Source organism: Mauremys mutica, chromosome 24 (genome assembly GCF_020497125.1).
Source record: "Mauremys mutica isolate MM-2020 ecotype Southern chromosome 24, ASM2049712v1, whole genome shotgun sequence".
NCBI classification, from domain to species: Eukaryota; Metazoa; Chordata; order Testudines; family Geoemydidae; genus Mauremys; species Mauremys mutica.
In genome coordinates, this window is record NC_059095.1 from 206,501 (window position 1) to 333,222 (window position 126,722).

At 41.0% G+C, this 126,722-nt stretch overlaps 2 protein-coding genes across 6 annotated transcripts; one reads left to right on the forward strand and one right to left on the reverse strand.

Moving 5' to 3' along the window:
* The first annotated feature begins 19,486 nt into the window (after positions 1–19,486).
* Positions 19,487–23,239, forward strand: KLF2 (Kruppel like factor 2). Its single transcript, XM_044998556.1, has 3 exons — positions 19,487–19,677; positions 20,030–20,948; positions 21,522–23,239. Exons 1-3 carry the CDS (start codon positions 19,603–19,605, stop codon positions 21,695–21,697), a joined length of 1,170 nt encoding a protein of 389 aa, XP_044854491.1. The 5' UTR covers positions 19,487–19,602; the 3' UTR covers positions 21,698–23,239.
* An 8,179-nt stretch (positions 23,240–31,418) lies between these two features.
* Positions 31,419–121,655, reverse strand: EPS15L1 (epidermal growth factor receptor pathway substrate 15 like 1). 5 transcript variants are annotated; one of them, XM_044998530.1, is made up of 25 exons: positions 121,430–121,655; positions 109,284–109,325; positions 108,998–109,087; positions 107,587–107,634; positions 105,793–105,888; positions 105,347–105,409; positions 104,012–104,137; positions 102,557–102,616; positions 101,920–102,156; positions 101,123–101,280; positions 99,163–99,319; positions 94,307–94,369; positions 92,084–92,169; positions 91,230–91,302; positions 90,438–90,599; positions 74,596–74,793; positions 74,043–74,207; positions 71,155–71,281; positions 70,737–70,787; positions 70,123–70,259; positions 67,576–67,636; positions 65,072–65,154; positions 61,583–61,715; positions 43,584–43,789; positions 31,419–37,729 (listed from the first exon to the last, which is right to left on the reverse strand). In XM_044998530.1, exons 1-25 carry the CDS (start codon positions 121,457–121,459, stop codon positions 37,583–37,585), a joined length of 2,799 nt encoding a protein of 932 aa, XP_044854465.1. In that variant the 5' UTR covers positions 121,460–121,655; the 3' UTR covers positions 31,419–37,582. The 5 variants fall into 5 exon arrangements, with proteins under 5 accessions (XP_044854465.1, XP_044854466.1, XP_044854468.1 ...); XM_044998531.1 differs by lacking the exon at positions 94,307–94,369; XM_044998532.1 differs by lacking the exon at positions 43,584–43,789 and having other exon boundaries at positions 37,587–37,729.
* Positions 121,656–126,722: the final 5,067 nt, after the last annotated feature.

Below are 126,722 nucleotides of genomic sequence, written 5' to 3' on the forward strand. Positions count from 1 at the left end.
ATGGGGTTTCATGGGCGTAAGTCAGAGCAGCCGTTGGCTCTTTTGCCTACCAGCTAATTAGATTAGGTAATTTTTCTGAAAAAAATTAGGTGCACATTATACTACACTTGAAGACTGAGTAGGAAAAAAAAAGATAAAAGCAAAAAGACATTTTCTTTCCAATAGTAAACACCTAGACAGCAGCAAACATTATGTCCATTAACAGTGGACAGAACAGCCCCAACTTTTCGTTCCTTCTAGCACAGCAGAGGAACATAGTCTGCATTTGTAGGTTTACAAGTTTTTTTGGTAAAGCATATAGATTTAAAATGATATTGCAAGTAGAAATAGCACAATAAACCTTGAAAAGCTGAAATAAAAAAGAATCTGTGTTTTAACTTAGTGTTGCGTATTTATACAGCTGGCACCATTTAGTCCGGCATGTATGAGTGAGTGCAAGTTTGTGGTTGCAGTTGTATATAAAAATATTGTAGCCTGCTCCTGCTTTAGAAACTAAACTTCAGCTCCCAATAGCTCTCTCTGTAATTCTTTTTCCAAATAAAAGGAAGAACTATTCCTGGCTCGTAATGGTGTATTTCTGTGGCTTCTTGAACTGTAATGAAGGGAGTCTGGAATGTTAAAAATTACACATTCAATGCCAGTTCTTAACCCAGTGTAATTTGAGCTTTAAATGTTTTTAAGTTTACATTTTGAGTCTGTTATTGTACAACTTTTTAATTAAAATGTTATTATACCTCAGATCACTAACAATGCTTGCTCAGAGATCCATTATCAACCATGTTAGAAATCAGATAAATATAGTAGTGAGGGCTAAACCCATCTGCTAAGAGAATTATTTGATTTTATTTGGCTGATTTCTATCGGTAGAAATGTAGACATACTAGTGGATGTTTGCTGGATTTCTACAATGGTAATGCCAGGTCTTCCTTCACTGTAAATGCTGCCAGTGTTAGTCCATAAAGTGGACTAAACCCGGATGAGATTTAAGAAACAATTTAACCTGCCATGTTTGTCAGCATTTGAAAAATCAGCTAATCTGTATATTATAGAGCTGCTATATACCAGACTGATATGCTTATTGTATGGTATCATATTAAAGACTGTTTCTAACTATGTGTTTTTACACTGTCAAGCACACCAGATCTCAGCTGACATATCTAGGTGCTATCATAATTCAAACAGAGGGGCGCACACTTTGCAATGTGTGTAGGTCAGGTTGATTGCACCCACCAATTCCCTCTGTTCCCCTCTGAAGCGCTCCGTGTGCCATGCACCCATCCTCCTCTATTTCACAAATTCCCTGTAACTCCCCCAGGCTTCACCCAGCCAGAGGTTCTGTGTGCCACCCCCCCCCACCCCGCCCCGTTCTCCCCTCTGCTCCTACCAGGTTCCTCCATTCCCCAGCCCTCACCATGGGTTCTGTGTGCCCCTTCATTCTCACCTTCCCCTACCCCAGGGTCCCCAAGTCTCCTCCTACGCCAGGCACACTGTACATACCCCTTTCCCACTTTCCCTCCATTATGCGCCGCATTTCCCCCATCACAGTTCAGGTCAACTGTCCCAGTCTTCCCCCTCTATGGTTCAGCAAGGGCACCCACTTTAATGCTTCTGGCTCTCCAGCTGTCACTTCTCATGGGTGGAGGTGTTGCTCGCTCTCTCACCTGACCAGGGTATTTTCAGGCTGCACCGCTCCCTGCCGACAATGTGTTATTCCCAGCAAGCCAGACTGCTTCAGCGGGCCTGCATCTGCACTTTGCTTACTCCTCAAAGGCTCTGAACAGCTGTAATGCCCAGCAGACCCGTTTCCACACAGCTCTTTATAAGCACTCACATTTCCTCTTAAGGTGAAAGCATTATAGAGCAACTATAACAAAATAATAAAAGGTCTTATACACATGCTCAAGCACAGAATCACCCATCAGTCTTATGGGGCCTCAGTAGGCCAACACCCTTCCCCCCTCCCCGGGAAGGATTGGGGCTCTCTTTCGACAGAAGAGCCTGGCAGGTTGCTGCATCAGAAAGCAGGCCCTGGGTCAGTTTTAACTCAAGCTATTTAGCCAAAAGTCCTTTCTTTGGTTGTTGGGCCCTGGTGATTCCAATTTGAACCAATATATGCAAATCTCTGTGGGGCAGGGCGGCGAGGGCCTGTGCAGACACTTGACCTCTGGGAGTCTGGAAGGGCAGTAACCAAGTCCACACCAGATCAGAGACAAGAAGTGAAAACATGCTGTTCCTCTCAGTCTCAGATTGTGGCACTTGCCCCAGATTCTGACCATTTGGAGACTTAAAATGTAGATTTTTGAGCACATTGATGTACATACTACAGAGTAACAAGCTCCAAACTTGTGTGACATAGTTATTAGCATGTGCTCTGGTTTCATAGTGATTTGATGCTTTTATCCACAATGAATCTCCTGATATGACATAGGATTCTTACCCTTCTCATGCCACAATTTATTTTTAGATACAAATTTTTGTTTTGCAAGTTTAAGTAAAATTAAGTCTTTTATTTCCACATAATCAAGGCACAAACAGTTTCACTTTCTTTGAAGCTTTTTATCTCCCTACAACTGGATTTGAATCTCTATTTCACCACCACAACCCTGTAGCCATAACCACAAGGCCACATAGTCCCAGGGTTGTTTTTGGAGGTGGTAGTGATGTGAGCTATTTTAGAAGCTGCAAGATATAATTTCAGTTATATTTGAAGGAGGATTACTTAGCTTTGAATTCGAAGGGAGCCTTGCCTCCAATAGTTAGGGAGCAATTGCTGAAACCATCAGCAAAATGCTTGAGGTGACGGACTACTCTCAAGTTCTAACATAAACCACTATGTACAAACAGCAGACGCTAACTATTGCTGAACCAATTGTCCTTGCTGCTGTTACCTAGCACCTGTCTAGAGCAGAAAGAGATGGGCCGTGACACAGAAAGCAAAGCTGTAGAGAGTCACTTTATCATTACAGTGAACATGAAATAGCATAAAACCAAGTTGCTTTTGGACTGCTGTTCTTCTGCGTGATAAATGTAATTCAAAAAATAACCATTTTTAAAAAAAATGCCTCAACATGGCCCTCAGATGCTAACATTACATACCCTGCTCTCTGTTTTATGGCTGCCAGCCACCATCTGTGTCTGCAACTAATGGCAAAATTTCACTTGCAAAATTAGAGGCCATTTGTCAAAAACTAAGCCCTTAATTTACAAATTCTGCTCCCCCTTTAGCTCTGAGTATCAAGAGAAAGGTGCCATATCTCTGATGTTGCCAAGGCTCAAGTGTTATTCATGCTGGAAAAGCAAAATGTGGGATTTGACTTTTTAGTGTGACTAATTCCTATAATTTCAATGTAATGATTCTTTAGTTACACCAGAGCTTTTCAACAATAAAAGTGAAGGAACATGAACTCTGTGAGGACCACAGGTAATTTTAGGACTAAAATGAGTGATGTCCCTCAAAATTAGGGTAATTTGAGAGCTATTAATCATTACTCATCCCAGGCCCTGCTCCAGGCAGCCAGGCCCCATAAGTTAATATCACATAATTATTGGCAAGGAGTTGATACAGTAATGATTTTTATTATTAATTCAAATTAACTATATTGATTAACTCAGCACTGGGCTGTCTGGGCAAAAACTCTGATTTCAGGCACAATGCCTCAGCTGAAAGGAAAATTTGCAGCAGAATTAATTATTTCTGTGCACTTGACAAGAAAACTGCTGCTGTTGCATCTCAATAACAGCTACTCATGTTGTCTTGAAAATAAGAGTGCTGCCTTCTTCCTTCTACATGGCTCAGTTTAGTGGAGGGGAAAAAATGGGAGAGACGTCCACAGGCCTTGCACAAGACCAGCAGGCATAACTGGTCACAACAGAGCTGGGGAAAAAGGAAAGGGCAAGCAGATTAGATTGCTGTTGTGACCCTATTGATTTGAGACACGCGTTCCAATGCTTAGGGTGGAGGAGGGCACTCAGTGACTAACATATTATAAATGAAGTTTATTCACTATGATCAATATATTATAGATAAGGTTTCCCTAGCTAGCAAAATGATGGGAAAGGCTAGAAATGCATCTGATGCAATGAAAATGGCTTTAGCATTTGTACGTTCCTCTTCATCTATTATTATTGTTATTACACACATTTTTAAGATGCTCATCACCATAGCATTTGGGCATCTTTTTACATAATTTTGAGTCAGTGCCAAAAAAAAAAAATCTTCAAATTAGGAATCATACATTCAACAATAGTCTCCTTTTCGCATATCTGCCACACCAAATCAACTACCCTACAAAGACCAGTGATGGGGCAATACCAACAGATTCCAAAACCTACCAGTCTGACACAGAGCTACAGCTTACTGCCAAGCTAAGCGGCCAAGTTCTGACTCAGCCATGTCTTCAGTCATTTCATCTGCAAATGTCCTGTTCCCAGCATATGAAAGTCCTACCCTTGGGAATGGCAGCTACACTATTCCTGCCAGGGAGGCCAGGTGGTGTGGGCTAGGAGACTCTGGAATGGGAACTGTACTATTTAGGGCTTTAACCAGAAACTTACATTTTACACTAAGATAAGCTGGTAGTCAGTGCAGAGTAGAGACCACAGGTATAATTTACTCTTGCTGGTCTGTCCTGAGCACTGGGAGAGCAGCCACATTCTGTACTGGCTGAAGCACTCATGTGACATGCAGGGGCAAAGAGGGCACTAGAGAAGGGCAAAGAGCTACAAGAAACACTTTTTAATAAATGAAAAATTCCTCAGCGCAAATGTTTGGGTGATTGTCAACAAATTCCAAAGAATTATTATCAGCCAACATAAAGTGAGGTTTCACTTCACTATTTAATAGTGATAGCAGGCAAATGTCTCATTATGACAAAGCAGCATTTGCATACTCCTTAGGGTCATGCCTATTCTGAGTCTTTAATTTACTTTTTTATTTTTTGGAAATACGATTCTCCTTTCGATGCAAGTAAAAACATGTCAACAAGAAAAAAAATAAATGAAAAGAATTGCTGCTGAGTGTAAAATTAATGGGCTGAATAAGCCATTAAATACAACCACCCCATCTCTGCCCTGACTTAACTTGGGACATCAGAATCTCTAAGCCCAGTCGTGGTCATTATTACTGTAGTGTAATGTAATGTAGTGCCCAGAGGCTCAAACCATTCTGCTCAGTGCTACAGAAACACAGAGCAAGGCACAGGCCCATCACTGAAGAGCTCCCAATGGACATCAGTTCTGGTTTTCAGGGAAGGCAAAGGTTGCTGTTGCATGCTAAGAAGAATGTCACAAGAAAACTAGAAGAATTTTTTTTTCCCTGAAACCCATCTTTGTAAAATATCAAAATATTTTTCCGTCCAGTGAAATAGCTATAAATAATGTTTTAAACTATTCAAAAGGTAAATGTAGAAAAAGGGCTATTTACATAGGAGCATTTTGTGTTGTTTCAGTTTAATTTGTCACTGATCTAGGAGCCTCATACATTAGCTGGAGGGAATCCAGAGTTTTCAAAGGTTTTCTGTCAGGGCTTGAAAAGTTGCCAGTTTTTTTAATGGAGCCGAGCAGTCTCAGGCCTGTTGTTCTCAGCGATTTTGTGAGCCAGGGCCGCATGTTAGCAGGAAACAGAGCCAAGTGGGCTTCCTGAGCGTCTGAGAGAGGAAACACTGTAATAAGCATGGAGGCTGTGGTTAAAAATAACTCTGGTATATAAAGGCTACAGAGAATCCCCTCTCTCACTCATACATGCTGCGGCCTCTTGGCTGGCTGCTTCATGCTGATTTCATGTGAGTGAGACACTTTGACATCAACACAGAGCAGGTGGTTTTTAAGCAAATGGAGACAGAAAACAATTCTATGGAGAAGTGAAGCCCAAGAATTTAGAGTATCAGGCATTTAATAGTTTACATGTTGCCAGAAAGCTGCATCCTAGCTTTTGTTTCAAAACCTTTGTGTGTAAGGATAGGATAAGGCTGTGTGTAGAACTCTTAAACCCCTACGTTTTCATAGAAATAAAAAAAACCTATATGGGAAAGTGACTGTATTGTTTTTCTGTGATCTGAAACTAACAAAAGAGAAGAATAGCCTGAATCGCACAAGCCCTCTGTCCCCTCTGAAAGTGGACACAAACCCTGTGAGTGCTAGACTATCACAGCTAACATTGCATTTATTGCTTTGGCTTGAATCAGAGCTTTTGTCTTCTCATTCACTTTGAGGAACCTACCAGGAGAAAATACTAAGTTTGTAGGTATTCAACTATATTTGTAATTGAAATGCATGTTTTGCTGCATAGGATTAGTGGATTATCAAACAGAGCACTGTATACATTTTTCAATGCATTTATTTTGTGTACAATTCCATCCTCCTTTTCTTTATTGGAGGGGATGATTTATCTTGCAATGTAAGACAAATTCATTCTGGGTATTTAGCAAATGAAAGCACCCTTGCTACAAATTGCCAGTAACTTGATACAAACCTGCTGCCTTCCAGTGAGCGCTGGTCTGAAAACATCCTTTGTAACCCACATGATGCCATAACTGGCAAAAACAGCCATCCCAGACTCATAACATTAATTTTTATTATTACAAGCATTTATTTGGCACCCATCATGGTGGTAAATATAAAAAGTTATCCAAGTGATTTTAAAAGTTGCATTATATCAAACTGCCCCTTTAAAATTAATTACTTAAAATTGATGTAATATTTACAGAGATTTCAACAGAATTGTCTAAGAGAACTGGTATTTATTTACACTAGTACCTCGATATATGATAGTATCATAAATCCATAATCTTGGCTGACACGGATTGTACTGAAGATTGGCACTCAGTGCCGTTCTAGCGTTGATAAACACAAGTAGATTTGATGCCTCTTGTGATTATCTGTCCTGGACACTTTGGGGTAAATTTTCAGATATATGTAAAGAAGGGAAGTTAGTTCTGTTCCTGAATGGACAGTACTTCATACAAATTACTAAGTGGCATTTTTCATCCCAAACTTAACCAGGAATTTATATATGCAAGTGCTCTAAAATTGAGGCACAAATAATTGGAACAAAATGACACTCACAAAAATGGAGACCAGTTATCTGAAAGAAGTCTGTCCCTAAATATGCTACTGCACTTTCAAAAGTTTATGTAGTACTGTAACTATTTGTATTATTGGAGAAATCTGTACAGGTTTGGATTCTTTAATTATCTAAGTCTGAACAGAACTTTAGGTTCCAGGAAGACAAATGAGATCAGCTACTCTGTATGTAAAGTATAATCTACAACGTAAAGATCCCTGTCTTCCTCTCCCTGGTTAATTCACCAGACTCTGATTCATACTTCCATCTATTCAAGTGGAGAAAGTCATTCCAGGCAGCAGCAGGTTGTGTCAATTAACAGTGTCATAGTTAGTGAAACTCTTTCTTCAACATTTCCCATTACTCAGCTCCAGATATGCAGGACATATGACTAATAAATAATACAGGTACTGTACAAAGATGATATTTTCAAAATGAGAACTAAACATATGTTTAGCACTCCATATATGCTTTTCCCTCAGAACTCCATCACTGTATAACTGGTTAATACACTTGTATCTATCTAGTTAACTAAAAATGTGACACTATCAAGACTCTTGGACATTAGAGAAGAAACATGTTCATCTCCTATTTCCAGTTATGGCTAGGTTCCCCACCTCTCCCCCCGCACACACACACCCCACCTCCCGCAAAGTTTGAAATGTTAAACTTCATGCTGACAAAATGATCTACTAAAATAATCAGCAATCCTTCTATGAGGGCTTTGGCTGTATCAAATCTCACACGCTAAGGAGGCTTGGATCTAGTTTCTAATTAGGTGGGAAACCCTTAAGGAAAATACTGGGCCTGTAGAGATGGTTTTGTTTTCAGTTGTTGTTGAAGTGCTATACTAGTCTGATTTGCACTTTCAGTCCTCAATACCCCACAGTTTACACCTTGGTCTTTGGGTTGCATGGCTGAAGGAACAGAAACATTAGGTTTTATACCTGTTCAGCATTATTTATTGCCCCAAATGGCCACAAAAGACACCGTCATTTTCCTTCTCACATTGTCCTTTCACAGGCGTTCTGTAACTTTTCTCACAGTTCAGATAAACATAATCTGCAAACATAAAAGTTTGGGCAGCATCTGCTCATTAATGTAACAGGACTGAATGGGTTCATTTCCTGTGGAGATTCCAATAAGTCTGACATTTGTAGATAATGGAATTGATTAACTCAGAGCTCAACTTAGGAATCATAACGTTCAGAGAGAGTCTTTGTGCCATAAAAATATGTCCAGTCACATCCTCCTTGGTGGCTTGTCAGGCATCCAATTCCCCCATCTAGTTATGTGACCCACCATCAAGTCCCACTTGCCACACGGACCATTTGATTCCCTCTCTCAGGTTGGAGAGCAGGCATGCTTACAAATAGCAGCATTTTGGGTGGGATGTCTCTTTTAAAATCACATTAATTTAGATACAACGTCCAGGCCAGGGATTCTCTCTCTATCTGCCTTTGAGCAGTGCCCAGCCTAATGAAGCCCCAATCCTGATGAATGCTACCGTAATATACGTCTTTATAAAGCATAATAGTTATCTTTTTTAATTTAATGACAAAAGCACTTTCTGCCCCACTCCACTATCACCCCACTGTACATTTGAATTTTAACAAATTGCAGATTCCAAAAAGGAGCATTTGGCAAAGTTTGGAAGTCACTAATTGTGATCTGTTCCTCTGACCATTTCGGTGGTTTCACAGCACAAGATCCCATTTTGTGGCATTTGAGTTTAGAAACGCTGCAGAATTTTTGAAGCTGTGGGCCACCCATTTTTCTATAAGATTAAAAAAATGAAATAACTGGCAGAATTGGGTTCTTAATCCTTAACTGACAGCTAAACGTGAAATGCAGGCTACACACCCTCATGTGAATTCAAAATACATGCTGACGAATGATGACAGGAACCAAACTGCAAATATCTAAGCAACGCAGGTAACTAATAAAGTGGCATAAGTATTTTGGGGCTGAAAGCTCCCTAAATAGCTTTATGAACAGATTGGTCTGAAATACATTAAAGATTGCATCCATAGCTGCTTACTCTCCCAAACCAAAATCATAAGAAATCAGTTACTGTAGACAACGTTCATGCAGATTATTTAAAATACAAACTAATTTTCCTTCATGCAAACTTCCATCATAAAGGATTTGATTTCCTCATGATTAGTAAGATTCATAAACCACTTTAACAGTTAGATCACATTTTTCATACATATTTCTGGGCAACTTAATAATTTTTTTACAGTTGGAACTATTTGTGGAAATGTAGCCTAGTCCCATTTGTCCTCTAGATCAATAGACGTCATCCTGGCTGGCTCTGTAATAAGCAAAAGCTGTCACTATCTGGCAGACATTTGGGAGCCTTTGTGAAATTAGTTAGTAGTGCTCTCAGTGGACAGCACAAAAACCACCATCAGAAATTATGGAAAAGGTAGCACTGTTAATAATATTGCAGAAAAGGAAAAAGAGTTCAATAAATATTTCTGTCCTGTATTTGGGAAAAAAGCCAGATGATGTATTCATACCATACGATGATAGGATGGCCCTGATAAAATACATTCCATTTCAACAGTAACTAGAGGCTGTTAAACAGCAGCTACTAAAATTGGGCATTTTTAAATCAGCTAGTCTGGATAACTTGCGTTCAAGAGTTTTAAACAACCTGGCCGAGGTACTCTCTGGACCATTAATGCTGATTTTCAGTAAGGCTTGGAACATTGAGGAAGAGTTCCAGAGGCGTGGAAGAAAGTTTGTGTTGTTCCAGTATTTAAAGAGGTAAACAGGATGAGCCAGGTAATTATAGATCTGTCAGCTGACCATCAATCCTGGGTAAAACAATGGAACAGCTGATACAGGACTTGGTTAATAAAGAATTAAAGGGAGTAATATGATTAATGCCAATCAACATGGGTTAAAGGCAAATAGATTTCGTGAAATTAAACTGGATTTTTTAATTAAATTACAGATTTGGTCGATAAAGGTAATCATGTTGATGTAATTTACTTAGACTTCTGTAAGGCATTTGACTTGGTACCACATATGGTTAAGAAATTAGAATGATCCAAAATCAACATGGCACATAACTGAATTAAAAACTGGCTAACTGATAGGTCTCAAAATATAATTGTAAACAAGGAATCATAATTCAGCAGGCGTGTGTTTCTAGTGGTATCTCAGAGGGATCAGTTCATGGCTTTACACTTTATAACATTTTTATATATGACTAGGAATAAAACATAAAATCATTACTGATAAAGTTTGCAGATGACACAGAGATTGGGAGATTGATAAATTAATGAAGAGGACAGGTCACTGATATAGAGGGATCCAGATCATTTGGTAAACTGGCACAAGCAAACAATAGGTGTTTCAATATGGCCAAAAATAAGGTCATGCATCTAGGAACAAAGAATATAGGCCATACTTACAAGATAGGGGACTCCATCCTGGGAATCAGTGACTCTGAAAAAGATTTTGGGTCATGATGCAGAACATGAGCGCCCAATGTGATGCTGTGGCTAAAAGGGCCAATGCATTCCTTAGATGTATAAAACAGGGTACTACCAAGTAGCAGTAAGGAGATTATTTTACCTCTGTATTTGGCATTGGTCCAACTGCTACTGGAATACGGTGTCCAGTTCCGATATCCACACCAAGAACGATGTTGAAAAATTGGAAAGGATTCAGAGAAAACCTACAAGAATGATTAAAGATTTTAAAGTCATTTATAGTGAATGACTCATGGAGCTCAATCTATTTAGTTTGTCAAAGAAAAGCTTAAGGAGTGATTTGATCATAGTCTATATAAGTACCTATACCAGGAACAGAGATCTGATAACAGAGGCCTCTTTAATCTAGCAGATAAATGTATAACAAGATTCAATGGCTGGAAGCTGAAGCTAGAAAAATTCATACTAGAAATAAGGTGCAAATTTTTAACAGTGAGGATAATTAACCATGGGAACAGCTAATGAAGGGTTGTGTTGGACTTTCCATCACTGTAAATCTTTTACTCAAGATTTTTCAAGGTTTTTCTAAAAGACATGCTCAGTTCAGTGGCAGCTATTGACTTGACACAGCAATTAATCAATCAAGGATTTATGGCCTGTGTTATGCAAGCGGTCAAGCTAGCTCAGGGGTCAGCAACCTTTCAGAAGTGCTGTGCCAAGTCTTCATTTATGCACTCTAATTTAAGGTTTTGCGTGCCAGTAATAATTTTAACGTTTTTAGAAGGTCTCTTTCTATAAGTCTATAATATATAACTATAAACTATTGTTGTATGTAAAGTAAATAAGGTTTTTAAAATGTTTAAGAAGCTTCATTTAAAATTAAATTAAAATGCAGAGCCCCCCCCCTGCCCCTCCCCCACCCCGACTTGTGGCCAGGACCCAAGCAATGTGAGTGCCACTGAAAATCAGCTTGTGTGCCACCCTTGGCACGCGTGCCATAGGTTGCCTACCCCTGAGCTAGATGATCACAATGGTCCCTTCTGGTCTTAAAAAAAAAATCTATGAAACATGGCCCCCATGTTTTTTCACATTTTATTTAAAAAATGTTAAATATCCAGCTAGCTACCTAGATAGCAACCAGAGTCTGTAAAGAAAGATAAAGAAATAAAGAAGTAAGAAACTGCTTCAGGTGTGTAAACAATTATCAACACGGTTCCAGATTCACAGTAGCATCGCAAAAGGAAAAGGTGGAAGATTGTAACAGTGGAAACAGAACAAAAGGAAAGATGATCGTACATGTTAATTTAGTTCTCAGCCAACCAGAGCAAATTCCAAACAACTGATCTGAATAAGGTGAAGAATTAAACATTCCACTGTTAAAAATTTCAGAAGCAGAAATAGAAAACCCAATTAAGCAGCTAAAAAATGGCAAAGTGCCTTGTGAAAATAAACTCACTGATGAAATGCTTCAAGGTTGAGAGGATGTGGTAGTACATGAAATACACAAACTTTGCAATATCATTAGGGAGAAAGAACTCTGCCTAGAGGATTAGAAAAGTGTGATCTGAAAACTACCAAAGAAAGGCAACCAACTGACGTGAGATCACTGTCGAGGAACATTACTTTTAGTATTTGGAAAAGTGTTCTGCAGTATACTATTGAACAGAATCAAACTGGTCACAGATGAAAAATTGCACACTAATCAAGCAGACATTAGACTAAAAGATCATGTGTAGATCACATATTTACAATTGATTGAGAAAGAGTCTGCCTACCAGAGAAAATTAGTCTTGAATTTCAGAGATTTCACCCAAGCTTTTGACTACATTCATAGAGAGTCGCTATGAAATATTTTGCGACAAAATGGCCTTCCTAGAAAGATAGTGTCACTGGCCAAGATGCTGTATGAAGGTTCAAGTGCTGTGTAAGGACAGAAAGTGGAGATATCAATTGGCTTGAGATCATCACTGGAGTGTGGCAGAGTTTCCTGCATTGTGATATATTATGTGATGCAAAGAGCAACATCAAAGGAAGATACAGGAGTTATGTGAAGTGGAGGAAATTTTCGAGATCTTGACTTCTCAGATCACACTGGACACAGATAATGATGCCAGGAAAAAGACCACTGTCAAACATGAGGCTGACAAAGTAGGATTAAGAATCAGCCAAAAGAAAACTAATGTCATGATAATTGACAGAGGAGTCAGCAATGATGGTACATATGTTATATCTGGAAAGCACAATCAGTGTGGATGGACAACTTCGTAAGTAGTGAAAGCAAGAATTGGGAAGGCAAGTGGAGTTTTTTTTGAGACTGGCAATTATTTGGAAAACGTAGGCAATTCACACAAGAACCAAGATAAAGTTACACAATGTTACTAGTGATACCCACACTGGTATATGCTTCTGAAACTTGGCAAATGTTATAAGCCAACAACAGGAAACCTGATGCACTCCATCAGAGATGCTTGGAGAGAATACTTGGTGTCAACTGGTGGACTAAAGTAACTAATGTTGTTGTGTTAAAAGAACTGGCCAACAGATGGCAGGGAAAGTGATTTGAGAAAGAAAGCTGAAGTGGTATGGGCATGTTATACAAATGTCAAAAAAGTACCCTTATGTAAGTCCTTGACTGGATACCATTAGTGGAAGATGGAAAAGAGAAGACCAACAGATGGTACTGCCATGGAAGCAAACTACAATGAAGTAAAATTTAAATGGAGATATACCTATCTCATATTCCTAGAAGGGACCCCAAAAGGTCACTCAGTCCAGCCCCCTGCTTTCACTAGCAGGACCAAGTACTGATTTTGCCCCAGATCCCTAAGCAGCCCCCTCAAGGATTGAACTTATATCCCTAAATTTAAGCAGGCTAATGCTCAAACCATTGAGCTATTCCTCCTGCTAAGTAAGAAACACGGCACTTGACAGACAGAAGTGGAAATACTGAGTTGCCTTGCATGACAGTTTCACATAATAACAGCAGCTACCTATTTGTACTGCACACATAATGTGGCATCTGAACACCTTTCACAATAGCATCTCAGCACTATGTCAACATACCGACATAATATGTATCAACATATACAATGCCCAATAAGACCAAGAAGAAAAAACATCTGACTTGTTGGCTGCTTTAGCAAGGGCTGAATGCAAATGAAAGGTCAAATTCATCTGATGTTACTCCACTGAAATCAATGGAATTACACTGGGGATTAATTTGGCCCAAGGACAAGAGTTGTCCCTCTGGGACATGCTTGAGACACATTGGGAAGGAAGTTTACATAGTCATTACCTGGGCTTTACCTGGATAGATAAAAGTCTTAGTATGGCCAGTCTAGCACCTTCCACAGGCACTAATTCAAGAGTGTAATTCAAAGCTAAATTTAAAAAACATTATGAATACAAATTAATTAATCTACAATTATTTGGTATATAGTTGAGGAAAAGTTACATTAATACATGTCTTTCCTGCTTACACAACATGTGAACAGTCAAGATATATTGCTGATGCTGTAGTTTTGAGCAGAATAATGGTATGTAAAGGTAATGAGCCTGATTCTGATCTCACACCAATGTCAGTCCATGGAACATCAGGCTGAGACCATCTATGAACTGTGAGAAAGGCGTGCTCTTGTTTTAATTCTGTGCTGACTTAAAATGTTCGATAGACAAGGCATGTCCTGCTGCCGACCCAGATGCAATCACCAACAGATCCAATTGCAGCCTTTCTGTATTGCTGCATTCCCTTTATACAGCAGTAGGTTTGACCCATTCAGTAAAGTTTAGGGTCTTGATTACAATTATTAAAAAGTTGGTGACAGGTCCTCTTTGATATAAAAAAACCCCAGAGATCAGCAATAAGTTATAGAAAATCAACTTTGCCAACATAATATGCAGTTTTCAAACTGGAGTATCTTGTGTCCTATTCTAGCTGAAGGCCTCCCAAATCTCACCCATTAGCATTCTATTCACAGCAGATTAAAGAATACACTTTACAATAATTTCCTTCTAATTTCAGATATCCTGCTTTTTACACTTTAGTGTAACTCCACTGGCTTCAGTTGCATTATTCCGAAATTACACTGGTGTAAATTAAATGTGTGTCATCTGGTTTTGGATGTTTATTAAAAAGACTTCCATAGGGTGAGACACAAAGCAGTTTCAACAGAATGATAATGAAGCAAGAGGAAAATTGTGGCAAATTGTTACAAGGGTCACACGTAACTAGTGACTCACAACGTAAGTAATCTTTCTTCACATTCAACTAATGGAGTTTAATATACTGATTTTTTTTAGCTTAATGGCTCTACTGAGGACAAAGAGAAACTGGAGGCGGAGAGCTGATTATTTAATGTACTTGGCTTTCATCTTCAGCATCCACTTAATGTTTCTTTTATTCAAAGAAGAAAACACAATCTACTTTCGGTGACACAGAGTGACTATGGAGTTGCATATTCATATGAGCTTCCAGCACATAATGGAAAACAGAATCTGACTAGAACTTTATAGTTAAACTTACACTTACAGTTGTCTACCCTAGAAACAAAATATTTTTTGTAGCAGTTGCTGAAATCACAAGAATATAAACTGCCACAGACGCTCGGCGTGTTGTCCAGGGAACATACGCATTCATTCAGAATTCAACAGAGGACACTTTCTTGGCTGACTCATATCACCATATATACATAGTGTGCACTTACAAATATTTTATTAGAGGAAAAGAGTTTGTATTTAAAGATTACACAAGTGTGACATTACATTGCAGTGAGTCATACATCTTTGTGTACTTTGTTACCATGCATTCAACTGCATTGATGCTAGTCCAGTCACAGGAGACTGAGTGCTCCTCCAGGCCATTTTGTAAACGTTTAAATTCAAATGTAAAGATATAAATTATTCAACCAATTATTTTTTACAATTTGTAGCTATTTCAAAACATCAGTTAATTGCCACAGTTATTGTGTTTCCCTGAGACAGATGCCTACATGGACCCACACTTCTGAAATTAAAGCCCCCAGCGCACACACTCAGAATCCTGAGGCCAGTCTATCTTGCTCCCCATCTCTTACAGGGGTCTCAGGGCATAAAAGGGGGAGTTGTCCCCAAACACCATTAATTTTCCCCTACTAATTCAGGAGTCCCTTTAGACTGCAAAGAAGGGGGAATGTGGGCAGGAAGCATAGATCTGTCTGTGGGCATCATCCCGGAGAACCACAGTTACTGGGGTAAATCACCATTCTTCTCCTTTGAGAATTGCCCATATGGATCCCTGTTCTTGGATGATTGACAAGCAGCAGTGACCCTCAGCATGACTCTGAGGAGTGTTAGTCAAAGGTGACCGGGAGGTAGCTCCCCATACTGGCATCAGATCAAGATGCCAAGGTGAAGACCAAAATTTATGTGATGCCTGTCAAACTACAGAAGTTACTAGGATTATTTTATTTCATAACGTGACTAGGCTTTGGCAATCTTTGTACAAAATAGTGAAGAACAAATGGAGACCTGAGATTCCAGTAAGATAAAGAAAGTCTCTATCTCTTTTCCTTGCAGAGACAGTATGCACAAAATAAATTCCCACTTTTTGTTCGTCTGGATGGGTGGTGGCACTGGTGGTATTCCTAGTGTAGATAATGCTCCAGCAAATTCCCATGTTTTTTACCAGTTTGTTAATTCGGCCTTTCTCACGTGTGGTTCTGACCACATCACCCTCCTCTTTTAATCGATCCACTGCCTCCTTTTTCTCCATATCAAGATCATGTTTCATGTCCTCATGTTCAAAGCCTTTCACAGCTCTGCCCCTCTCTGTGCACCCCTGTATTTTACTAAACCACCCCACCTACTCTACTCAGTTGCTCTGATTGACCCTTCATTAGCTTCACACAAACATCTCTGCTCCTTCCATGCAGTGCCCTCCCTGAGACGTCGCCTCCTTCATGTCCCCTCTCAAGACCCAGCTCTCCTGTGATGTCCACAATAAATTGCCAATACATGACTGTTCAGTTCTGAGTTGAGGGGATCTATATTTGTACATTTAGGCCTGGTCTACACTTAAAATTTAAGTGAAAAATCCACACCCCCCCTCAGCAATGTAGCTATGGTGACCTAACCCCCGGTGTAGATACAGCTACATCAATTGGAGAATAGTTTTGTGACCCTAGCTACCATTACTCAGGGAGGTAGTTTACTTACAGCAAATGAAACCTTTCCCCGTTTCCCCCCCACCCCTGCCAAAAAAAACCCAACAACAACAAAACTTCAGTTGATCTAGGCTGAATCTACATTATGGATTTATGCTGACATAACAATGGTGCTGTAGCTATGCCACTATAGACCCCCATGGTGCAGACTTGGTCCTGCTTTGAGCAAGGGGTTGGACAATTTCAGAGCAAAAGCCCACAAAGGCAACATTACAGCTGAAGCCCTATGGTATGACTGTGTCAGGCATAGCTCCAAACACATGTCAAACTAGGGCATGAGTAGAGTCATAGATGTGACCTGGGACCCATACCTTATGTTTGGCGGCTGAGGGCCAGCCCCAAGAGCAGCACTCATCAATATGTAGGGCTGGATGGGAGCTCCAGAGGTCATCTAGTCCATCCCCTCCTACCCCATGCTGAGGCAAGACCAAGTATACCTAGACCAGGGGGTCTCAAACTGGGGGTTGAGACCCCCTCAGGGGGTTGCGATGTTATTACATGGAGGGGGAGGGTCACGAGCTGTCAACCTCCACCCCAAAGCCTGCTTTACCTCCAGCATTTATAATGGTGTTAAATATATTTAAAACTATTTTTAATTTGGGTGGGGGGAGGGTCGCATGCAGAGGCTTTGCTATGTGAAAGGGGTCACCAGTAAAAAAGTTTGAGCCACTGACCTAGACCACCCCAGAAAAAGCTTTGTCCAACCTGTTCTCAAAAACCTCCCATTAAGATTCCACAACTCCCTAGGTAACCTACGGCAGTACCTAACTAGCCTGACTGTTAAAAAGTTTTTCCTAATGTACCTAAACCTCCTTTGGTGCAGATTAAACAGCAGTGTGCATTGATAACTAGAGACAAGGCAGGGAGACTGCCATGCATTGGCCTATGGCAAAGTCCAGCTTGGGCGCACAGCAAACTGCAGGCCTGTCTCAAACAAGACAGGCCAATAGCCTGCTTTGCCCCAGTGGGGCTGGACACGTAGCTGGTGCAGCTTAGCGCTCAGGGAGTTATCTAGGGTGACCAGATGTCCCGATTTTATAGGGACAGTCCCGATTTTTGGGTCTTTTTCTTATATAGGCTCCTATTACTCTCCACCCTCTACCGATTTATCACACTTGCTGTCTGCTCATAATGGGGCCAAGCTGGGGGGTGGATTCCCAGCCCTGGGGAAGTGTCTGAGCATTTCCCCTGCCCGCCTGGCTGGGGACGGGTTTACACCCAAGCAGGTCTTTGTTCCTAGTCTTGGGCCTCAGCCCGGCTGAGAAATAAGAAACTCAGAAACTAGACACCTTTGCATCAAGGTTAGCGGTAAAGAAAGGACACTGCTGGACACAGCGCTCCTGTCCCGCGGGAAGCCCTAAAACCCCCCGCTTCTGCTCATGGGAACCCTAAACCCCCTGCTTCTGCCCCACAGGAAACCCTGAATCCCCCCTCTGCTCCTGCCCCACAGGAAACCCCGAACCCTCCCGCTCCTGCCACGCAGGAAACCCTAAACCCCCTGCTTCTGCCCACGGGAAGCCCTGAACCGCCCCCTCCTGCCCCACGCGAAACCCTGAACCCCCTCCCCCTGCTCCTGCCCCCATAGAAAACCCTGAACCGCCCCTACTCCTGCCCCACGGGGAAGCCCTGAACCCTCCTGCTCTTGCCACTCGGGAAACCCTAAACCCCCCCCTTCTGCCCCACGAGAAGCCCTGAATCGCCCCCTCCTGTTCCGCGGGAAACCCTGAACCGCCCCTCCGCCCCACAGAAAACTCTGAACCGCCCCCGCTCCTGCCCCACGGGAAACCCTGCACCCCCCCCTCCGTTCCTGTCCCACGCGAAACCCTGCACCCCCCCCTCCGCTCCTGCCCCACGGGAAGCCCTGAACACCCTCCCTCCGTTCCTGTCCCACGCGAAACCCTGAACCCCCCCCCGCTCCTGCACCACGGGAAGCCCTGAACACCCTCCCTCCGCTCCTGCCCCACGGGAAGCCCTGAATCACCCCCCCCCGCTCCTGTCCCACGGGAAGCCCTGAATCACACCCCCCGCTCCTGCCCCACGGGAAGCCCTGAATCACCCCCCCCCGCTCCTGTCCCACGGGAAGCCCTGAATCACACCCCCCGCTCCTGCCCCACGGGAAGCCCTGAATCACCCCCCCCCCCGCGCTCCTGCCCCACGGGAAACCCTGAACACCCTCCCTCCGTTCCTGTCCCACGCGAAACCCTGCACCCCCCCCCCGCTCCTGCCCCACGGGAAGCCCTGCACCCCCCCCCCCCCGCTCCTGCCCCACGGGAAGCACTGAATCACGCCCCCCCGCTCCTGCCCCACGGGAAGCCCTGCACCCCCCCCCGCTCCGGCCCCACGCGAAGCCCTGAATCACCCCCCCCCCGCTCCTGTCCCACGCGAAACCCTGCACCCCCCCCCGCTCCTGCCCCACGGGAAGCCCTGAATCACGCCCCCGCGCTCCTGCCCCACGGGAAGCCCTGCACCCCCCCCCCCGCTCCTGCCCCACGCGAAGCCCTGAATCACCCCCCTCCTGGTCCCGGTGCAGGGGAACTGGTGCCCTCGGGCCCTGCGCGGGGAGGGGAGCGGGACTGGGGCCACTCGGATTCCGTTTCACTGGCAGCCCAGGCGGGGGGACCCAGGGGCCGGGGCCGGGGCCGAGGCCGCTCCGCCCCGCTCAGGCTGGAGCTGCAGCTGCAGCAGCCGCCGCTGCCTCCTTTTATAGCGGGGCTAAATTTAGGTTGCGCCTGGCTCGTTCCCTCCCGCCCCGTCCGGGACGCGTTTCCTCCGCTCCCTGCAATTGGCTTGAGGGCCCTGGCGGCCCGGGCTATAAGGCAGCGAGGGCCCGGGAGCCGCCAGCTTGCAGCCCCTCCAGCCATCGCCCCCCGGAGCAGCCGTGCCGGGACGCACCATGGCGCTGAGCGACACGACCCTGCCCTCGTTCGCCACCTTTGCCAGCCCCTGCAGGGAGAAAACTTTCCACGAAGTGAGTGTCCGCGAAGCGCCCGGGGCCCTCCGCCCTGACGTGCCAGGCAGGAGGGCGCCCTTTTCCCCCAGCCCCAAACTCCTCTGGCCGGGGAGGTCCCGAGGGATGCCGCGACCAGCTGCTCCTGCGAAGGGACAGCTGGATATTAACGACCTGACTCCTGCAAAGGCTTGAGTGGGAGATGTGTGTGCAGTGGGGGGTGTGCAGGGGATGCCCCATGCAGTGCTGAGGCATTACAGCGGATTGAGGGAGTAAAGGCTCACCCTGGAGGAGATGGGTTAGCCCTGTCTTTTAGCAGAGATTCCTGGATTCTCTCCCCTGAGCTCTAATATTCTTTGCTTTGCTTTCTCAGAGATGGAAATGTGACCAAGAGGACAAGGTCCCTGTCAACAGCTGCACCATGCCAGAACTGAGGCCAGGACTGGGCAGCCTCTCCCCTCGCAAAGAGGATGACGATCTCAACAACGTTTTGGATTTTATCCTTTCCATGGGCAACGACAACTTCAGCCCGAACTCACCTAGTGTGGACTATCCCTCAGCACAGACAGAGTCTAGCAGCTTCTACCAGACAAATCCATCTTCTGGATGCTACAGTTCCCTGGGACAGAGCAATCCACCTCCTTACAACTCCAGCCTCATGTCAGAGATGATCAGATCAGAAATGGACTCAAACTTCTGCCTTCCCAACCATGTCCAGGGACAATTCTTTGTGACATCCAGCTTTGGGAGCCCACACTTTGTGGACAACATTAAACCAGAACCTGACATGGACAGTTATGGGCCCGTCATGGGCCTCGTCCCTCAGACATGCCCTAAGATCAAGCAAGAAGGCAATGCAACCTGCATGATGGCCTATGAGCAGCCCAGAATGGCCAGCTCACCCCAGATCCCTGGCACAGAGACACCCCCTCTGAGCCCTGATGACCTCATGGTGACTGACTGCCAAGCACAGATGATCTGCCCCTCATCAATGTCATTCCAACAAAGCTATCACCCTGCCACAGGCTTCCACCATCACCAGACCCACTTCCAGTACCAGAGTGCCTCTCAGTTTGGCTTGTTTGAGGACAGCCTGCCCTTGCAACCCTCAGCTCCAAGAGGCATGCTAACGCCTCCTTCCTCTCCCTTGGAGCTGATGGATTCCAAGCCCAAAAGAGGGCGACGATCCTGGCCCAGGAAGAGGACAGCCACACACACATGCACCTATGCAGGCTGTGGGAAAACCTATACCAAGAGCTCCCACTTGAAGGCACACCTTAGAACACACACAGGTAAATACAGCGCAATGCTTGGCTATATGGGGCAACCATGGGGTTTGCCATGTATGGATGCTAAGAAACCCCCTGCCACAGAATTAGTTCTAAAAGCAGAATGTAACCTGAATTGTGTGAGAGGTTCATTAATCCTATAGAGTCTGTAAGCTACATGCATGCATGCCCAGCTACAGTCTGAGAGGTTAATAACCGTGTCCTGGCTGGGAGCTGTCTGCATGTGTTTTTGCTAAAGATTTTCCAACATAACCAGGAGCGATACTTGGAACAATGGCCCTCCACTGCAATCACCCCCAAAACAAACAAACAAACAAAAACAACCCCCACAACCCTACTTCAAGCAGAGAGCTTCCTCTGCCCAGAGAAGGGAGAAGAGTTGCTACTGCAATTTAATTATCCTGGGAGGCACTTTGCTACTATAGTGCTGGGCACCAATATAAAATGCTATGCTAAGAGAAATGTTAGGAATATACTGAGACATAGTGAGAGAGTTTACAACCCTTCTAGTGTTTGGGAGCTGCCTTTATGTGGGAGGAATTCACTGAGTCATGGTCTGTCTGATTTTCCCAACAGGTGAGAAACCTTATCACTGTAACTGGGAAGGCTGCGGCTGGAAGTTTGCTCGCTCTGATGAACTGACTCGTCACTATCGCAAGCACACTGGCCACCGGCCCTTCCAGTGCCACCTTTGTGACAGGGCATTCTCTAGGTCAGACCACCTGGCTCTGCACATGAAAAGGCACATGTAGCTGTAGAGACTCTGCACTGCACATCAGACATTATTTAACTTCTCAGGTGCAGAATCGTTCAAAAATCTGTAGCTGGTACTACTTAGAGAGGCAACAAAGCTCTAGCCATGGATGGTAAGGAAGAATTTGACTCAAGGAGGTTTAGCCTGTCATCTCCTGAAGAGAATTTAAAGGGACTGTATCAGTGTGACTGTCCACTTCACTCAAGAGATTATGGTTTATTTATAGAGCTTCTGTGAAGGGTAAACTCAACAAGACTCCATGCAGATTGTATAAAAGAAGCTGTAAATACTGTATCTCTGATTGTAATTGCCCAATACATAAGCTTTATAAGACAATGTTTGTATGGAAACTGCCTGAAGTCAACCCTAGATGGGATTAAACGAATGTTACTGTCGCTGATGATATTTTTAGATGTCAGTTGAAGGCATGGCTAGGAGAAACACTCTGATTGTTAGACTATTTGTTTCATTGGTGCAATAATATTCTTGTCTGCCATGATCTACACTAGAAGTACAGGGCTTGATGTCTTGTAAAAAAAATAACCTATTTTACTGATTGATTTTTTTATATATTGTAAATAATTTTATACATTGAGAAATGTTGTAATGTATTATGTAAATAAGACAAATGGGCATTTTGCCTATTTCTGTTTTTATAAAAAAGTAGCAATTTTTCAATGTTTGAAAACATTCTCCCTTTTTAATAAAATAAATGTTTAAGAGATGTGATCACACTTTAAATCCTCATTTGAGAGCCAGTCATTATCCTTCCCAACAGCTGGATCAGCAGCCTCCTGGAAATGTTTTAAACAACAACAAATTATAGGAGGACATTTAAAAAAAAAATCAGGTCACTGTTTTAAAAACAGGACAAAATTAGGTGTAAAAGTAATGCTCAATTATAGTTGAACTACATAAAATCCAATGTTATATCAAATAGGAAAGTGTTTCACATTCAACATGTACTTCCTAAAAATGTTTGTTCAGGTAAAAAGTAAGCAACACTGTAATTTCATTCTCATTTCTAGTTTATGCTGGACTATTTTAATAGCATCCTTAATGTTTTCCAGATGTAGTCACAGTTTTGCCAGCAGTGTGTGGGTTTTTACTATAAATTTAAACACTGCATTTTTGTAATTATGGAGGCTTATTTTAAGACATCTTTGTACATAAATTACCCTTGCTCTCAAGAGCTGAGTGCAAAAGTCCTACAGAACAGTAGTTAAAATGTTTTTAAACTTTTTTTTTCTTTTTAACACAGTTCTCCCACAGAATTTGGCTAAAGTTTGTTTTGAATACACTCTTAGAACAAAAGTTAATTGAATACATTATAAAGATGCACAGAGTTAATAAATACATTTTTGTATTGGAGCTAGATAACCTAGTCAAGAGTCCCAGTTACTGTAAACTAATTTAAAACAAACTGAGTATTGTGATTGCAACAGTGCAGAGGTGAATTCAGTCCACTGAAACCATAAGGATTTACTCCAGACCTACACTGCTGTAAAAATAGATCAGAATCTGGCCCAATTTCTATATTTATACACTTAGTCTAAAATTATAGTGGATATACTTCATTTTTACTTTTTAGAGCTAGGATTTCACACTATTGGAGTAAAATTATAATAATTATTAATTAGTATAGTAGGAAAATGTTTTTCCTAAAATGTATACACTTAGATATTTTAGTATAAGAAATAGAGTTGGGATTTTTTTTTCTGACTTTACAAGTTATACTGCACATGAATGAAATCAACAGGAATGTATTTAAAGTCATTGCAAATATAGCTATTCTTCTGTGAAAGCAAAGTCTGGATTTGTTCATGTGGAACAGATGTATTTTGGGCTTCTAATCAGTGACATGGAAGAATGAGTTCCACATTTCACTTTACCTCAAATTTCACTTTGAAAGATCTGTAAAAGTAACTTATTTGCCAGAAACAATTGCTCAATATAATTCCAGAAAGTAAGGATGACGTTCTAAAATTATCACACCCGTTGTTGCAATAGTTCTAGGTATTTCTTCCTCTTTTCTCATAGGCCAAGATTTCATATCTGAGAGTGTCTGTTGGTGTTTATAATGTCCTGAACAGAATTTTAAAATCAAATCTTAATCTAATCTTTCCATATTGAACTGGATACTTCAATAATTTCCCTTTTTAGAGTGTTCTCATATATGTTGCAACATAATAACTAGTTCCTAAGATACTCCCTTTGTCTCCATCGACTCACAATTTTTGTGCCTTCTTTTATCTCTCATCTTACGCATGGTACAGTCTTCCAGATAACAGTCACTGGGTGAAACCCACCCTTATACAGAGAACCAGAACAAGGCTTATTGTACCACATGGAAGCTCTGTGAAGGGCCTGAGAAGCAATCTCTTCAGCTCCCTCCGTCCAGGTTGCCTGTGCAGCACAGCTATGCCTACTACTACAGTTTATGGAGAGGAGTAGCAGCCAGAGCCACTGCTCTCTCTTGCCCCTGTGGATTCCCCATCTCACTAGTCAGCTTTCAGTTCCACCCACACACCCTGTAAGAGCCCCTGTAGATCTCTGCTCCATGGCATATGTGGGAAGGGGTTCAATATGTCTATGAAGAAACCATCTAATATGCACCATACACTATTTAAAAGTGAACTGTTCACAATGTTTTTAGCTTTCATTTTGATGTTAGCAAATGTTAGCCTGTACAAAGCCATCCTGATACATACACAGGCCTCTGCAAAGTAGGAACCAACTAAACATTAACAAAGCCCCCTGACCACTATGATTTGAACTATCTGATGGTTGCCATCTGTGACAGTTTCTATGTGAAAGCAGCAAAGAATCCTGTGGCACCTTATAGACTAACAGACGTTTTGCAGCAAAGTAGGAACCAACTAAACATTAACAAAGCCCCCTGACCACTATGATTTGAACTATCTGATGGTGCCATCTGTGACAGTTTCTATGTGAAAGCAGCAAAGAATCCTGTGGCACCTTATAGACTAACAGACGTTTTGCAGCATGAGCTTTCGTGGGTGCATCCGACGAAGTGGGTATTCACCCACGAAAGCTCATGCTGCAAAACGTCTGTTAGTCTATAAGGTGCCACAGGATTCTTTGCTGCTTTTACAGATCCAGACTAACACGGCTACCCCTCTGATACTTGAGTTTCTATGTGGTCTTTACTGAGAGATTGTAGGTCCCTGTGTCTCAAGATAGTCCCTCAATAAAGAGCAGTGTTGTTTATATTCCCTTCCACTTTATGTTAAGACTAACAGACAATCCTTATGAGATAGTGATGTTTTTAAATTGGTGCATCCATTGATGCACCTCCAGCGGGGTCTTCTAGACTAGAGCACAGCAATTGTGTGCTTTGCCATATGAGTCATTTGAGCCATCAATTCTTTCTTCAGCTGGAAGGAGCTCTCTTATGCTAAAACACCATCCCAACAACAGCACGGTCATGTCCTATTTCTTTAAGTAATGTTCTTGGTTATGACTAGTACTGATTTCCAAGAATCCTGGCCGGGGGAGACCCCTACCATTAACTATGCCAGAGAGAGTTAATTCCTCTCCCACATCCCCTCCAGCATGCAAATATCTGCATTCACCCGTTTTATCATAATTATAAATACATAAATAAAAATCAGTCTTAGTCAAACTTGCTAAGAGGAAATGTAGAGTCCGTTGTAAACAAGATTTTCAGACACACACTTAAAAGATACCACAATGATGAGTGCCCTATAAATGCAAGATAGATCACTAGATTAGATAGAGCATGCTTAGAAACAAACAGATCCAGCACAATGTCCCAAGTCAGTTAGCTGTTAACATTTCTGAATATGAGACATTTTCCAGTGTAGTTACTGTTATAATAGCTCAGTTTCAGCCTGAAATGTTTCACTCAATTGAAAACAGTCTGCTCTCACCTGTTAACTCAGAAGTGCCAGTTAAAGCCACATGTTGTGAACTCAGACTTAAGCAAATACTGTCCTAGCCTCAAAGTCTGTTGCTGCTGAAACAGCAACAAGAGCTGTCCAGCCAGACAGAGGAGCCGTTATTGTAGCCCGCCAATACTTCCAGCACTAAAGTGAAAACAATTATCCCAAACAGAAGCAAAACAATTTAAAATCAAGGGTCTAAAGACTAAAATAGAAGCATGGAGAGGAGCTCTTCCAGCTTATCCTGCAGCAATATGGGGACGTTTCTAACAACAAAGGAGAGTTTATAACAAACACGGGAATTTCGGGCACCTATTCAGGCTTTAGCCAACCCCATGTAATGATGGGGCTACAAGTATTTCTGAGTGTATAAACCCTTGGTTACTTTCAGTAGTTTACAAGCTGGCTGCATCCGATGACATGGGTAATCACCCACGAAAGCTCATGCTCCAATACGTGTTAGTCTATAAGGTGCCACAGGACTCTTTGCTGCTTTTACAGATCCAGACTAACATAGCTACCCCTCTGAAGCTGGTTGTACAAATTTGTTCCAGGCTGAAGTTCAGTCTCTAGGCATAAGCAGTGCCAAAAATAGTTAGTCAATTTTTAAAAGACTAGAATTGTTAAGTTTTGTGGTTCAACAACTATTTTGTGCACCAATAACACATCCCTTTCATAAGCCTCGAGAAGGAGGAAGCGGTTTAGAAATAAAACGGACACCATTTAAAGTGTGTTTCCATCTGTCCACTGGATAGGTCCTAAGGGCATCTCCGCTCGCTCTTTCTCTTCAGGATATTCCCTGTGTGCCCTTTACCCATGTGGCACTCTCCGACCTCGTGCCCAAAGCTGCAGCATATGTAACAATAATCCACATATTAAGGGCTACTGACCCCGCCCATGTAAGAGGGCACTAACCATTGGAACCTTATCCAGGTCAAGTGACTGGGACCAGGGAATGAAGTGAAATCGCTTCACAGCCCTCCTGTGTCACACCTTTATTGCTGCATGTGGCCCCTTCCCCCCTACGTGCATGCAGCCCTTTTCCCCATCTATGGCACCAAGAACCCTTCCTCATGTATTTCTCACCTGCCCCTGCATGCACTTGATGAAATGGGCTGTCCCCATCCTCACTCATTACAGCAAGGGGTGGTGTGCCTATTGACAGCTCCCTGCGTGCTCTCATTGCACTTTATCTGCTATTCTCTGGTCCTCCTTGAGATTCTAGTGCAGGGGAGTAGCTGAGGCATGGAGGAAAAGGAGCAGGAGCAGCCATGCCTCCCATCTATGCTGGACAATAACCCTTAAAAGCAGGAGGAAAACACACGCCACACTGTAGGCCTGTGAGCACCTGGGACTGGGTTCTCATATCTGGCCACCCCTATGTCCATTAGGCCAGATAGAACAGTGCCACAATGAAGTGGATATACTTCTTGCTTTCTCCACCCTCTGCTATACAAAATTGGGAAGGTGGTATAAAAGGGCTCCTGAGAGACTCTACAGGGTGGTATGCAGTCATGCTGGCTGAGGGTGTGTAGAGCGTCTGAAAATGGATTTGTCTGCTCACACTATCCTCAGTTTGAGGTGCAGAAAGGTGTAGGGGGCGGAGATTTATCCTAAACTCGATGTGCAGGAAACAGGTTTGATTTAATCTCTCATGGTGTGAGTTTCAGCCACAATTATTTGATCTAACAATATTTTATGTGGACTCAAAATGAGTCATGTGCCCAGCTTTACAGAATGAAGATAGTATGTTCACTTACAGCATCTCCCCACCTGCTGTGGCATCGGAGCCAATTGAGGTTTTATGCATTCTGCAAGTTTATTTATTTACCAACTGTTATTGGTGCCTAATGCTTATTTTACACAGAAAGCTAGTAGCACAGACACTTTGTGCAGCTTTAATTAAGGATGTGACCATTCCTTGAATCAGAATCTTCTCACATTGTGAGGATTTGGAGGTTGCTTACTGACAGCCCAAAACAAAGTGATTGGATATTAATTTAATAGTGCGCTTATCTAAAACAACATAAAAAGTATAAAAATATTAAAGCAGCCAAACAGCTTTTTGGTGAGGCCATTCCTTTCCCACCTCCCTCTAAAGATCTGCATTGTAAGGGAAAGGGATTGTGCAGAAAAAGCAAAGTGGTGCTTCACTGGGAGGCTCTCACAGCAGCCCAACTGGGTGACCCGCTTGCTTCAGAGTCAAGATAGCTGCCTAGAGCGTCTTCCTTCAATAGCTATTCTTTGTCATGGCCTGGGATGCGTTTCCCCCCAAAAACAATACTATATCTGTAGTGCTGTTGGAAAAACTTCTGTCTGCATCTCCTTGTGCCCTGACTGTTCCTGTCAGACCAGTTCCCACTCACTCCCCTTTGCAGTCTTTCAGCTGAAGGTGTCCCCCCCAGTGGCTATGCAGCATGGGGTATTCTGCTTAGTAAGACTGACTGCAGCTCCCTATGCTCTCTCTCTACTTCTAGCCACAGTGTTGCTTGTTTTTCAGAACACACAATACATGAAATAGAAGAACTTCCAGTGTAATTTAACAGATTTAGCAGTTTGTTAATGGCAATAGACATTTTACCCAATTGCTTCCTTAGCTGGATTTGCTCCACAAGGCCCAAGAGTGACTGAAGAGTCTTGCTAAACATTTGAGTTGCCGCCTGTTCTGTTCTGCCTGTTGATTGGTGGAAATAGTTCTTGTGCTTAGTGCGGGACACCAGCATGAAATATGCAGGAATACAAGATCACTCCCCCAGCCACTGGAAAAAGGCAGCTAGGACTTTCCATGAAGCCTCAAAAAGCAGATGTGTCATATTCCCCACACCTATCAAGTTTTATGTGACCGCTGGTGCCTTGGTAATAGTGATGGCTGCTGTACAAATGCCTAAGAACCATGAGCGAGAACAGAGTTTGTGTGGAGGCCCTGTATTTGAATAGACCATCACTGACATCTTCCAGGGGATCGAGGTTAATATTTACATGCAACTAAATGCATATTTAATTGATGTACCTTTTAAATGGCTTATTTATTTAATAGGATAAGGCAAAAAATGTAAAAAGCTGGATGCCTCCAGTTAGGTACCTAAGTCCCTATTTGGGTACCTGCATCAGGGACCTGATTTTCAGAGGGTCTGAGCACTCACACCATTAACTGAAATCAATGGGAACCACAGCCACTGAGCACTTTCAGGACACTTATTGTAGTACTTACTCATTTGTCTACATCCTAAAGGGTTTTCCTTAAGCAGAAATTAATTTCAAAAGTATGTGACAAAATAGCAATATCTGGACAAAAACCCTGGGTTGATTTTTATTTATTTACCTGCTTCAGCCATCATTTGTTTGCAAATTAAAACATGGTATTAACTGGCCTGACCATGAATCCAGTATGTGTAGAGATTGCTGCTGAAGACATTTATCTTTCTGGTGGATTTGTGGTTAGCTATGGTATCCCTTTAGGTGGGCTTCACTGTATACTCGTGCAGTTCTGTTCTTACACTTCAGAGTGCTCCTAGAGGGTTTGACCTATCACTATAGCATCAGGAAACATCTGGAATAGCAGACTGAGTAAATGTATTCTTGGTAAATGTAAAGAAATTGTTGCACCTTGAAGGTTTTCCATAGACTATTTTAGCACCCATGCATGATGCTGGTATAAATTACAAGTTCTTTTTCATAAGTCTGTGTTTTTATACACACACACCTCAAACCAAGGGAAGTAGGATACTCATTGCTGAGTAGCTTCAGAAGGCCAGAAAATCATTGTGCTTAATTTATTGATCTACAGAAGAGACTCAGAGTTACGGATACCTCGGGAATGGAGGTTGGTCATAACTCTGAAATGTAATTCTGAACAAAATGTTATGGTTCTTTCAAAAGTGTACAACTGAACATTGACTTAATACAGCTTTGAAACTGTACTATGCAGAAGAAAAATGCATTTAATCAGCTTAATTTAAATGAAGCAAGCACAGAAAGTTTCCTTACCTTGTCAAATCTTTTTTTAAACTTTCCCTTTATTTTTTAGTAGTTTAAATTTAAACACAGTACTGTACAGTATTTTTTTTTGTCTCTGCTGCTTGATTGCGTACTTCCAGTTCCAAATGAAGTGTGTGGTTTGTAACTCTAGTGTTCTATTGTACCTATAAAAAAAAGTCAAAGCATTCCTAGAATCATTGAAATCACTGAGAGTCTCATTCACTGAAGAGATGAAGATGAAGCTGGGTGCAGAAACCATTTCTAAGAGTCAAGGGATTATTCCTAAAACAAGGGATGCTCACTGGTCCAGTGTATGGGCTCCTTCCATTGATATGTGGTCAGGAGCAGCATTAATAAAAGCCTAGGGACCAGAGGCACAATGTTTCTGATAGCTGACAGAAAAAATTGAGGGAGCACATCATCAGGAAAGGCTACAGCCTCTGCAGTCTTCGAATGCAAAATGCGGTCAGGATTTAAAATTGTTCCTGCGTCTTTGGATTGCACTTAACTATTTCCACAAACACTGAAGCTGCATCAAAAGTATGAATGCCCTTAATTTCTTATTCAACAAACATTAATTTGTTTACCTTCCATATCATTTGCCATGAAGATGGTGACTAGCACAGAGGGTTGCAAACATTTTGTTTTGAAGTGATTGACTCAGAACAATGTCTATTGGCCCGGATGCTCAGTGACTGCCTTCTAACAGACTCCTCCTTCATCCATGCACTGCAGCTGTACTATCACTTTGGTATAAGCTGGGAGGAAAAAGGGTTAGTGTGGCTTGCAACCACTAAAACTACTGGACACCAACTAGGGTTAGGATTAGTGGCAAGTCAGTATAGGACCTTCCACACAAAATACAGCATAGTGTTAGGTTGTGTTTGGGGGGTGGGCAATCAGATTGTGGGGTGTTTTTTATTGAAGTTTGGGAGCTGGTAGGTAGCTTGGGGTTTTTTTTACACTTAGTGTCCCACTTATCATCTTTCCCCCTCACCTCCTGACAGTCCTCTTCCTCACTCCTTTATGTAAAGAAACAAACGCCCTAGCTGTCTCTGTATTGGATCACTGGTACAGCACAACCTATTAGATTGTTCATGCCCTGATGCAATGGAGTTTGGGGCATATAATATCGTTTGAAGTCTGTACTTCATAGTCCAAATAATTAAATGGAAGGAAGAGAGAGATCTGGGCCCCATGCCTGCAAGATTAAGAGAGGGCATTACAGGATGAGGGGATATATAGTGGGGAGGACAAGAAGTCTGTTAAACCAGCTAAGGACACTGAAACTAAGACAAAATCTTGGCTTCAATAAAATTAGAAAGCTAAATATATTTCTGGGGAGTAGTTTCAAGAATAACAGATGGGACCTGAAATGGTACTCTATTGTTAACACACCATGATGTACAGACATAGAGTAAATGAAACAAGCATATGGCAGAAATAATGAGCCAGAATCAAAGGGATTAATCCTCTTTCAGGCCAGTGGACAAACACACTTCAGTGTAAGGGGCTGCCTGCAATGCTCTCATAACTCCTCCCTATGCTAATTCCCTGGAAGATTTTAACATTATGGGACATAGTTTTTGTTAAAGGTGTGGTATAAGGTCTTTTGACTGGATGGTATGTACGACGTGTGGTTTGGGGGAGAGAGGGGAAATATAGTGTGGACAGGACAACCACCAGAAAAAAATATATACAACCTAAAAATATAATTCTAAACAAGATTCACAAATTTGACCCAAGATAGTTCGTGAAATCAGGGACGCAGAACTCAAAAAAAAAAGAAAAAAAAAGAAAAAAAAAGTAATTTTTCATTTATTATATTAAACAATAACATTTCTCTTCTTGTATTAAACAATAAACACATGGCATAGGCTAAAATTAAAACACTGTTTCCCAATTTCTTATATGATATTTAAAGGATAAATATAATTACAGTAATGTACACATTTGGATAGACTTAGTGAATTTCTGGTAAATGCTGCAGTTTCCACTTTGTTTTCACCTTCTTAACCTGTAACTTCCATCAGACTAAATAAAGTCATATTAAGAGGGACATTACGGAACATATCACTACCATTATACTAACAGCAGAAGGAACCATTTATAATAAGTTTCCCTTTTAAAGTTATTTAGTTTTAAAGGGAAAATCAGAAGTTAGAAAAAATGAAAATTCTATTTTAAATGACTGAGGCATTTATAACAATTCAGCCTTTTATTTATAAATCTTTAAAGTAAAAAGAACCATAAAACAATTGATAAAACATATGTCAACAATTATTAAAAGTTAACTTGTTCATCCTAAAAAACCCTTAACATTTCCATCATGTTCAAAGCAGAATTTGTGACAAAATTTCCTTACTCAGAAAATGTAAATGGATTTGATTGTGAATGGGGGGTCTGCAGAAAAGGTGTAAATGCTGGACCATAAAGATTTAATTATTACTGTTTGGTAATTTAATTGCATCTGGGACAGGTCAATGCATTTATAATGACACAATCTATTAGCACAGATCAAAACAAAACATCTGTTTGACAGAACTTATTTTGGAACATTGGAATTAAATAGAAATGCATTTTCTGAGAGTCAGGAATAAAGACAAATGGAAAATAGGAATGATCCTTATACATGGGAGAAAGGATGATTCTTAACACTTAGACCAAAATTCCATAAGTGCTGAATCTTCAGGACAAATATGGAGAAGTATTACAAAAATAAAATGGTAAACCCCAAAAGGGTTACAAGAACCCTAGAAAAATACAATGTCTTTTAGCAAAGCTGAAGTGATGACAAGGTGTCTAACAATAGGATTTCACATAGACCAGAAAGAAAAAAAAGTGCCATACTTTAACAGATAAAGCTTGGAATTTCCTTGCATTTAAGAACACACTATATAAAACAAAATACATTATAGACTGATCATTTACCCCACTTAAAAATAATTAGGCCAGAGGTTTCATAAGGAAAACTATGCTGATCATATGAAGTCTCATACAAAAGTACAGAAGTACCAGTACATCCCTTAATATTACCTGTTCCTATGGTAGAATGGTTGGCAGTCCCTACAACAAGAATATTTTGTAAAAGCCTAGTTTCAATTGGATAAAAATCTTCTTCCATTTATTTCTGAAATGCAGTGTAGTGTTCCTGTGTAGTAATCAATGGTTGCCATGAGTCACCCCAGCAGTGACTGCACTTCATAAATGCAGATGTATATACTAAATACACACATGCTACTACAGAAACCTAGCACCTTCTTTGTGATTGTTTTACATACTGTGGTCTAATGATTTCTCCCTGTAGAAAACTGAATCATCATAATTCTTTCATCAAAGACAAAAATGCAATGCATAGTCACCTCTCCTAAGGCAAAAATATAGGTAGAAACTGAGAAACAAACAAAACACAGGTCGAACCCAGAGAAGAGTGACTGTACAACCAAAATGGCAGACAAGAGATTGAGGAAAACGGCATCTTCTACCACATTTCTACCTAACATCCACATAAGAAGATATGTGAAAGATTCTTTAATTCTACAATAAAATATTCAACAAAAACTAGGAGGCAAAGCTTTGTCTAATGCTGAGAGAAGGGAATGAGATGCCTCCCAGCACAGACACATGCCAGCAGGCTGGAAATGGACAGCAAGTGCAAGTGGACAAAGGTGATAATATCCAAACCACATTGTCAAACGTTTCTTTGGCAGATTGTACTCACCTTTGAGAGACAAATCCCTCAGGTGTGTCTGACATCTGGCAAAACACACAGCTTGTTGTGCCAATAACAGCATTATTGAATGAAATGATTGGAAGAAGTATTTTTCTTTTGCCAGAAGTTTGAAATTCTAACCACAAAGATCTCATTTCCCATTTCTATACAGAAAATGCACATATGCATATAGACATATATACACATTTTTACAGTATATAGTAATATACTATATATTTATTGCATATACACTTTATAGAGCACATATTACATACTACATATAGTCTGTGTGAATGTATACACACTATCTTTGTTATATAATTTATTGTATATTTACATACAGATGTGCCTTATTTTTGTGTGCGCACGCACTGATCTGCCCAAACTGAAGTGAATCTACTTGTGGTTAAGATTTCAATGTTTGGTGGAAGAAGGAAAGATTAATATGTTATGATAAATTTTTGCTTTAGGAGAAAAAGTGGAGTAATTTCTATAAAAAATGTTGCTTCCAAGGGTAGGGAGGAATGAAGACGACTGCTTTCTACAAGGAGAAACTTAGATATTACAGAAAAAAATCAGAGGGAAGTTTCCTAGACTTCAGCTTTCTAAAACGTATCCCTTCTCTTCCCAAATTAAAGCCATCTCAAAACAGTTTAGGGTTATTGCATGTTTGCAACTGTAAATGGATTAACTACATATTTTCTTGGATTCCTGATTGGTTAATTTGCTTGACCTTTTGCTACTGGCTCAATCCCATATTTGGTCACACAAGGCTAGACCCCAGAAGGGACAATCAACGTTTATACTTGATTATAATACTAAATATATATATTAGATAAATTCACTTTTCTGACCTCATACTCTGTCCCAAAAACATTAACTTTCACAGAAGTAAGAGAAACAAGGTGGGTGAGGTAATACCATACTAACTGCATATCACAGAAGTAACACAATTATATTAGAAGATTTCAGAGATTTGATAAAGTGGCTGAAATTCTTTCTATGGCACATTAATTTTCTGAGTAATAAGGCTCTTTAGCTCATCCACATGCCCCATTTGTGTGCGGAGATCCAGAAGTAGAATTCCTTTATAAATTGGTTTAAAAATGCTGTTTAATTTGAGCAGAGAGAAACAAATTATGTCACTCCCCCGGCCCCCGCACTTTTCCACACAGAGACTCAAGCTTGAAAGCAATCTTGCAACTTTCACTCCTCAGGCCTGGTGTATTCTAGAAGTAATGCTTTTACTCCCTGGGCTGCGGGGGAGGAGATTGCACCTCCTAAGGATAGGTTATGGAATGGCACTGCCAACTTGGAGAAGGTGGCATGACCCTGCATCCTAATAGCCTATTTTTTTCCAATAAAGAGCTAGATGTGTAAGAGAGATAAAGACAAATGCAAATTATATATGTACACAAGACAGAAAAAATACAAGAGAAGACTAAATAAAATAACAAAACTGCAACAACAGCTCAAGAACAAGGGGCAACTATCTCTCTGAAGCAATGTGACTGTAGTACAAGGTGGATTGAGAAAAGGCACGTACTGTCTCATACAGCTGTCTCTGATTTGATCTGTCTATATAGTGAGGATGACATCTATAGCCCTGCCATGTAAATATATGCTACATTTACCCCCATTTAATGGTAAAAACTTTGTATTGATGTTAGCTACAAGTAGACCTATTTTGCTTTAATGAACTCAGTGTCGTGGACCAAAGGAAAAGAGAGTGTTCTGAAACTTTCAAAATCAGACTTGATAACTTAGAGCTTGTCCACACAGCTAGGTAATGCGCTCTAATGTGCTTTAGAAATCACACCTCCGTATATGTTGCACACTAATTGGGCCATGTAGATCTGGCTAGTGCAGCACTAGTTCAAATAGCACTACGTTAATACTCATTAACATAGTGCTTTTTGAACCAGTACTGTGTTAATTCACACAAGGGGTCAACGTGGACCAACTAATGCATAACACATTAGTGTGATTTAGAAATCACACCCACACAGAGTGCATTATACTACTATGTAGACAAGCCCATAAATTCTCCATAATATACTTTGCAGAAAAACAGTTATGGTTGGAAGGGACCACATAGGTCATCAAGTACTGTAAGTATGGTGGGATTATTTCCTACGTGTTCATGGCAGCTTGTTACTTCAGTAAAGGACAACACAGAAACATATATGTTTTGTTAATATTTAGGGGTCTCTTCTCCCCTCCTGATACAAATTTAAAAGCCCATAGCATTTGTAATAACATTAAACAGGAGTTATGCACACATTCAGGGATCAGCAAATCTGTAGAATGTCTTCTGAGATGATGGGCTTCAGTTTTGTCAAATATATTGTCTGAAGACTTTAAAATGGATGTTCTCAATTTAGAGTCGATTTTCAATGCAAATGCAGCATTGTCCTGAGAAACCAATGTTTAATTACATTTCTAGGTCTGAAAACTAGTCATCAGAAAATAATAATCCCTACTGGGATTCTTATCTCTGTGTAAGGAAAGTATCCAGAATGAGGCAATTAGAAGGTAGGGACTGTTTGATGGAAAAACAGGCACTAACATCATTGTGAAAGGAAAAATAAAAACAAAACAGGGACACACAAAAATGTAAATACATTGCAGAAGATGAACAAATACAATGCTATCCAACAGAGAATGTTTTACAAGCTGAGGGCCACATTTTGGACATTCAGAATGTTAACTAGCCAATATGCACATGTATATTTGCATGGGGGTGCAAATACAGGTATCACAAAGAACATTTTGAAAATTTGGCCCTAAATACCTATTCCATTTACAAACAACACCAGAGCACCAGGCAAGGACAAATGAAGTGCTGAATTCCTGTAATTTACCAGAAAAGGCAGTTTCTATAAATGAATAATTCACAGCAAAAAATACCATAAGTACTCATTTTATATCCGTGACAAGTAAAATACATATTGCATTACCTCTATAAAATACATGTAACATCCCCCCTGAATTCTGGAAGTCTATAAAAAAGCTGGACATACTGGCCTAATTAGTGCTATCAGTAGATAGGCTTCAAAAACAGCCTATCTGTTCTACAAATATTGCTGTAACTTTTGCATGAATATCCATTTATTCAATCTATCCGGCAAATAAAATCTGTGTGAACTTGGGCTAGTTTAAAGTAAAGAACTTTCTAGTCTATACAACAGTTGTATAACTTTAAATGAAGGGCAGTGAGATTAATCATCAACCATAATATTTAAAAATAAGACCACACACTTAATCACTTCCGAGGTAGAGATTGTAACATAGTCAATTGGATAATACAAATAATAGCCCTATATTCTGCCTGTTAGAGCAAATGAAGGGAAAATACGGTTGCAGGGAAGATTACAGTTAAAAATTAAAATTTAAAAAGCATGAAATTGTTCAACATTATGTAGAAAAAGCCTCAAACACGATGATTCCTGTCTTAATGCTCCTTCATGGAATTAATCTGTATTTTATCCCATGATTTAGAACTGAGTCATCATTTGTCTAATTTATTATATCAGGATCATTCCTTTTAATACCATGTACAAATATTAAAAAACTCTTATGCAAATAATCATGTTTAAATAAGAAAAAGCTATTAATTCTCATAGGCTTTGAATTCAAAATATGATTGACTCTACATGAGTTGTGTTACTATGCATCTAATATATAAATAATCAGAGTTTCTTTCATAAGATAAGCCATATCTCAGTGATGAAAGGGGAACATCTAAGAAAGAATTTGCCTTCAAGTCTTTGAGCTAGGTGGTCATTGGCCTACTATGAGTAATTAAATAAATGTAACAAAAAGAATTGAAAACTAAGTGATAATTTTATAAACATACTTTTTTTTTTCAAGTGCCATTTTCTATAATTTTATTTCTCATACTGCAGCCTCAAAACAATGACAATGGAATTCAGGTAATAAAAGCCAGATTCACAAATTGCAGCTTATTGTATGCAATCACTGTCTGCATTATAAAGAAACTTTGCTTTCAGTACCTTAGAGTCATACATTAAATTTCTTACAAGCAGTAACTTTTATCTAGGAAGTATAATACAATTTTTACAGTGTGTTTCCTGTGCATTATGTACTTGAAAAGCCATGGAAAGCCCAGTTTGATATAACCAGCCAATCTTGTTATGCTTTGTCTTAAAGGTGACTACAATTACTTCACAACATAAAACAATAATTTTACAAAACCTTTTTTAAAGGGTTTGACTGGGATTGGGTAGAGCCCAAAGACTTGTATTTAAGAGTCTGGCATATCAGCCTTACTGAGTGCAATAGCCAATTCAAGGTCTTCCTGTTCTTGTCTTCGCAATCGAGCCAGCCTCTCCTGCTCTGCTTTCTCACTCTCTCGCTTTGCCCAGGCCAGCTGCTGCTCCTCATTTCCAAACTAAAAAATAAAAATGGAAACTTGGTTAATAAACAAAAGAAATATACACAAAGACAGCAGAATAAGTATGCAACATGCAGTAGATCTAAATCATTAAGAAATGTGTATCAAGTAAAAAAAACGTATAAGGCTATCACTTTTAGTGTGAAACCAGAAATAAACTCATTGATTTCCCCACTCCATTCACTGATCTTTTTACTTAATACCTTCCTCCTCCCACCCAAGGCATAAACTTTTCATGTTGATGTTATCATGCCTGAATCCAGGTCCCAAATGCGTACAAGAAAGTGACCAGAAGATCTGGGGATAGAGAGGAACTCTACATCAATGGGCAAAATTACTTGGAAGAGTTTGAGGGTATAGCAGCCTACATCCATACTAAAGATGCATAATGATGTTAGCCTCAAGCTGACAAAAACTGGAAGCTATTTACTGATATGCCACTACACTGTGAAGTGTTTTCTGTAAATGGTGATACATGTTAATAATGAACCTGGAGATTGCAGATTTGTGGGAAGTTTCACCATCCGATCAAAAGTAAAATTCTGCTTTTGCAATTGTCTATAAAATAAATGCAGAGTTTTTCAGGCAGTACAGTAGCAAACAATATAACAGAATCCAAATGAATTTTGCAACAAACACTAAAGAAATAAAATACATTTTAATATTCATCTTATATTTTTTTAATATTATCAAATAATTTCAGTACATGGAAGCAATGTGCAAAATTATTCCAATAATAATCATCCCTAATATTACACAGAGTTTCACATATTAAAGAAGTGGACATTAAAAACTGATTGCATTGGATTTTGTATAAAATGTGAGAAATATTATTTTCTTATCAAAATAACATTTTACTTTACGTTTAAATAAAATCAGTGATTAGTTTTTACTGTTTATTCTTTAAGGGTGCACTGTCCAGAAAACATGCACACAAGTATTTGCTGCATTGTAATTATTTGCAAAACTAGTCCTCAGTTTTGTATTATTTCCACTGTTTAAAAAATTGCTCTGATACTTATTTGAATGTTCAGAAAAATGTATTATTTTGATTTTTTAGAAGGGAAGCACTGCATAGAATTCTAAATATCCCCTTTGGTTGAATCATATCTGTATAAACTGTGAATACCACCTCCCTGGTCCATGATAGGACATATCTCTGAATGCAGCACAACATACATAGTTGCACTGGCTTATTTTGCTACAACATCCATTACAAACTTTGTCTTATCCATATAGGCCTCAATTCAGGAAAACATATGCTTAACTTTAAATAATAAATATGCACTTATCTAGTTTATTTTATGTCTCATGTACATTTTCCCAAGAATCTACCTTTCCATTACACACTATATCCATGCTTCATATTATTTTTAAACATGTAGATTAACATTATTAATTTGGACCTGAAAGAAATGTAATCTATGTCCAATTCTCTGATCTTTTTAGTGACACTGTGTATTATCTTTATGTTATCCTGTCTCTTCGCAGTTCCTCCTGCTATTACTGCTAAAAAACTAATGTCATGAAAGCAAAGCTAGTAATACAAGTGCATCGCATCTTAGCAACTTGACTTTTGAAACCAAGAAACGCAGTCCATTCCTACTATAATTTATTTCAGTGAATAGTTGATAAGTAAGGCTTAAAAGCTCACTAAATTGTAAATATATGATTTTCAAGACAATGAGAGAAACCCTGGCCACAATGAAGTCAAACTACATGGGGCCAGAATTTCACCAAAGTTTCCTAACATTCAAAAGAAAATCCTAGGGATGGGAGTTAGGGTGAAATTATTGTTACTATAAAAGTTTTAGAGATATAATGAACTTCAGCTAATCACTTTTGGTCTCAGATACTTTTTCAAAATGTTGAAAAAATAAGTTTACCAGTGGTGTTCATTCCTTAGGATAAGATGCATATTTCTAAAGACTTTTCTAAAAACAAACATGTTTATTTCATACATATCTGAAATCATGGTGTGTGGTTAGAAAAGCTTACTAAAAGAGTGAAGTGGATTCAAGATAAAGCAAATCTGGATTTCTGACAAGTGTGGAACTCTTGATGCTTGATTGACATTTTTGCCTTCTAAAGTGCTAGCATGATCAAACATCTCATTTCAAAAGCACACGTTTATATCAATATGAAGAGCCCTATTCATTATGTAAGTATAATTTATAATCACCACCAGATTAAAAGAAGTTTGTAGATTGCCCATAAAAATCCATTTTACTGAGCTAAAAATAAACCAGTATAACATTATTATTGCTGTCCAGTTTTCAACAAAAGCTAATGTTGAAAGAAAGTTCTCCCATGCAGATTTAATATGCATTATCACAAGTACTTTCATTTGGTACAAGGTATCTGAAAACAACACTAAAATAATAAAGTATTGATATATTTTTCAAAATATTAGAACAAGTACATTAATGGCCTAGTATAAGTGGAGGGAAGACAAATCATCTGCAGGAAAAATGTGTCTAATATGTGACAAAACTCCATATGCATTGAATAAAGAGCAATCTTTGAGCTTAGTTCTGAATGCTCTGTTCCTTGAAAATGAAAATATGCTTTTTATCAATTGTTAGCAGTGGTGTTGTAGCGTGTTGGTTCCAAGATATGACACACACAAAAGTCAGTCAGGGAATATCTTTTATCGGACAAACTTCTCTTGGTGACAAGGAAAGACTGTCCCATTGACCAGCTTCTGTTGGTGGAAGGGACAAGTTTTCCCTTCCACCAAAAGAAGCCTCACCTGGCTTGTCTTTTTCTGTTGATTGTAAGATTACTGGAATTTTGCAAATTTTTCTACAAGTTATAAACTAGAAATATCTGAAAAATGAACTAACAAAATGGTTTTGTCAGCTCCCAAGACTCATGTTTTATGTCAATCCAAAAGTCAAGAATGCAATGGAATCACACTCATTAAATCCAATGGATAAGAACAACTCAGTAATTCAAACAACACTAGAATAACAATTAAAAAAAATAAAGGAAATCCTCAGGTTCTCTTTGCTTGTAATCATAAAGAATTCCATTTAACCAACATGGCAATTGCAGATCCTACAGCTCCACACTTCATGTCAGAAAACATACTGTAAATGGAATTATTTGGAATTTTCATAATTGAGAACAGGACCCTCCAACCAACAGATAAGCACAATCCTTTCCCCGGTTTATGAGATATCTGGCTTACTTATGACTTCACAAAGCAAGAGATGAAGCATTATTAAGCGTGGCAACGTGATCCTGTGCTGTACACAATCAGAAAGAAAATAATGTTGAATGGAACAGGGAAACAAATAAACCTCTCTCTTTTTAAAGGAGCATGTAGTGAAGAGATTTCTCAGGGCAATAGAGAGCATTTACAAATGCAAACTTCAATTTGTTTCATCAGACTAACTACTGTTAACCTAAGCTATGACCAGCTAAATGATAAATGGTTATTCAGATCCTATTTTTTTCTACTTTCCAAGGTTGATCCTATCTCCTACAACCCTGATGGCACAGGGGCATAAACACAAACTTAAATGGAAGAAATGACACTGGTTAACCATTTGGCATAAATCACTGATGACTTACTCAAGCCTGCCAACTAAGAAATATTTGTACTCTGTAAATACAGTCATCACTGTTGAGTAATAGTCATTCCATTTTTATGCTTAGACATTACATCCTTGTTCCCCCAAAAAAGAAACTAAGTACCATTAAAAAACACCCTGCAGATAATGCAAGCTCTGTGTCTGACTTTTATTATGTCACCATTTTGGATATTGTCACAGACTTTAACTGTGTACCAACTTTCAACAGACTTTTGCTAATTATGGTAAAGTTTAATAATATTTTGAGCTTTGATATTTTCAGATAAACTAAAGAATTGAGGGCAACTAAAAAAATATGCACAGAGGACATATATCAGGTCAGAGAATGATACACATTCTATTGTGAACTGAAATACTGGGGAAAACTGTTTAAAATTAATACCACTTGAGAGAAAACTTTTAAAATAAAAACCAACACCTACTTAACAGTGAAATACCCCCACCAGATTTAAAAAAATAGACTGAGTTGGTAATTTTATTGTGTGGCAATGCAACCAAGAACAAAAAACTTAAACACATGAGAGAAGAAAGAAGCTGGAGGCTTCGTATGGAACATATTTTCTATTCACCACTGGTAGTATTTAGAACAGCAATTCTAATACTACATTTGAAATCATTGTAAATTTATCTGCCAACATTAGAAACAAAGCCAGGCTTTTTGAAAACCTGGTATTTACTCGTGGAAAGGCACTTGGTTTGCTGTAAGACCTTTTGATCTTTTCTAATGGGGTGCAATATGGATGTTAATAAAATGGTTCTACAAAACAGACCTTAGTTTGCTTTGTCTAACAAGGGCTTCTCTACATAAGAATGGCCCTACTTGGTCAAACCAAACATCCATCTAGCCCAGTATCCTGTCTTCCGACAGTGGCCAGTGCCAGGTGCCCCAGAGGGAATGAACAGAACAGGTAATCATCAAGTGATCCATCCCCTGTCACTCATTCCCAGAGGTTAGGGACACCATTCCTGCTCATCCTGGCTAATAGCCATTGATGGACCTATCCTCCATGAATTTATCTAGTTCTTTTTTGAACCCTGTTATGGTCTTGACCTTCACAACATCCTCTGGCAAGGAGTTCCACAGGTTGACTGTGTGTTGTGTGAAGAAATACTTCCTTTTATTTGTTTTAAACCTGCTGCCTACTAATTTCATTTGTTGACCCCTAGTTCTTGTGTTATGAGAAGTAGTAAACAACACTTATCTACTTTCTCTACACCAGTCATGATTTTATAGACCTCAATCATATCTCCCCTTAACCATCTCTTTTCCAAGCTGAAAAGTCTTATTAATCTCTCCTCATACGGAAGCCATTCCATACCCCAATCTTATTTGTTGCCCTTTTTTGAACCTTTTCCAATTCCAATATATCTTTTTTGAGATGGGGCAACCACATCTGCACACAGTATTCGAGATGTGGGCATACCATGGATTTATCTAGAGGCAACATGATATTTTCTGTCCTATTATCTATTCCTTTCTTAATTATTCCCAGCATTCTGTTTGCTTTTTGACTGCTGCTGCACACCGAGTGGATGTTTTCAGAGAACTACCCACAATGACTCCAAGATCTCCTTCTTGAGCGATAACAGCTAATTTAGACCCCATCATTTTATATGTACAGTTGGGATTATGCTTTCCAATGTGCATTACTTTGCATTTATCATGAAATACATAATCAATAATTGAAACAAAATTCAACAGCTAATAATTTTCACTCTCTCTCTTGTATATGTCTCTTTATGATTCATATTCCAGTGCATACAGAAAACATTGTGACAGGATTGTCAGGACTTTTTCCACAAACAGTTACAAATACTATATGGAACCCTTTGTTTTAAGGATTTACTTTTCAGGATATGTTGAAACTGTTATATAAATGTCTTTCAACTATTATTTCTGAGGAATTTTTACATCCTGGCTTCCAAAAATCAATTACAAAACAGCCTCCATGCAACAAAAACAGTACACAGACTCTGCTACAAATATCTTGAGAGAAAAGGCACACTGTACTAAAATAATTTAAAAGAAAACAAACCCTTTTAAAATTGAGTAGCAAACTCAAAACTCCTTTATTATTGAGAGAAAATGCCTTTTTATACAGAAATATTAATACAGAACTACAATGGGGACACCATGAAGGTATTAAGACAGAAGCCAGTGGACAGTAGATCTGCAATTAAAACAAAAAAAACCTAAGTTTGCGGCAAGCAGAGCAGAAAGTGGTTTGCTCAGAGACAATGAATTAACTTACAGAGCTGAAGTCTGCAAACCCCAAGGAAGAGTCTTTAGAAGTTTTACTTGAAGAGGAGGGAGCAAATGGATCTTTTCCACTAAACGGGTCCCCAAACCCCTTTTTAGTTTGAAACGGGTCACTGCTCTCAGCCCCAAATGGCTGGAATGGATCATGGGGCTTGGTAAAATCTGCAGACCCGAGCTGGTTTACAGGAGTACTTTTACCTGGAAAGTTCAGGAGAAGAAAAAACAAGGAGAAAAAGAGAGGTTACTTACCATGGAAAATGCAAATCCCTAAGTAGGAGATTGTCCTTCATGCACTTTTACTGTAATATCACCCTTTCTTCTTGGAATAATCTAAAATTTAACCTGATATCACAGCACCCATTATCCCTGCAAAAGGTCTCAACAGTTGTTTCTCTCTTCATGGATTTTCATAAATGTTATTTATAAACACTGGCAATAAGCTAATCTAGATTTATGAAAATACTGTTGACAAAATGTAAAAAGATAGAAGACCAATATATAAAGGCATTTGATCACAAATATTTGTCAATTATGACTTGTACTTAACTTCGCTTGATTAAAGGTAGAGACATTTTAGTTTGATTTTGGGTCTTTTGTTAAATAAGAATGAGCACTTAGGGCCATATTTTAAAGGTATTTAGGGACCTAATGCCTAACAACTTTAAAAATCTGGCCTTTAATGCTTTACATTTCCAAACACTGAACAATTGTGAAAATCAGATTTTCATAAACAATTACTATTCTCTCTGTGTGTGTGTATATATATATATATATATATTATTTTTTTCTTTTCCAGAACTGGTTCATCCAGCCACATTTGCAGTGTACAGTATATGCACAATGAGGCAAATAAGTTGGTGAGGAAACAAAGAATGGTTTAATTGTGTTTGACTCTGTAACCCTTCCCCTTGTTAAGCACTTATTCTTATAAGCATTGTCACTGACTTTAATGAAGTCAATGGGATTACTTGTGTAAGTGCTGACAAGCCTAGACAAAGGTTCCATATTCTAACCTTGATATTAAATATGCATTAACATTTTTGCAAGGGCAATTTCCTGAGCTAAATAATAAATCAGGTAAGAATAGTCTCCTGAGCTAGCACTCCTCTCAGATGTACATATAAACCTTAACTCAGCTCCCCTAGAAACAAATATCTGACTTGACCCTCCTTGGTATAAAAGTCAAATCAATTACAAAGTGCATGGAGAAATGTAAAGAGAATGCCAAGAATTGATTCCAAATGATGATAAACAGTACAAATTAGGGCTCACCAATACAAAACTTAGTTCACAGCAAGCTGGGGTGTAAATCAACCCAGCACTAGCCTGCTGTGCACTGTATTCATGTGGAATCTGCTGCTGTGCACTAAAAGTTCAGTAACGTGCTCTGATCTACCTTGCTTTGAAACAGCAGTAGGCTATGTTCTTGTCTACACAAGAAAAAAAGCGTGCATTAATTCTCCAAGTAGTCCAGGATGGAACTTTTAGTGCATGGTAGGAGGGTCCACATAGATATGTAGGGCTCGCCTATACTCTGAAGTTAATCTGAATGAACAAAAGATGTGAATTTAACATGAATGAGAGCGTCCACATAGGGGTTTAATGCAGAGTTTACATTAGAGGACTATATTAATATGAACTAGGAATCTTTTAATTCACATCCGCAGCATCCACACGGCGTAGCACTTTAGTATGAACTGCAAGGCAGTGTAGACAAGCCCCAAGTGTTTGTATAGCCCTTTTTTAATGCCCTTGGTGCATATAAAAATATGAATTCCAGACCTTCCTTATTTTCTTAAAGCTCTTTTATCCAAGTACCACACAGATCAAATTTTCCTTAGTTTATGAAATCCAATGGGAAAAAAGACATTTACTATCAGCTACTGCTAAGAAAGATAAAGTAGACTAGAATACCTGGTATTCTCAGATGGTTTGCCCATTCAAAGTAGTAACCAGGCCCGCAAGATAAGGTCTATTTTGACTATTAAAATCATTTGTTTGGAATCATCCAGTCCTTTGAATTGTAACTTAATGAGTTCTGTAATACATTCACTCCAGGATCCCCTTATATAAAAATAAGAATTGAGTTCAAGCTCCAAGTATTTTAGAGGATATAAAAACATGCTTTATGATATGTAGGTGAGTCTGAGAGACAGTCTTATGCCCTCTCAGAATACACAGTGAATCAGTAGGAGGTGCTGATGACTATTTTTCAGTGCACACAACATTCGGAGAAAATTACTGCAGATTATAACAACAGGGGCTGTCTCAGCTAAAAAATTTAATTCCACAACAATATAGTACTGTATTGTATGGTTCAGATTAATCTTATTTTCTTTTTACTGTTGACTATGTAAAAAATGTAAAAATATATTGTCAAAGCTTTAAAATTAACACATTGCAATGTTTACTTATATCAAAATCAAATATTTTTAATATGTCACAGTCACTTGCCCTTATTAGCTGTACAATAAGTTCAAACTTTTTAAAAGTGAGGTTTTTTTAGTTATGTGAAGGCAACAAAAAATATGATTACAACACTTTTATGCAACTTCCATGCAACAGCAGAGGTTGGAAAAACAACCCCCCCCCCCAACATGTTCTAATACTAATTTGTTTGGAAAGTTTCAAGGAAATAATATAAGTATGAGAAATCTGATCCAAAAGGGAATTTATAAGATGCTAAAAAACATAGGTTAGGATGTAATAGGTTTTATATCCTTAACTACAGAGTTGCTACAGCAACAGTACCATTTTACAATGATTCTACATAAAGAGAACACTTTTGGTTATGCCATTTGAATTTCAGAAAGTTATAGCACCAGAAACTAGTTCCAATAATTCATAGCCCATTGACATTTTATTAATATTTTGCATCTGCATTTCCTAGTAAATAGGGTGGAAAAATTACCATCTTGACAGAAGTACTTATTGGCGACTCCTAAATATTCTGAAGTTGTTTATAAAGGTATAGAAAGATATTGCTGTTTTAGGCATTCTGAGGCAATCAAAATCCCTGTAATGACAAGTGATATCTAATACTTCGTGGTGGTCAAAGATGCTCATCATCTGCACTTAAAAAACCTGGGTACAATCACTGTTCAGAGAGTCCAGACTGAGGCTGAAAAAGAACATGGACCTCCTGCTCTTCAATTCTTTATAAGTGCCAAAGCATGGAAGAAAAAAATGGATTTGTTTGCAATTTTGCTAGGTTCCTCCTCTGATTCTGCTCAGCCAGTTGGACCTCATGCTGCACTTGAGGAAGAGTGCTCATGGCAAGTTCTTTATATTCCCTATGTTGCACTTCTAGTTAATACAACAGATACTGGATTCTGTTTATAAATGTCAACTTCAGGTTTCAGCCTCATGTTGGATATACTGGTCATCCAATATAATTTTAAAAACAAGGCTGATCGAATCAGCAGATTGTCCTCAAGGTAAGGAAATTACACAAAACATGCAAGAATTAGCAGCAGTATTTGCTTTTCTTACTTCTAATATGGACCTTCTTTCATGACTTTTGCCAGTTTCAGATTGTCTTTGCACTCCCCTAACCCCCACCTCATTACATTCATAACACATCCCACTCTTGGCCACATCTGATGGGAGATCTCTCTCTCACATACACCCATGTAAGTCTATTCATTAAAAAAATACAGAACTCTGCATTTGGAGTATTACTGTTACGAGATAAAAACGGTCATTTGTTGAGTTCTTCAACAGTCCAGGCTCTACAGACAAGAGGATCTTACATGCAAACACAATTTCATTTTTTAAAATAATTAATTTTGGCTACAAACGAAATTGGAATATCTAGGTTTTTGAGATTCAGGCTGTCCTTGAACAAGTCCCCTTAAAAGTGTTGTTTTTAATTTGCTCTCTAACCCCAAATACTGGATACCATCAGCCAAATTCTCCTCAGTTGAATTTGTGCATTTCTATTTAAGTCAGAGGGCTGCAAGGATACACATAAGAGGAGAATTTGGCCCTATAGCTTCTAATACCAAACCTCACTGGGCAGATTTGAAAAGAGGGAGCTTGCTCCATTTTAAGTGGTCTTTTCTTAGCTGTTCGATTTGCTGTTGCAGAAATCACTGTTTGGAATCAATAACTGGAATTGTGGTCCCAGGTCTTGCAACTTATTTGCTCACTAAAACTGTTGTTTCTAAACTGTCTGCTTTAATGTTTTGCATGAAGCCCCATGGTGGTTTCAGAGCACATGTGAAGAGCATTGGGGTTTCTTGTGCTTCATATTTAGCTCAGATCACAAAAGAATGAATCTGCTGCAAAAGGAAGTGTCACTATGAATACTATGGAGTTACTGTTAACTTAGAAGTCTTCAATTTCACTTTATGTATGCTGTTTTCTAAAGTTTTTGTATTAAACAAACTGATCTCAAGACAGTTTTAATTTGGTAATTTATTTTGAAGCAACACATGGGAAAGATGGAAAAGGCCTGCTTCTATCCTACAACACCCTTTGTAGGCAGTGGTCACCTTGGATAAATCAATCCCAGTGACCACTTACAGGTGATGGATGCTCTCCAGAGGAGGCTCTTCTTGTGAAGGCCTTCCACCTGGCAAATATGCTCTGATTCTGAAAGCTGGTAAATGTTTGCTTTATTGCATTAGGTCTTCCAATGTACTCGTTTCCTTCTTACCACTGCCCTCCAATTCATAATCTTATTTATAATCTTATCATTGGCACTCAAATGCTTCCCTTTGTAATGCAGCATGTGCTAAATTCTGTATTGATTTATAGACAGCTGCACTAGGTACTTAAGTAAATGAACACACAGGGTGCACAGCATGTCTTTGGCCCTACAGGTGTGCAATTACAAGAACCCAGGCTGGTATGAGAAGGATGGTGCAAGTTTTTATACTAATACAAACAGACAACCCCTCCCCGCCCCCAAATTCCCAATAAAATTAACAGAACAAACCAAACAATGTTAACAGAAATATTGGTAAACATATGTTGTTAATGATGATTGAGTAAAGAGGGCAGTTTCAACTTTGATTCCTTGGAGATTAAATAAATGTGCAGTTTTACAATGAAATTCATATTGTAAAATGCCTTTTCAGGTTTGGAAGCAGGAAAATGCAAATAAACATTTGCAGTTCTTTCTTATTATGTTAGTATTTTAGCTAACAGTTTCAGGGAAAAAAGCTTTACAAAAAGCAAAACAGGTCCTATTCTGAAACCACAGCAGTTTCAGCAGTTACCCAAGTGGTGCACCTAAACCACACAGAGGACTCACTTCAGCAAAAAGATGATGAACAAAATGGTTTACCACAGTAAATACTGTTAACTTAGTAATGAACTCCACCCATACTAAGCGCTTATCTTAATTTCATACCCCAAGACCAGCTTTAAGGCAAGTGACATGGGTGGTTGTTTAGAGGCAGCACTGGAGTTCAGGGTGAATATTTATTTTCAGTATCTTACTGAGGCAGCACTGGTGTAGTGTGCTATTATAGAATTTGGCTTATCTATGAAGCAGTGGGATGGAATAGCAACACATTTATGCAGAAGTGAAGACTTTGATCTTTTCTGTTAGATTTTGTTAATTGTCCATTTAGGGTCTGAGCCTAACATTTCTCTCAGAAATACAAAAACAATAAAAAAAGATATTTTACTGACCATATAACTATAATAATACATATACACACGCACACAGGGGTAGAGAATTAAGGCTACACATATCACATTAAATTTAGCACAGCCTGATTTAAGCGCGTATATATGCAACTTTAAATGTACCCGAAGTAGCTTTTTGAGTGGAACTTTCTAGGGTGGAAAAAATAATAAAGAGTAGAAGGTTCACTATCCAGGATTTCAGATTTCTGCTAGTTTGTAGAAAATTGGCAGTAATGAATGTAAAATCCATAATTTGGACACTACTTGCGACAGTGCCTGGATTCCTGTCTCATGCAACTCAGACATGCAAGAGGAAGCCCCATTCATGCAAGCCTTGGGGACTGTAGAGTTTGTAAAGTGCATCACAGCATGGCTCCTCCTTAGCACTTTACCAACTGTTCAGTAGTCTGTCCTAACTTGTTTCTAAGCAGCTAAATTATCCACCCAGTCCACAGACGTGGAATGTACCTTTCCTTAGCTGGCCACTTTACAAGCTTATAGAAAAAGGAGTACAAATGTACTACACATTTTCAGTATGTGATCATAACTCAGTAAAACCAAACTATTTTTTTTCAGAACACTCAGACATTTCTCCTCAGCTAGGGCTATTTCCTTGACATATTTCAGACTCTCAACTATTTTGGCTGTAGAGCTGTTCATAAAATGAAAAAAAGGCTAGGGGATTGTGATTGGGGTGTGCTATAGACCGCCAGGATCTAGCTTGGAGACGGATAGAGAGCTCTTTAATGTTTTTAAGGAGGTAAACACTAATAGGAACTGCTTGATCATGGGAGACTTTAACTTCCCAGATATAGATTGGGAAACAAATGCTAGTAATAACAATAGGGCTCAGCTTTTCCTAGACGTGATAGCTGATGAATTCCTACATCAAGTGGTTGCTGAACCGACGAGGGGGGATGCCATTTTAGATCTGATTTTGGTGAGTAATGAGGACCTTGTTGAGGAAATAGTAGTAGGGGACAACCTTGGCTCGAGTGATCACGAGCTAATTCGTTTCAAAATTAATGAGAGGATAATTAATATTGCATCTGAGACTAGGGTTTACGATTTCAAAAGGGCTAACTTTACTAATTTAAGACGACTGGTTAGGGAAGTGGACTGGACCAACATATTTAGGAATCTAAAGGTAGATGACGCCTGGGGTTACTTCAGGTTGAAATTGCAGGAGTTGTCAGAGGCATGTATCCCGAGAAAGGGAAAACGGCTCGTAGGTAGCAGTTTTAGACCGAGCTGGATGACCAAGCGTCTTAGAGGGGTCATTAAGAAAAAACAGAAAGCGTACCGGGAGTGGAAAATGGGAGGGATCAGCAAAGAAACCTACCTTATTGAGGTCAGAGGGTGTAGGGATGCAGTGAGAAAGGCAAAGCGACGGGTGGAGATGGACTTAGCGAAGGGGATTAAAACCAATAGCAAAAGGTTTTTTAGCCATATAAATAGGAAGAAAACCAAGAAGGAAGAAGTGGGACCGCTTAAAACTTTAAACGGAGTGGAGATTAGGGATAATCTTGGAATGGCACAATATCTGAATGAATATTTTGCCACGGTCTTTAATGAGGCTAATGAAGGGCTAAGGAATAGTGATAGAGGGACCGATGGGAATGAAGATATGGGGGTAGACATTACGGTATCTGAGGTGGAGGCCAAACTTGAACAGCTTAACGGAAGTAAATCGGGGGGCCCGGATAATCTTCATCCTAGAATATTAAGGGAATTGGCGAGTGATATTGCTAGCCCGTTAGCGATGATTTTTAATAAATCTCTAAATTCGGGGATAGTACCGTTGGACTGGAGATTAGCTAATGTAGTTCCTATATTCAAGAAGGGGAAAAAAAGTGACCCGGGTAACTACAGGCCTGTTAGTTTAACATCTGTAGTATGCAAAGTAATGGAAAAAATCTTGAAAGAGAGAGTGGTTAAGGAGCAGGAGGCCGATGACAACTGGGATAGATTACAGCATGGATTTACGAAAGGTAGATCGTGCCAAACCAATCTGATCTCCTTCTTTGAGAAAGTAACAGATTTTTTAGACAAGGGAAATGCGGTGGATCTAATATATCTGGATTTCAGTAAGGCGTTTGATACGGTACCGCATGAGGAATTATTGGTTAAATTGGAAAAGATGGGGATCGAAATGAAAATCCAGAGGTGGATAAGGAGTTGGTTAAAGGGGAGACTGCAGAGGGTAGTACTGAAAGGGGAACTGTCGGGTTGGAGGGGGGTTACCAGTGGAGTTCCTCAAGGTTCGGTTTTGGGTCCTATTTTATTCAATCTATTTATTGCTGACCTGGGAACCGAGAGTAGGAGTGGGCTGATAAAGTTTGCGGACGACACCAAGTTGGGAGGTATTGCCAATTCGGAGAAGGATCGGGATATCCTCCAGGGAGATTTGGATGACCTTGTAAACTGGAGTATTAGTAACAGGATGAAATTCAATAGTGAGAAGTGTAAGGTTATGCATTTAGGGATGACTAACAAGAATTTTAGTTATAAGCTAGGGACGCACCAGTTGGAAGTAACGGAGGAGGAGAAGGACCTGGGAGTCCTGGTTGATCGTAGGATGACTATGAGTAGGCAATGTGATGTGGCCGTTAAAAAAGCTAATGCGGTCTTGGGTTGCATTAGGCGGGGTATTTCTAGTAGGGATAAGGAAGTGCTAGTCCCGTTATATAAGGCGTTGGTGAGACCTCATTTGGAGTATTGTGTGCAGTTTTGGTCTCCCATGTTTAAGAAGGATGAGTTAAAACTGGAACGGGTACAAAGAAGGGCCACTAGAATGATCCGAGGAATGGAAGGCCTGTCGTATGACAGGAGACTTGAGGAGCTCGGTTTGTTTTCCTTAACCAAAAGAAGGATAAGGGGAGATATGATTGCACTCTTTAAATATATCAGAGGGATAAATACCAGGGAAGGAGAGGAATTATTTCAGCTCAGTGCTAATGTAGACACGAGGACAAACGGATATAAATTGTCAGTCAGGAAATTTAGGCTTGAAATTAGACGAAGGTTTCTAACCATCAGGGGAGTGCAATACTGGAACAGCCTACCGAGGGAAACAGTAGGGGCGAAGGACCTCCATGACTTTAAGATTAAGCTAGATAAGTTTATGGAGGAGATGGTATAATAGGATAACGGGCTTAGTCAATAGGTCAATTGAGTGCCAAACTGGTACTTAATTGGGTCAAATTGGGTCAATAATATGATATTCTTAACCTCTTTCAGAGGGTATGGCTGGAGAGTCTTGCCCGCATGCTCGGGGTTCAGCTGACCGCCATATTTGGGGTCGGGAAGGAATTTTCCTCCAGGGCAGATTGGCAGTGTCCCTGGAGGTTTTTCGCCTTCCTCCGAAGCATGGGGCAGGGGTCGCTTGCTAAAAGAGTGGGTAGATCGGCTAATGTGGCCTGCATCTTGCAAGAGGTCAGACTAGATGATCATAATGGTCCCTTCTGATCTTGAATTCTATGATTCTATGATATATACACATTTCCCTTCCTCTCCTTGTACTCAAAATTTTTGTAACCACTTTTATTTAAACTTAAAACAAAACAGGCACCCCTTTGAAAGACATTAGACCTGAAAAAATTTATCTGGAAAAGTGAAAATTTCCAAAAGTTATAAACCTTTGAAAAGAGGAGATTAGAATAGAAATCATTATGCAACCTTGACTGTAAGTTGTTACTGCTGTATCATTTTGTTATTATGGGGAAAAATGAACAGGTAAATTATCTTCGGAACAACTTGCTTCATCAGTTAGTACTGAACTATCATCTTCAGTGTAAGAGATAATCAGAAACAACAGAATCAAAACGTGAATGGAATTTCTAGTTTGTGGCTGGGCCAGCTGCTCCACCCATGAGTCATTTATCCTACACAACAAGGGATGCCTGTATTGTAACCTAACTGTCAAGTCTTCTGGAAGTCACGAAAAAAATATGCCTTCCTGTCAGTCACCAACGCTAAAGCTGAGGTTCCTGCTCACAGCCGCAAAGGAGGAGGAATTGAGATGACTGGGGACTGCACCACCTTTTTATAATCATAGGCACCAACTTACAGAGCCATGAGCAGGCATCCACGCTATTCCAAACATGCATCCAGAAGGTTCCAAAGCTCTGCAAAACCAGAGGTACTTAGCTATGAGTGGGAATAAGGTCAATACCTTTTTTGGTTGAAGATCTAATTAAATAAAGCCATTTTATATTCTTCCTGCCTCCCAAAGGAAGCCATCCATCCGTGTGGTTTGAATAAACACAAGTACATAAAGTACTGCCCCAAGTAAAGAGGAACATACAATTTTAAAACTGCAAGGGAAGTTTAGTATTTGCTTTTGTCTTGTTAATCAATTTGCTCAGTGTAAATTCTTTATTTCAACTATACTACATAATTAATAATTGTTTCACATCGAAAACAAGTATTGTCTTCTTAAAAGTAATCTGAAGAAATACATAGGCCAAATCCTGTGCTGAGTGATATTGCACTGGATGCAAGTCAGCAAAGAATTTAGCCTAAATAACAAAAATCTGATAAGAGCTCAGGTAAGCCTTTTGTATTAAGTGTTCAGGCAATTAAGATTTTTATTAAAAATATGACTAATTTTTAAGTAAATTAGGCTAATGTATTCACAGGACATATAGCATTCAACCTTGGTTTTCAATATTTTACCAAGAAATTGAACAAAATTTTGTCCTAATTTCCATCCAATTGAGAGAGATAGGAGAGGAGAAAAAACTACTAAAAGTGTTCTTGTGCAATGCAAAAGGCAGTGCTGACCTAAGGTCCTTACACCCTTTGTACACTGAGAGTACTAAATCCTGAACTATTTTTACAGATCTAAAAGTTTCAGAAGATGTTAAATAGTCAAACCATAAAATACCTTAGATTTAGAGAAGTGACATTTGAAAAATAGCTATATTTATCATTAACATAAAGGAGGAGGAAGCTGCAAATATAGAAAAGAGCAATCAATGTCAGAATGGTCTGATTTAAAATATTATATACATATATATATATATACACACACACACCCCCCTATACATACACACACACATAAATATACACATACACACACACACCTATATATACATACCAATACATCTCTATTCATTCGTCCACTGTAGCTCCAGAGTCAACCTGTGTTCACATTTTCTCTCAATAGAAATTCACACTTCTGATGTTAAAACTGGTACATCTGCCCCCTAAACAGCCCATGAGAGCCATATAGCATATGAACTGAACAATAAGGGGAACACCTGATCCTAGGGACTGACTACCTTCCCACACCTCCAGCTCTTGGGAGCTCTTTACTGTGGTTGACATAACCCGCTCCAACTAACTTACATGTGTTGAAGCTATGGCAAAGCCCCTGTCTTCAGTGTTAGGGAAGTATCTTTCCTGCAGATGATGGAATAATGTACACAACTGAACTTGGAGTTTGCAGAATAGTCTGATAAAAATATTGTTTAAATTGTGTTTAAAAGATTTTTGACACATTTTTACATGTTGCAAGGTTCAGATACCATCTGCATTCATCTGCCAGCTCATGAGGTGAGGAAAAGGTCACATAGGACCTGATCCAGCTGCTACTGAAATCAATGGGAGACTTTACTGCCTTTATTAGTAGTAGGATAGGGTCTTAATGCTTTGAAATTTAAAGAAATATAAACGAATCTCAGAATCAAATATGTTTAATAAATCTGCTTTGGAAAGGTCAATTATTTATTTTATTGTCCATGTAAGCTTTGGTCCTGAAAAGGGATGCGCTTATGCAGACCTTAATGCTGACACTGAATCCTGTTGAAGCCAACAAGCTGATCCCTTTGAAGGATCAGGGTCATACTTAGTTGAAGCCAGCTCAGCAGGAGGTTCACAGTTTTCGTCTTCTCAGGATTTCTTGTAATATTTTGACAGCTCAGAAATAATACCAATTATAAGAACAACGTGGGAACGGAATTAAAGTCCTTCACTCAAAGGCAGAGGTGCTAACCACTAACCTTTGAGATACCAGTTTATAAATTCAGTTTCCATAGTAGACACGACTCACAGATACAGAATGAAAAAAAAAAAATCTAAAATCTTGGCTAATTTCTCTGGCTACGGTGCAAGTCTATAGTTTAAAAGTTTACCAAGCATATATAAATGAAATATATGGCATCAACTAGTCCAGGAGAATGGGAAGTCCTACTTAATATTCATTTAAATAGCTAGATTTTTAAACAAATAATAGCCAAGCAACTTCTATTTAACACTGAGTTTAACACTTACTCCTTTGAATTCTAAAATATTATTATGTGATTATTTTCCAGCTATTTGTTACTTTGTTAGTGTTCCAATAAAACATGGAAGTACGGCATACTAATGTCAAATATATTATCTCTGAAGATGTCAACAGTTAGTACATATAAAAAATAAATTAGTTATTGAGACAAGACATTTAATTCAAATTCCAAATTTACAAAGGAGAGAAAACTAGAGAGATCAAAAATTATTTTTAAAAATTACTATTACAGGCATTAATTTATACTGCATGCTATATCAATAGCCATTTGTAAGTAGAAGGCACATTTATAAATAGATTACATTTTTATTTCAAAATGTTATGATTTTTATATTCTTTCAAGGTTAAAAAAGTTACAATCACTATAAGCAAGCAATAAAAATGTAGAAGAGGTTGAAGGTTACACACTGGTTAGTGGTAAAGGTTCTTCCACTAATATCACTGGTTAGCAGTACTGTTAAAACCACAATGTGGAATGCATGGTGCTGCATTTAAAGGAAGTGGGTAAGGGTGGGGTAAATGCAGCAGGTCCCACGATCAAAGCACTAGAGTATTGAATTTTACTTATAACCCAATCACTGACACCCACACAGGAACTTCCTGTACTTTAAAAAAAATCTGTTTCTCTCTTTTTTGCAATCAACAACTTTTACCTAGAAACTAGTTAGCGGTGAACTCTGACTGATTTCAATCTGCAGTTCATTGCAGAAAACATGTAATTGTTAATCTGTGAGAACCTGCAGACAGCACATTTTAACTGACAGGTTTCAGTCGATCAGCTTTTAATTTCCTCCTTTTTTAATTACAGGTAAGTTCTACAGGATCCAGTATTAGCATAAGAAATACACAATGCCTTAAAATTTGTAGCATTCAGCATTACTAATCAAAGAGCTACTTACAACAGGAGAATAAAAGGTAAAATTAAGTGTATTTGTAAATCTACAAATGATATCAACATAGTAGAAGGATATTCTAAGAGCATTTACAATACAATTCAAATTGCTCACATATGGCACCTTTCATCCAAAATATCAATGTAATTCACTGTCTATTAGTCAACAATGAACACAACCCTGATTTGCACTGAACAGGCAAAAAACTAACTCTGATAGCCCCTTAAACTAGGCTCAGGGACAGGTCCTCCTTTTATGTCTGTAGGATAAAAATAAGGCTAGTAAAGGACAGTCTAAGAAACAACTTTGGGGAAACAATTTCAAGAGGTTCTTTTAAAAAGTGGGGAAGGATGAAATTATATGGATTTCGGTGAGGTACATGACCTGCACTATAGGGCCCACCACAGCTGCTGTGTTTGCCTGCCCTTTTCAGATGCAAGAGCAGTGACCCCAAACAATAGGCTACGTATGAACAGAAATACCTACCAGTACAGTACAGTGGGAAGCAGTGAATTTAAAAAAGATTTGGGGATCATGGTGGATAATCAGCTGAACATGAGCTCCCAGTGTGACGCTGTGACCAAAAAAGCTAATATGATCCTGGGATGCATAAACTGTAATCTCAAGGAGGAGGAGAGGATACTTGACACTGGTGCCACTGCTGCTGAAGTAGGGACACAAGAACTGGACACAGTACTCAAGAAGGATGTTAATAAATTGGAGAGGGTTCAGAAAAGAGCCTTGAGAATGATTAAAGGCGTAGAAAACATGCCTCATAGCAACAGACTCAAAGAGGTCAATTTATTTAGTTTAATAAAGAGAAGGTTAAATGGTGACTTGATTACAGTCTAAGTATCTACATGAGGAACAAATATTTAATAATGGGCTCTTTAATCTAGCAGAGAATGGTATAACATGATCCAATGGCTGGAAGTTGAAGCTAGACAAATTCAGGCGTACATTTTTATTGTGTAACAATAAATATGGCCTGTGTTATACAGGATTCCATACTAGGTGATCACAATCGTCCCTTCTGGTCTTGGAATCTAATTATCCATTTACATGTATAAATATGTCTTTTTACAGGTGCGTTTCTGGAGACCCCTTTGAAATCCCTTACCAAAGACAAAGAAGATCAAGGAGAGCCTAGTGACAGTACTCTCGTATCACAGTGACAGGGAGAATTCCAGTTTCAAAGTAATTTATGTTTAATGAGCTATAATGGGAAATTAATACAAGGGGCATGATTACATACCACTAGTTGAACACAGGCTATGGACTCGCTATAGCAGAAAGTTCACCAAGAACAAGATATGGTCTGAGGGGGCACGTTTCTCTGCTCTGTCAGCTGATTCTGAGCCAGCCAGCACAGATCCAAAAGTGGTTATCAGACCAGGCTAGATAATGAATGTGCTGATTCACTGCCTTTCTAGGGCAGCCTCCACAAGATGGGCTCCAACACTCCTTAGACAGAAACCAGTGGTGACAGTTCTGCTGGGATGAAACACCTTCCTAGTGCAGCTGCCCCTGCAGGGACAGAGGCAAGTCAATGCATATCATCCCCTGTGTCTGCAGAGGTGAATCTGGCACAAGACCAATAATTTTGCACAAATCAGTTCAGATTAAGTAGAAATCATATTGTTCGTGTCCTCTAGCTAAGGATAGTTAGAGACCTTTTATTGATACTTTATTCTTTCTGAATAACAAAGGGATAAGGTACATACAAGCCACATAAGTACTTTTCACACGTTTGTGTGTTTTTCTTATCGACTACATGATAAAGGAAGAGTATAAACTGACAGTAATAAGACCAAGTTTTAGATTTGTCTGATCTGAACTGATATTTGTTCACCTCTTAGAAAGATCTTTACCACATACTTGTTTTTGAATTAAACGGACTAACGAGCAAGGTAAGAAACAACGGAAGTTCCTCTTCTGTTACTTGTTTTGTGAACAGGATTTCCATCATAACACTCATTTGTATCTCTTGCAAGCATCACAGAACATTACTATGTAATTTCTCATGTTTTAAGAAACCACTGATGATTGCTAGTGTGGAAGGAAGGGAGGAGTTTAACTGTGCATTAGTACGTGAGGTTCATTTGCTTTCCAAAAGAACAACTTTGTTTCCTCTATAGTCTAACAGAAGAGCATTGCTCCTGGTAAATTTTCTGCCTTCACATAACAGGAGAAATGCAGATACTTAAGATGCTACTCTTTCAAAAAGCTAGATAAAAGCAATGTTCTCTTGTCTAAATTCAAAATAAATTCAAATGAACGTAGCCTATTACAGCTGAAAATATAGGAAAAATAGTCAGTACTCTAAATCAATCACCTTCTAAGGAAGTTTGCATAAAAACTTTCTTTGGGGAGGAGGAGATACAAATCAAGGTAACATCCATAGGGGACAAGTATCAGAGGGGTAGCCGTGTTAGTCTGGTTCTGTAGAAGCAGCAAAGAATCCTGTGGCACCTTATAGACTAACAGACGTTTTGCAGCATGAGCTTTCGTGGGTGAATACCCACTTCTTCGGATGCAAACTTGCATCCGAAGAAGTGGGTATTCACCCACGAAAGCTCATGCTGCAAAACGTCTGTTAGTCTATAAGGTGCCACAGCATCCATAGGGGAGTCATTCTTTGACTGCCATTCCCTGACTTTGTTGTTAGAATTACACTGTATTTACTAAGAATAATCATGTTTAGGCAATAAAGACAGAAAGAAGCCACACTTAGATAATACAGATGAGACGTATTTAGTATTTTTTTTGTTGGTCTCATTCCACTTTACAGATCCCTCTTAAATTTTGAATTATTTTGTTCAGAACCTTTTTCAGAAAGAAAGATCAAATACAATATTCTCTAATCAATAACATACGTCCTATGAAAACTGACAAAAAAAACACAACACTTCACCATACGCAGCATTCTAGATGGCAAAGAGATTACCTCTTGCTGCACAGTATATTCTCTTTCACTGCTCATCAGTGTCCTGGTGGTCTGTTTTATTGTATATGTAATGTATTATTATTTCTATTTTAAATTCTTGGAAGGCTCTTAGATACTATGGTGATAGAGACTCTGTAAGTAGATAGTTATGGGATTAACTGCTTCAAGGACCTTGTTACAATCACTCAATCCTTTTTTATGGTCGGTATTCACCAATACTCAGACCTGCAATGCTCCAAAATGCCTTATCAATTGGAAACCAAGTTTTTAAAGTATCTATCAGATCCTTCTGAGGAATAAAACCAAAATGGCAGCTGCCAACTAGTGTTTGAAGATTTAATGGCTGCTATAATGCAGGAATTCATAAAGGTGGCAAGACTTAAATTTATTCCACTGTTTGCACAAAGATTTTGCTTTATTAAATAATACTTCCCAAACATTGATTCAGTCTGGGGATACAGGCATGATTTACAACAAATGAGAACCTACAGTACCATCTGGAGTAAATCCATAAGGATGCTGCCTCTTTTTGAGTGGGGAGGTAGAAATTAGCTAACCTGCAGTGCCAACCAAATGAGCAATTCTGCTTTGTAAGTTGAATAGGTGTGAGAACTGCAAAGCAAAAGTGTCAGACTAGACCAAAATGTAATGTAAGGGAACTGGATGACCCACACTTAAAACGTATGGGGGTTACTGTGGCAGACTGACAATTTCCTGCAATATCCTGAATGAAATTTACTGAATTAAGTGAAACCTTACTGAATTAGGTTTAATACCTCTGGGTTGATTATTTAAAAATGTAATAGTGTATGTGCTATTGTGGAATTGTATGCAACTCCTCTAGGAAGAGGAGGATCCCAATATAATTCCTCCAGTTATCAGCCGTTTGAAGCCAGCCCTTGGAGAGATATATGCATATACCAATTAAACTGGATTCTCCAGGGACCAACAGACAAAGAAAGGATTTTTGGATAAACACCCTGACCTTAAACAGGCTCAGGGCCGCCTTCTTGATCCAGCAAACGGATAGAACCTCTCACGGAGGGCCCCAATCCTTATGGAAATATTAGAAGGATTTGGCCTACCAAGGCCCCTTAAGACTATGCGCTTACTCTGGGCTGAAGCAATGATGAACTTGAAACCATAAATTTCAAGGTGAGGTGTTGAAGAACTGGTCTTGCCAGAGCCCATGTTAGAATTAGTGTGATCTCTGGTAAGCTTATTAGCATGCAGATAGGACCTTTTATTGTTTTTAATATGTTTTCTCTGTAGTGCTTTTACCTTAAGAATAATATAAAGTGCTTAAAAAGAGCTGTGTGGTATCTATAATTGTGGGAAATCATACTCAACCATCTCTAAAGAGAAAGCAAACTGGTGTGTTTGGGTAGCTGGTCTCTGCTGGGAACAACACAGTAAAGGCAGGGAACAGTGCAGCCTGAAAATACCATGGTCAGAAGGGAGTCAGACGAAAGTCTCCACTGAAGAAAGGCAATGGCTGGGGAGCTACAACCCTGAGAGTGGGTGCCTTGATGGACCATTGAGGGGAAATACAGGTTCAGTTGTCCTGAACTGTGACAGTTACAATATCTATCCTGATCTTGTAAAATGTTCATTACCATAGTAAAAAAAAGTGTTTCTAGAAATTCTGGATGCTTGGCCCATACATTTTTATGTTACAGAAAATCTGGTGCCAGAGTTTAGAGACCAAACTGGAAGCATATCTGTGTCAGGATTATGCAATTTTTGGATTCACTGTTTAAGTCAACTGAAATATACCACAGCTTGATAAAAGTGGATTTAAAACTAACAGCTGTGAAGGGTCTCCCATTTGTAAACAATTTCACCAGCATCTGAACGGCTTAGAAAATGAAATCTTGCGACAGCAAATGACCTGAAGCTGAACAACATACTAAAACAAGGTTTATATTCTTAGCTTAACCTATACAGCAGATTCATTCGCATTTAGGTATCTCTCAAACAGAAACTGACCCATACACTCAGAAGCACCTCTGAACTGAACTAATGCAAAAATGTGTAGACTCATTTTGCCATTTACTGAAAATCTGATATTTAGTCCTAAATACTGCAGGTCTGAATCAGCTGCTGGTCTTCTTAGAATTTTGGCTGACTGAGGTCAACAAGACAGAAAATTGTAAATTCCTCTTTATCAAAGAAGATGGGAAAACTGGGGGAATTGGCTACTAGGGAAAAAATGTACTTACCACTAGGTGGCTTGGGTCGTGGAGGAACATTTTTCTTTGGTGGGAGAGCTGGAGTGTCTGGCTTACTTTTAAAAGGGTCTTCTGAGAATCCCATCCCTCCAAAAGAGGAGGTGAAAGGGTCTGAAGCTGTGGGCTACAAGATAAAGAAAAGGTAAACATATGCAGATAGTGAAGATGACCTGTTAACTTTATAGAAACTAACTGAAATTATTAATTCCTGTTTGAATTAACTCAGAAAAATGATAAGGAGTAAAATTCACGAAAGCACCTTAGAATCATAGAATATCAGGGTTGGAAGGGACCTCAGGAGGTATCTAGTCCAACCCCCTGCTCAAAGCAGGACCAATCCCCAACTAAATCATCCCAGCCATGGCTTTGTGAAGCCGGGCCTTAAAAACCTCTAAGTGACTAGGGTGTCTGAGTTCCATTTTCAAAAACACCTAAGTCCCTTAGGAGCCTAACTCCTAATAATTTTCATTGGTACTTAGACCTTAAGTCACCTAAGGCACTTTTTACAATTTTTATCCCTAGAAAAATCCTGACAAGAGAGAAAAGGCACTTGGGGAATAATAAGGAGACAGAATGGGAGGTAAAACTGTATTTTATTCCTATTTTTATCTTATCCTTCTGTACAGAAACAGTAACTAATCTGGTATTTGGAGTACTGGATGCAGTAAAATGTACTCAATGCGTACATACCTAATGAAAATTTCATATATATAAAAAAGGACTATTTCACAGCTGTCACATATCACTTCTTTTATGTTCACATACACACACTTGTTCCTAAGGGTTTGTCTATACATAGAGTTAGTACATGGCAAGCTGGGGTGTAAATCTATAGTGCACTAACTGGCCCCATGGACCCTTCTACTGCACACTAAAAGATCTGTAGCATACAATCCTGCCAGAACAAGAGATGCAAAACCTGCAGACATATTTCCACTGCTACAATGATCATCCCAAACACACCTCTCAAGATCCATGGACCTTACACATGCCTATCACAACTTGTGGTGTACCTCATCCAGTGCATTAAATGCCCCAACAACTATGGGGGTGAAACAAGACAATCACTACGCTCTCGAATGAACTCGCATAGGAAAATGATAAAAGACAAGAACACCCTATCACCTGTGGGTGAACACTTTTCACAAAACAATCACTCTATATCTGACCTATCAGTCCGCATCCTGAAAGGAAACCTGCATTGCAGTTTCAAAAAATGAGCCTGAGAGCTTAAAATTCATTACTCTGCTAGACACTAAAAATCATGGACTTTAAGTGACACTGGATTTATGGCTTATTACAACTATCTGTAACCCACTAACCCCCTCTTTTTGTCCTATGACTGCAGAGGTGTTAACAGGCCATTCTACCTTGAATGGTCCCTTATATGTGCTAATTACTTATGCTAAACAATCTGTTCCACCTTTCCTAGACCTGAAGAAGACCTCTGTAAGTTTGTCTACACAGCAAACAGATACCAGCAGCTGAGCAGTGCCAGCCAACTCTGGGTTGCAGGCAAGGGTGGTGAGTTATATGGGCCCGTGCTCCACCAATATGAGATCAAGGGTCCCGTCTCTCAAAGTTCGGAGCTGGGTCTCTCCCCTGGCCCCGCCTGCCACCCCCAAGCAATTTAAAAGGCCCAGGGCCCCCGCTGCCACCACTGGCAGTGCAATGGTGCTAAGGCAGATTCCTGCCCGCCTGCTCCGCTCCACTTCACTTCCGGAAGCGGGTGGCATATCCCTGCGGCCCGGAGTGGGGGAGGTGTCTCTGCGCGCTGACCCCACCCCAAGCTGTGGCCAATGGGAGCTGCGGGGGCGGTGCCTGTGGGCAGTGGTGTGTGGAGACCACTCTGGCCCTCTGCCTGGGAGCTGCTGCCAGAGGGGTGTGTGTGTTGCTTTCGGGAGCCGCCCAAGGTAAATGCTGCACTCCTCACCCTCTACTGCCCCTCCCAATCCCCTGCCCCCAAAATCCCTCCCAGAGCCTGCCCCCCATACTCCTTCCTGCCAGAGGCGGCTCCAGGCCCCAGCACGCCAAGCGCGTGCTTGGGGCGGCATGCTGCGGGGGGTGCTGTGCCGGTCGCCGGAAGGGCGGCAGGCGGCTCCGGTGGACCTGTCGCAGGCATGCCTGCAGAGGGTCCGCTGGTCCCGCGGCTTCGGTGGAGCATCCGCAGGCGTGCCTGCGGGAGGTCCACCGGAGCTGTGGGACCAGCGGACCCTCCGCAGGCACGTCTCCAGGAGGTCCACCGGAGCGCGGGACCGGCGACCGGCAGAGCGCCCCCCACGGCATGCCGCCGTGCTTGGGGCGGCGAAATCGCTAGAGCCGCCCCTGCTTCCTGCACCCTAACCCCCTGCCCGAGCCCTGACCCCGCAAGCAAACTCCCTCCCAGAACCCACCCCTTGTAAAGGACCCTGCCAACCATTTACAAATAAATATATAAAAAGTGATTCCACTTTTATTTATTCATTGCTCTACTGCAGTTTTATCATGTTTTGAAACATATGTTAAATTTTGATTCTGCAACAAAAAAGGAGTTCTGTAGGTAAAGCACTGGAAGGCTCAACCTCATAGGGAGACCCTACTGAGAGTTCTGCTATTTAAAACCAAACATCCTGCTATTTGTAGAGGCTGCTGCCATCCAGTGGAGGAAAAAAGCTTTATAAGCAAAACAAGACACAGAGGAAATATTATTTTGGCCACAAAGACATTATGATTTTAAAATCGCTTGAAAATGTATCTTTAAATGTTTTATTTTCTTTCCCTGTTTATGAAAATCCCTTAGAAAATAAAATCTATTTCCTACCCAATATTTTCTCTAAAGTGCACACACATTCAACTTGTCATTGTAAGGCTGACAGTAAAGGTTGGGTGACTGACATTCATTTTAACTCTCCAAAAAGAATCTTGGAAAAAATGACATGGACTTTCTGAAGTTTTAATTTGTGATGTCTTTGTTAGTAAAGGAGCCCCCCAAAAAACTGGACTTTCTGGAGAAATTTCAAGAAATGTTCACTTTTAAATATTTCCTCTGGAAAAAAAGTTAGCAAATTTTTGACCAAATAAATAACAAAGAGTTATGTTAAAATTTGGAGAGTAAATTCAAATACAGAAAGTCAAATGAAGGGATTTGAATCCTGTTTTCCATATAAACGCAACCTTAACTACAGAACCACCAGAGTAACTCAATAATAATAATTTGGTCACCTAAATTACACTAGAACACAGACACGCCCCTCTATCACTCCCCGCAAAAAATGTAGAGATTTTGGTGACACAGACAAACAAGTCATTAAAACCCTACTGTGTCCAAAATAATTATATCACTAGTCCCTTTCAAAGGGTTTTTCCAAATGTGACTGCAAGATTTTGCTTGTTTCAATATAATGCTATTATTTTCTTCACACTCATCAAGAATCAAATTAAAAATAAAAATGAAAAACATGTTTATAGTGAAGGACTGATACTTCCTTTGGTAACATTTACCTTTGACATCTGGCTAAAATCTGCAAAACCCTCATTGCTACTGAAGGCACCACTTCCAAACGGGTCTAACGTTCCAAAAGGATCTGAAACAAGTATAGAACAAAGCTATATGTTTTTTATTTTGTTTAATGTAATACCTAGACAGAGGAAAAATCTACTGTCACTAAAGTAGATCACCAGACAAATTAAAAAAGGAGACCAACATAAAAAAGTCCTCTTAATACTAGTGCCAATAGCACAAATTATTTAATAAATTCACAGGAAAGTCAAGTTTTTCTCTTTATGATGCAGTCAAAATCATGACAAAGTCTCTTTAAATATGAACTGACACCTACAACATGATTTCATAAAACATTTGCTATAAAATACCAACAAGTCAGCAATCATGACTTTAGTGAACTAAAAGAATGATCAATTTTTTTCCCTTGGGTGAAAAATTTGGCAGTAACAAGACATGAACTGTTACCAAGAGGGAAAGATATAAGGAGAGAAGCTCAATTAGTTGAACTTCCATCTGTTCACTCCATTCAAGCTCTCTTTTGCAGGCCACAGTTTCTTTTTAATGCTGTTCATTCAGACTTTGTCTGTTACTTAAGGGCTTGTTTACATGGAGAACCCAGGAAAATTAATCTGAATTAACAGAAGGTATGAATTTGAAGTTGATTATTTAAACCATATTAAACCTCTGTGTGAACACCCTCATTCAGAATTAAAGTGGCCTTAATTTGGTTTAGTTAAGGGTATGGCTACACTTGCAGCTGTACAGCGCTGCTGTGGGAGCGCTCCCGCAGCAGCGCTTTGAAGTGCGAGTGTGGTCGTGGCGCCAGCGCTGGGAAAGAGCTCTCCCAGCGCTGCAGGTACTCCACCTCCCTGTGGGGATTAGCTTACAGCGCTGGGAGCCGCGCTCCCAGCGCTGGGGCACTGTTTACACTGGCGCTTTACAGCGCTGCAACTTGCTGTGCTCAGGGGGGTGTTTTTTCACACCCCTGAGCGAGAAAGCTGCAGCACTGTAAAGCGCCAGTGTAGCCAAGGCCTTAGATCAGGGGTAGGCAACCTATGGCATGGGTGCCGAAGGCGGCACACAAGCTGATTTTCAGTGGCACTCCCACTGCCTGGGTCCTGGCCACTGGTCTGGGGAGCTCTGCATTTTAATTTAATTTTAAACTAAGCTTCTTCAACATTTTACTTTACATACAACAATAGGTTAGTTATATATTATAGACTTATAGAAAGAGACCTTCTAAAAAGGTTAAAATGTATTACTGGCACGCGAAACCTTAAATCAGAGTGAATAAATGAAGACTCAGCACACCACTTCTGAAAGGTTGCTGACCCCTGCCTTAGATAAATCAAATTCAGACTCATTTAATTCTGAAAGATGGTGTTCACACAGTGGTTTAAATAATCCACTTTAAATTCACACCTTTAATTAATTTGGATTAATTTTCCTGGGTTTCCCCATGTACAAGCCCAAGACTACTCAGACCACATTCCAACTCTCTCAAAGATTCCTTTCTCAAGCATTGTTTTTCCAAAAGTTAGAAAACAGTATCTCTAAATTCCTGTTTATTTCTAGTATCCTAGTTTTTAAATTCTGTTCCTCAATTGAGCCCATAACCAATATGAACAATTTATCAACTTCAGCAAACTCTTCCATGACCTTAAAAACTTCTATAAGTCACCCTGAAGTCTTTTTTACCAATGAGAATCAGTCATGCTCAAATGACACACGTTCTTAATGAAGGTAGACCCAGACTGTCTCATCCAGAGGAGAAGGGGAAAAAAAGGGGTAGCACATGAAAATTCTCCCCTCATGGAAGATTTCTCCATATTCTGCCCCTGGGTGAGGTGTGTGGTTTTCCTACCTGAGGTCCAGGTAGTTTGGTCCTCAGAAGCTATGGATATTGAGAGAGCTGCTAGAAGAACAGAGCCATCTGCATCCAGACACTCTGCACTAGCTGTATATCTCCCGGCTCCCCGGCAGCATGGTTCCACTGGAGTCACATTGCCAGGGACTGCCCTACCCACTTGGAATTCCCCACTTAAAGAGGAATTTCCCAAAAGAGTTAATGTTGCGTCAGGTTGGATGTAATTTATCTCCTGTTTCTTCACTGCTTGTTTAGAAGAAAGGTTAGGAGCAATGCATAGCGCATGTGTGGAATATCCCTTGAAAGTCTGTAATAAGTACATTGTGATGATGTATTCCATAGAATTGCAGTCTGCTTTTGCTATTCCGAGGCTTGAGGGCGAACAGGGTACAATTTCCAGGGCTAGTGCTAGCCCATTGGGGGTCCTAAGCAGGAATATTTTTGGGGGCCCCCCACAACACATACTAATAATAGGGGGCCCCCTTGAGCTGCTCAGGGCCCTAAGCAATTGCTCGGTCTGCTTATGCTTATGCACTGGCTCTAGCAATCTCCAAATTTTAACTGACATACTTGTGTGTCAAAAAGGCAGCACAATTTACCTGTGCATTTTACAGGAAGAAAATACTTCCCTCTTACCTGGGCCTTTTGAAGAGATACTTGAAGATGTGAAAGGATCGCTACTTTCAAAGGGGTCAGGCTAAATGAGGAGGAAAGAAGAAATGGCATGTTAATAATTTTAATGTATTCTGCACTTACCTTTCTGTGTATACCAAAATCTTCAATACATTATGAAAACTGCTATTCTAGGCCAAATTAACCTCTAGTACAGTGGTTCTCAATTTTTTTTTTTCCCCACGGATGACTTGAAAATTGCTGAATGTCTCAGCGGACCACCTGTTTGGATGAAAGCGCTATATAAAAAAAATCCTCAATAATAATTAAGGTTTTTTTGTTCTACAAATAAAAGCACACAACACATATTTTAATATCAGTAGTCTTACCTTTCTAATGCGATGGATGTGCCCCCTTTCCCCCACCATGGCAGCCTCCGATCTGGGGCTGTGAAGGACGGGGGTCTCTCCCCCATCACAGCAGCCACAGAGCTGAGGCTGGGAAGGAGAGCCATCTCTCCCTGGCAGCCATAGCCCTGGAGCTGAGGAAAGTCGACTCTTTCTCTGGCTGCCGCAGCCCTGCATGTCCCAAATTCCCCCCAGCCCTTCTCACTCCAGTGCCCCTTCCCACCTACCCCCTATTCCCCCCAAGGCCACCATACCTCACCTTACATGTGCGTCTTCTCCAGGCACCTAATTAGTGGAGCGACACCTGCATGGCTCCACTAATTAGGTGGGTGGCCCTTCATTCTTTCAATGTGCAGCCACCCAGGCATGCACCTTAGAGGGAACTATCCGCGGACTACCTGAATGAAGCTCGCAGACCACAGTTTGAGAACCTCTGCTCTAGTATAATTCTTGTATAGTTGATGGACTTTGAATTTGACCAAATACTACGAAATACTCTTGTTGGATAAATACACATTATTAGTGCATGTAGGTTTTGATAGCAATGATACAACGTGGGGTTGCTGACAATAAAGGCAAGTATCCCATTGAGCAGAACACATTCCAGAGCAGGGGATCTTACAGTAAAATAAAGCTGGTACTAGTCTATGATGCAAAGCCAAGAACATACTTGTACAGAAGTCGGTTATCAAAATGTTCAGACTTGAGTGCCAAAAGTTGGCATTTAAATAGACCTGGCTTAATTTCAGAGCTGCTGAGTACCCACAACTTCTCATTAAATAAATAAACAGTAGCTACAGGTACTCATCAGCTCTGAAAATCTCACCACTTATTTAGCTGCATATCTTTAGGCACTGAAGTTTGAAAATGTTGCCCTATGCTTGTAAATAGAAAGGAATTCTCTGAAACACATTTTCACCATAAGGATACCATTACTCTGCTATAAGTAGGGCCCTCCCAAATTCACAGCTGTGAAAAACATGTCATGGACTGTGAAATCTGGTCTTTTGTGTACTTTTACCCTATAATATACAGATTTCACAGGGGAGACCAGAGTTTTTCAAACTGTGGGTCCTGACAAAAAGAGGGTTGGGGGGGGCTGCAAGGCTATTGTAGGGGAGGTCATGGTATTGCCACCCTTACTTCTGCACTGCCTTCAGAGCTGGGTGGCCAGAAAGTGGCATCTGCTCACCAGGCACCCAGCTCTTAAGGCAGCACTGCCAGCAGCAGCGCAGAAGTAAGTGTAGCAATGGGAGGCCAGAGAGTAGCGGCTGCTGGCTGAGGGTCCAACTCTGAAGGCAGCAGCACAGAAGTAAGGATAGCAATACCATACCATGCCATCCTTACTTCTGCGCTGCTGCTGTCAGTGGCACTGCCTTCAGAGCTGGGCTCCTGGCCAGCACCTGCTGCTCTCTAGCCAGCCAGCCCTGACGGCAGCGCAACTGCCAGTAGCAGCACAGAAGTAAAAGTGGAAATACCGCAACTCTCCTACAATAACCTTGCGATGCCCCCACTAACCCCTGTTGGGTCAGGACCCCTACAATTATAACACCGTGAAATTTCAGATTTAAATATCTGAAATCATGAAAATTTATTATTTTTTAAATCCCATGACCGTGAAATTGACCAAAATGGACCATGAATTTGGTGAAACCTTAGCTGTAAGGCAACTACTCTATTCAAATCCATTATGAATTATGTTACACCAACACAACTTTGCCAAATACCCAAAATGATTACCTACCAAGAATACTCATATAAAGTTGATATTGTATGACTTATGTTGTGCCACTGAGTAAGTATGTCAGTTACAGAATGATGGATGTTTGGCAATGCATACTATTTCACATTGATGGTAGTGTGGTACAGGACAAAATTTCCATAAAATGGAGACAAGGCAAAGGGGGTTAATTTAATTCTTAGTATAAGAGCTCATGATGAGCTGCTGTAACAGCTGTAAGTCATCAGTTCCAATGGAAATGAGCAGAACTTGGTAATTCACACCCACTATTCAAGAATGTAATTAGTCACATGTCACCTTTATAAGACTTGAAAAGAAAATCTCCAGACACCTTTCTCCTGTTTTGCCTTTTAGGCAAGGTACCTGCATAACAGTAGAAAAGTTTATTATAGTGCAACATGCACAAATTTAAAAATTACCTACCTTTGAGGGCAGTGTGGGTTTTTTTGTGAATGGATCTGAGGTAAATGGGTCATTCTTCACCTGTTTCTTAAAAAAATCCTCAGAAACAGAACTACGAAATGGGTCACTTTCTTTAAATGGATCCCCTCCAAATGGGTCTAGCAAAAGAGTTAAGGGATGTAAACAAAATGTACTGCTTTACAGGTAAAACACTAGACAATGTGCTATAGGGAACAATCCTGCATTAGCAAGGAGTCAGAACAAATATGCCTTTATCTCAAACTTATTTATCAAATAATAAATGATTGATATATTCTACTCTAAAAAAGGAGAAACTATTATGATTATTTTAAATTCCAATTAAATTGACGTTTTATGGAGTTTATATTACAGTTATGAACTACATTTAATAAAATTGTATATACCTTAATAAACTTCTTCCTGAGCTCACTCACACGAACACATACTCTGGGCTTCCCCGTTTAAACTAAAAACCAAACACACACACACACTCTCTCTCTGGGCTCCCCAGTTTAAACTGGGAATCTGAAGTCTTGGAAGGCCAGCTCTATACTGGGCATATCTATATTTGGCTACAAATTATATCCCACCTGTCTAAAAGGAAAAGCTTTTACCTGTTGAAACAGGTGGTTGTTCTGAAAAGGGATCATTCTGGAATGGATCATCTAGGTAAAAAAAAGAAAAATATCTTGTTTTGTCACCTACTTACAGAATGTCTTCACTGCCCTATAGTTTCACTAATGGGGTATGAATAGCAGGCACACCAAAGTGCTGCACTGTAACTCCCTTGTGTAGATGCTGCAGGAGCAAACTTAAAAGAGTAAACTCTGGACCTTTAAGTTTGTACCCAGAGCATCCACACAGGGAAGTTACAGTGCAGCACTTCAGTGAGCATTGCTCTTCACACCTCTTAGTCCAAACTGCAGGGCACTGCAGACATACACTCAGTTAATAAGACTAGCACAGTTTGTAAAAATACATTTATAGTACAATATTGTCTTCTGGTTCTTATATTAGCCATCAGTTACTTACTGCCTTTGAAAGGGTCTGCTCCTTTAAAAGGATCAGATCTGAATGGATCTTCAGCCTGGAATGGGTCTGTATGCAATTCTTGTGTATTATTACTAAACAATAACGCTTTATTCTTGAAGGGATCATCCTAGAATTAAGAAGAGAAATATTACAAAGATTTTATGAATATTAAAATGATTAATCATCCAGTTAGAATTCTGATGCATCTTATTCCTGTTCAATGTTATTTTAAATTCAAGAAGCTCCTTATTGAAACCAGAAGTGCCCTTTAAACTGAAGCAAATGTCATAAATACATTGCTTGAGGCTACACAGAACATCAATAACTGCATACAGCACACAAAAATGTGTTATTTCTGATTTTTGTGTATTAATTTCTGAAATGCCTTCACAAAAACTTTCTAAAATTCCACCCATCTAGATTTTGCAAAAGCCTCAATTCCATGTAAAACATCTTAATTTCCAAGATAAATATATCTTTCCACAAATCTTTGGCTATTGATCACTGTCTAAATTATGGTAGAGCAAGAACAATTATAACAAAACTGTTTCGAATGGATCTACCCTAGTCCATTTGACAAGCAAGAAGGGGATGGATTTCCTTCTAAAAACATGCTACCCTAGCTACGCTGGAAACTAACTTTCCTACACAGGATAGTTTTCAGGTTAACTATGGTTATTGCTAGCACAGTTCAAGCCAATTTTGATAAACTAGAAAAAACAAGCCACAACCACAACACATGAACTGACAAAGTTGTGTCAATTCTTCATCATATGCATTTGTTTGTATGATATATCCTTACCACCCTTGTCTTTGCCTATTTTGTGTCTGCTAGACTGTAAATCCGCTGAAGTAGGGATTGTCGCTTATCTATGTTTGTACAGCACTCAGTACAATGGAGCTCCAATCCTGATTGATTTGACCATAATAAATGTTTACTAACAACAACAGACAAGGCTTTGGAGTTTACAAAGCTAAAGGATCTCTCCTCTGTATAGAATACACAAATGAAGTCTAAAATTAAATTTTTCAACAGCAAAAGAAACAAAATACAGAGGAGGCAGGAAGGATTAAGAAACAGGAAAGAAACAAATGCTTTACAAACTTTTCTATGAACATCGAGTTTTCTTCCAATAAGTGATTCTCAGTCTTTACTAATAAAAGCAACATTCCAGAGACTTCCACTTGAAATTGAGTTTGACAATAACCATTAAAGCACAAAGACTGAGCAGCAAAGTATTAAAAAACAAGTCTGTGAGAACATCACTGTTCTGAGATAATCCCTTTCTTTCGCAAGTGTTTTCCGTTTCTTGCTTGAGCAGAGACAAAGTAATGCAAGGCAGAAAGGTACAGTACTTTCTGAATGTTTATTAGGCCAGTGTACTAAATAAAACTATATACAATATTCTATAAGTATTTGCATATTATGAATGCTATCACATTTCACTTAAATGTTTATTTTGAAATAGATCAAAGTGCTTTGGATACCTAAAAACAGAAACACTATCTAAAAAGCTATTCTACTTTCACTTTTATATAATCAAGATTTCTAAAATAGCAAAATAAAATCTGATTTCTACAAAAAATAAAAACAATAAAAATGGAAAAATAAAATTTTCTTGAAACTCCCTTCAAACTGGGTATTTTGTAGACAGTGTTCATAACTTTTTAATTTTACAGAAGATTTTAAATGACAATTATTTAAAAGAGCAAAAAATTTCAACCTTCCTCTTATGCTGGGATAAATTGTGGTCAGGTATAATAGCAAATGTAGAACAATGAGCTTTGCTCAAACAAGATCCAATACATCAGCACATCTCTTTGACTTGACTTTTTCCTTAGATAGGCCTCCAAATTATGAATGGGAGCTCATGGTACAATCAGGCTAACCCTACAGTAAGCATCTTATTTACGGAAGGGTTTGCAATATGGCTTCCCTTGGAGAGGACACACGAACAGCATATGGATGGATACAACATGATGACTTAAAGTTGGAGAAATGAACATACAAATTGTAAGCATTGGTTGTTTATGTAATTTACTATTAGTAATAGCTGCCTAAAGGAAATCAGTTAAGAGAATTCTTAAGATCCTGAAGGAATATATGGAGGCAAAATACACAGCTAAAATAAATATACTGGATGAGAGAACAGTGATGCTGGGAATATTTTAGAGGAAGACAAAGACGTCCATATATTATTTTTTGGATAAACTCTTGTGGTTTAGGTTGTATTGCTGAAGTGTGCAAATGTACAACTCACATCCTACAGAAAAGCAGAAACCGTACATGACTGAAGGACTCCAAGAGAACAGCTGGACTGGAATTTTAAAAAAAATGTTTTCCTATTTTGCTCAGCCCAAAAGTCAGACAGGCAACACATTAGTTTGGTCTACATTTAAAACTTTTACCTGCATAACTATGTCACATTGGAGTATTGGAGGGGGTGGGGGAATCACAACCATAACCAATAGCTATGCCAGGAAAAGCTCTTGCATTCATGCAGTTATACTGGCAACAATTCCTTTGGACAGTATAGCTTATTTAGTTTGAAGAACTGCTATAAGCTATACCAACAAAAAGACCTCTTTTGCTGGAATAAGTTGCATCTCCAGTAGGAGAGTTTGACAGTACAGCTATACCAGCAAACTATTTCTAGCATAGATAAGATATAAGAATTAATCGTCACGAGAACTAAAATGTTCTAAGCCTGTGGATGGAGGCTGCCATCTTGCAGAGATTACAGTGCCTTTTAAGGTCACACAGTCAACTAAATAAAAATCTTTTTACAATTTGAGTTTAGGTGCAAGTTACAAATCTAATGATTGTAAAATGTATTTTACACTGCATTGAACCATAAATCCACTTGTTACTTTAATTCAGTCTTTACCATAGCTCCAAAATTGCCTCTTTCTTTCTGTGCAATTCCTTCACTTATGTCCGCTAAATTCGTCATACTACCACCATGAATCCCATTCAGAGCGTCATTATTTTGTTCAATACTTTTACTGATTTCCTGGTGACTCTCTTGAAGTTGAGAAAGTTTACTTCTTGCCTAAATAATGAAAAACATTTCAGTATCATGCAGGATTAGACATACACTCATATGAGCAAGCAACTTGCTACTCTTTGAGAAAACTAGTACTCATTGACAAATCTGAACATTGCATTCACTCCGGAATTTGGTTACTCCAGGGCTCCAGAGATATGGGAGTAATTCTATGTGAGGTTAAAAACAATGTCAAAGTGTTACAGTGTTGTCCTGACTATTTTTTTTACATGAACTGGTAATCAAACTACTAGTCTGCAGTCACAAAACCCTATGCAATTATAGCAGTCTATTTTTCTTCTGCAGGATTTATTTTGTAGATGCAGTTCATCCCTTCCTGAACAACTGGGCTTTAAAAGAGGGAGAAAGATGTTTATAGGACTACAGAGAATACCTGATTAATTTCTTCTTGCGTTGATTTTAAAGATTTAATTATTGTTTCAAGTTGCACTTTTCCTGCTTGGATACTTTGTTCTAGCTGAGTCTCTTCTTGCTGGAGACGATTCAGCTCTGCTTTTGCTCTATTCAGATCATCTTCCTGTGATTTTAAATCTGATTCCTGAGACTGAATCTCCATTTTCAATGATGAAATCTGAAAAAAATTGCCATGCAGTGCCAACTTCAGAGTGCAAATTGAAATTAAAGTAACATTATTATTAATTGTGATAATTAATATTTCATTATATTCAAGATACTCAAGATAGTTAAGTCCCAGGCAGACTGTGAAGAGCTACAAAAGGATCTATCAAAACTGGGTGACTGGGCAACAAAATGGCAGATGAAATTAAATGTTGATAAATGCAAAGTAATGCATATTGGACTCCAAACTATACATATAAAACGATGGGGTCTAAATCATAGGCGCAGATTTCCCCTCTTTCCCCTGAGTGCTCAACACCCCCTCTGCCCCTGGCCCTGCCTCCACTCCACCACTTCCATTAGGCCCTGCCCCTTCCCGGCCCCCATTCCAACCCCTTCCCCAAAGTCCCCGCCCCCCAACTCTGCCCCCTCCCTGCCAATATTCCAACTCCTTCCACAAATCCCCACCCCGGCCCTGTATCTTCCCCGCCTCCTCCCCGAGCGTGCCACGTTCCCACTCCTTCTCCCGCCCCCCCCCCCAGTGTGCTAACGCTGCCGAACAGCTGTTTGGTGGCGGCCAGGCAGGAAATGCTGGGAGGTAGGCGGAGGAGCGGGGACATGGCGCGCTTGGGCCATAGGCAGCAATTCCATGGCTGCTCCGGGGCTGAAGCACCCACAGGGAAAAACTGGTGGGTGCTGAGCACCCACCGGCAGCTCCCTGTGGCCCCGCCCCCCTGCTCCAGCTCACCTCCGCCTCCTCTGCGAGCATGCTGCTGCGCCCTGCTTCTCCCCAATCCCTCCCAGTGCTTGTGCTGCCAAACAGCTGATTCGCGCAAGCCTGGGAGGGAGGGAGAAGGAGGAGGAATGCGGCACACTGGGGGAAGAGGCGGGGCCAGGGCAGGGATTTGAGGAGGGATCCAATGGGGCAGAGAGCGGGCAGAGTCAGGGCCGGGATGGGATGCAGAGTCAGGGAGGGATGGGGGGCAGGGCCAGGGATTTGGGGAGGGATCCAATAGGGCAGAGAGGGGGCGGAGTCGGGGCGGGGCCAGAGTTGGGGGTGGGGGAGCACGAGCACCCACCGGTGCCAACAAAACTTGGTGCCTGTGGCTCGGGGGGGGGGAAGAGGAGATGGGGCAGAGGGTGAGGGGAGCTTGGCTGCCGGTGGGTGCGCAGCACCCACTAATTTTTCCCCGTGGGTGCTCGAGTCCCGGAGCATCCACAGAATCAGCGCCTATGGTCTAAATTAGCTTTTACCAATCAAGAAAGAGATCTTGGAGTCATTATGAATAGTTCTCTGAAAACATCCACTCACTGTGCAGTGGAAGTAAAAAGAGCAAACAGAATGTTGGGAATAATTAAGAAAGGGATAAATAAGACAGAAAATATCATATTGCCTCTAAATAAATCCATGGTATGCCCACATCTTGAATACTACGTGCAGAAGTGGTCACTCCATCTCAAAAAAAAAATATTGGAATTGGAAGAGGTTCAAAAAAGGCCAACAAAAATGATTAGGGGTATGGAACAGCTGCCATATGAGGAGAGATTAATAAGACTGGGGCTTTTCAGCTTAGAAAAAGACAGCTAATGGGGGGATATGATAGAGGTCTATAAAATCATGACCAGTGTGGAGAAAGTAAATAAGGAAGTCTTATTTATTACTTCTCATAACACAAGAGATAGGGGTCAACAAATGAAATTAATAGGCAGCAGGTTTAAAACAAACAAAAGGAAATATTTTTTCACACAACACACAGTCAACCTGTGGAACTCTTTGCCAGCGGATGTTGTGAAGGTCAATACTATAACAGGGTTAAAAAAAGAACTAGTTAAATTCATGGAGGATAGGTCTATCAATGGCTATTAGCCAGGATGGGCAGGGATGGTGTCGCTGGCCTCTATTTGCCTGAAGCTGGGAATGGCTGACAAGGAATGGATCACTTGATGATTACCTGTTCTGTTCATTCCTTCTGGGGCACCTGGCATTGGCCATTGTTGGAAGACAGGATACTGGGCTAGATGAACCTTTGGTCTGACCCAGCATGCCCATTCTTATGCTCTTATATTAAATGTTGGGGTGTATGGGGTTGTCAGGGAGGGGTAGTACCTCTGATGGGGGAGCAGCCGTACTCCTAGGAGTAGCTCATCCACTTTGGTCCCCACTTGACACCCAGCTCTCAGTCTCACCTGTGGCTCCAAGTAGCTGTCAGCATGCGACACCAGCCACACCCCGGAAACCGTCTCGACTGGCGGGCTAAACCAGGTGAGGGTAGCCGATGAGTCTGAGACCCTCGGTGAGTTAGGGCCTGTCTACCCATTGCATGCGAAGGCTGGATCCAGCTGACTGAGGAAACCTGGTTCAACGGTCAGGAAGGCAGTGACAGCAAGCGTTGTGAAACGCTCAAGAGCATGACAAGACACGTAGGCGTCCTGGTCATCCACTGCGCCCTGCCCTATCTCCAGCCATCTCGACTCTTGTCCTGGATACAGATAGGAACTGGGAAGAGAGAGTGAGGTTGACGTCGCGCAACTCTCCCTCACTTTAATCCAATTCACGCGCAAGTCTCGACATATCATATCATATCACATCATATCAAGTCCTGTGGCGATGGGCGAGGGACGAAGCAGCAGGTGTGGATACACTGGGAGCTGTAGCCGCGGACCTGCACACAGGCGGCTCAGGTATAATGATCGTTCCTCACTGACTGAAGCAGCAGTGGAGCTCAGCGTCTTCTTGAGCGACTGAGCAGCCCTATTCAGGATTGCACTGCTCACCTCCATAGAATGAGGAGGGGGCTAGAAAAGGTGCCCTAAACATTGCCTGCTTCACCTTACCCTGGCCAGCATACCGCGGCTGGCGGGGATCCCATAAAAGCGGTCGAACAAAAACAAAACAGAGTGACACTGATCACCATTGGCACATGGAATGTGCGCACGCTACTGGACAACATCACAGCAGACAGACCGGAGAGAAGAACAGCACTTGTTGCCAGAGAGCTCGCACGCTACAACATTGACATTGCAGCCCTTAGCGAAACTTGCCTTGCTAATGAAGGACAGCTGTCCGAGTCAGGCGGAGGCTATACATTCTTCTGGAGTGGCCACAGCAGTGATGAGCGTCGCGAATCTGGAGTTGGATTCGCTATCAAGAATCATCTTGTTCGGAAACTTTCCAGTCCCCCCAAGGGTGTGAATGACCGACTCATGACAATGCAGCTTCCGCTTCAAAAAGGAAAACAAGCTACTTTGATCAGCGCATACGCTCCCACAATGACCAACCCAGAGGATGTGAAGGATAAATTCTACGAAGAACTAGATGCTCTGCTATCATCAGTGCACCGCACAGACAAGCTGATCCTGCTTGGCGATTTTAATGCAAGAGTCGGATGCGATGCCGCAGCCTGGGAAGGAGTCATCGGGAAAAATGGAGTGGGAAAGTGTAACAGCAATGGCCTGTTACTGCTGAAAACTCGTGCAGCACATGACCTTCTGATCACCAATATGGTCTTCCGCCTCCCTACCTGTAACAGGACTTCGTAGATGCATCCCCGTTCCAAGCACTGGCATCTGATTGACTACGTCATCATCAGGAGAAGGGACAGACAAGATGTCAGGGTTACAAAAGCTATGTGCGGCGCTGACTGTTGGACAGATCACAGGCTCATAGTATCCAAAATGAAGCTCCGTATCATGCCGAAGAGATGACCACAAGGCTGTAAGGCTCTCAAAAGGATCAATGTGTCGAAGCTGAAGAACAGCCGCATCACTGAAAATCTAGCGGAAGATTTAGAGAATGAGCTTGCTGATCTTCGTATTGAGGATGACACTGAGAAAGACTGGGAGCGATTCCGCAACACTGTCCATATACAGCTGCATCGAAGGTATTGGGGCCCTCTACACGCAGGCAGCAAGACTGGTTTGACGAAAATGATGCAGAAATCCAGGCCTTACTTGCTGAGAAGCACCGCCTGCATCGTGCATATCAGAACAACCTATCCTCAGCGGCAAAGAAGACCGCCTTTATCAACGCTGGCAGAACAGTACAGAACCGACTGCGCAAAATGTGGGACTTGTGGCTGAGCGCCAAAGCAGATGAAATACAGGCGTATGCAGACAGGAACGACTATAAGCAGTTCTATGAAGCCCTCAACACACTCTATGGTCCACAGTCTTCTGGGAGCTTTCCCCTCCTGAACTCTGATGGCACTGTGCTCCTTACAGAGAAGACGCAGATTCTCCAGAGATGGGCTGAACATTTTGAAGCAGTTCTCAACTGCCCCTCAGTCATCAATGATGAGGCCATTGACAAGATGCCGCAGGTTGCAGTCAATGACTCCATGGATGCTTCACCAGAAGAGGATGAAGTGAAGAAAGCCATCAACCAGCTGTCAAGTGGCAAAGCCCCAGGGTCAGATGCCATAACAGCAGAGGTGTACAAAGTCGGTGGACCCGTGCTGCTACAGAAACTCACTGAGCTGTTTCAGTCCTTCTGGAAGCAGGGATCCATTCCACAGGAATTTAGAGACGCGTCCATCGTGCACCTCTGTAAGAGGAAGGGCAATCGCCAGGTATGTGACAATCACCGTGGAATCTCGTTGCTTTCTACAGCGGGGAAAGTTCTTGCACGGGTTCTGTTGAACCGATTGATCACTCACCTGGAGCAGGGCTTACTGCCAGAATCAGAGTGCGGCTTCCGCAAGGGACGTGGGACTATTGACATGATCTTTGCTGCGCGTCAGCTACAGGAGAAATGTCAAGAGCAGAATCGTGAACTCTACACAACTTCTGTGGACCTCACGAAAGCGTTTGACTCTGTCAGTCGCCAGGGCCTGTGGAGGATCATGTCGAAATTCGGCTGTCCAGACAGATTCATACGAATGGTACGTCAATTTCATCACAGTATGATGGCTCGTGTCCTGGATGACGGTGAAACATCTGAGGCCTTCCCTCAAGCAAGGGTGTGCTTTAGCACCCACTTTGTTCAGCATGATATTCTCTGCCACTGTGACTGATGCCTTTCAACACTGCACTGAAGGAGTAGGCCTGAAGTACAGAACTGACGGGAAACTATTCAATCTGAGGCGACTGCGTGCCATCACCAAGGTGAGGGAAACTGTACTTCGAGACTTTCTCTTTGCCGATGATTGTGTTCTGAATACTAGTATAGAGCCAGAAATGCAAGCCAGTATGGACAAGTTTTCATCTGCATGCAACAACTTCGGTCTCACCATTAACATCAAGAAGATTGAGCTCCCCATGCTCCATACTCTGAACCGTCCATCACTGTAAATGGACAGAGACTTCAGGCAGTGGACCACTTCATGTACCTGGGCAGTACCCTTTCCTGAGCAGTGTCAATTGATGATGAAGTAAACTGCAGAATTGCTAAAGCCAGCTCTGCATTTGGCCGATTGCGCTCCAACGTCTGGGAACGTCGAGGGATCAGCCTACCAATGAAGATGAAGGTCTGCCAAGCAGTGGTGCTTCCAACTCTGTTGTACGCCTGCGAGACGTGGACTGTCTATCGGAGTCATGCACGAAGGCTCAATCACTTCCACATTTCCTGTCTGCGAAAGCTTCTGAAAATCAGATGGCAGGACAAAGTGCCCGATACTGAAGTCCTTACCAGAGCCAGTCTGCCGTCAGTTCACACACTGCTGATGAGAGCCCAGACCAGATGGGCTGGACATGTTGTGAGAATGTCAGACGAATGCATTCCTAAACAGCTCTTCTACGGAGAACTCGCCCAGGGAAAGCGCTCCCATGGAGGACAAAAGAAGCGGTTCAAGGACATGCTGAAGACCTCTCTGAAGTCCCTCGAGATCAACACCGCCACATGGGAAATCCTCGCACTGAACCGTCCAGCATGGCGCAGCCTCATTCACACAGGCAGTAATACCTTTGAGGCAAGGCGTACTGCTGAGGCTGAAAGAAAGCGTGAGCTGTGCAAGTCCAGAGCTGCCCGCACATCATCGACAGTGCCATCACGTCTGCCCGACGTGACAGGACGTTCCACGCCCGAATTGGACTGATCAGTCATCTTCGGACGCACAGAGCCCGGTCATCGAACGAATGAGTTGTTGAGGTCTTCATCGACAACGATGGACGAACATCATCATATTAAATGTTAGTTACAACATCTGATCTGCCAGCTGCTAAGGAAAGATAAAACCAACTTACTTCATTCAAGGAAGTAAAGTAAGTTAAAACTCATCTGGAGTTAGAATTCTTGATGTAAGCTATTGATATACATAAAACCCAGGGAATGCAATTGATAATTTATACCTATTAGAAACAAGACACTCATTAAATACCTGGTTTAAAAGTTCCTTTAGTGCTTTTCCTGTGGATTCCAAACCACAGCTGAAGGAGATCATCACTCCTTTGCCTGAGACTTTTTTTTTTTTAAATACACTGAATACATTTATTAAAGTGGTCAGCTTTCAACAGAACCAAATTTACAAGGGTTATACCAATTTCCTGTTTCTTATGTACCCACATGACCGGTGTGACGGGATCCTCAGGGTGCATCCTGGGAATGTGGGACCCCTGTGCCCCCTTAACTCTCCAGCCTGGGCTGTCTCTCACAATGCCTTGCCAGTGACAAGCAGCAAACCCCTCCAGGCGCTGTTATCACTCAGCACAACTGCATGTGGAGTCCTACACCCAGCTAGATTGCATGAATGTTCCTAAAGCCACTCATGAATCACACAGAATAAGGCACCAGCCAAATCTCCCAGCCATGTACCTCTGGAATATAAAGTCTTGCACTGCTCAAGACGAGCAGTGAAAGTTTATTAATTGGTTCCTCACTTCATCAATAGAAAGTGGATATATACGAGCCTTCGTAAATCTGAGAAGATTTACCAAATACTTCAGGCAAACTCACTGGTAAAGATAAACAGTAAAACAAGTTTATTGATTACAAAAGATAGGTTTTAAGTGATTGTAAGTGATAAGTCAGAGTTAGTTACCAAAATAAAATAAAATAAAAGCATGCAGTCTAAACTCTCCACCTTATTAGATTGAGCAGTTTCTCACCCCACTGGATATTGCAGTTCATAGTACACAGGTTTCACCCTTGAAACCTGAGGCCAGTCTCCTCTGTTGGAGTCTTTAGTCTTCTGAGTGTCCTTGTTACTTGCAGGGTAGGTGGGGGGAGGAGAAAAGGCCAAGCATGGGGCCACTGTATTCTGTTTTATAACCTTAGTCCATGTGCTTGTAGAACAAAAGTCTAGGCATGTCTGGTGGGCATTGCTGAGTCCCCAGGCAAGGCTGAGCAATGCCCCTGGCCTTATGCAGGTGAGTCATTGAACTGTAACTCCCTTGCTGGACGATGGCTCTTGATGGTTGTTTGACACCCGCCTGGGCATTGGTTACTTTCCTTGCTATTGTCTCTGGGAAACTAATATCCGGCCAATTCCCCAACTTACAGCATGATCATAACCTTTCCCCTAATATCTTACATGACGTCTTTTACATGCAATATCACAATTATATAAATGAGGAATAAATAAGGGGGTTACAGGGCGCTCCTCTGTTGTGTACAGTGTCACAACTGGTCATACTGAGTTTCTATAAAAAGACAACATGTTGACTATACTGAAATCATGTTATAAATGAACAAGCAAACTTAAAATGTTGATCATTACAATAATGCACCTTAAACATTTTCTGTATTGAAACGTTAAAAAGACTCAAAACCAAACTTCCCAGCTTTGAGCCTGGTTCCTCTAAAATTGGCATTTTCACCTCTAACATGAATAATATCTAGTTGGGCAACTTGTAAATGTTGACAGAGTCCACAAGACAAGAGGAATATTATTGCTTAATCCTACTTCCCACTTTTTATTAACTTTTTCCTGTTTGTCAGGGTATTAAAGAAGTTCACTTATCTGTATTTTCATCAGTGCATTAAAAGCCTGTGGCTTTAAGCACTAATACAGAACTGAAACACAAATGCTGATGTTTGAAACTACTGACTGAGTCAAATAAATACTTCCTGCAATTTTAAGTTACCAGTAAAACAAAGTTACCTAACTGAACAAGAGCACCAGAGCATTATTTATCTTGCTGTATTTCTTTTCTTCTCCATTTATTTATCAATCACAAGTAAAAGAACAACAAAATAGATGTATACGCGCTAACACCTCACAGCAGCACCCAAGAACAATACAAATGACTAGGCAAAGAGTTAAATAAGCTACTAAAATGGAAATAAAGGTCACAAGTAACTACCACATAAACTGACAGGAAAGTGATAGGGAGGTGTGCACCATGAATCAGTACATCCTTTAGGGTTTTGTTTTTAAAACTGTATCATTAAAAGATCAGCATGTTCACGTGTTTACCTAAAGGACCCTAAAACTTTAGACATTAATGAGAGTTAATATTCTTTTGGAAGGGTCTCTTCTCCCAGAATATGGAGATAGAGTATACTGGACTCCTCAGATAGCTAGACACTCTATTTAGATATTTCAAAAAAAAAAAAATCAATGCAACATTATCAGCCAAAAATATATTGAATAGGCATAAGATGACATTGCCTCAATGGAACAGCCAGCCTGTTTTAAGAAGAGAGAAAACTAATTTTTAAAGCAATTCCTACAGTGCACAGAACAAGGTGGTCACCCCTGGATTATCCACTTCCACAGACTGATGGCATCTCTGTGTTGATGACATCCCAATCCACTTCTCTATCACAATTTATACCCATCACCTGTTCCTTTCTAACATCTCCTCTTGCAGATGGACTGCCACATCTCAAGCTCAACATGGCAAAACCTGATCTTCTCAACTTGTCTGATAGTCTTCATTTGTCTACATCTTGGTCACCGCCTTGTCTTCTCCTCCTCTTTGGCTCATAAGACCATAAGAACGGCCATATTGGGTCAGACCAAAGGTCCATCCAGCCCAGTATCCTGTCTACCGACAGTGACCAATGCCAGGTGTCCCAGAGGGAGTGAACCTAACAGATAATGATCAAGTGATCTCTTGCCTGTCATCCATCTCCACCCTCTGACAAACAGAGACTAGGGACGCCACTCCCTACCTATCCTGGCTAATAGCCATTAATGGACTTAACCTCCATTAATTTATCTAGTTCTGTTTTAAACCCTGTTATAGTCCTAGTCTTCACAACCTCCTCAGGCAAGGAGTTCGACAGGTTGCCTGTGTGCTGTGTGAAGAAGAACTTCCTTTTATTTGTTTTAAACTTGCTGCCCATTAATTTCATTTGGTGGCCCCTAGTTCTTTTATTATGGGACTTTTCCTTATTCACTTTCTCCACGCCACTCATGATTTTATATACCTCTATCATATCACCCCTTAGTCTCCTCTTTTCCAAGCTGAAAATTCCCAGCCTCTTTAATCTCTCCTCATATGGGACCCTTTCCAAACCCCTAATCATTTTAGTTACCCTTCTCTGAATCTTTTCTAATGCCCGTATATCTTTTTTGACATGAGGAGACCACATCTGTACGCAATACTCAAGATGTGGGCGTACAATGGATTTATATAAAGGCAATAAGATATTCTCTGTCTTAGGGTATGTCTACTCTACGAGATTACTCCGAATTTACAGATTTCGAGTTTTGGCAACCGACTGTATAAAGTCAAGTGCATGTGGCCACACTAAGCACATTAATTTGCCAGTGTCCGTCCATGTACTGAGGCTAGCATCGACTTCTGGAGCGTTGCACTGTGGGTAGCTATCCCAGAGCTATCCTATAGTTCCCACAGTCTCCCCTGCCCATTGGAATTCTGGTCTGAGATCCCAATGCCTGATGGGGCCAAAAATTTGTCGCGGGTGGTTATGGGTAAATGTCATCAGCCAATCCTCCCTCCGTGAAAGCAACGGCAGACAATCATTTTGCGTCCTTTTCCCTGGATTGCCGGGCAGACACCATAACACAGCAACCATGGAGCCGTTCAGCCTTTTTTCACTGTCACCATATGTCTACTGGATGCTGCTGACAGACGCGGTACTACAGCGCTACACAGCAGCATCCCCTTGCCTTTGCAAGTTAGCAAAAACGGTTACCAGCCATACTGTACCGTCTGCTGCTTTGCACGTTAGCAAAGATGGTTACCAGTCATACTGTATCATCTGCTGTTGTCATGGGTGCTCCTGGCTGGCCTCGGTGACATCAGTCGGGGGCGCCTAGACAAAAATGGGAATGACTCCCCAGGTCATTCTCTTCTTTAAGTTTTGTCTAATGGAGAGTCAATCCTGCCTAGAATATCAAGCAAGCCTACTAAAGAACCAGAGAGGCAAACGGCCACTCCAGGTCAGAGCTCCAGACATCCTGTTGAAATGATGAGCTGCATGCCATTCTAGGGGGTGCCCCTACAACAACCCCACCTGTTGCTTCCCTCCTCCCTCACCCCTCCCGGGCTACCGTTGCAGTTATCCCCCCATTTGTGTAATGAAGTAATAATGAATGCATGAATTTGAAACAACACTGACTTTATTGCCTCTGCAAGCAGAGATCAAAGGGGAGAGGGGAGGACGGTTGGCTTACAGCAAAGTAGAGTGTACCACCATTCTGCACTTGATCAGCCGATAGCTGAAAATGGGAATCTGTGATAAGCACTAGGATAGAAGCACAGGCAGGACTGAATCTCCATTTGTATGTGGGCCTTTGGTTGACATTGGTAAAATACAAAATGTCCCAGGATATGTATGTTGGGGGACAGTTCTAAACAGCAGCTTAATTTTTTTATTTGCAGCTAAATGTAGAGGTCTAAGTATCTGATTGTGAGCCCTGGTAGCAAGGGGTAGGCTGGGGTAGGTGCGACCGCGCGGTGCTGCCAACTGGGAGAGCAGCCTGAGGCAGAAGCCTCCAGATGGCATGATATTCCAGGCAGGACTGAATCTCCATTACACAAAACTTAAAGAAGAGAATGACCTGGAGTCATTCCCATTTTTGTCCAGGTGCCCCTGACCTACTTCACCAAGGCTGGCCAGGCGCACCCATGTCTGCCCAGGCGCCCCCGACCAATCTCTCCGAGGCCAGCCAGGAGCACCCACAGGACGACGATGACAGATACCAGTCATACTGCACCGTCTGCCATCTGCAAGGCAAGAGGATGCTGCTGTGTAGGGCTGCAGCACCCCATCTGCCAGCAGCATCCTGTAGACATACGGTGACAGTGAAAAAAGGCGAGAAACTATTTTTTTCCCTTTGCTTTCATGGGGGGGGGGGTGTCGCTTACAACATATACCCTGAACCACCCGCGACAATGTTTTTGACCCTTCAGGCATTGGGAGCTCAACCCAGAATTCAAATGGTTTTCAGAGAGAGTGCGGGAACTGTGGGATAGCTACAGTCATCAGTCGCCCCTCCCTCCATGAGCATCCATTTGATTCTTTGGCTTTCTGGTACGCTTGTCGCAGCTCCTTAAGTTTCACGCAACACTGTGTTGAGTCCCTGTTGTGCCCTCTGTCCATCATGGCCTTGGAGATTTTTTCAAATGTTTTGGCATTTTGTCTTTTGGAATGAAGTTCTGATAGAACAGATTCATCTCCCCATACAGAGATCAGATTCAGTATCTCCCGTACGGTCCATGCTGGAGCTCTTTTTTGATTCTGAGACTGCAAGGTCACCTGTGCTGATCAGCGCTCCACGCTGGGCAAACAGGAAATAAAATTCAAAAGTTCAAGGGGCTTTTCCTGTCTACATGGCCAGTGCATCCGAGTTCAGATTGTTGTCCAGAGTGGTCACAATGGTGCACTGTGGGATAGCCCCCGGAGGCCAATAGCGTTGAATTGTGGCCACACTAACCCTAATTCGAAATGGCAATGTCAATTTCAGCGCTACTCCCCTTGTCAGGGAGGAGTACAGAAATCGATTTTAAGAGCCCTTTATGTTGACAAAAATGGCTTCGTTGTGTGGACGGGTGCAGGGTTAATTCGATTTAATGCTGCTAAATTCGACATAAACTTGTAGTGTAGACCATTTCTTATTCTCTATCCCTTTTTGAATGATTCCTAACATTCTGTTGGCTTTTTTGACTGCCGCTGCATACTGCATGGACATCTTCAGAGAACTATCCATGATGACTCCAAGATCTCTTTCCTGATTAGTTGTAGCTAAATTAGCCCCCATCATATTGTATGTATAGTTGGGGTTATTTTTTCCAATGTGCGTTTTCCCCCAGCACCTTGTCTCAGCCACTCACCCTTCAGACTATCCAAAATGCTTCTGCTACAATATTCATTCTCCTGATCACAGATTAGATCACTCACCACTTTCAGTCTCTTCAATGGCTTCCTCTTGTCTTAGGGCTTGTCTACACAAACATTTAGCTTTCAGCAAGCTGGGGTGTGAAGCTACTCCCACTAGCTTGCCATGAATTAACTGTCCATGGGGACCCTGATGACCTGTTAGTGCACATCTTCCAACAGTGGCTAGTGCCTGATACCTCAGAGAGAATGAACAGAACAGGGCTATTATAGTGATCCATACTCTGTCATCCAGTCCCACCTTCTGGCAGTCAGAGGTTTAGAGACACCCAGAACATGGGGTTTTGTCCCTTACCATGTTGGCTAACAGCCATTGATGGACCTAGCTTCCATGCACTGATCTAATTCTTTTTTTTAACCCAGTTATACTTTTGGCTTTCACAACACCCCCGGCAATGAGTTCCACGGGTTGATTGCGTGTTATGTGAAGAAGTACTTCCTTATGTTTGTATTAAACCTGCTGCCTATTAATTTCCTTGGGTGCCCCCTGGTTCTTGTATTATGTGAAGGGGTGAATAATACTTCCTTATTCACTTTCTCCACACCATTCATTATTTTAAACACTTCTCTCCTATCCTCCTTTCAGTCATCTCTTTTCCAAGCTGAACATTCCCATGTGAGGAGAGATTAAAAAGCTGGAAGCTTCTCCATACCCCTAATCATTTTTGTTTCTCTTCTCTGTACTTTTTCCATTTCTAATATATATTTTTGAGAAGGGGTGACCAGAATTGCACCCAGTTTTCAAGGTGTGGGCATATCATGGATTTATTAAGTGGCATTATGATATTTTCTGCCTTATTATCTATCCCCTGTGTAATGGTTCCTAACATTCTGTTAGCTCTTTAGTCTGTTGTTGGACATTGAGTGGATGTTTTCAGGGAACTATCCACAATGAGTCCAAGATCTCTTTCTTGAGTGGTAACAGCTAATTTAGAACCTATCATTTGGAATGTATAGTTGGGATTACGTTTTCCAATGTGCATTTCTTTGCATTTATCAAAGTTGAATTTCCTCTGCCATTTTCTTGCCCAGTCACCCAGTTTAGTGAGAGCCCTTTGTCATTCTCTGCAGTCATCTTTGGGCATAACTATCTTGAGTAATTTTGTATCATCTGCAAACTTTCCATTTCACTGTTTACCCCCTTTTTCTAGATCATTTATGGATATGTTGAACAGCACCGGTCCCAGTACAGATCCCTTCCCTCCCTTTGTTTCCTTTCTATCTTTTAACCAGTTAGTGATCATGAGAGGGCCTTCCCTCTGATTCCAGGATTGCTTACTTTGCTTAAGAGCCTGCAGTGAGGGACCTTGTCAAAGGCTTTCTGAAAATCCAAGCACACTACTATATCCACTGGATCACCCTTATCCATATGCTTGTTCACAGTGTAACGCTGACAGATCAGCTCAAATCAAAATCAGAGGCCAATTCACTTGTGTGTGGATATCAAAAAAAATGTTAATGTTATTGTCTTCACATACCTGTTGCCTGTAGTTTACAATCACATTACATTAAGCATACCTTGTATTTAATTAACCCTAGATCAAAAAGTGTATGTTAGTGAGAATTTACTTGATGTGAAAACTGCATGAAAACTAATGAAAGATTGTTTGGATTGTTGTAACTAAATGCACTGTTCATATCTTTGTAATTGCCAATCCTGTTTGATGGGCAATCCACCTTGGAACTCTAAATGAAGAAGCATGCTAACTTCAAAGCATGGATCATTATGTTCAACAATGTGAAATCCACAGACTCAGTCTGCATTTAGTCAACAAAGAAAAAGCCTATGCTATGATGGAGACACTTACCAGATTGCTTTCTGGGGAAAACCGCTATAAGAATGGATTCAGGGAATAATCAGGTATCTCTGAATTGCTTTGGATTAAAATAGGGTGGAATACTGAACAAGTGGACAGAGATCCCTAGAATTACACTTGGTATGCCTGAGGAATTTTTGAAAATCTAGCAGATTACTACAACTCTGTTAACATTTTGGACTTACAAACTTGGACTCACCTGTTAATTACTTTACCTCCTTAACCTCTCAATAACTCTCATCCTTTTTTCTTATCTAATAAACCTTTAGTCAGGTCCAGAGTACCAATTTGATCTGAGGTAAGTGACCAATTCTTTTGGATTAGGAGTAACCTAATGTGAGGTGATTTTTAGTTTTAATAACCTTTCATCACAAAGTCCAATTTGTCTGGGTGGCCAGACTGGCAGGAAAGCCTAAGAGGACTGTCTGTGACTCCATGGTAAGGCTAATATAGTGATCAGGAGTTCGCATTTGTTACTGGCTTCGTGAAATCTAATAATAGAATATACCACCAGTTTGAGGTGTTTGCCCTGTTTCCTGACAGTCTGACCTGAGTTCGGCACTCGCAGTGGTGAGCCACTTAAGACAGCATGACAGACGCCCTCTGAGAATTTTAATAGATTGATGAGGCATGACTCTTCCCCAACATATTCCATTCATCTACCTATCTGAGAATACTGTTTTTTACTATAATTACAAACAATTTGCTTGGTACTGAAGTTAGGCGTACCAGCCTGTAATTGCCAGGACTGCCTCTGAAGACTTTTTTAAAAACAGACAGTACATTAACTCTGGTCCTGAAGCTGATTTAAGCAATAGGTTACATACCACAGTTAGTAGTTCTGCAATTTCATGTATGAGTTCCTTTAGAACTCTTTAGTGAATACTATCTGGGCCTGGCAACTTATTCCTGTTTAATTTATCAATTTAATTTAATCAAAGCCACCTCTACTGACACCTCAATCTGGGACCGTTCCTCAGATTGGTTGCCTAAAAAGAATGGTTGAGGTGTGGCAATCTCCCTTACATCCTCTGCAGTGAAGACTGATGCAAAGAACTCAATTAGCATCTCTCATTCCCTTCAACTCCCCCTCCCTTTTTGCTCCACCCTACCCTTTCTCCTAATCCCTCCCTTTGAACCATCTTCCTCTCTCCTCTTAACTTTTTGTACCTTCCTCCATGCTGCTCCCCCATGTTGGAACTCCAACCCCACACACATCTTTCGTGCACTAAAAAAGTAACTTCTCTTTACTGTATCCCTCCTCAAAACATATTTCTCTCCTGAAACACTGGTAGGATAATCTTACATAAACATTGCCACTACCTATACCACTGCCCAATGACGGTAGCTCCTGTGGAGAGGGACCATGCTTTTCACATACTGTAAGGTGCTCAACAAATATTCATGACAGTTAGAAAAGCTATTCAAGTTAATAAAGCCCTTTTCTGCACCTGTGTGTATTTGTATGGTATAGGCGATTAAGAGCAAAATTAGCAGGCAAACAAGTGTTATTTACCATATTGATAAACCGTTTTTCCCCCCCAATAAAAGATGCAATATGCATGATTACCTCCAGAATTAATACACACTCACCATCTGTGTTTCTTCCTGGCATTTCTGCCTCACATCATTTAGCATATCTTTCAGTTTGGCTTTCTGCTGGTCCATTTCATCTAGACGGTCTTGAGCATCTTGTTTCTGAGCTTCCAGCTCTTGCAAGTTACTTGTTTCTCTGTCTAAATCATTTTGCAGTTCCTGAAAAAAGTTCCACAACATTATTGACTACACTTAACCAATGTCTTGTGGCAAGCGGTTAAGCTTAAAGAGACATACTGAAGTAGGCAAACCCCAAATTCAACCTGCCTGTGTTGCCTATAGAATTTCCCCCATTCGAAGGTTTCAGTGCTTTTTGTAAACAGATTAAAACAAAACAAAAAAACCTGCCAGCACTTCAGCGCTCATGAGTAATCTACTATAACAAATCAATGTCCATGTGATGAGAGAAGAGTCTCAGAAGACAAGGATTTCAGCTATTCCAAGCCTATTATAAATTATTTTTAGAAAATGCATTTCAGAATTTAGATGGATACCTTCACAAAGCTGTTTAAACAGTATTAATGAAGCATTAACAAAGAGAAACATTTTCTATTATATTCTATACTATTTGCATTTTACACTAACCAGCATAAAAAAAATTTTTTCTACAGAGCACAGAAAAATTAAATCATTGTTACAAGTTATTCCCCCAGTGCCAGAATAAACATAACCAGATGAATTAATAAAGGAAGTAGTGTGGAAAACAAAACAAAAAACTGTTCAAAACATGGATGGTGCTTCCTGTAGAATTTTAAAGAAATGTCATTAATAATAGTCCAGAGTTTTTACCTGAACTTCATTGGTTTTCTGTCTAATTGATTCCTCCTTTTCTCTAATGTCCTGCTCTAGTGAATACTTCTCTCTGTACGGAAAACATTCACATGACTGATACAATTAAAATAAGACAATATTTTACAAAAAAAATAAATTACATGTTCTTTTGTAAACAATGCACAGATGAAAAAAGCAATCCTACATTTGTGTCATACTTTCAAGAAGTAATTAAGAAATACGATTTTTCATATTTAAAGACTGATTTGCCCCACAATCAGTCTTCTCACTTCATGCACAAGGCTCCAAGTAACCTTCTAGGCACTGCTCCTGCTCTCAGTAATCAGTGGGAGTTATTATTAACTTCAAAGACAGCCAGATAAGGCTCCTGAACTGTAGCATTCAAGAGACAATATAGGACCAATGGAAGTAATGATCACTAGTAACCAAAGGGAAGTAATACTGAAACTGTTCTACTAACCAGGGATTCAACTGTTCCATTTAAATGAAAAGGAAGGTTTTAATTTGTGCAAAATTTACTTTACTTACCTCAGAGTGACATTTCAGAATGAACTACTTTGGCTATAAATAAAAAAATACAGTGAACAATTGGGTTCAATTATATAAAAGGTGATGGGATCCTATTTTTGATCGTACCATATACACACACACACTTTTTTTAAAAAACAAGAATCTATGGAACCAATAAATGCACTGCTCCCTAATGAACTAGACTAAGAAAGGTTTCCTCTTTTTTGGAGGGTACAGTGGTTAGATACTCTAATGCAATTTGTTAAGAGCCATCATTAGTGAGGAAAATCCTCCATTTCCCAGGCTCAGAATACTCAACTTTAACAGTACACTATATTTACCTCTGCAGATGTGCAATCTCTTGACTAATATCATCAATTTCTTTCACCCCTGTAAATTCTCCTGATCCAACAGAACTTGAACTATCCTGTAAGAAATCAAAATATTCCATTATAAAGCAAGCCAAATGAAGAACAGGAACGCATTCTGGGCAAAGATTGAAGATACAGGATCCACCCTTCACTTTACACTTGGCCAATGTACATGGCAGGGGGCATTGCTGGCACATGATGGCATATATCACATTGGTAGATGTGCAGGTGAACGAGCCCCTGATGGTGTGGCTGATGTGGTTAGGTCCTATGATGGTGTCCCTTGAATAGATATGTGGACAGGGTAGGCACCGGGCTTTGTTGCAGGGTTTGGTTCCTAGATTGGTGTTTTTCTCGTGTGGTGTTTAGTTGCTGGTGAGTATTTGCTTCAGGTTGGGGGGGCTGTCTGTAAGTGAGGACTGGCCTGTTCCCCAAGATCTGTGAGAGTGAGGGATCGTGCTTCAGGCAGGGCTGCCCAGAGGATTTAGGGGGCCTGGGGCAAAGCAATTTCGGGGGCCCCTTCCATAAAAAAAAGTTGCAATACTATAGAATACTGTGTTCTCGTGGGGGCCCCTGTGGGGCCCGGGGAAAATTGTCCCACTTGCCCCCCCCCTCTGGGCGGCCCTGGCTTCAGGATAGGTTGTAGATCCTTGATGATGTGCTACAGATGCCACTAGCCGTCACCTAGAGCCCCCAACTAAAACCTCTCCAGCGCATCATCAGGGATCTAGTCCTCACTTACAGACTGTTGTTTTTGCTGATACAGACTAACACAGCTGCCACTCTGAAACCTGTAGAAGCTATAGTGACAGGCATTCATCACCAAACACAGAGTAGACTGGAAGTTAAGGGGCCAGATTCAAAGGTTCTCTCTTACTTCTTAAGCAAGGAAATGCTCATTAAATGATCACTGAGGAAGGACTTCAAGATTTGGCCTTAAGTGTAATTAAAATCAGCATTTCTAGTCCCCTGAAAAGTGACAGTATTTGAGAGAGAACTGTAAACCGAATCCTCTCAGCTTTCATTGTCTTGACAATCAGGACATCTACAGTATTTAACTATATTTTTAAACAATACACTGCAAAAGGCTTCTTACTATTGTGATGAGAAAAACAGGCTTTTTTTCTTTTTAAGCACAAAATATGTGGTATTTTTTAGCAGAAACTAGCAACTCAGAATGAAGGAATAGGGGACCTGAGTTCCCAACTTACATGATTTAACATCTTAAGACCCTACTTTGGGAAGATGAGGGATCCTCTGGCATGTATGTTTAGTTGGGGTCAGGTAAGCATAAGGAAAACCTAGATACTAATTCTTAGAGTTACTAGACAACAGTTCCCTGTTCTCTAACACTACTCATATTTTATAAGTACAAACATGCACGGAGACTTGTACTGTTCACTGTGAATCACCAGAAACAGAATATGCCTTCCAACTTTCTTGCAAATATATTGTTAAAAATATGAGCCGCCATGTTAGTCTCTTAGGGTATGTCTACACAGCGCGACAGCACTTTAATGTGGCTGTGTAGTTGTGGCTCCAGTGCTGGGAGAGAGCTCTCCCAGCGCTGTAATAAAACCACCTCTGCGAGGGGAATAGCTCCCAGCACTGGAGTATTATCTACACTGCCACTTCATTGCACTGAAACTTGCATCGCTCAGGGGTGTGTTTTTTCACACCCTTGAGCGAAGAACATTTCAGCACTGTAAGTGGCAGTGTAGACAAGGCCGACAAATATAGCCCACTAATCAACATGAACAAAAAGTTCATAAACTACACTCACATAAGGTGCCATTTTTTTCATGCTACATTTAACTATAAACATAGCAAATCAAAAATATGAAGCAATGAATTAAAGAATGAGTGGGAAGTTTAAGGATCTTTCACCAGGGTATATTTATTGGCAGCAATTTAATGTAAGTTACGGACCTAGTAATTTAATATGCCAACATTGAGCTATTTGTCAAAACAAGTGCTTGTAAAATTAATGGATCTCAGATTGTTGAAGGAGCTCATACCACCGGCTAAACAGCCAGAAGTGGCAGGGTCACATTGTAATGACATCACCACACTGTTAGGTGTCATAAGACACTAGTGCTAAGAGATGGGGAAAGACACAGAAATAAAGAATTCAAAGTTACAACTGGACTATACAAGCAAATTTGCATTCTTTGGGGTGTTCCAATTACTCACACGACGCATTTCTGTTAGCGCAGAGATCTCAGTTCCTACAGGGGTCAAGTAACCTGACAGAGTCTACAGAGAAAGAATATAGGAGAAATAGAAGAGCTTCAGAGAATGGCAACAAAAATGGTCACAGGCCTGGAAAGATTTCCATTTGGGGAGAGAATGAAAAGATTATTTCATTTACAGACAAAATTATAAGTTATATGACACGTGCATTGTATGCATTAGACGAGGGCAATGTCAGTGTCAAGGAGGCCCATAGATGAAGGGTGAAATACAGTTGAAACAGATAAAAGGAAATTCTCCCCCTACAATCCCAGAAACACACAATGCTTTGACCACCTGTAGAATTCACTGCTACAAGCTATTGAGGTAAAAAGCATAGTAGGATTTAGAAAAGAATTAGACATTTATGTGACTAATGTAGAGTATTATTAATACAGCTAATTACACTAATATTTAAAAGGTATAAGGGTTACCCTCATGCTTCAGGGAATAAACCATTAATTGCCAGGAATTAGGAAGTCATTTCCCCCATTACGAGGATTTTATACTTTCAAGGGAAGCATTTAGTACTGCCAGAGTCAGAGACAGGACACCAGACTAACTCAATAATTGATCTGATCTGCTTTGGCAATTCCTATGTTATTTTCATTGTCTTGCCAGGTCCATCTATTTCATATCGCTTCTAATGTCAACTTCTCAATTTCCCTTATTTTCTTTAGTGATCTTATAATTTCTTAAGACAAGACTTAACATTTTTCTGGTTTCTTCATCCCAGCTGTTTCTATGAGTTTTCTGTTAATCTTGTAGGACTTCTTCCTTTGTGGCATCTGTGCAAAATTCTTAATCTCAGACTTCATTCAGAGCTATAATTCACTTTTAGATTATTAGCTCTACAGGACCTTCAAATTCAGTATTCACTCCTCCTTTCTAAATTTGCTGAGTTTTTCCCTTTCTCTCTCAATGCTCAGCATGCCCACTTCCTACATTTCAGGTCAACTCATTATAAAGTCTATTTCATTCAAACCAGTTAAAAAAAGGGAAAGGTTTTATAATAAATAAATATTTAAAGAAGAAATCTTAACTATGTTATGTAAAGCCTCTGCTCAAATGCGACTATAAGAGCTGTAACTTTTTCATTAAATTCTGCAACCTTTTTGCAGACTTTGTAACTTCAGTTATTGTTAGCATAGCCTTTTAAGTTTTGTAACCTTTGCAATCTCTGTAACCTTTTCAAATTACCACTTGCATGAACTTCCAAGCTGTGTAATATCCCATCTCACAATCAGAGAGAGTGAACAAGGGAGTGTGTGGGGAAGATAAGGGAGTGTGAACAAGGAAGTGTATGTGGGACTGGGCAGAGAGGAACTGCAAGGAGAAAGGAGCCAGGAGTGTCTAATATAATCTGCCCTGAGAAGGCAATCACAAAGTGCTGTAAAGAAAAGAAGAAACTGGTATGCATGAAAGGAACTGGTCTGGGAATGCTTCTCGGTGACGGACACAGAAGGAAAACTCAGTGTACGTGACAGGAGTCGCCCAGTTGCAGAAAAAGGAAGCAGCCATGCACACAAGCACCTGCTGCTTCTTGACCTGCTCAGCAGCCTGGATTCGTGACCGCAGGCGGACACACCAGATCTACCATGCTTCGGCTTCTCGGCCTCCATGCTGTCTCCAGTAACTCTCCGCCTGTGTAAGTGTGTGGGTGCATGAGGATATGAGTGCAGTGAACGTGTGTGCGTGTATGAATAAGCTCCATCTCTTTTCTATCTGACCTAAGAGCGGCATTGTAATAAAACTAATACAAGTGTGACCCTGGGTTGGTTTTTAGGGGAACAGAGGTAACATTAGTGGTGGAGAATGCAGGGTTACTATTATGATGTAAGATGAGCATGCAGACAGAAAAATATATCCTATTTCAGAGCTCTTCTGTTTAGCTGTACTATAATGCAAAAAAGTGAGCTATCATCTGTTTATTTGATGACTAGTCATTCATTTATGATTTCCTAGAGATGTGTGTCAGTCATATCTTCCTGACACCTTGTCCTCCTATAGCGTCTGTGATGCTGACCTCTCCTCATACACCAATAAAGATCCAGAGAAGTAGGAGGAGAATCTCTTTTGGGGTCTTTCTCTCATTTCCCATTTTCTATAGGACTCCCAGAAGCAATGTTGACTCTACTTTTTTAAAAAAAAAAAAAACGGAACAAGCTACCACCTCCATGAAGCACTATTTTTGGCCTTGGGCAAGCTTATACTTTTTTTATTTTTAAAGTGAGTAGTGTGTGGGGGGGGGGGGGGAAGTGTGTGTGTGTGTGTGTGTGTGTGTGTGTGTGTAAAGGTGTGTTGGGGCAGTCAAGGGTGTGCATGGGGGGCTACTCCATGGTGGCCCATCCCCAGTAGCACACACTAGTAGTTCCTGTCCTTGGGATTCACTCTGAAGCAGCCTTAGAAGCCTGGCCAGGCATGTGGGATGGGCAGGCAGTGGTGTCAGACGGACGTCCTCCAGGTTGGGGGTTTCAGACGCACACACCCCCAGGCACTCGCATAAAAGGGCCTAGTCTGCAGCTCCGTCCTCTGCTGTCTTTTGACAGGAGCAATGACTACATTCCTGGAAACCAACTGCCAGGCAAAGTGGGTGTGTGCGCGCACTTTGACCACGTCAGACCACAGCTCCAGAACCTCCACTGACCTGGGCTGGCGCTGAAGAGCCTGGCTAGGCCCCTCACCTGAGTTCATCCGTAATGGGAGTCCTGGAGTGTGCCTCCAAGACCTGGAGGGCTTCCACTCCCCTTGCAGGGAAGAAGTGGGGCTGTATGCATCCAGTCACCAAGAGAGGGGGAAAGAGCAGAGTGGGCTCTTGAAGGGCCGCACCACATCCCTGCTGAAGCTGCACAGAGGAGACGTGAGCAGCATGACTGCACAGCTTTTATAGAGAAATTGCCATAAGGCTATGTCCTTAGCTCACTCTTTCTCACCTTTTATTCCCTACTTCTGGGTGACCTCATCCACTCACATGGATTTCATAGATAGCCATTTCAATTACATTACAATCCCTATTTTACAAACTAACTGTGGATTGAGGAGTTCATAACAGTGAAAAATTCATAAAATTTAACATCTGAAAATTATAGTAGATATGGTGCATAAGTACACTATGATACAGTGCATTGCCGTCTTTTTGTCTTTCTAACCATAGCAAAGCAATTTCCAGTGCACTGAAGGCACTGGGATGTGAAGGGCTGTCAACTTGTTCTTCATCAACATTCATTTACATTATGTGGGATTTTTTTTCCTCCCTCTCAGGAAAAATGGTTTGTATCACTGGTGCTGGTATGATAAGTATTTATAAAATTGAAGTTCTACTGTACCATCTTTTCACCACTCACTCCCCTTCCCCTCACTTGTTTATTTTTTCCACCTATTGGCTCTCATTGTACGCTAAGATTGTAAGCTCTTTTGGGAAGGGACTACACCTTTATATTGTGCATGTATAGTGCCTAGCAAAACTGGGCCAACGTCCCTGGCTGGCGCTTGAAGGTGCTACTGCAACACAAATAATAAATAAGTCTACCTCCACTTCAGACCCACCTTCCTCCAATCCCATCTCTCAGTCTCTATCTCATGACACCTGCCAGATGTCTCACCGTTAAACTTTATGTAGCCAAAATTGAATTTGTTTTCACTCCAAAGCACTTCCCCTAGTCCTCTGTTCTCTCTCACTGTTTGACACCACCACCATCATTCCTGTGGTCAGGCTTGCACCCTGGTAGACATCTTTAACTTCTCCTCTTTCTCTGAGTCTGCAAAATCTAGGCTGTCCCCAAATCATGCCACTTCTTCCTCCACAATGTCTACAAGATATACTCTTTCCTCTCTGTCCTGACAGAAAAACCTTTGCCCTTGTCTACTTGCTTGACTGTGTCTTTCATTTTGCTCCCGCTCCCACTCCCTCTCCCCTTCTTCCTTCTTGTTACCCAGTTTATCAGAGTCTTCAAAGTTTATCAAAGAAAGGCCAGAAATCCTAAAATGTTTTCTGAAGTAAAAATAAATATTAAATTACTTAAATAAGAACTTTGTCCAATTCATAACAGTTAATCATCTGTTTGTAGAAGATATAGTTGACACAGAAGTCAAACATTAACAATTTTAAAAGCACCTAAGTGATTTAGGGACCTACATCCTATTTCCAAAAGTGATTTGAGCACTTAGGAACTTAAATCTCAAGTTTCAATGACACTTAAGCACCTAAGTCACGTTTGAAAATGTTACTCATTATCTAATAGTACAAGGATCAATGGCAACAACAGTGAATGAAAAGTGTAAGCTTGGAAATAAGGTTAAGAGAGAAAGGGAGAGAGATACTTTACTAAGAGCAACTCCCATTCACTCATCTGAACTTGCTAAGTATGGCAGGGTTCTAGTCTAACCTATCATCATCATGCTGGAAAAGTTTTCCCTTACGTGAGAATGATTGATAAATAAGACAAAATATCACCACCACTTTTGTGATGAAAGATATATTTTTTTAATAAAAATTTTAAACTGGAATTTTTCCAGGCACAAGGTAGGATTCCCTCTGGTAATTGTGAAACTGGCCTCATATTTTTGAAAGCTACCAAGGTAACGGACAACTCATTTAATATGATTTTTTGCAATTTATAACCAATTCATGAAGCATTTTTTGAAATCTGAAAATCAGTTATAAACAGAAGATAGACAAACATTCTTGTAAGTTAAAGATTCAGCAATTCAATGGGTACAAAATATAAATAAAAAATGAACAGCTCTCAAAGCTAGTTACTTTCAAATCACATATTGGTCCAGTAGAGCAATATATTTATTAATAACCAATTACTTACTTGTATGGGAGTATTCCTCTCTGCAGGAGGGATCATATCTGGGGACAACACCTGTGGAGGATCAATCCCTTTACTGACCTTCTGTTGAATGAAATACATGGCTAGTGCAAACTGATCTTTGCTTAGCTTTCCCATCTGTCTTGTGTCTGCCAATGCCCTGTTAGAAATTGGTTATTCTTATCGTAAGTCAAAATGTGTTATAAACCAAACAACTATTATTATTACAATGAAATCTGAGATACAAATACATATAATTTTATTGTTGTTTTGGCCTCATCAGAGCCCATTTCCTCACTGGAAAAGTTCTACACGCTGAGCTATGAATGTTTTATTAGATGCACTTAGCTGAATGAAACATCATCTTTTCTTGGAAAAAATGCCTTTGACTTTTTAGCCAGTTGAGTGATAGGATGATAAAATGTTCCCATTCATGGAATAGTCTATATAATATGAGTACTGATTGCAAGTTATGCCACTATTAAAGAGACATGATAAGGAGGGGTATGTTTTCAAAGTTTCATAGATCTCTCCAATGCCTTCCAAGTAGAATCATAGTATCATAGAAATGTAGGACTGGAAGGGACCTTCATAGGTCATCTAGTCCAGGCAGGATTAAGTATTATTTAGATCGTCCCTGACAGGTGTTTGTCTACCAGTTCTTAAAAACCTCCAATAACAGAGAGTCCATAACTCCCTGGATAACGTGCTCCAGCGCTTAACTACCCTTACAGTTAGGAAGTTTTTCCTCATGTCTAACCTAAATCTCTTTTGCTGCAATTTAAGATCGTTGCTTCTTGTCCTGTCCTCTGTGATTAAGAACAATTTATCACCCTCCTCTTACAACAACCTTTTATACGTGAAGACTGTTATGTCCTTCCCTCAATCTTCTCTTTTCCAGACTAAACAAACCCAATTTTTTCCCTTTTGTAGCTCTCCTCTGGACTTTCTCCAATCTGCCCACATCCTTCCCAAAGTGTGGTTTTCAGAACTGTACACAATACTCCAGTTGAAGCCTTATAAAATGCTAAGTAGCGTGGATGAATTACTTCTCATGTCTTGCTTATAACACTCCTACTAATACATCTCAGAATGACTTTTGCTTTTTTTGCAACAGTATTTCACTGTTGACTCATATTAGTTTGTGACCCACTATAACCCCCCATCTTTTTCTGCAGTACTCTTTCCTAGCCAGTCATTTCCCATTTGTATTTGTGCAGTTGATTATTCCTTTCTAAGTGTAGTAGTTTGCATTTCTCCTTACTGAATTCATCCTATTTAATTCAGACCATTTATCCAGTTTGTTAAAATCATTTTTAATTCTAATCCTGTCTTCCAAAGCATTTGGAACCCCTCCCAGCTTGGTATTATTCACAAATTTAACAAGTGTACTTTCTTTGCCATTATCCAAATCCTTTATGAAGATATTGAATAGAACTGGACACAGGACAGATCCCTCCGGGACCGTACTCAATATGTCCTTCCACCTTAATTGTGAACCATTGATAACTACTCTGAGTCTGGTTTTCCAGCCACTTGTGCACCCACCTTATAGTAGGTTCATCCAAGCTACATTTCTCTAGTTTGTTTATGAGAAGGTTATGTGAGACAGTATCAAAAGCCTTACTAAAGTCAAGATATATCACATCTGATTACCCCCATCCATAAGGCTTGTTACTCCATCAAATAAACAACTTTAATCTGAATATGAGAGGAAGGGAAGAAAATTGATTTGGTTGTTCTCCTTGAGAGACTTTATCCTTATTTATAAATGTATGCAATGTTGTTGAGATAGTATGGTAAAAGAAGCCCTACAGCTATGAAGAAGAATAGCTGTGGCAGTCAACAAGGGAATTGCTAGTATCACATTTCTGGATGAAAAATGCTATTTCCTAGAGTCAACTAGCTGAAAAAAAAAAATCAAACCAAAGCAAAATCAAAACAACTAATGATGAAGTCTTACCATATATGTGCTAGAAGATTTTGAGACAGGCCTGAGTGCATAAAAATATCCTTCACTTCTTGGCCACTCACATAGCCATCCATGTCCATATCAGTTTTTAAGAAAATTTCATCGTATCGCACCTTATCAGACATTGGTACCACCCAATTCAGAGATGGCTGAAAAACAAAAAGGTTTTGTTACGTTAGCAAAAACCAAATACAACCTTTATAATACACTGAGGGCTCACCTGTGCATAATGCTGAGTACTCTCAACGTCAACAGAAACTGAGGGGTGCACAACATATTGTAGGATCAAGCCTATAAACAGTTCACTGACATTTCCCTTCCCTTCAGTCACATATCAAGATTAATACTGTATGTGAGCATCTCACAAATACTGAGAAACAGAATGTTCATAAACTGGGTACATTCTTCCTATTTATATACAGACTTACTAACACCTCAGACTGGTGTGCTTATTGACAGTGCTCTGCACTGCAACTCAGGAGATCCATATTGGAGTCCTGGGCGCAGATTCATCCCTATACTGCTGCTAGCGCTGATGCAGGGACAAGCTCCCTCTCTTGTGAGCCCAAGCTACTGATCATGCCACTAAGATTTGTGCTAAAAGAGAATTTTCACCCTTTAACATTCAGCATTCCCCACATCCTGTGACATCATTTGTTTTCAAAACATAAAATACTTTCTCTCAAAAAAGTGCTTTCCTCAGGAAGAAAAGTGATCCAGCAAAAAGTCATTTCACTATTTTGCACAGTTCATTGCAAAGGATATAAAAATTAACATGAGACTTGTACCTGTGTTTGCTTGATGCTGTGTTTGGGTGACAAACTTCCTGTGCTATTCAGGCTGTTTACACTACCATGGGATGGGGTAGAACGAAGGCTATCTTTAGGTGGAGGACTTGCAGGAAGAACAGGAACTGCACCAGGAAAAACTGGCGTCTTCTTTCTTTTGGAAGGTGGTATAAGCGTGGGGGGTAATACTGAGGGAACTGGCTCCTTCTCAAGAGCTCTATATACCAAATGCATTGCCTGCAAAGGCAAAAGTTAAAAATATCTGTAATATACCAATGAAGAGAGGAACACACAACAAACAGTTTCCAATGATAAGTGTCCAAAATACTAGGGAGAGGGAGGTAAACATGATAAGAGACAAGATCAGAGATACAGGTCAGAGCAGAGTTGTACATGACTTTGAATGCAGGACAAAATGTTTAAACTTGATACTCTGGGCAAGGGAGGGCCAGAGGAGGGTTTCAAGGAAGACGACCATTTTAGTGGCTGTAATTTGAATGATCTGGAGTAGGGTGCAGTGTGAATAATGAGCGGCCAGAAAGGAGGAGTTTGCAATGCTCAAGACTAAGCTCAAGGAAGCAACAATAACTACACATTGCTTGTCAAACTTTTAATGAATTCAGAATTTAAAACCTACCACAGCAAATTCATCCTTGTCCAGGTGTCCATCCTTATCAATATCACTGAGATCCCAGACCTACAGTATTTAGACAAAAATTAAAGTTGAAGAACATGTTACAACAAATTTTATTAGTTAGAGTATAAGTTAATAAGTAGGTTAGAAAATATTAATTGTATTAAGAATGTTAATGCCCTCTAGAAATTTGAGGTGCATTTTCTGAAGATCATATTAGTTATACACGGAAGCATATGTTTAGGGCTGACGAGACATAAAGGGATACAAAGTCTCATCTGCTCTAGAACTTATACTTCAGCCTATGTTATCATAACTAATATGATTATGATGGAGAGGCTGAGTGGTACAGTGGATAGGAGACAGGCGGCGACGCAGGAGTCGTGGGCTCTATTTCCTAGCTCTGGCATAGATTGCGGTGTGACTTTAAGCAAGTCTCTATCTTCTTGTGGCTGTTTCCTTTCCTGCACTTTATCTGTCTTGTCTATTTAAACTGTAAGCTATCTGGGGCAGGACTGTTTCATTTATATAGAGTGACCCTAGACATCACCAAAACAGAAATAATAATACAGAGCCTGAAGCCTTTTAACACCAAGTGCAGCATAATGTTCAAGTGCAAGGTTAAACAATTCCTTTTCATTCACATCAAGGCAAAGAAGGAAGTGGTCTTTCATGGTCAGAGTGAAAGCATATTTCAGGAGAGATAGGGCTCATGTTGAACTAGTTGGAACCCAGACTTGGCCCTGGCACAGAACAGTATATATAGCTAGGAATATGGTTTAAAAAAAGAAAAGAAAAAGAAAAGAAAAAGAAAAGAAAAGAAAAACTGTTTAAGGATATTTACTGCATGTATTACATATTTATGAGGGGAGCCCCAGAAGTTCAAAGCGATTGCTCAAAAATAATACAGAATGTGTAACAAAAGTACAATGCAACACTATTTAAAACCCCTGGTTTACTGATGCTTTCACAGAACAACCTGTTCCAGAGTATATACATGATAGTTAGAGTTTATATTTAAAGTTGGTTTAATAGCTCCTAGTTAGGAAAAAAAAGCTAGTTGAATATAATGCCCTAAAAGGCATTATTACTTAGGTCAGGACAGCTTTTCTAACCAAGAGGCATTCACTTTCCTTTTAAACTGACTTGCTTTTCAATTTAGTAATTTTTAAACTAAAGTTCTTGCTCTTAAAAGAATACAAGACAAATTAAGCTGATCCAGCCTAGGGCCAAGTTTTTTTGTTGTTTTGCTTTTAAATGGACTACTTATTTAAGTGTCTAAATAATGGTTTAGAGAGCGTAACTTTAGGCAGCCATTTTTTTTAAATCTTGGCCTAGATCTGAACTATTGCTTCCATTTAAAGTAATGCTGTTATGATCAGTTACATTACATCTTTAATTTCATTAGAAAGAGAAGTTACATTAAAGAATGGTTAGGAAAATTTGCCGCACACTTACCCTTCCTAGGATATCAAGAGGCAGCTTTGAGTTCATCAGTACTGGTTTTACTTTGTCTCCTGAAAGTAAACCGTTTACTGGCAAAAGGCTTTCAAAAATACCATCAAACTTTGCTTTTTCTTCCACCTAGTTGGTAAGAAATAGCCTGAATAAGTAAAAAAGTGTGCCTGTGTGAGTGTCGAAAATTAAATCTTGCAAGAAACTAAGTGACTGGTCAGTAATTTATCATTTTAACTTCCTAGTTTTCCAGCGCACACCTGTATGCTAGATCCTAAACAGTGTGCTGTATTTAGATGTAAAACTCATGGAACAGGCTTTAGGACCTTATTTTTCTCAGTATGAAAACAAGCTTTCTAGAAATTACAGGACTGGGTTTACAATATGCATTTCTCTAGTGTTCTAGAAAGACAAAGCATTTTGATTCACACACTGGTGCTCAGATTTTAAGTTATGAAACTTTCAGAGATCATTTACACTACTAAGAAGTGTTACTTCCAAAGATTTTGCTTCCTACATTATAATATAACATACAAACTAGAAACCTCTATTTAAATGATTTGATCATTTAAATTTTACACAAGCAGAAATTTTATTTTACATTTATAACATAAAATTAGAAAATTAAGTTATAAATACAGGATATGTAGCAAAAATTACTGTTTTCATTTGACCATACAGCAGGCACGAAAGAAATCCTAATCTTAGAAGGTTGTGGGTTCAAGTTCCAAACTAATACTTGGGGATGGGATTGGTGAAGTGTTTCATTGTTCTTTAGATCAAACATTAACTCAAAGTGCCTTCTGCTCTGACTCTGGCAGCTAGGCAGAAGATACAAATCTTAGAGCACAACCCTCATGTCCTGGACAATGCTTCTTACAAATATTATACAGGTCTGTCGCATCTTACGCGCATTTAACATGGGCGATTTCAGCTTTACGCGGTTGGCAAAAAAAAAAAAAAAAAAGAGAAAAATAACAATTTAAATACTGTTTCTGTAGCACCGGCAGGCGATTCTGCCCGCCATTCAACTCAATGTAATTTTGACTATACGCAGTTTTCGCTTTACGCGCTAACCGCGGAACCGAACACCCGCATAAGATGAGACAGACCTGTACCAAATGCTGACAGAGGCTTGTTACAATACTTATATTAAATACAGAAATAAATAAAAATCCATATTCAGTACTGTGTAATGTTCACGTCTGCTTCAATAAAGGATGGTGTTCCAAAGTGGAAAGTATGTTCTCTTGGTAAAATTAATCTATCAAACACAGCTGCCAGAATCAGAATTTACATTTAAAGAATGGATTCAAATGTACTATCTTCTACACTTACCCTAACAGCCCAGTAAGCCTCTGTTGAAGGAGGTGTGATCAATAAGGGACTGCTAGTGTCATGCTAAAATGAAAAAAGTAAATATGTTTATGCACATGTAGCTTTCTCTTTAATATTTAAATGTTTTACAGATGGCTATTGATATGAAGTATTTCATTTGTTATACTGAAAAGAAAAACAAACTCTTGCATATCTTATCCAAATAGAAAAAAAACTTTAAATGTCATATTATTATTTATTTGTATTACTGTAGCACCTAAGGGCCTAGTCACTGACCAGAACCCCACTGTGCTAGGTGCTGTACAATCACAGAACAAAAAGACAATCCCTGACCCAAAGAGCTTACAATCTATGTCCTATAACTATCAGGAGAGTAATTGTAAAGTAGAAAAGATTTCCCCAGTTTTCATTTTAAGCTTCAGTTCTAAACTTAAAATATCACTTACAAATTTAGGAGGTGGTATAGTCAAGTTTAGATTGCTCAAGTTAACATCATGGCCATTCTGTGCACATGCTACGAGTCGCAATGCAACATAGAAACCCTACAAATTCAAACACAACAAGTAAATGCAGGGCATTCTGTTAATAAAAACAAGTAATCTAACTCACTATTTTTAAGCAGAATAATCTGTATATTGTTTTTTATGATACTATGCAGATACCATTGCTTAAATGATGAAACCACATTTCATAGAATCATAGAATATCAGGGTTGGAAGGGACCTCAGGAGGTCATCTAGTCCAACCCCCTGATCAAAGCAGAACCAATCCCCAACTAAATCATTTGGGGAGATGTTAAATTAATTGCTCTCACACTCCCACCCCTTCCATTTATTTCTATCTTTATATATTTCTACAGCTGGGTTTTTAAATAAAAAAAAGGAGACTTTGCAACAACTTTGTGTACAGTCTTTTTGGCTTAAGGAAAGAAACCCAATCAATAGTATACATTCTAAAAAATGCTTTCCCACAATTAAGCCATTGTTGCCAAACACTTTTTCTTAAAAATGAACTAAGTTTTAACAAACCCAAACCCCACAACCTGCAAAAGCTATTTAATATCCCAAATCATTAACAACAATATATGGGTAGACTTAGCCATTACATTTTAAAACAAAATTTGAAAAGCCATTCTTCATTCATTTATTTGCCAAATCCTGAGTTCAGGTTTTGTAACTCTCTTCCAAAAACTGATGCCATTACAAACACTCACAGGAGCTGCCAGCATAGTTGCATTCCCTGTTCTGCCTTTGCAACGGAAACACACAATCCTGAACTCAAGATCTAGCAAGTAAGTGAAAGAGAAACTGATTTTTAAATATATTTTAATGTATGTATTTGTAATTTAAGCTTAAATGGTCTGTTGGTGATTTGTGATATTAAATAATCTTTAAAATGTTTTCTTAATATTTGGAAGTTCGCTTTCAATTTTTTTTTAAATTTCTTGGACTTTAAGCATATCAAAATATTGTCAATATTTGCTACAGTATTTGATTAGTTTATTTTCATAATTTTTGTTAACCACAAATACCTAGAGTATTTTTAACAAGTTGCGACAGAGTGCTGAGAATCAGCAGCCGAACCAGCACTCTAGTCACTGTAAGTCCAATTTGTTTTTCCCAGTGAAGGGCCTGATTGAGGGAAGCAGGGCTAATTACTAGATCAGTCTGAGCTCAGGGAGCTAAGGAGGTAGTTATTCACTAACTGGAAGAGTAGAAAGGCACAGAAAAGAAGTGTAAGAAGGAAATGAGAGAAAGAGAAAGGGTGGGGAGAGGATAGGCAGGGCAGGGTAAAGGGAGATCTCTGCATGGATGATGTTTGTATATCACTGTAAACAGAGTTGCTGCATGGGACTATAATGGGTGGTTGTTGAGATAAACACAAATAAACTACAATCGGTGTTTACAAACTGGAGGTATTAGAGCCATTTGAATGAGAAGACAGTAGAAGAGGACTGCGCCCTGTCACACATGTGCATTTATTTTTTCAAATGACAGAAAAATATAATTAACTAATGGAAATATCTCCAGATTATCCATTTTAATTACATTAGTTTAGAATAGTAGATACATATTGGGGTATGAGGAGCACTGAAAAAGGCAGTAAAGCATGTAAGCACATGCGTAACATCAATGGAACTTAAGTACTATCCTGAATCGGGATGCTTTCCTGAATCAAGGCCAAAGTGTGCAGGGTTATATGATAGATTTATGTTCATGTTCACTGCACATTTTATATACCTGTTTATCCAAGTACCCTTTACCCTCTGGGTCAGCCAAATCCCATATCTGTGGAAATAAAAATAATTATAAAATTAAAAATACATGTATATTGGAAAGCTCAAATAGAAAACATTAGTACTTGAATTGTTTGTTCTATATTTCAAAATTTGAACTGCAAAATTTGCTTTACAAATTTTAAACCTCAAATTGTTAAAGTATATGTAAAAAAGAAAGTGCTCTTTATTTTAAAATCAAATCCATCACACAAAACCAGATGCAAACTCCATTGAAGTCAATGGGAGTCTGTTCACTACCTTTAATGACTTTTGGATCAGGCCCTTACATCCTACAATCTGAATGTCTCTTGCATTAGAGATCACATCTCAACCAACATACACAGAACAGTGATCACGCATTTTCCTGCACTCCCTGGCCTGCAGCTGTAGAGAGGAGCTCCCAATAATCCTGAACTCATGACCCAGCAGCAGATACAGATTTTTCTAATATTTTGTTTTAAAATTAGTAATTTAAAATCTACTCACTTTATTGTGTAATCTCTAATCAATCATTGTCATCTAACTCATTTCTCATCACAGCTAGTCTCTTTCTTTCTCAATAGGTTCTTATATCAGCCTTTTCACCACGGTATCTAAGCACCTTCCAGTAGTCCAATAAATGTTGTGATTAACTGGTTATTTCTCTTTTACATATCTTCAGAATCTACACTTTCTTCAAAGCCTCCACCATTAAAACTTTTATCCAAACCCTGGCCATCTCCCACCTTGATTACTGTAACAATCTCTTGTCTGACCTCACGGAATCACACCTCTCCCAGCCCCGGTCTGTCCACATTTTCCTCCTCCACATCTCCCCCTCTTTGGATCCCTCCATTGGTGGATTCCTGTTTCTTCCCTTCATTTTCAGTTTCCTTTTCCTCATCCATATATCTCAATATCTCTGTTCCCAGTTCCCCTTACTGCTACCTACACTCTTTTCAGTCATCTTGTCTGACTGCTTACTCCCTTTGTCTCCTCTTCCCACTCCTTTGTGCCTTCTAAGATGCTGTCTCATGAGCATAGAACAGTCTCATTGACAAGGTGCTCCCTCTTCAAGCAATTCTTTATATGACCTTATTATTAACTATCCCTTCATCTTCCTTATACTGAACTGTTTTATCTTGTGTGTTATAAACTTTCTGGGGCTCTTAAAATATCCACAGGAGCAAAGCTTTAGTCAGTGCAACCAAGGGAGTAACAACCAATCTACAGGTAATCTGGAGTTCAGAAAAATCAGAGGTGCACTGTATTGCACATACTCTCTAGCAAACCACATCCACATTCACTCAATACCAATTGTGATCATAATGCACAGAAAAAATACTGTATAATGTATGTGTGTCCCCATATAAACGCACACATACTTAACTTACTTTTCCAAGGATAATGTCTGGAAGACCTGATTTTTTAAGGAACAGTGCAGCTTCACTAGCCCCAACTCTCCCTGTGTATGTTGGATCTACCTGGAAAACAAAAATTAACTGACTTAAGTATGCCAGCTACAAAAGCAAAAGTAGAGAATGGAGATTCTCCTGTCCCTTAACCACCCAATAATAGAGCAATATTAATACACAGTTACCACACAACAGAGGGAACACTACAAGAAACTAAACTTAGAAAGGGGAAAAACAATTTTAAAAAAGTATATTAAAAACATACCTGTTTGTAATAAGTCTCATACAATGGATGCCCAGTCGAAAGCTAAAAAACAAAAAGGGTTGGTGGGTGGGATACAAAAAGAGAGAAAAGCAAGAATACACCATGATCAAATATATTCCACTTACAGGGAATGCCAAAAAAGTACATCCTGATATGAAACAAATTAAATTCAAATTATTTATTTCTGTATCACTAATATTACATATTTAAAATACAAAAACATAAATTTGTAACAATATCATAATATAACACCTTAAAGTTCTGAATCTAAAAATTAGGGTTCTGGCTGTATTGTTAACTGGACACACTACTTCAGGGGTCGGCAACCTACGGCACGCATACCAAAGGTGGCACGAGAGCCAATTTTTGATTCCTTCCCCCAGGGCACACATGGCGGGCTGAGCCACTCAGCCCACTGCCGCTCTGGGGTTCCCGCCGCTGGTCCCACTCAGCACCTGCTGCTGACCTGGGGGAAGGAACCCCAGATTGGCAGTGGGCTGTGACCCCAGCTGGAAGGAGCCAGCAGCCAAAACCCCAGAGTGGCGGCGGGCTTAGCCACTCAGCCTGCCACCGCCCTGGGTTTCCACCGCCGGCTGCCAGCCAGGGTCCCACCGCCAGTCCCACTCATCGCCCGCTGCTGGCCTGAGGTTCCTTCCCCCAGGCAGCCTGACCCACTCAGCCTGCCGCCGCTCTGGGGTTCCGGCTGCTGGCCCCTTGCCAGCCGGAGGTCCCCGCTGCAGCCCCACTCACCTTGCTTCCAGTCAGGGCCGGTGCAAGGATATTTTGCACCCTAGGCGAACCTTCCACCTTGCGCCCCCACCTCTCCCCCCGGAGCATCGCTTATTATAAACTTTCAAAAATGAATACTGCATAATGTGGCATTGTTCATTAGAATTAATACACATTTGGCTTGAAAATTAATTAATTTCATTATTTAGTCTACATATTTAATGAAAATAAATGAATAACCAGCCAGGGGCTGGCTGGCTGGCTTTGGGCATGGGGGTGCGGCAGGGGTTGGATGGAGACAGGGGGTGTGGGGCTAGCTGGCTTCAGGCAGGGGGGTGCGGCAGGACTGGCTGGAGACAGGGGGTGCGGGGCTAGCTGGCTTCGGGCAGGGGGGTGCGGCAGGGGCTGGCTGGAGACAGGGGGTGTGGGGATGGTTGCGGGCAGGGGGTGCAGCAGGGGTTGGCCGGAAGCAGGGTGGAGGGTTCCAGGGCCATCCCTAGATACTCTGGGGCCCTACGCAGCCCCCCCACAGGGGTGGGGTGGTGGTGCCCCAGGACTCTGGAGGGGAGTGGGGGGGCCCCAGGCTTTCATGGGGGGGCAGGCCTCCAGGGGGGCAAGGCTGGCAGGGGGGAACCACCCCCCAGCACTCACTGGTGGTGCAGCTGGGTCTCTGCACTTCCCCCTGCCGGTGAGTGCAGGCCCGGCCCTGCTGCAGAGCTCAGGGGAGTGGGGGCAGGGCGGGGCTGAGCAGGGGCGGGGGCCCTGAGGAAGAGCCACAGCAGCAGGGAGCAGCGCAGTGCCCCCGGCGGCTGGAGGAGGAATGACATCACTTCCTGGCCACCCAGAGCTGATCAAAGCCGCAGTGCCCCATCGCACAGCGGCGGGAAGAGGGTTACATGTTTAGCTGGCCCCAGGTGAGCATCCCAGACATTTTGGGCACCGCTTTTTGGCACCCTCATATGTTGGCGCCCTAGGCGGCCGCCTAGTTTGCCTAGTGGTTGCACCAGCCCTGCTTCCAGTTGGAGTACCAGCGCAGGCCCCCTGCCAGACAGGGTCCAGGCCTCTAGCCCTGCTCAGCCCTACCAGCCGCCAGCTCCACTCACCTCAGCTGCCGATCTGGGGTTCCAGCCACTTAACAACTGATCACTCAGAAGCCTGTGTGCAGCTTAAAGTATCAAAATACGTGCCACCAGACATTGGAAAACTCAGCAATGAAAAGCAAGGGCAAGGATCACACTAAACTAATAAGATCTGCATTTTAATTTAATTTTAAATAAAGCTTCTCAAACATTTTGAAAACCTTGTTTACTTTACATATAACAGTAGTTTGGTTATATATTATAGACTTACAGAGAGACCTTCTAAAAAACATTAAAATGCATTACCGGCATGCAAAGCCTTAAATTAGAGTGTATACATGAAGACTCGGCACACCGCTGCTGAAAGGTTGCCGATCCCTGCACTACGTGCTTACGGAATGCTCTGAACAATAAAGTTTAATGTTAATATTTAACCCTGATCCTGAGTTAGCGAAGTCTTCCTGCATGGACCCATTTTGAAGGATTGGGGTACAGAAACATAAGTTTAGGATAAATATATGCAATGTAACCAAATTAACATTACTATGAGAACTGTAACACTAGTGACTTGAGAGTTTAGATTTTTTTTAACATTAACATTGTTATTCAAAAGCAGCAGACAATATTAAACTGTGTATAGCTTCTCCCCCTCCGCAGCCTTCCCAACACTTAAAGTCATTGTGATGGGGTGGATGAGGGCTTATGGGCCTGCCACACCCTGCCCCAGAAAAGGGCAATAGAGAGGTCTAGAGTGGCTGTGTGGGAAATAGCCAATCAGGGCCAACCAGGTTAGTATAAGAAGAGCTGCAGGACCAGAGTGAGTTCAGTTCTCTGTTAGAGCTAGAGGAGAGTGGCTGGTGCTCCAGGTTGGCTGCTAGGATTCCACAAGGACAAGGCCCTGAGATAAGGATGAAGAATGTGTGGGAACCATGGGAAAGTAGCCCAGGGAATTATAGCAGTAACCCAGTCTATTTAAAGGGACATTGTGAATGGCTGCCATCTATAGAATCCCTGGGCTGGGACCTGGAGTAGAGGCAGGTGTTGCATCCCCCTCCGTGGAAAGTGGCCTGGAGTTTGAGGCACCCCAGAAGGGGAACTGTAGTGGCCCAGCTGAAGAGCTGGGGACAGAAAGGCCCAGAGAGGGCAAAGACACTGCCTCCAGGGAAGAAGCCCTGGGGCACTGATCTATTCCGGAGCAAGGACAAACAGAGACACCACAGAAGGCTCTGAGAGAGGCTGCTGCTGGACTTATACTCTGAAAGGGGTTTGCGCTGCTTTTCTCTATCAGACAGACTGTGTATGACTTGGCTGGAGGGCTGAGTCTCCGAAGACCACCACAAATAGAGAGAGTGCAGGCATATGCACTCGGCCAAGGGGTGCTCACGAGAGGTGAGTGTGACCCCGTTACAGTCAAATAACTGGGGAATAATTGTCTAGTTTCCCAGACTTCTGGCTGAATAGATCAAAACAATAAAAAAGCTTGTTTAATAGCCTCACACACAAGAGATGGAACATTTTATTTGGGCAGAAGTTTGTAGAGGTTACAATGAATAGAGCACAATATAGAAACTGAGGAAAAACTGTGTCTGGAGCAAAACAGCCCCATCCCCCATCCCTGGGTACATTAACCATTTAAAAATGAAAACACTCAATGTGTGCAAAATTTTAAAATAGCAATTTATATAGAAAACCTATACCGAAAACCTACTGACCGCTATGCCTACCTTCATGCCTCCAGCTTCCATCCCGGGCACACCACAAGATCCATTGTCTACAGACAAGCACTGAGGTACAACCGCATCTGCTCTAACCCCACAGAGACCAACACCTACAAAATCTCCACCAAGCATTCTCAAAACTACAGTACCCGCACGAGGAAATAAGGAAACAGATCAACAGAGCCAGACGTGTACCCAGAAGCCTCCTACCGCAAGACAAACCCAAGAAAGAAACCAACAGGACTCCACTGGCCATCACATACAGTCCCCAGCTAAAACCCCTCCAGCGCATCATCAGGGATCTACAACCCATCCTGGACAATGATCCCACACTTTCACAGGCCTTGGGTGGCAGGCCAGTCCTCGCCCACAGACAACCTGCCAACCTGAAGCATATTTTCACCAGTAACTGCACACCGCACCATAGTAACTCTAGATCAGGAACCAATCCATGCAACAAACCTCGATGCCAACTCTGCCCACATATCTACACCAGCGACACCATCACAGGACCTAACCAGATCAGCCACACCATCACCGGTTCATTCACCTGCACATCCACCAATGTAATATATGCCATCATATGCCCCTCTGCTATGTACATCGGCCAAACTGGACAGTCTCTAAGGAAAAGGATAAATGGACACAAATCAGATATTAGGAATGGCAATATACAAAAACCTGTAGGAGAACACTTCAACCTCCCTGGCCACACAATAGCAGATCTTAAGGTGGCCATCCTGCAGCAAAAAAACTTCAGGACCAGACTTCAAAGAGAAACTGCTGAGCTCCAGTTCATCTGCAAATTTGACACCATCAGCTCAGGATTAAACAAAGACTGTGAATGGCTTGCCAACTACAGAACCAGTTTCTCCTCCCTTGGTTTTCACTCAACTGCTAGAACAGGGCCTCATCCTCCCTGATTGAACTAACCTCGTTATCTCTAGCTTGCTTCTTGCTTGCCTATATAAACCTGCCCCTGGAAATTTCCACTACTTGCATCCGAAGAAGTGGGTATTCACGCACGAAAGCTCATGCTGCAAAACGTCTGTTAGTCTATAAGGTGCCACAGGATTCTTTGTTGAATTTATATAGAGAAATTCCCACACACTTAAGTTATGCAATGTTTAAAATGCTATCATTCAAATCAGGTCTATGGTGTGTTGTGCCTTTTCTCTTTAAACTATATCTGCTTTCTCCAAACAGCCTGTCCAGTGACATTTGTAGACAAGTTTTCACCACAACACCAACATTTCACCAGAGCAAAATGTAATAGTGCATGCTGACATGTTCAAAGTGATTAAATTCACAGCTGTATATTTCTTGATTATGCAATCCCTATTTTATTTGTATGTTGTACATACACGTCACACACAAACTACATTAAAAGTATGATATGATATACACTCAAAACTTAGGAAAAACTAGAATTAAATTACCTCTGCAATCATAATCCCACCCCCCGCGTGGATATGCATGTGTTTGTAATTATGTAGGTGTTTAAAAAAAGCAAACTGAAAAACCAGAAATTCCATCATGTGGAATCATAACTAGCACCCTCACGGATCACCAGTAGGGCTGAAACCTTGAGATGCATACTACAGACCTCTGCCATTTAAGCTAACAGAAAAAGTGATAGCATTAATAAATTGACATCCTCTTCATGGATCTGTCACTAGTAGAGGATGAGACCCATTTTGCAAAGGGGTTTCCACAAAAATGTATGACCGCAGAGGAACAGCAAGACTAACAATCTTTGGTTTATTCCAAATTGTGGAGGGGACTGACCCTTCTGTTCCTGTTCCCCCAAGCCTAACACATTCTGTCACATCCTCTCCACCCTCTCCCTGTACTGCCTCTCTCCCATCAGCTTCTTGTCCCAGGCTCCATGCTAGTCCACATCTTCCCTCTGGGCTGTCTTAGTGAGTCTTCCCTCCCCAGGCTCATTGCCCAGACAGTGCCAGTCTCCCTCTCCACTGTCAAGCAGGGCCAGCCTCCTTGCCCTCACAGTCCCAGTCCAATTCAGCTCCCAGTTCTCCTCCCCTTAGGTTACAATCCTAAATCTTCCCCTTGCCAGGCTCTTTGTCCCAGTCTGCTCCCTCTGCCACACCTGTCCTCCTCCCTAGGTCTGGCTTATTCTCTCTGTATTCTAATCAAACCGTTTCCTCCTCCATGCTGCCTGAGTGCCTGTTCCCCAGAGGGAACATTGAGAAAACAAGAGAGAGAGTCTCCATATTCTTGGTTCTGGTGCTGTGACATAGTGATCTGCAACAATTGGCAGGAAAAGTCCTGCTCAGCCCATGTAGTCCTGGGTTGGAGCATGCTTGGTACAGACAGAATCTTCAGAGAATCTAGAGGCCAATCTCTACTGCACATGTGCAAACTTAGATTTTTTTTTTCCAGAGTCTTATAAGATGGCCAAACTTGGGCTTTTATTTTCCCCCACGAGAATAGCAAAAGGTTCATCCCTGACACAAAGGCAACCCCCTGCCAAAATGTCAAGTTCCTGCTCTAAAACACGGAGGCACACTAGAACTATAGCTTCTCAAGAAAACAGTTAAGATTGTGGGTTTTGTTGTTGTTTTTTTTAATATAATCATGGGCAAAATGATCCCCCCCCCAGTATTTTCCTCAGAAATGGCTGGACCATTTTTGTTAAAACTTTCTTAAAATATGAAGGCTGAGACAGATACTTGACTTGGGAAATTCTAAGCCAAATAGTTAAAAATTGGCAAAGATATAGGCAACTGAAAACAGGGTCTTACAAGGGGAAATGTCAGGCTAACTGAAGTATAGGTGGAGCTTCTAGCTCCACCTATAACATTTACGTCCGTGGGTATGCGCATGTGCACATACATCTTGTGTCTTAACAGAATTAGAAGCATGTGCTTGATGTACCACTAGGAAGGGAAGAATCCTGGCTTTCCAATAATACACAGTTCCCTTTCTGAGTTCTGACTGGTACACAACTGAATATTGCTCATCCTTCACTTTGACCATTTTTGGGGGTATCTGTGCATATTTGGGGAAAGATGGAAATGGTCTGTGTCATGTTGATTTTTATCTTTGGCAAGCTAGTAGAAATCCCAGGGGAGATTAAATAGCTGGCAGAGCGCTGGTGAGGTAAAATATACATAATTAAATTTATCAAAGGGTATCACCACCACTTCCTGTTTTGATATAGCATTGAGATTTGATTTTATAGGCATGCTTTTAGGCCCTGAGCCTGTGAACACTCATGTACATGCTTAACTTTAAACACAAGCAAGTCCTGCTGAGTTAAAATTAATGCGATTATTCACATGCTTAAAATTAAGCAAATGTTGATTTGCAGAACTGGAACCTTAGACTGTATAAAACAGAAGGTTCAATGTAACAAAACTTCATTTACTGGGAACATTACTGATATATTACAAGCACCTCACATTTTTGCATTCTGTATAAACAAAAAATAATACAGCCCATTTGAGTCATTATTTAAATGTTTACAATCACTTATGCCCAGTCTTATTCTGGATGCCTCCATGTAAAGATACTTAAAGTATTACATCTGTTCCCCCCCCCCATTCTTTTGTATTCCACTTCGGTGGGTGGGTACACACACACACACCTTTTCCAAGGAAACTATCCAACACTGCTAACTACCTATTTAGAAAATGTATCAATGTTGAAAGAAAGAACTATATCCTGTCCACAGCAAGAAGACCTAGTCTTTCAGTAACATGTACAAATTGCATACAAATAGATAATGCCAAGAGAACTTAGAACAACAAAGCTCCCAAACATCAAAGGAGACATGTGCAACTAACCATATAAAAGCAGGATTTCTAGTATGGTAAATATCCGAGACGTGCCATATGGGGTACATTTTATCAATCCACTGTAAAACTGTTTTACCTACTTTATTAGATAAGTCTTTAGCAAGCACTATAACTACCAACTTCTATGAAAGAAAAAATGTTCCCCTCTGAAGTCTAAGATATCACAAATGATAGCTTGATATGAAAGGCCAGAGTCTAATCACAAATTTAAATTGTAAACATCCGTACATATCATGAAAACATCTAGTATAATATTTATACACTTGTGGGTTTTCTTTTAGATGCTTGTCAGCCATACTGTTTATCAGATCAGAAATGCTTTCTACCACAAAATTAGGGTAATTATTGAAAAAAATTCTACCCTAAAGTTTAAGCAAAATCATGAAAGCAAAGTGCATCCACAAGGACAGTCCTTTGCTTCCTTTGTATATTTTGTTTAGAATTAATAAATAAAAGACAGAATGCTTGCCGTCTTTCACTTAAAAAATTCTGTTTTATCCATCTGGGGTATGTGTGACTACAGCCTCGTCGCAACCAAAGCCAACTTTGGAATTCTTTCTTTGCTAGAAACTTAGCAAGAATACAAATTAGCAACAGTGAAAAACGTATCTGGGGCCAATCAGGGCTCTGATCTGTGCCCAAAAAAGGGCTAGATAGCAACACTTTCCCATAATGAGGCACTTGGCAAATTGTGTTGTACAACAAATTATATCAAACACTGTGGAAACATAACTACTTAGAGTGTGATAAAACTTTTTCTTTTTAAAAAGACCCACATTATTTCTTCAGAGCGCTAAAATGTGTCTTAAGTAATTATTCTGAGCATGTTGATACTACTTTTTGAAGACAACTCCACTGGAGTTTCACTCTGGCATTCTTAAAAGCAGTGCAAAATATGGTGGGTATTTTAAAATTTATTACTCATGGTCAGTACATGGCACATTTAAGTTTGTATGGCACAGTAAGTTGTGTAAAAACAGTAACAACTATTTTGCAAAAGTCTGACTTCTGAACAGATTCATCAAGGTAACTAGATCTGTTTCTTCCACAATGATAATTACACACAACTTGTCAAAGACTTCAAGAGAGCAAGGAGTTACTTGACTTTATATCAAAAACCCAATTCAGTCAGCAAGTTGCTTGAGCTTTTAAAGCTCTATACAAGAGAACATGCATTTCAGGGGTGAAATTTAAAAGTGAAATAGAAAGCTTTTAATATTTTCTGAAATGTATATGAAGCCAGACGGTCTTATGTTGCAAAGACAGCATGGAACTATGTATCCAAGTGAAGTCTCACAAACTGCAAGAGAAGATAGAACCCTGAGCTCGGGACTTGGGGGGAAAAGAGACTTAAATATATAACTACTATAAAGTGGAAACATTTTATTAGTTACTCATTTGGGTTCTGGAGCTCCCCCACTTAACTGTAAACCTTGCTGACAAATACCAGGAATGTGTAACGTCGTTAGTAATATCTAGTGCCTTCCTCATTTGAAATCTAGATCAGATTTGCCTATAAATATTCAAATACACTTGGAAGATTGACAGTTGTCTTTCTAAATACACCTCTACCTCGATATAACGCGACCCAATATAACACGAATTTGGATATAACATGGTAAAGCAGTGCTCCGGGGGGACAGGGTTGCGCACTCCGGTGGATCAAAGCAAGTTCAATATAACGCGGTTTCACGTATAACGCAGTAAGATTTTTTGGCTCCTGAGGAAAGCGTTATATCGAGGTAGAGGTGTACATGACTGATCTATTGCAAGTGGTGAAGACAGGGTTTCACTTTAAAGACTTTGGGTAGATTTATCCCCTCATAGGAAATCAGTTAGATAATGTCTGCAAAGCACTTTGCAGAGGTAAAGGACTATGTAAACACCAAGTATTGCTGCCATTATTCAAGATTTTAGGTAAGCATATAATAGCAAGTGTCATGGTAGGGGTCTACTACAGACCATCAAATCAAGAAGAGGTGGTGGTTGAGGCATTTATAAAACAAACCAATATCCAAAGCATAAGACCGGGCTTTACCCAGACATCTGATAGAAAAGTAATGCAGTTGTGGGAATGTATTGGGGACACATTTTTGTTCCAGAAAGAGGTGGAAGTAACCAGGGGACAGGCCTTTTAGACTTGATTTTGACCAACCTGGAGAAATTGGTAGAAAATCTGAAGGTGAAAGGTAGTTTGGGTGAAAGTGATCATGAAATAGACTTCAGGATTCTAAGGAAAGGAAGGAGTGAGAGCAGTGAAATAAGGTCATGGAACTTTAAAAAAAACTCCTCCCACTTTAACAAACTCAGAGAACTGGTAGGTAAGGTCCATGGGGGGGGAGAATTCAGGATGGCTGGCAGTTTCTCAAGGAGAAAATATTAAAGGCATAACTCCAAACTAGTCTGAGGCAAAGGAAAGACAGGAAGACTAGTGAGAAGCCACTATGGCTCTCAGGAGCACTTTAATGATCTGACAATCAAAAAGGAATCCTACATAAAGTTGAAACATGGAAAAATTACTAAGGAGGAGTACAAAGGAATAGCACAAACATGTAGAAACAAAATTAGAAAGGCTAAGGCACAAAATGAGTTACATGTAGAAAGGGACATAAAAGGCAGTTAGAAGAGGGTTCTTTAAATACATAAGGAACAAGAGAAAGATGAATCAAAGCATAGGTTCTCTATTTTGCAGAGAAGGAGAGCTAAGAAGTTAAAAATGATGACAACAAGAAAGCTGAGGTGTTTAATGCCAATTTAACTTTTGTCTTTATTAAAAAATCTAATGGTGACCAGATACTCACAATTAATATTAACAATAAGGGGGAAGGAATGCAAGCCAAAATAGGGAAACAACAGGTTAAAGAATATTTAGATAAGTGAGATGTACTGAAGTCAGCAGGGCCTGATGAAATTCATCCTCGGGTACTTAAGAAACCAGCTGATACAATATTGAAACTGTTACCAGTTATCTTTGAGAACTCCAGGAGCATGGGTGAGGATCTGGAGTTTTAGTGGATCACAAACAGAATATGAATCAACCATGTGATGCAGTTTCAAAAAAGGATAACTATTCTTGGATGTATTTACAGGAGTGTCATGTAAGACCTGAGAGACAACTGTCCCCTCTATTGGGCCTCAGTGGAGTACTGTGTCCAATTCTAGGTACTGCACCTTAGAATAGACATGGACAAAACTGAGCTAGTCCAGAGGAGAAAGCAACAACAATTATAAAAGGCTGAGACCCTGTCCTATGAGGAAAGGTTTTTAAAGAAACAAAAAACTGGGCATGGTTAGTTTTTAGAAAAGAAGTGGGGGGAGGGAAGGAAACCAGATGGGTTTCAAATATGTTCAGGGCTGTTATTAAGAGGATGGTGATCAACTGTTCCCTATTTCCATCAAAGGTAGGGACAAAAGTAATGGGCTTCATTTGCAGCAACAGAGATTTCAGTTAGATTATAGTTAGAAAGGTTTTCCCAATAAGGGAGTTAAGCTCTGGAATAGCCTTCCATGGGAGTTGGTGGAATTCCCATCATTGCAAGTTTTTAAAAAACAGGTTAGACAAATATGTGTCAGGGATTGTCTAGGTTTAGTTGGTCCTGCCACAGCGCAGGGGGTTGTACTTGATGACTTCTAGAGGTCCCTTCTGGCTATACATTCCTATGATAATGACAAGCATTAAAAATAAAATGTGTCCAAATTGTTCAGGGTCCTTCTCTCCACTGCAGAATCCTGATTATCCCACTCCACTCACTCACTCTTTGCTAATAAGGAGTAAGAAGAAATGAGCCTTTCAAGTGTGTGTCATCAGCTTCCATCAACTACGATACAGTAGAACCTCAATTATGGAACATCTTAGGAATGGAGATTGCTGGTAACTCTGAAATGTTAGTAACACTGAACAAAACATTATGGTTGATCTTTCAAAAGTTTACAACTGAACATTGACTTAATATAGGTTTGAAACTCTACTATGCAGAAGAAAAAAGCTACTTTCACTTTTTTTTAGTAGTTTACATTTAACACAGTATGGAGGTGGGCTCCACTGCTGCCTGATTGTGTACTTCAAGTTCAAAGTGAAGCATGTGGTTGAATGTCAGTTCATAACTCAGAGGTTCTACTGTACTTCTGACCCCCACATTTCCACCACAACAGTAGGCAAGCACCTCTCCAAGATTTAAAAAAAAAAAAAAACTTCTCACAACATCCCTGTGCACTAGGCAGTATTAGCTCCATTTTACAAATGGGGAAACCAATCCATAGAGAAATGAACTGACTTAAGTAAGGTTATCCCAGGAGTCTACAACAGAGCTGAGAACTGAATCAAAGTGTCCTGAGGCCTAGTCCAGGGCCTTTCACCACAAGATGATGCTGCCCCTTCCACTACAGTGGTTCAATACCAGGCCCTACAGCTTGGGTGGGGAAAAAAGGAACATCAACGATCTTCATCCCAAGGAGGAAGCGAGCATCCGTCCTCCCTCCCTGAGAGTCCACCTCAGAGCCTGCTGCTGGGTAAGGGGCTCAAAGACCCGCCATCAGCCGGCTCCCTCCCCACATGCTCAGCCCCGCCCCGGCTGCTGCGGGGAGCTAGGGGCTTGCCCCCCTCCGAGCACTGACCCGCCAGCGCCGGATGGGGCCCAGCTTCCCACACCCAGCTTCTTCTCTCGCGCCAGAAGCCGGTTTAATGCGCCGGTTCCAGGCCGCCACCCAGAGGCCTGTCCCCCTGGCCCGGGCTTTCCCCCGGCGGGGTCCAACCCCCGACCACAATTAGTGGGGCCTCTGGCCCAGGCCAGGCCGGTTACCTGCTGGCTGTGGGGAATGAGCGCCGCCATCTTCCTCCCACTGACTGACTCCGGCGGGGCGGGGGGAAGGCGGAGCGGTCGTCGCCGAAGGAAGGGGGAAGGGATCAGCGGGCCCTGCCAGGCACCGCAGGGAACTGGGCGGGCCTGTTCTTGCTTCACCGGGAGTCCTGAGACCTCGTGGGGTGGACTCGATGTGCAGGTAAGGGGACTAGGAGGTCCCGCTACAATGCTGTGCAACTCCGTAACAATGAGACCGTCCGTAGCTGCTTTTATCTGAGGGTGTCAAAACATTTTACAAGATCCCATCATTATCCCCATTTGTACAAACCATTGGGGAAACGGGCTTGCCCAAGGTCAATTGCAGAGCCAAGAGTAACAGGCAGGAATCGTGATTGCCAGTCTCCACCTTCAGTTCCCAGAGAATATATTTACTTTATGGAATACACTAGGACAGAGTTAAGCTTAACTAAACAAACAGGTGGTTGTGCTAACAGTAAATTGGCACGTTTGTTAAAATATATTTCTACTGATAACATGAAATTCACACACAAAAACTAAATTTGTTAATATGCCACTGGAGGCACTTTTCAAAAATATGTTAGGGTAGGTTAAGCCTCCTTACACTTCTAAATTTTAGCTTAATCAGGTTCTACAAATCACATAAAACTGGGGTGTTAGTAACTATTTATTCATATATTAACTGATGAGATTTTTTTTTAATTCAAGGGATTTTATGTACTAGGGAGTCCTCTCTATCAGCTCTTTCTTCTCCAGTCACTTTTAAACACCTTAAACCTTTAAAAGGCAATGTAGTCTAATTGACAGAACAGGTGACTGGGTATTAAGACTCCTGACTCTGGGAGGGACTCCAGGGCTTGTGTCTAAAGACACTTGTCACTATATTCAAAGTATGGTAAAACAAGTTAATGGTCACTGCAGAGACTTCTGTTTTTCTGGTCATTGTGTCAGCAACATACTAGAGGCAAAAAAAACCACCCTCACAAAAGAGACAGCCAAACATCTCTCTCTCTCAGTCTTCTTTGTCAGCCAGTTCATCTTCCGTCACTAGGCTTCTCAGTCTTCCCCCAACCCATTCTCACTCCCAGTCCCACTCTTCTCCGCTGGCTCCAGGTTCAATCCGTCTGCATTCTTTCCCCCTTGGTTCCCAGTTTCATTGCCTCACCAGTCCCCCTTCAAGCTCCTTGTCCAAATCTACCACCCTCTGTTATTTCCTGTCCCGCCCATCAGATGAGTACTGCTCTTGTCACTTCTCTATTAAAACCAGGCAACTTTCTCCTTCATGCTGCCTGGGCACCAGTAGGGGGAGCACTGAGTGCACAGAAGAGAATCTCTCTGTTCCTATATCACAGAAGCCTACAACAGTCAAGGAGCAGCAATTACAGAAGTCCTGCTCATCCCTGAGCTGGAGCATGCTCAATAGTGCTGAAATGTTTGGATAATTTAGTTACCAAACTCTAACAAGTCTCTACTAAGTAAGTTTAAATTAAGATTTTGGAAAGATTTATAACTTGGCTACATGGAGCAATTTTTCCATAGAAACAGCAAGAGCCATCGTGCTATGTTGGCCTGGTTATTGGGGTGTTTTCAGCAGGACAGTATAGGTTTAACTTGACAGGAGTCTGTCAAGAAAAACAAGCAGAGAGGAAAAGAATGGCTCAAGATAGTATTCAGCTCTTATTTAGAACTTTTCATCGGTAGATTTCAAAGTACTTTATAAAGGTCAGTATCATTATCCCCGTTTTACAAATGGGGAAAACTGAGGCACAGAGCAGTGACATGGCTTGCCCAAAGTTACCCACAGGCTAGTAGCAGAGCCAAGAGGAGAATCCTGCTCTATACATGAGGCAACATTGCCTTTACTTAGTCACTCCTTAGCAAACACTTGAGGGCTGTTAAGAGACAATGCCAGAAACACTGGCTCCAAGGACTCTGGCTTGATTGTCAATTGAGCCTAACATTGGTGGTTTTGACCAGAAGGGTCGAAGTCTAGAAATGCAGGAGAATAAAAAGTCTATAACAAGGCTTAAAAGGGCCACTCTTCAGGAGAGGGTTCTTCAGGAGAGCTAGAACTGAGACAAAGGAACCACTTTGAAGAAGTTAGACCTGCCTAGGTTACCTCAGGCAATAGTAAGCCTTTAAGTTAGATAGATTTGCATGTAGACTTTTTGCTATTTTAAAATTATTTTCTCTAAAAAGGTTTGTCCCTTCAACAAAATAAATACATTTTTTGCTTTAAGAAAGGTGTTTCATCACTGTATATCACTGGTCACAGACTCCGAAAAGGAAGAGCAGCACGCTGAACTAAGTTGTCCCTGCAGGGGAAGAACAGTACATACACAGGGTTCTATAGGCCAAGGCCTGGTCTAGGAGTAGAAGAATTGTGAAATTCCACTCCCAGAAGGCATGAGGCCTGGCATGTCTGAAGGTGCATACAGAGATACTACAAAGGGACCAGGGAAGCAGCTAGCCCTATAACTATGACACAAGCATAATTACTATGGAAGTTCTTCAAGCCTTCTTTCTTCATTAAGGCCTGGTCTACACTAGGACTTTAATTCGAATTTAGCAGCGTTAATTCGAACTAACCGCTCAACCGTCCACACCAGGAAGCCATTTAATTCGAACTAGAGGGCTCTTTAGTTCAAATTTGGTACTCCACCCCGGCAGGTGGAGTAACGCTAAATTCGACATGGCTAGTTCGAATTAGGCTAGGTGTGGATGGAAATCGAACTTAGTAGCTCCGGGAGCTATCCCACACTGCACCACTCTGTTGACGCTCTGGACAGCAGCCCGAGCTTGGATTCTCTGCCCAGCCACACAGGAAATGACCCGCGAAAATTTGAATTCATTTTCCTGTCTGGGCGGTTTGAATCTGACGTTCTGGTTGCACATCGGGGCGAGCTCCGCAGCACCGGCAGCAATGCAGAGCTCTCCAGCAGAGGAGTTCATGTAATCTCTGAATAGAAAGAGGGACCCGGCATAGACTGACCGGGAACTCTTGGATCTGATCGGTGTGTGGGGCGAGGAGTCTGTGCTTTCGGAGCTGCGCTCCAACGAACGGAATGCAAAGACCTACGAGAAGGTCTCCAAAGCCATGATACAGACAGAGGATACAGCCATCATGCAATGCATCGCCGCGTGAAAACCAAGGACCCCAGACAAGGCTACCAAAAAATCAAAGTGGCCAACGGACGCTACGGAGCCTGCCACCACTGCCCCACCAGTGACCATGGACTCTGATGATGGGACAGTGTTGACGGACAGTTCCTCGACGATGTTCACGGACGGGGAAGATGAGGAAGGGTTTGTGGAGGAAGAGGCAGGCGATAGCGCTTACAATGCTGGTTTCCCCGACAGCCAGGATCTATTCATCACCGTCACGGAGATCCCCTACCAACCCTCCCCGGCCAGGAACCCGGATCCTGAATCAGGGGTAGGAGCAGTCGGTAAGTGCTTTAACCATGTTAACTTTTATTCTTAATATAACAGGAATCTGAAGTGTGTGAAAAGGAGGTCTCTGTATATATGGTGATAGAACAGAAATCCTCCTGGGAGAACGCCACGAAGCTCTCCTGCCGTTAATCGATAAGCATCAGCAGGAGGTTCCTGGGGAGAGCTGCCTTATTGGGTGCTCCGTGATAGCACACTTTTCCGCGCGAGGCTTTCATGCGGTATTCAGGGAGCACTGCCTCCCAGAGCACGGCTGCATAGGTCCGTGGTTCGTGCTAGATTTCACGCAGCATGCGCTCTCTATCTCCTTCAGTGCCCGTCCTCACGGTGATCTCGCTCAGAGACTCCTGCATCTAAGTAGGGGAAGAAATGTTACGTTACGCCTGGTCCAAAGTATTTTAAATAAATAAACGGACAGACGGCATAGCACAGACTCAGCACGCAGCTGCGTGACGAGCGTAACGGAAAGCCAAAGAATCAAATGGACGCTCATGGAGGGAGGGGGGAACGAGGACGCAAGGTATCCCACAGTTCCTGCTGTCTCCGAAAAGCATTTGCATTCTTAGCTGATCTCCAAATGCTTCTAGGGTCAAACACAGTGTCCGCGGTGGGTCGGGGCATAGCTCGGCAATTTACGCACCCCCCGACCCCCAGAAGTTAAAGGGAAAACAATCCTCTGTTGACTCTTTTACATGTCACCGTATCTGTACTGAATGCTGCAGATAGACGCGATGGTGCAGCACTCAACACCAACATCCTTGCTCCCCCCACGCTATGGATGGCTGATGGTACAATAAGATGGAAATCCATCCTCATCATCAGCCTATTGGCACATGGGGCAGTGCAAAAGGACTGGTAACCATAACGACCATACCAACTTGCTTGGGACAGGTCGGTCAAGGGCGCCTGTTGCTAATTTTTCATGGTAGATGGTGCAGTATGGCTGGTAACCGTCCTCATCATTGCAACAGGGGGCTGAGCTCCATCAGCCCCCACCCTTCATTGTAAAGAAAAGATTCAATTGCCCCTGGACTAGCAGAGGGATGAGTGGCTCCCTCCTCCACACCCCTTAATGTCATCTCTGGACTATCATTGCAGCTGGAGGCTTCCTTCCACTCATTTCTCACAAACGACTACCTGTGTCTTATTCATGCATTCTATATTACTTCATCACACAAGTGGGGGGACAATGGTATTGGAACCCAGGAAGGCTGGGGGAAGAACGGAATGAACAGCTGGGGTTGTTTCAGGAGCACACCCTGTGAATAGCGTTCTGCTCAAAATTTATGCAGGATTGGACAGAGAGCAGCTGTGGTCTCTGGTTGTATGATACAGTGGTTCTCTAGTACACTTGCCCATAATCTAGGCAGGACTGATTCTATTTTTAGATACCCAAAAAGGAGGGATTGACTCGGGGAGTCATTCCCAAATTTTGCTTTTGCGCCCCTGGCTGATCGACCAGGGGCACTTATGACAGCACCAAATGGCGCAGTGCAAAAGGACAGGTAACCATGACCATCTTAGTACCGTCTTCTTACCAGTTCATGGTATGGTAGACGGTGCAGTATGCCTGGTAACCATCGCTGCTGTCATACAAAAGCATAAGCATGCTGCTGTGTAGCGCTGCTGGTCCGCCTCTGTCAGCGGCATCCAGTACACATACGGTGACATACACAAAAGGCAAAAAAGGGTCCATTGTTGCCACGCTATGGCGTGTGCCAGGGCATTTCATGGAAAACGTGCTCAAAATGATTGTCTGCCGTTGCTTTCCCGGAGGAAGGAATGACTGGCGACATTTACCCAGAATCCACCGCGCAAATGA

What these genes read in the sequence shown, in the direction of transcription:
- KLF2 (XM_044998556.1), top strand. Translation starts at nt 19,603, where the DNA reads ATGGCGCTGAGCGACACGACCCTGCCCTCGTTCGCCACCTTTGCCAGC. An exon ending in GGGAGAAAACTTTCCACGAA is followed by an intron (nt 19,678 to 20,029) that starts GTGAGTGTCCGC and finishes TTGCTTTCTCAG; the next exon opens with AGATGGAAATGTGACCAAGA. An exon ending in ACACCTTAGAACACACACAG is followed by an intron (nt 20,949 to 21,521) that starts GTAAATACAGCG and finishes TTTTCCCAACAG; the next exon opens with GTGAGAAACCTTATCACTGT.
- EPS15L1 (XM_044998530.1), bottom strand. Translation starts at nt 121,459, where the DNA reads ATGGCGGCGCTCATTCCCCACAGCCAGCAG. An exon ending in GAGATTGCACATCTGCAGAG is followed by an intron (nt 91,303 to 92,083) that starts GTAAATATAGTG and finishes TTTTCCGTACAG; the next exon opens with AGAGAAGTATTCACTAGAGC. An exon ending in GAGGCAATTTTGGAGCTATG is followed by an intron (nt 71,282 to 74,042) that starts GTAAAGACTGAA and finishes TCTTAATTCTAG; the next exon opens with GATGATCCCTTCAAGAATAA.